At 37.5% G+C, this 144,179-nt stretch overlaps 4 protein-coding genes and 2 long non-coding RNA genes across 16 annotated transcripts; 2 read left to right on the forward strand and 4 right to left on the reverse strand.

The window, feature by feature from the left end:
• Positions 1-1,958: 1,958 nt before the first annotated feature.
• LOC136252352 (TNF receptor-associated factor 4-like) lies at positions 1,959-9,171 on the reverse strand. The gene is made up of 2 exons (XM_066044779.1): positions 9,079-9,171; positions 1,959-3,336 (listed from the first exon to the last, which is right to left on the reverse strand). The coding sequence occupies exon 2, from the start codon at positions 3,323-3,325 to the stop codon at positions 2,039-2,041; it is 1,287 nt and encodes a 428-aa protein (XP_065900851.1). The 5' UTR covers positions 3,326-3,336; positions 9,079-9,171; the 3' UTR covers positions 1,959-2,038.
• Positions 9,172-21,999: 12,828 nt separating this feature from the next.
• Positions 22,000-106,714, forward strand: LOC136253156 (uncharacterized). Its single transcript, XM_066045786.1, has 14 exons — positions 22,000-22,088; positions 28,399-28,465; positions 39,652-39,939; positions 41,730-42,451; positions 50,212-50,316; positions 66,912-67,010; positions 70,839-70,937; positions 75,139-75,237; positions 77,571-77,672; positions 78,283-78,381; positions 96,219-96,317; positions 106,133-106,319; positions 106,377-106,532; positions 106,584-106,714. Exons 2-14 carry the CDS (start codon positions 28,444-28,446, stop codon positions 106,604-106,606), a joined length of 2,100 nt encoding a protein of 699 aa, XP_065901858.1. The 5' UTR covers positions 22,000-22,088; positions 28,399-28,443; the 3' UTR covers positions 106,607-106,714.
• LOC136253093 (uncharacterized) lies at positions 29,984-32,311 on the reverse strand. Its single transcript, XR_010699949.1, has 3 exons — positions 32,229-32,311; positions 30,854-30,925; positions 29,984-30,339 (listed from the first exon to the last, which is right to left on the reverse strand). It is a non-coding gene; the product is annotated as an uncharacterized lncRNA (long non-coding RNA).
• A 10,778-nt stretch (positions 106,715-117,492) lies between the features above and the next one.
• Positions 117,493-130,751, reverse strand: LOC136253103 (TNF receptor-associated factor 4-like). Its single transcript, XM_066045701.1, has 2 exons — positions 130,575-130,751; positions 117,493-119,041 (listed from the first exon to the last, which is right to left on the reverse strand). Exons 1-2 carry the CDS (start codon positions 130,577-130,579, stop codon positions 117,592-117,594), a joined length of 1,455 nt encoding a protein of 484 aa, XP_065901773.1. The 5' UTR covers positions 130,580-130,751; the 3' UTR covers positions 117,493-117,591.
• Positions 130,752-130,897: 146 nt separating this feature from the next.
• LOC136253104 (uncharacterized) lies at positions 130,898-133,166 on the forward strand. Of its 11 annotated transcripts, none has more exons than XM_066045707.1 (9): positions 130,899-131,108; positions 131,234-131,440; positions 131,489-131,583; positions 131,770-131,874; positions 132,130-132,194; positions 132,255-132,283; positions 132,377-132,469; positions 132,890-132,954; positions 133,014-133,166. In XM_066045707.1, exons 4-9 carry the CDS (start codon positions 131,864-131,866, stop codon positions 133,093-133,095), a joined length of 345 nt encoding a protein of 114 aa, XP_065901779.1. In that variant the 5' UTR covers positions 130,899-131,108; positions 131,234-131,440; positions 131,489-131,583; positions 131,770-131,863; the 3' UTR covers positions 133,096-133,166. The 11 variants fall into 11 exon arrangements, 9 of the variants coding, with proteins under 9 accessions (XP_065901780.1, XP_065901779.1, XP_065901783.1 ...); XR_010699957.1 differs by adding an exon at positions 132,334-132,376 and having other exon boundaries at positions 130,902-131,440; positions 131,925-132,194; positions 132,433-132,469; XM_066045705.1 differs by having other exon boundaries at positions 130,902-131,179.
• A 5,285-nt stretch (positions 133,167-138,451) lies between these two features.
• Positions 138,452-139,077, reverse strand: LOC136254414 (uncharacterized). Its single transcript, XR_010700468.1, has 3 exons — positions 139,030-139,077; positions 138,807-138,973; positions 138,452-138,704 (listed from the first exon to the last, which is right to left on the reverse strand). It is a non-coding gene; the product is annotated as an uncharacterized lncRNA (long non-coding RNA).
• Between the last annotated feature and the right edge of the window lie 5,102 nt (positions 139,078-144,179).

Raw genomic sequence — 144,179 nt, forward strand, 5'->3', positions numbered from 1 at the left:
TTTTCCAGATATGGACTGTATTGAAGTTAATGTTGAAGGCGTGACACAATTATTGTCTAACTTGGATGCTCAAAAGGCTGGTGGCCCTGACAATATTCCAACCAGATTTTTGAAAGAATTCTCTTCAGAACTAGCACCTTGTCTTACAATATTTTTCCAAGGATCCTTAGAACAAGGAATTATCCCTGACAATTGGAGGAAAGCTTTTGTGGTACCTGTTTTTAAGAGAGGGGATCGCTGTTTACCAGCAAATTGTGACTGGGCCTGCGAAAACAGGGTATGTGGGCACAAACTACACCCCATCACACTACAGGTCATATCTCAGTACTGGAATAGAATATTTACATTCTGTAATTTGTACCATAAAGGTAATTAAATGCATTACAAGGACTAAAATTTTCATTGCCGTAGCATAATGGTGTTAAACGTTATGAGTCAAGGAAGTTTGAAAAAGTAGGCAAAATCATGTGCCCACATGCCCTGTTTTTGCGGGCCCAGTCACAATTATAGACCAATTTCTCTTACCAGTGTTGTGTGCAAAACCCTAGAACATATAATATCTTCAAATATCTACTCTAATTTAAATAAACACAATGTTCTTGCTGACCAACAACATGGCTTTAGATCCAGAAGATCTTGTGAAACCCAGTTAATTGAAACAATTGATGACTTTGCCACTACTCTCAACCTATCAGGACAAATTGATGCAATTTTCTTAGATATGTCCAAAGCCTTTGATACTGTACCTATAAACAGACTCTGCAGCAAACTTAGTCACTATGGTATTTGTGGAAATGTATTAAAAGCTTTCTGACGGACAGATCCCAACAAGTTGTTGTGAATGGTGAATATAGCCAACTGTGTAAAGTAACTTCAGGAGTGCCACAGGGGTCAGTGTTGAGACCACTCTTGTTTCTATGTTACATTAACGATATTGCACGCAATATTTCATCAAAAATTCGGTTGATACTTTACAGAAGTATTCATTCTGAACAAGATGTGGCAGCCCTTCAGAATTATTTGGATACTTTATCACAATGGGTTGATGTTTGGCAGATGTCATTTAATCCTTCAAAGACTGAATATTTGAGAATTACCAATAAAATTAATTATGTGCAATCATCCTATTACCTATCTAATACCTTAATACCATCAGTGAGTCATACAAAGTATCTGGGTGTCATTATCGACAAAAATCTTAAATGGACACAACATGCTAACATGATCACTGCAAAAGCAAGCTCAGTGAGAAGTCTTTTACAACGGAATCTAGCAAAGTGTCCTGCAACAGTTAAATGCTACTGCTATAATACATTTGTTCGCCCCATTCTAGAATATGCCAGTACAGTGTGGTCCCCATACCATGAACATAACATCTATAAATTAGAAATGGTACAGAGAAGAGCAGCAAGGTTTGTGATGAATAACTATAATAGAACAGCTAGTGTGACAGAAATGTTGAACAGTTTACAATGGCACACATAGGAGAAGCGAAGAAATAATTTGAGAGCCTCACTAATGTATAAAATAATTAATGACATGGTAGATATTAATGTGCAGCAACACCACAACTAGAGGTCACCATCAAAGATTTCTGCAGTTGCCAACAAGGGTAGATGCTTATAAGGACTCCTTCTTTCCTTTTACAATAAAATTATGGAACCAACTAGATGATCATATTATCCAAGCTCCATCTCTTGATTTATTTAATAATTATATAAATTTGTAAATAAGTAGCTAACTACATGTGTACGAATATACTCATGGTTGAGTTTGTACATTAACAAATATATATATACCATATCTCTGTTTGATATGATAAAAAAATATTTTTCATACTGGAAAAGAATCCAGTTAAAGAATCCAGTGAGAACCCTAAGCGGAGTTGAAGTGGCCTAAATACCAACTAACTATTTAATGTTAATGGTGTAAATGCAACATATCAACTTATATATATATAAACTCTTGATAATATCAAAGTTATAAATGTGGACATAAAACTACATGGTATGTTGTAGTTCCAAAAATGTAACTATGTTTACCGTTTGCGAACTTGAAAGAAGATACAATCATCTTTGAGATACTGACATGTGTGAGTGACCATGTGGAGGTCTTCATTAGAAATAAACTTATGATGTCCCCAACCTCTAGGTCTGTCACCATCAATGACTCTGCCAGCAATGTCATCTTTGCACTTGTCATCATAGACCAATGTTACTAAATAATGTTCACAGTCACTGATCTGGTTCAACAGTTTCACTTCAAACTTTCCCCTCAGTGGCCATGTTAGCTCATCATCATATGGACCCTTCATGAGGTACAGGTACATTGACAGATGAGTATCCTTACCATCACCACTTCCAGCAGGAGTAACATACAGGCACATTTTATATCCCTTATCACAAGTTCTGAAAGGGTTACTGTACCATGTAGTCTTGGCTTTCTTTAGATTTATGTATTCTGACATTTTTATTGTCACTGGCATTTGGAGACTATTTGATGTGATCATAAATATCAGCTGAAAACCCCACTGCTTTAAAGTACTGCTGATGACATCATCCATGTCAGAACTGGATATCACAGCCTCTAATTTCGCACATCTGTTTTGCAGATCCTCAAGTTGATTTTTCGTCATTGCTAAATGATCATGTGCTTTTTTGCTGTTGTGGATCACCAGATCCTTACGCATCATCTTCTCCTCACACCCCACATTATGATACTCACACTGGACCATCTCAAGAGGACATTCCTTCCTGTGTGTTTCCATGTCTTCATGAGGGACACTCCCTACCTCACACTTGTTGGGACAGGGTAGGGGAATCTTGGGACACTGTTCCTTATGTTCTCCCTCAATAACCTGATGTTCTCCTGTAATGTGACAGTACTGACAGTCAACCTTACGACATGGACACTCAGTTTCAACATGACTAGTCAGATATTGTCGTTGTAACATCTTCCCACACTCATTGGAACATTTCACATCCTCAAACTGACAACCGTCACTGTTTCCAAGGTGATTGTTGATGTGATTCAGTTCACCCTGCCACTCACAACCTCTCTCCTTGTTAGTACACATCACATGAAGACCCATAATCTCTCTACCACTTAGCTTGTTGGGAAAAATGGCGAACTCTTTATTTCGACAAAGTGGACAATTGGTAGCAACCCTCCTGGCATTATCCAAACAAGACTTACAAAAGTTGTGCCCACAACATCCGCTCAGGTAAGGATCTCGGCAGGGATGGATGCATAACCTACACACAAGCGAATCTAGTGGAACATCGACAAACTTGTTTTCATAACCACCAGGTGTAGCAATTGCCATACTAACTATCACTATAAAAATAATACAACTGTATCAAATGATTGATAAAGACATGATTGTATAACTTATATCAGGGATTTGTACACAATGTGAATTAACATTATAATAGTGTGTCCAATACCATATATGTATAAGTTTCAAAAAAAGAAAATTTCACAGATTTTGTATTTGCTTAGTTGTTTGTAAAAAATTTAACGTTTTTAGTTACAGTGCATACAAAAGCTGAGGAAATAATGTCACGCTCGCAGGGTAAACCACTTATGGGAATAACTTGAAAATTGATCTGTTTACAGATTATAACTAACCTTTTTGTGGTTTAAAAGAAATCGCAGTGACAGCAACTGCTATTAGAGTTACAAGGAAAAACCAGCAATACTATGGTCAATTGCAAAATACTGTACTGAAATAGGTGTCAGCTGGTTAGTATAGCTTCAGGCACAGATGACCACCCATATTTCATTGTTTTTTCCATGATCCCTACTCAAATTAAACGTTCTAATTTTCCCTTACACATTAAAATGGTGTTCAGCTGAGGGGATGAAAACTCACAGTGGGAATAATTTACCAGACTGTTCACAAATCAGATGAGATTTCTTTCAAACTACAAGGAATATTCAAACACCATGCACATCTTCATGTAAGCTAGTGTTGCAGAAACTTGTGTACCAAGCTTTAGACTTACTGGGTTTTCACCTGGATACCAAAGGTTAACCGATTAATACATATGATCATAAAAGATGTAATTTCAGACACCTTCTGTTACCAGATCACACTTACATCTACCAACAGATGCACTCCCCTACATTTTAGGGCTACTCTTCTCCTTTCTAAATATTTTATAGTTCGTTAAAATTTTCAACTGTAAATTACAAATCAAAGAAAACAAGCCGTTACTGTCAGAATTTGTGGCCTACAACATGTTAGCGAAGACAATAATTGTTTTGTGATACACTGCAAAATTATTGTGCATACAGATATGTTTTAAGCCACAAATTCTGATTTTAACAAATTATCTAGTCCCATTATTGCTCCAGTATAACTATATATTTATTTTGATCTGTAATTCACAACTAAAAAGTCAAATAAGTATATCTTTAGATAGTATGTGAGCAGCCATACAATTTGAGAGAGGAAACTGTTATCTGGATACAAGTGTGATATCATACAGTATGGAAGTAACCATACTGTATATTAGAGATCATGGAAATTTGAGTTTTCTGGCCAAAAACATCACCCAAAAATCAGCTTCACAAGACCATCCTGATGACTTGGCAGTATTGGGTAGGTATAACCAAAAGTGCCTTCAGTATGACCCTAAATGTTTCCAATAGATTGCTACAAAAGTTTTGGAAAAAAAAATGATTCAATGGACTTTTCTACTGACTGATTAACTGCCTACCTGATGCCTTCAGACAAGTGTAACCTGATAATGGCTAAGGTTACGGGCTTGATTTTTTCACTGTTTGACATTGCTTTTCAGCCCGGCTGGTGCCTTTTGTCATACCACAGTATGTACAATGCATGCATCATGGACCTAAATTTGGCCTTTTGTGTCCCATTTCTTTTTGCTGACAGCCCAAAGTGTTGATTCGTAGTAGCATGATGGCTTCCCGGCTATGTTTGTAGCAGGAATTGTCCGTATTTTCTGTGGAGATTAGATTGATTGCAGAGGTGCATCTCTTACTGTTCTTTGCTTATAACACTGTATAACCAGGCTGAGCATAGCTGAAAGCAAAGCATACTAGCCGCTTCACTTTTGAGTCAGTAATTTATTTATTTATTATACCAGTTAATGATCAACTCAACAAAGGTACATAATAATCATACAAGATAAACATTGAACAATAGAGTCAAGGGATCTAGTTTAATAGAATCAGCAACAGAAGAGAGATGTTGCTGTTTCAACCAGCAAATATCAGATTTAGCAGATTGTAAATAGAGGAGACAGAAGTGATTAGATTGTTGCTCTATCAGGAGCACTGGGCTGAAGGAATCAGTTAGTCAGCTGGTAGAAAATTTAAATTTTTAAAATCCATAGAAACTTGTTGAAAGGGTTTGAAGGCATTTTTGGGCATGGTTATGCTTAACTTCCAACTTGCTGTTTTGAAGAAAAAACCAGCACTATTTTCAGGTGATAATTTTGGCCAGAAAAAGCAAAAACTCCATGATTCCTTATATACAGTACTACCTTACTGTATGATATGATAATTATATGCAATAGTTATTGATCAAAAGTAATTGTAAATTTGTTGAGAATGTGTCATAGTTAGTGGTATCTAGGGGGAATGTCGGTTAGTTGCTCCATTCATTGGTTGATCCTACCTCACTTTTTCATTGTAAGTCAAACATATTTGCTACTGATATACAGTGCTCCTCCATTACCTGAACTCATTGGGCTCCGGTGATAATTGAAAAGTTTGGGTAATAGAAGCCAATTCATTTATATACACATCCAAATACTTTAATATAACATATACCTTTGTCAAAATCCTCTAATAGAACAGTCATTTCCACAGAAAATTCGGATGATGGCTGGATAATAGGGGACTACTGTATACTAAAATTAAAAAAAATGAAATAGGGACCCAAGTGATAAAAACCAACAAAACAAGAGATTGGTATTACAACATAGCCTGTGGGGAAAATCCCTAAATTGGCATGTCACAACAACTGTTTTTTTCATTGCCAAAGTAGAGATTTTCCTGAAGAGTAAGAAGTGTACCTACATCATAAGGCCATATCTATTTAAAAGTTGTTGATCGGATTTTTCAAAAAAAAACAAAAACCAACATGATAATATACAGCTAGGCTTGGCCACACCAAATAAACTCTCTGTTTCCCATCCTACTAACTTGCGGGTGGGTGGTCCATTTCTATTATTCCATTATGCGATTGACAGCTTTTCAAGCCATTATTACCTAGGCTATAACAAACAGCCTAATAACATTTTTCACCTTGTACCTTCATCTTTTACGTTACAGGAATAAAAAGAATTTGTGACAACTTGATAGCATACTGACAAGTGCGCTGACAATCAATTTTACAAAGTCTGTATAGTATGCAAGAAAACCGGAATTAATGGAAGAATACATAATGTAGAGCTTTTAGAGCTGGGAGTAAGGAGATGTGGCAGTGGATAGGAAACAGAGAATTTATTTGGAGTAGTGGCCTTAGCTTCAGACATGCTTATGATTTCTGGTCAAGACAATATCATGAACCATGATAGTGGGTTCATGATTTTTTTTGCAAAAATCCTAATAGAACGCACACCTAAAAACCACCTTGAAAAGTATCCTTCAACTCAAAACAACCCTTTAGTGGTTCTTTGCAATGAGTATAAGTCCACTAGTAAGTATCAAGTGAAAAGGAAACAGCAAGTGTATTTCATATAACAATAATTATTCTTTCACAGGCATAGCAAAGAATCCTGGGATAAAAAGTAGCAAGACTTGCTGAATGGATCATTGTGTGTGCCCATGACTTATTTTTAATTTTGTTTTTGCATGGAAGCAGTCCAAACTGGGCCATTTCTTCTTGCCAAAATGCCAGTACACACGAAAAGCCATCCATTTAAGATCGCACTCAGAGTTAGGTTTTTGGGTGTGCACTGCCTGTTAATAAAATCTGTCCTTATTAAACTCAGTATAGGCCAGGAAGCTTAATCTGTGCTGAAGACTTTGTTGAAAGGTGGTTTTTTCTCTCCGTGATCATTATACGTGGATGGATTATCTACTCTAACAGAGCAGTCATGTAAATACTCTAATATTCCAGTCAAGTGTATATCTGATAACAACAATCGTTGCACTGAATTTGACGGCTATTAAAGGCAGCACTAGTAATGTAAATTCTAGGAGACTCTGCATTTTGATCAGATTCATGTGTGTACTGAAATGTTGATGGCATTACTATGCAGAATACAAAATTACACTACTTACAACAGTCTTCATTATCAATAAAATAAATCCATAATCCATTACTGGATTAATAAAAGTACATAAATTAGATGAATAAAAAGTTGAAAATTTTAAGAGGGAGAATAGGAATTACTGAAAAAGCCATAGAAGAGATCGCTGAAAAACCATGAAACAAGAAGGGATTGCTGGGATGGTAATGTAAACCATAAATCCCTAATTTGGCTCATTTCAAAATGATGGAGCATGTAACTAAAGATTTTATGACAGAGAGTCAAAATAGGGGTTTGTGGTTTAATTTACCACCCCAGCAATCCCTTTTTGTTTAATGCTTTTTTCAGTGATCTCTATTCTTCCTCTTAAAATTTTCAATTTTTTATTCATCTAGTATTATATTGTTTCAAAAACAGATCAGTAGGTCAGAAAAATATACTGTACTGTCTGTATACATGTCAAATACCTCCTAGATACAAGCCATAGCACTATATGAAACAATAGCTAGTAGCTACATACATACATAGCATGAGCTAGAGATGTTACTGAAGTTTTGGTAGCTATATCATGGAGGGAACAGATTATAAGGAATCTATGCCTATGGATAATGTTATCTTTTGAGATCAAAATTTTACCCACTGACTGTTCTATTAGAGTATCTCGACCATTTTGCAACAATTGCAAATTAATTTCTAGATGTCACAAGATTTTTTCCTTGTACTTTAAAATCTGTGCAAAATTAGGCCGGTTGAGTCCAAGCAACAACTTTAATAGGTATCGCCTAATGAATTTCCCACCCACCCGAATGTGACTGTGGTCAAAATCGATTTCGAAAATTTGTCTTGACCATTGACCTCATTCCATTTATTTTTGCCATATTTTTATGAACTACTACTCATGAAGTTTTGATTGTGCCAGGAAAACAGTTGTCTTTCATGTAAAATCTGAGTAATCTGAGTCCTTGTTCGCTGACCTGTCACTTTGACCAGTCGCAGTACAGTGACCATTGGAGTGACACCCCCTTTTGAAGTTCACTACCGGGAATTTCAGTTCCGTTTGAAAATTGTGTTCTTTGCATGATGACGTAAGCAAGTTTAAAATGGAATTATTTTGTCTACAATTTTTGATGTAAACAACAATTGTACCTTCCATCACAAAGGGGTGCAGGTAGATCTGCGACTGCGGTCAGTCTTGACTGGCCAAAATTTTGCTTTGACCTGTGACTAAGAGCCTTTTTCGATCTTTAACCGGTGACTTAGCGACGATATTTCAGTACTTTTCGATTGTGGGTTGGAAATTTGTACCTTGACCGTTTTTGACTTAGCATGATTTTGGTGGCCTTGGCCTTTGACTTAGATTTTGACTGCGGTCGCAGATCTACCTACAGTGAGTGCCTGTGTGTCACCCCCTTGCATTACTTGGGTCCCTGTTGTAAGTGCTCTAAACGCTCCTGCCCTGTAAATTTTAATCATTTTTGTAGCTAAGTTTGTGTTTTTGTATGTTGTCTACATGTACAGTAGTTAAGTAATTAACTAGTATTATAAGTAATTGGTTTGGGCAGTTGGCACATGTTGCCATCTGACCCTCAACACCACCACAGTTTTCCATTTTTAATTTTGCATCTCGTGTTAAATGCAACAATAATACGCGTGATTACATCATCACGCGAAACGCTTGTTTTCAAACGAAACTGGAATCGTGATTACATGTACAGTAGGTATTTCCCCCATGCGATCTTGACCATTAATGGTCTGACCAGGCGAAGGTACAAGTTAACCATATATAAGCTGCGTTATCCCTGCAGATGACTGTTGAAACCCTGGTGAACACTATATAAGTTAATCTCACCTGTAACAGTCTAGTGGTTTCACACAGTTCGTTAGGACCCGAGGATAGATCAGAAGTAACTTAAAGTGCGGTTGATCACGTGCAGCAGGGTAGATACTGCGCGTTTAATAGAAGCAAGTAAATTATCTTACCAATATCCGTAATCCCCGAGTAATAATTGAGTAGAAATCAACACAGATGACATTCTCTTCCCCTGATTCACACTTGAAGAGGGCACCAACTGAGATTTTTCCACATCCCACCAGAATCAACTCCTACCACGACTCATTTTTCCCTTCAACAATCAACCAATCTTCTAGAATCCCTAATGCATCAAACATTTTAAATCTTTACTATGAAATAGGGGTAAGATTGAAAAGATGTACACCATACTACCAAGAGTTAATAATATGGGATACCTGACTACTATGTAATTTATAACTATAGTGTGGTTAATTTTGAGGTCTTGCACAGTAATAAATCTAATCCAAAACAGCCAAGCTGTAAAAAAAAGAGTGCGGCCCTGAGAAAGGCTATGGTGAAAAAAGATGTGAAATCCAAGGTGGCGGCCAAGAAATGGCTGTGATGGTAGGTTAATGGTAAAAATTTTAATAACGACAATTCAGGTGAATTTTGTGCCAAGACCAAGCGGCACCAAATTCACTGAATTGTTGTTATTAAAATTTTTACCATTAACCTACCATCACAGCCATTTCTTGGCCGCCACCTTGGATTTCACATCTTCTTTCACCATAGCCTTTCTCAGGGCCGCACTCTTTTTTTTACAGCTTGGCTGTTTTGGATTAGATTTCACTTCTTTTTGCATTTGTATACCCCAAAGCCGGCCTATGGCCGGCTTTAGGGCTTTTTAACCTGTCATTTTTTTCTTTACTACAGGAAGAAGAAAAGATGAAGCAGGGTGATTTCTTTGTAGCTGACCTCTCTGCAAGGTGATCCTTCTAGCTGATCCCTCTACCGGATGACTTGTTTGTAGCTGAACTCTCTACAGGGTGATTTGTTTGTAGCTGAACTCTCTACAAGGTAACTTCTTCTAGCTGATCTTTCTACAGGGTGATTTGTTTGTAGCTGAATTCTCTACAGGGCGATTTGTTTGCAGCTAAACTGCTGAACTCTCTACAATGTAACTTCTTCTAGCTAAACTCTCTACGGGTGGCTTGTTTCTAGCTGATCTCTCTACAGGGTGACTTGTTTGTAGCTGAACTCTCTACAACGTGATTTGTTTGTAGCTGAACTCTCTACAAGGTAACTTCTTCTGGCTGATCTTTCTACAGGGTGATTTGTTTGTAGCTGAATTCTCTACAGGGCGATTTGTTTGGAGCTAAACTCTCTACATGGTAGTTTCTTTGTAGCTGAACTCTCTATAATATAACTTCTTCTAGCTGAACTCTCTACAGGATGACTTGTTTCTAGCTGATCTCTCTAAAGGGTGACTTGTTTGTAGCTGAACTCTCTACATGGTAGTTTCTTTGTAGCTGAACTCTCTATAATATAACTTCTTCTAGCTGAACTCTCTACAGGGTGATTTGTTTGTAGCTGAATTCTCTACAGGGCAATTTGTTTGCAGCTGAACTCTCTACATGGTAGTTTCTTTGTAGCCGAACTCTCTACAGTGTAACTTATTCTAGCTGAACTCTCTACGGGTGGCTTGTTTCTAGTTGATCTCTCTACAGGGTGACTTGTTTCTAGCTGAACTCTGTACATGGTGATTTGTTTGTAGCTGAACTCTCTACAAGGTAACTTCTTCTAGCTGATCTTTTTACAGGGTAATTTGTTTGTAGCTGAATTCTCTACAGGGCGATTTGTTTGCAGCTGAACTCTCTACATGGTAGTTTCTTTGTAGCTGAACTCTCTACAATGTAACTTCTTCTAGCTGAACTCTCTACATGGTGACTTGTTTGTAGCTGAACTCTCTACAGGGTGATTTGTTTGTAGCTGAACTCTCTACAAGGTAACTTCTTCTAACTGACCTTTCTACAGGGTGATTTGTTTGTAGCTGAATTCTCTACAGGGCGATTTGTTTGCAGCTGAACTCTCTACATGGTAGCTTCTTTGTAGCTGAACTCTCTACAATGTAACTTCTTCTAGCTGAACTCTCTACAGGGTGGCTTGTTTCTAGCTGATCTCTCTACAGGGTGACTTGTTTGTAGCTGAACTCTCTACAGGGTGATTTGTTTGTAGCTGAACTCTCTACAAGGTAACTTCTTCTAGCTGACCTTTCTACAGGGTAATTTGTTTGTAGCTGAATTCTCTACAGAGCGATTTGTTTGCAGCTGAACTCTCTATATGGTAGTTTCTTTGTAGCTGAACTCTCTACAGGGTGATTTGTTTGTAGCTGAACTCTCTACAAGGTAACGTCTTCTAGCTGATCTTTCTACAGGGTGATTTGTTTGTAGCTGAATTCTCTACAGGGTGATTTATTTGCAGCTGAACTCTCTACATGGTAGTTCTTTGTAGTTGAACTCTCTACAACGTAACTTCTTCTAGCTGAACTCTCTACAGGATGACTTGTTTCTAGCTGATCTCTCTACAGGGTTACTTGTTTGTAGCTGAACTTTCTACAGGGTGATTTTTTTGTAGCTGAATTCTCTGCAGGGCGATTTGTTTGCAGCTGAACTCTCTACATGGTAGTTTCTTTGTAGCTGAACTCTCTACATGGTAGTTTCTTTGTAGCTGAACTCTCTACAATGTAACTTCTTCTAGCTGAACTCTCTACAGGATGACTTGTTTCTAGTTGATCTCTCTATAGGGTGACTTGTTTGTAGTTGAACTCTCTACAGGGTGATTTGTTTGTAGCTGAACTCTCTACAAGGTAACTTCTTCTAGCTGATCTTTCTACAGGGTGATTTGTTTGTAGCTGAATTCTCTACAGGCGATTTGTTTGCAGCTGAACTCTCTACATGGTAGTTTCTTTGTAGCTGAACTCTCTACAATGTAACTTCTTCTAGCTGAACTCTCTACATGGTGACTTGTTTGTAGCTGAACTCTCTACAGGGTGATTTCACTACCAGAGAAGTATGCCATGAAACATCTATGGTTTTTTCATGAAATGTTAAATCTCCCCTATGAAATGTACCATGAAAGTCAATTCATGGTATACAATGGGTTGTTTCATGGGCCATGAAATGCGTTTCCAGATCAGATTATCATGGTACTTTCATGGCGTTGCAGAGATTTCATGGGTGCAGTACCCATGAAATGTTAAAATTCATGGGATAAACCATAGGTATTTTCATGGGTATTTCATGGTTATTTTCATGGCAATTTCATGTACTGTATCAGGTAGTGTTTGTTTGTAGCTGAACTCTCTACAAGGTAACTTCTTCTAGCTGATCTACTTTTCTACAGGGTGATTTGTTTGTAGCTGAATTCTCTACAGGGCGATTTGTTTGCAGCTGAACTCTCTATATGGTAGTTTCTTTGTAGCTGAACTCTCTACAAGGTAACTTCTTCTAGCTGATCTTTCTACAGGGTGATTTGTTTGTAGTTGAATTCTCTACAGGTGATTTGTTTGCAGCTGAACTCTTTTACATGGTGGTTTCTTTGTAGCTGAACTCTCTACAAAGTGACTTCTTCTAGCTGATCTATCTGCAGGATGACTTGTTTCTAACTGAACTCTCTACAGTGTGATCTGTTAATAGCGGAACTTTCTACTGGGTGATTTGTTTGCAGCTAAACTCTTTGCATGATTGTTTCTTTGTAACTGAACTCTCTACAAGGTGACTTCTTCTAGCTGATCTCTCTACAGGATGACTTGTTTCTAACTGAACTCTCTACAGTGTGATCTGTTTATAGCGGAACTTTTTACTGGGTGATTTGTTTGTAGCTAAACTCTTTGCATGATTGTTTCTTTGTAACTGAACTCTCTACAAGGTAACTTCTTCTAGCTGATCTCTCTACAGGGCAATTTGTTTGTAGCTGAATTCTCTACAGGGTGATTTATTTGAGCTGAACTCTCTACATGATGGTTTATTTGTAGCTGAACTCCCTATTAGGTACCTTCTTCTAGCTGATCTGACTACAGGGTGACTTGTTTGTAGCTGAATTCCCTACAGAATAACTTACAATGTAATATAACTGAGTAAATTATAAATGCTGCTGAATGCTTTATTAGGGTGACTGTTCTATTAGAGTATCTCGATCTCGCATTTGCTGCACCTAGTTGCCTTTCGAATCATAACTCAGTGATTTGTAATCCGATTCTTCTGTACTACTGCAAGGACTTTCTATGATGATTATTCCAGCTACATACTGATTTTCAGTTCATTGCTCTAAGCGGTTTGCCTGGTAGATACGAAAACTAATAGTTTTTTATTCATAAAAATCGATCGCGTAATTTTGACACAGGTTGGATTTCGTGTCATATCTCCATGGTCTTTATCCCGATTCCTTTCAAACCACAAAAAGGCACTCCTACGATGGTTGCTCCATCTACATATCAATTTTCAACTGATTCCTCCAAGGCGTTTACCCTGTAGGCGTGACAGACCTTCGACCTTATTTTACGCAAATAATCGATCATAACTCCGTGAATGTTCATCGGATTCCTACCAAAGTTGGTACGGAGATCCGCCTTAATGACCCCTTTAAGTGTGCCAAATTTCAGCCAAATCCGAGCACGCATTCGTGTTTTATGGCGAATTTTTGCGAAGTGTGCGAAATGAAGAAGATGAAGAAGAAGAAGAAAAAAACGAAGAAATTAAAACGAACTTTGTTCGCTCGTATCTCGGAAATGGCTGGAGCGATTTTCTTCACATTTGGTATGTAGACTACCCTAACTGGGCGGCACGTCTCCAGCAATTTTGGTTCCAATCGGATAAGGGATCACAGAGCTACATAGGTGTGAAAATTGCGTTTTCTTTCTTCCTGTTAATATACTCACGGTGTGGCGCGCCGGCTTCTTGGGCCGCACGACACACTATCGTGTGTCTTGATATAGCTATAACAATCACACGACAATATAGCAAACTCAAGGGGGTGGCATTCCAATATACTCTGTACTCTGATCTTTGTACTGGGTCAAAGTAGTCAAACTCAAAAAATAAGCTTTGACCCTTGACTTACGCTAAAACCCGTGCTTGACTCTTGACCAAATTTTTGTAAATTTTCATACAATTACAGTTATGTTCTAATTTTCTACAAGTATCAATTGTGGTATGCAATTTACAAACGAACTTGTCTTTTGACTTACTGCAAATTGCTTGACTTTTGACTTTCATTTTGACTGAGGACAAAGATCAAAGTGCAGAATATATTGGAGTGCCACCCCTTTGTAACTCCACCCCACTTTCCAAAGCTCAAGCTACGATCATATAGCTAGCTAATATAGTCATAGGAAGCACTTCATGGTTGGCTGAAGGAGGCTGCAATGCTATACACCGTGAGCAATTGATAATACAGCATATTTGTGTAGCAATGGCCATGGATTTGCATATGCCAATCTTTAGAAACTTAGACATGTTGCTACGGAAGCCTGCTATACTTTTAAAAGCCTAAAAACTTAGAAGAGCAACTATAAGCAACAAATTTTGATGAAATCGTTCACTATGTGATAAAAGCACCAAATTTTGTTAATTAAGATAGCTATACTAAATCATTTGAGATAATTACGGTATTGGTGCCACGTCAAAGTCATTACCGTAAGGGAACTTTTAAACTGGGTATAATCCTGATCAAGAAACCATACAAGTACATTCAAAATATTTGTTTTTACTACAGCATGAATGTATTTCAAATTTACAGGTGCAATCAGAATATCTTTCAAAATAAACTGTGTTTAAACACTTCATTTCTAATGGAGCCAATATTTCAGTGCAGAAAGTACACAGGCACAATCCAATAGAAATAATACATGGCATATATCTATGGCTATGGCTTCATATATACACTGACCCTCTGTGCTTCTTGCAAGCTAATGGCCTGAATGGAGCAGACAGCTTTTGGGTGTGATCATCTCTTGCAGATGCAAGTTTCAGTATACTTACAATAGAGTATTTCTTCCCTAATATATTTTCTTTTGGTTGTATTTGCCAGCTAGGTGCTTTGAGTATGATATGATTGGTAATTTTAATGGCACTGTATCTAATATGAAATAGTATGAATATTGTACCAAGTTGTATCAAAAAGTGAACGATTTTTTTCGCTTAGCCACTCTGCATTAAATTTTGTATTAAAATCATTTGGACCCACCATTAAAATTTTGTGCTAAATAGCCCTGTTCAATAAGTGTGTTATCTTTGAAGCTGTTAGCTGTATAACCACTTGTATTGGTATTAGCTAGCTAACACTTCATGTTACAGACATCAGTGTGTACTTCAGTGCACTTCTTAATTCAATGTTAATAATTAAGTTATTGCCACTTAGACATGCATGCTGTCAGCTATTACTTGTAGCGCTATGTAAAAGAAGGCACAACTACGTATTATAACACGGTGTAGTTATGTGGAAAATCCTGCCATGCATGTTTGCTCATTACATAGCAGTTTGGAGTTATTGTTTTACTAACTACATTTGTAGACTGCTTATTAGTGACAGTGTTCACTGCTTTTTTTGTCTGGTGGAGGCCTGTAGAAGGGCCCAGTGAGTTATGGGGACAGACAAAAACTCTGCAAAAGTACAGCATTTTTGCCTTGAGAGGTCAATTTTTGACCTGTGGCTAGTGGTTGGACAAGTGAAGTGGTATCATAAGTGCCTTTAAGTGGTTGATATGCAGCAGAATCAACACAGAAAACATTAGCCAACTGTATCAGGTCATCCACCAGTACACTACTGATTATTGTCATGCCAGGTGCTTCATAAGCTATTAGCTATAGAGATCACTGCCCCACCAAAACCCATCCTCAAGTAGTTTGAGTAATGATAGTGTAGCCATCCACTGGTAGTGTTAGTTTGACTTTGCCTGATGTGCAATTAATTTTGGTAAAATCTGGTCAAAAAATTGCTTACACCCATTGCTTTTGGCATAATATATGCATTTGATTGCTATTAGTGAATCACAGCCACTCAAATACCTAAAGCACCATTTCTGCAAACTATAAAATTATTAATGATAATATTTTGGGTTTTCACTCAGTGTATGAAGCTAGCTAGCAAGCTGTAGTTATAGTCAAATGTTTATACAGTCATCAAGAAATCATGAAATTTAATGTGGAAGCAGCATAGTTAATTTGTGCTATACATAGTAGTGTTGAGTTGTGTTTGTCACTTATGATGTGAATGACAGCTATATCACGTTAATTATGCATATTCTATCACATTATATAAAATTCAAGGCATATAATATACAAGAACAACACTGATGTTATCGATGTTTATTAAGGCAAAGCAAAATAGATGCCTTGTTTATGGTAGGATGGGAAAGTGCATCCAGGCAAATCTACCAGCATGCACTTCCCACCCTACCGCATATATATTTCTTGTTGCTGCATGCATGTAGTTGATCATGTGCACACTTGAACTTTTTTGATGTTGAGAAGGACTCACTCCAACCATCATTCACTAGTATTATACTTGCTTAAATAATACGAATGTCTGCTCACATCAAAGGAAGTAAGACTCAAAGTATGTAGCGATAAGCTCATATTATTGTTATGTTTTTCTGAGATGCACAATGGTACTATTATTATGTACTCTTGGTACTATATAAGTATGTTTTCAGGTACAACAAGGAATGTTAAGATGAAAATTACTATTATGTATCCATGGCCCTGTACGTGGTTAGTATAGGTTTCTATGACAATGGATAAACATATAGGTGTTATATTATAGAATATGCCTATTACCATGTCTAAATAGTAGTATTGAAAACTACATGTAGCTAGCTTATAACCATATACCATAATTCAATCAAGTGCATGGACAGGTATATTATACTTTTATGGTTTACAAAAACATTTGCAACATTTTGACCAAACTCTTCATTGGATTTCCATTAAGACATAGCAGAATACTAACATAACAACTTCAAACAGGATGTTTTCTCTAGGGATTAAATACTGTACAGCCTTGGTACAATAAGCAGGTGCAAACTGCCTGCTACAATACTGCCATACTACATGATAAAGGAGCTACAAGTACCTAGTGAGAATGTTAGAGTGCATGGCTGCATGCTTAGCTAACTATACTAACAGTGTGACAACAAGGATGAAACATTTCACATTTATTGCTAACCTGATCAGACCTGATACACAGGTGCTGGTTATTCCAACCAAACTCTTCACTAATCAAATTGAGGGAATCACATATTCCAAAGTGTGCAATGACAGTGTACAGTAAGCCACCAAGTTCAGTGTGACTAAAAGGCCGGTACAAACATTGAGACAAGAACCAGCTACGTACTATCAATATAACTGAGTTTCTTGGGCAATCTTCTATATATCTCAACACAGTGCCCTGTACAACAACCACATGGGTCAAGCACTAAACTTTTGTGCTTCTAAGTACTTTAAGCAAATATTTTGAAGTGCTTTCAAGTATTTGCTGTTTTGAAGCAATTGTGCTTGTGCTAGTACTTAAGCACTTTATGAAAGAAGTGCTTATAAGCACTTAACAAATACTTTTGAAGCACATAAGCTGCCAGCCCTTAATTATTTCAAATTTGTGTTTTGCTTAGCACTTTATATTACAGCTAGCAGACAAATCATGTTTATTTTTGATGGTCTGGCTTCTTGCTTTATACAAGTGGGAATCATTTTACTAAGAACTATTTTCAATCATACTGATGAGAGATAATGGCAGAGAAAATGTCACCCTCTATGATACTAATTATAAATGATACTCCTGATTTTGTGGATGGCTTTTTAAGGCCACATGTAAACACTGCCCCAAGACAACAATTATCTAGAGTTCCATAAATGGAAAAAGGCGTTCAGGCAACCAGCAGAAACAGCAGGCAAGTGACTATATCAAGGAGTTGCAGCATTATGTAGAAAGATCCTGTGGAGAAAGAAAAAAACTTTCCCATTACAATATTGGAGCTTAAATGTGAATATATGTAGCCCAAGTGTTGGTAGGATTCCTGCATTGGCTCCTGTAGAGTGATTTTTTAGTGTCACAGGGAACAAGAGACCTAAACGAAACATTTAACAGATTAATGGCTCCTTGTAACAATGAATACCCAAGACACTAGGCCATTGATGTACATTATTTCCTAATTTCAAGCAATTAAGTAATTATATCATGCTTTATTTTGTACTTGTCTGCTACTTGAGGCACTTGCTTTCTTGAAGCATTTGTACTTGTGCTTAAGCACTTTTGCAAGTGCTTGACTGTCTGTCTGTCTGTAATATTTCTTCGAATCTCTATAATGCAACTGCTATGTAGAATACTCAGATAACAGTATAAACTACTCTAATAAAACAGTCACTCATTTCTTTAACCCATACATTTTAGTGTATAGAAACAATGCACTGCCTTTCTAATTAATACTATAACACATTGATAGCTATGCTGTAGGTGCAATGAAATGTAGCTACGCTGAGTGGCTTGATTAATAAATTACTACTTGACCACGGCTCAAAAGAGTTAACCCATTTTCAAAAGTCCAAGACTACCGATGGATATTCTTCTAGATTTGCCTACTTCAAAGTACAATTACAACATGTACATTTATAATTTTATGACCTTGTAGCTGTATATGATCATGAAGAGACAAAGTGCATCAAAGGAAGCAGAACAAAGATGCTAATAACTGCTATTAAAATTAATTTACAGTTTATTGTTATACTGATAGTATTTCACCACAGATTTCCCTTCCCAAAACATAGCTGTAAAAAGGGCATGTCCAAGAAAGTAAAAGTGTCTGGCAATCAAAAGAGCTGGGGCAGATTTAAGGGAGGAAGGGGTACTTCCAAAAATTTTCAGTGTTGCTCATTGAACATAGCTAGGCAATTCAAACATTGTTGATGTAGCTTTATTAAATCTGTCTTCAACAAACTGCTACTCATATATGCATATCACAAGAGGAACTAGATGGGTTAGAACTGATGCTCTAATAGAACAGTCATATATACTAGATGCTTTGAAGTCTAATTGGCTAGCTAGTAATTTGGCTGTCTTTTTTCTCTACAATGGCCATTGAAAAAAGTGGCCAAATTACTATATAACCAACTAGAGTTCAAGGTAATCCACTAGGAATGCAGCAAGACTGCATAAGTCAATGATAAGGACCAATGTTAATGATCTTTGTAAAATGTTGTTAGTTGTATTGACAATCATTCTTGGACACACCAGATATCAGTTCTTTTAATGTCACTTTTACTTTATTGGACGTGCCCTTTTTACAGCCAGGGGATAATATATCAGCTTATCAATTATCAAGCATGCTCATAATTAGTTGCTTTTACAAAAATTAGCACTGGAATGTGGTGTGTCAATGCATGAGTTTTCATCTCCAGAGAATTTCTATAGTCACATTAACTAAGGTGTGGATAGAGTCAGTAACTCAAGTGTTTCTTTTTTTTTGTTGTTTAAACTGATCAACGGTGTTTTTTATAATTATGCTACTCTTGACTGTTTATTGCTGTATAAGTCTGTGTACACTAGTCACTAGTGTACACATTACTACACAACCACAAAAAAGCTCACAAACTCATATACTAGTAGTTTGCTAGTACAGGTATTTTCCAAATGTGGAAACTCAGTTAGTTATAACTTCTCAACCACAAAACCATACCAATCCTTACAAATGCATTGTAGTTATGAGGTCACTACACAGTTAGGGCTATGGAAAAACATAATTATTATGATCCTCTAAATAACAGCATAAAGTCACTCTTCATAATATTATGGTGTTCATTATATCCATATAATGTTATATTGATCTGCTGTCAAATTTGCATGCCTTTGGTTAAATGTTGCAACGTAGGTGAAAAAATTGATGACAAATGACAATACATTATACTTGATGTTCCAAAATGATGTGTAAGCCCTTATTTACAAAACTAACCAATTGTGACACCACTCTAGGTTGGCTATACTATTGATGATGTGGTGTTTAACCAAGGATATACAACATTCACTGTATGCCCATTGAGATGCTCCTAAAAGTGGATCAGACTTTAAAGACACATCTTTCTAATTATGTTCACTACCCTCTTATAGTCATTCTGATTATGACTATGCAGAATAATGATCTGTAGTTTCTTAGTGTTGAATATTTATTCTGTCATTTTCTTCATGTAAGATATCATCGTGAGTCATTTGGTTCTCAACTTTAACACTATATGATAGTAGCTTGTATAAGTGCCAGTTTCAATTCACCTCTTTTTACTACGTAGGTGTCTTTTTTATTGAACACAACAACGTTGTGTTCAATGAAGCAAATATAAGTTAAAGGGTAGTGAGATTAAACAATTTACATGCATGCACACATGATGTACTCACACAAGCGCACATGCATGTACACACAGAGTCACACACACACACGCACAGCTGGATCTGCACCTGTATTTCATACCATCTTTGTGGATGATTTCTTCCTGCTATATATACATGCTGGAACCAATTAAATTCTGCAATCTACCTTAACTTTGTGACACTAATCTCCTGGAATCATCTACATGTATGATGGCAATTGCAATATAATTATACGATTGCTGTTTCCTGCTGTGCAGTTTGATCTGATGTCACTGCATACTACTGATTTTATTATTCATGCTGTATGCATATACTAAATGGTCACAAATGACTAGACACACAGAGACATTAACAACATACACTTCAGAACAACATTACAGACACAATGCTTAAGTTTAAGTTGAATGTATATAGAGAAAGTTTTGGATCCCAGCTATGTGGCTCTTGGCACTAATCACCCTTCATAATAATTATTCTAACTTCTTACCAGTTTTATCAGGGGTTCTGCAAGGTGGCATCCTAGAACCTTTTTGATACACATTAATGACCTACCTGAGTACATCCTATCCTCTTTACTATTTCTATTTGCCGATGATACCAAATATCTTAAAACAATTACGACTTTTAAGGACAGTATAGAATTGCAAAAAGACTTAAATCTGCTCAACGAATGGAATATAGACACCAATAATATTTATTGTTTAGTCTCTCAAAGACATTGTTTATGAGTTTTAAACCACACCTATCCACATCCTATTCTATAGGATCTAACATCATCTCCAAAGTTTGTACTTACAAAGTTTGTAATCTTAGTATAGCAACAATCAAGAAAAAACTAACTACCTATGGAATCATTTTGAAACTAAATTTGATTCTAATAATGCATGTGCATATTCATTCCCTGTAGCCATTGTAAAAAGTCCCCAAACCACCTAATTTTGAAGTATTGTAGCCCTTGCAACAATAATCACTTTTGTAATTTTTTCCCCTAACTATTATAAATCAGCATAGCTACATAACTATAACTAATCATTTTAGGCCACTGGCACAGGTTACCAGTGGCATATACCTGTAGCCACCAATTCGTTGTAACCACCAATTCGTTGTAACCATGTACAATTGTAATTCTGTATGTTGTAAAGTCAAAAAAAAGAAGAAAAGATGTTAGCTATATTTATTTATTTATTATCAATTTTGTCAAAAGACTGGGTTGTACTAAAGGACCGGCAAGCCTGCAAACGCACTCCACACAAACACATAGCTGCATACAGTAACACAAGACATTATAGAAACAAAGAAACTACTAGGATTACAAAGACGAAACAACAGGATTGTACAAAAACAAAAATGAAGACCTTAATATGAGTAGCTAGCTACATGCACAACCAAAGAAGAAAACGACGGAGGACTGAACGGAATTATAAAGTGACCAGGCACTATCTAGCGAGTTTTTCTTCATCTAGGTCATTGAGGTCATTGTTAAATTCCATTCCATTACAGCATTCACTACATACGTAACTAGCTACCTAGAACTTGGAAAGGAATTTTCTTGATGATCGCGAAAATTATGTCCTTGAAAATTTACCGCTTAGCTACTGTAGTAAACCTCTTTAGTAGATGTCGGAGAAAGTGCGGTGGCTGTGATAGTGTGATTTTCGGTAAGTTGGATTATAACGACATAGCTAGGTAGTTTAGTTGTAAAGTTTCAGTAGCCATGCACTGGATTGTTTTTCTCGTGGCTAACTTGACTGATTGTCGTCGCCGTCAGTGTAGCTATGTCGGCATCTCGCGCTGGGATCGGTGATTATTAAAACGGAGTGTCTATGTCCACCGGTATACTGGTGGATGTAAGAGCCACCTATCAGCTATTGACACCGATGTTGTATGCCCCAAGCATTCGACTTTGGCACGCGTTAGTAGTGCCCCGAGCATTCGACATTAAAGGACGCGTCTAGTAGTTGTCCCGAGCATTCGACTTTAGGGGATGCGAAAAGCAGCGTTAGGGTTAGGGTAGGGTTCAGCTTTGGTTCTTTCTTTAATAATATAGTACACCCTTGTGGTTTGCTACTATAGTTGCATTTATAAAGCCATTAGCTGGCAGCGCCGGTGGCTAAGTGGTAGGCCCCGTGATTCAAGTGTGGAGGGTCTGGGGTCGGGGATCCGCTTTAACCCATTTTTTCAGTACCTTTTTGTCTAAGTTATTTATGTATTTTTGGTTCACCGGTGGCAATAGCAACGGCCTTATTAAAATTACAAGGTTAATAGTTAGTAAAACTAGATAGATTAACAATAAAAAATTACAACTAAAATTGCTCCACACTGTTGATCCCTACTTCCAGGGGTGGAGTAAAAAGAGTTTGATGGAAGAAGTGCTGGGACAAGTTTTTCTTAAATTCAGTAAATCAAAATCAGAATTGTCAATCAGAATCGGAATTGTTACCCCACATTAGTCTCGTGTGGCCAGACTGCTTTTTTCTCTTTGTCATTGGGTAGCTATAGGGGAGAAAAAAGGGTCTGGTCCGGTTGTGAATCCCACACTCGTCTTGACACTACCCGGATAATTTGGTAGTGTTAAACCAAACCACACCCCTTTTTCTCCCTACCCAATGACAAAGAGAAAAAAGCGGTTTGGCCATGCGAGAGCTACCCCACATCATTATGTGCAATAAGTGCCTCTAAAATAATCATCATTTTGAAAGCTAATTATAACTACTTCTAAAGGTGAGGGGTAGCCAACATCTTGGGACTCTCGTAAACTATCTGAGAAATGCAATTAGAAATATTTAGAAATCCCAAATCCAGAACCATGTACAAAATAGGTCATTCTCGTTTCTGTCCGTTCATGAGTTCAATTACGACCGCCACTCTATACAACGATTCAAATCGACAGAGTGAAAAGTACACCTGTGTCTCTTCTGAAGTTCCTCTCCCCTCTTAGCTACTCCCTTAGGTGTTTCCTTCACAAGTATTCAAGGTAAAAACATCACAATAAAAATAAAAATTAGAATTATTTTGCATTGTATTTACAAATATATTTTAATTATAGAAATATTTTTGAAATACTTAATTATCAGGCTCTTGTACACCGTGTTGGTTTTTGTGTGGGCACTGGCTACCCCCGTCCAAAGGCTTTTATATGGCAAGAGTTAACAGTGAAATATTACTGGGTGATATTTACTATGAACTAGGTAGTCCTATGGCTTGATCCTCTTTATGTACTGTCTAAGAAGATGTTAATTTAATGAACGCTCTCGCTATGAAGACCATCTCGATACTTTGTCAGGTCAGTGTAAGCTCAAAGACTCAGTATGCTTAGAAACTCATTGTGGGACTTGGAAAAGACTCTCATCCCCCTCGTTTATTCTGCATGCTTGTGCGTGCTGCCTCTGATACCCTCTCTACTGCAGTGAACTTAAAGTGCTGGCATATTCAATGTGATACCAAGTGTTTAATTTTGTGTGTGTACTCGACCCACCATAGCTCATATCTTAAGTGGCTGTCCTGTTACCTTGTCTGAAAATTGCTTTACATTTCAACATGATCCAGTCTTACATTGTCTGGCTTCAGGAATCTTGAACTTTTGTAGCTCTACTAAATATCATTCACGTCTATGCAGATTTACCATGTATGAGAGCTAGTGAGTCTCCAGTGAGTACTATTCCTTCCTTCTTAATGGTAATGCCTTACCGCCCTGATACTGTTCTCTACAATGAAATGAGTAATTCAGTGACATTGCTTGAACTAACCTGTCCTCTAGATTCCTTCCAGCACCCTGAGTCAGCCAGAGATCAAAAACAGTCTCTAAGGAGGAATATCTTCAGATCTTGTCTGAGTTAGATTGTATAGGGGTCTCTTCTCAGTATGACACTATTGAAGTTAGCTATAATGTTCTGGGCCATTATTTTCCATCTTCATTGAAAACACTGTTTTGTATTGGTAACATCTTCAATCAGTCAGAAATTTCTTGAAAATGCAGCAGGAATTTTTCTATCTTGGCTTCAAGGAAAATATTGTTAGCTAGGGACTGTCCAGAATTGACTCATAACTAAGTAATACTTTATTTTTGTAATTTTCCTTGCCATGCTCACTTTTGGCATTTTTCATATGTGGTCGCGTGAGTACGAGGATGCACCACATTTCATTATGTAATTCATATGTTCATACATCATTAATGGCGGTTTTTTCTCTCTGGGCTAAGGCTGTGATTAACATGTTCCAGATTGGAACCCCCCTTTTTAAAAGTCTGCTGATTCTGAATGATGGGAAATGAAGTTTTTTTTGCTGTAAAAGGGTTGGGTGTCACTCCACTGTATGCTTTTCTTAAATTGTTATTTTAACCGGAAAGAAATATGAGCGGATTAAAGCTGTTCTTCAGCTACACCCTGCACACAACATACATATAAAAAACATACATACAATAATTACTTGTGGTAATTAGTAAAATGTTCTTAAATAACTATTTCAAAAATTAATGTTGTTGTGCCACATAAAGCTGTTGGCAAAGTATTCCACAATGTAGTTCTACGATAGTGTAAGCTATGCCTCCTAATTAGTGTTTATCTGTGGCACAAACAATCAATTAACTTTTCTGCTTGCTTGTCCTGTGACACTGCTGGCATACTCAAACATTATGGCGATACACTGAAGCTGACGAATGCAATTTTATTTGCGTATTATAGTAGTATGAAACCTGCATCGTTCAGTTAGTGAATATCTTGAATCTTGGGCTGATCTAGAGATAAGTAATTACTGCTAATAGCTTACACTGAGGGGTCTGCAACTTCCTAGAAATGTTGCACAGCCTCTTTGAAATATTGTTAAAATCCCAAATCTCATTTTCAAAGCTGAAACCTTTGTGAAAAATTGTAAAATGCCACATTATTTCATGTATACTTCCGTATAAGCAGAATCATGTGTACTATGCCCTGTATCCTTGTGAAGTATCCATAACTCTAATATGGTTTGTTGAGATTTTGAAATGTGTCCTAATTTTGGAAAATCACCCATATGGGTGCATTTGACATCTAAAATATTTAATGATCAAATCACAAACTTTATACAATATAGTGCAAATCTACTTGTTAATGGTTCTAGGCCATTCTCAATACTTTAAATTACAAGAAAATTCTTAAAATATTTTTAAAACTGTGCCCTGCTCTTATTAGTAATTAACATACTAAAATTCTATTTATTTCATGCACATCCATATTGGTGATTTTCCAAAATTCAGTCACAAATGTGAAATCATTATTTCGTGAAAGAATTTCTGTACAGTTCCAGATACTAAACATATCATGATCCAGCTTTTTTGGATAGCTATGGTACTACAATTTATTTTTGCTCTGACATCTTGAAATGTTGCCATGAAGTCTTTGAAATCTTGCCAATATTTAAAGATTTGAAATCTCATGCAGGATTTTATCAAGTTGCGGACCCCTCAGTTTATAACAGAAAATCAATATTACATGAGCATGAGTTAACAAAAATATATTGGAATGTGAAACACAATAATTTAAAATCAAGAGTCAAGACTCATTTTAACCTCTATTGGAACAAAGATCAGTGTACAGGATACATTGGGATGCCAAACATTCCCTTGCCTGCCTCCTGCCCCGACCCCCACCCCTTTTGGAGTTTGCCTGGTACAGTCAAAATTGAGGTAAATCTATCTAGAATGGCAGGAAACTAAAGTGTTGGCTACTTCTACTGTAGATGCTCTTGAAGGTAAGGAATTGGTGTAAAACATGTAAAAATTTGGTATATGTAGCTTCAACCATTGATGAGCTACAACACACTGAATATTTATAAAGCTGGTATTTCTGGATACTTTTAAATAGGAGATAAGACTAGTTTTCCCAGACTGGATCACATATTGGCATGGGGATCTGGGGATCTGGTGACCTGGTGTCAACTGTGGAAGCAGCCCACCCAGCTGTAATATCAATGGGTATTCGATGGGTACCTGGTGTTTACTGAGGAAGTAAATGCCCAACTGTTCTGGTCTCCTTTAGTGGCATTGAAGTAACTGTGGAACTTCAGCATCCGCTTAGGCTCCTAGGCTATGGGTTAACACCTTGAACAGGCTCTGCCTTCTGTGTACACCCTCCAGTGCCTAACTGGTAAAGTATATAATAATAATAATAATAATAATAACAACAATCTGTGGTCTCTTTCCATGAGACCTGGACAGTCCTTCTGTGGGTTACTAACCCTGCCATAGGAGGAATTGCCTGCACAAGGCTCAAGTGCCTGAGTGGTACATAGACACCCCAGTGCTGGTTTGCTGGCAGTGTTGGGAGTAACACATTACTTATGTAACGCGTTAAGTAATATTATTACTTTAGTGGTAAATAAGTAATATAACAAAATATGCTATAAAAACAGGTAATATAACTCAAGTTACTTTACTTACAAATGTAACACATTACCTAAGTAATATAGTTACTGTAACGAGTTTAATATTACATAATATTATTACTACAAGTAACGAAGTTATTAATCTCGTTAGTAATTCACTGAGTAACGCCTAGCCATAATGAAGTAATGAAGCCTACTGAATGAAGCTTATTCACCAGCTTCTTACTTATAACCAAGATTTGCACATTGTCCAGCAATGCAATCATGTTACGTGATAAGGTGGTAGTTTCACATTTGACAGCTTAAGGCTGTGGACAAAAAGTAATATAATATGTAATAATAGTATTACTTTATTTTATGGGTAATATGTAACTGTAACTAAATAGTTCAGTTGCAAGTAATATGTAATATGTAACTAGTTACTTTTAAAGTGTAACTGTCCCAACACTGTTTGCTGGACAGTAATAGCTGCGTTTTGCACAGCTGCCATAGGCTTTGCTTTTTTTGTGTGCATACATGTGATGTGTGTGCATACAAGTATGTGCGTGTGTCAGTCCCCACAACCAATAAGTGATAAAACACATCAATGCTCACTGCACAGCTTAATTCATATACAAATGCTGCCTGCATGTATTTATTACATCTGTGTTTTGGTGTTGGAATTAATTTTACCTATGCTCTATGCTCAGACAAAATCAGACCATAGGCCCCAATACTGAATAGCATTGGAGTTATGCATAGATTTGTGATCTGTTTTGTCCTGTTATAGGGACTTTTTAAATTAGTTGTTTCAATACTGACTAAAGACAAAGTTAGTATAGAAAGTATTGGAACACTATATTTGCTGTACTGGTACCTATAGCTAGTTGCTTTTGTGTTTTTGTCAGTACAAAATCATTGGGAATGTAATATAGTTAGTTCGCACTCACCTAAGCCTCTACCAAGTATAGTAATTTCAAAAAGGTGAACATGTGTTCGTGTAGTTTATTTATTTTATTCATTAAGACTTTACAGCACACAAGTGTTGAAGATCTGTAGGACACCTGGTCCTATAGCCTAGTTAAAGGTGTACGTTTGCAATTGATAAGTTGCAGAAAGAAGAAAAATCCATGACTGGACCTGAGCAGCCTCGATCCTGCAGTCATCCAATTTATGCTTGAATGCTTGCAAGATCCTGCCAGGAAGTCAGGATATTTTCTTTTTAATTTCATGTATTTTGTATCCATAGGAACCCTAGAGAGTGACTTATTATCTCAAAGTACCCCATGTAGAACCAATCATTTAGCTAACTTCTATTATTTGTAATCAGATTATTATATTTGTACTTGGTCCCACAATTCTTTACAGTATTTTATATTTTAGTACAACCCTACATCTTTGGTGTACAGGTGCATATCATTATAGCCTAGCAACTGCTAAGCTGTTTATCACAGCGCTTGATTTGACCACACAAAACTACTTAATAACTAATAGTTTAGAGTAATGGTGATACAATATAGCTGATGGCTGGAAATAGATATAGTGTAATCTTGTATAGTGCAATTATAAGTGCTGTAGCTACATCAACATGTATATAGTATATTGTATATACAATGCTCTGATCCTCTGTAGTAAATGGCAAGAGGTGTGGTGGTAGATATATTATAACCAACTAAGATGGACTCAGAAAAGCCAAAAGGTAATTTTATTGATAGATATGCAATAATGAACTACGTAGCTAAATGTTACCTTCTATATTCAATTTTTATACTTCTCCATGCATGTGCATGTTACTTAATAATTATATGATGTTAGTTACTATGTAACCGCAAGTTAATTATTTAGGCTGATGTAATAACTTGTTGGAATGAGGTGATGCTACATCATCTGATAATGATAAAGTTTTGCAGAGTCTTTGTCAACTTCCTTACAAAGTTTCACTCATAGCCAGCTTATCACTTATTGTATGCTGTTGTGGAGGTAAAACACAAAGAAAAAAGCTTACTGTTTTTCCTTGTATACAGACAGATAAAACATTCAATACGGTAAACAACAAAAGTTTGGCAGAATTAAATTTCAACACATTTGGCAAAAATTAAAGGAAATTTATCAAATATTTTTCACCAATTATGTAGCTATATATCTTATATTGTTCAAAATTGGCTGTTTGGTAAATGTACCAAATTTATCAAGACTCACGGTAGTGAGTCGCGCGGCCAGTAAAGCAGAAACGCACGCCGCAGACAATAAATGATGCGACCACTATGTGAGGATTTTACAAGAACGAACGTTGTCAAATTCGGCCTTCCTGTAATCCACCTGTCACTTACGCTATCCCTCTGAAACTCTGGAGTTGAACTCATCGTGTCACTAGTAACTACCACACAAGCAGTGAAGCAAATCCATGCCGATTGTTTCGTGATCGAGGTTGCCGACATCAAAGGGGAAGTTTCATTTATTTTTATTTTATTTTTATCGCATGCGGTTAGACGCAACCGCAGGTGTATGCCTTGCGTTCCTTTGTGCATTCCGAACATTGATCGCCCTGTTATCGCTTCAGTATTCACTCAATCACCTCAAGATTCACATCATCGATTTCACCATACATGATTTTTTTTTCATTCATTATTAATGAATACGTTTTAACAACACAAAAACAATTGTTCTAATCGGTAAGAATACGGCTCTCCACTAGGCGCAGCTCAGTGGAAACAGTGGGGATGATTACCCTACAGTCGTGATTTCAGCACCAAACAAAGTTTCAGTCGTCCTCAGTCGACCTAGAGGCCAAATACAAATCCCAGATTGTTGTTTTCCGCAATACTCGCTTGGCATGTAGGGCAATGTGTCTTTAAACTGTTCTGAAAGTTTCGTTCAGATTGAAACATTTGTTTTCGAGAATGGCTAGTTTGAAATTAGAATTTAGTCGCCCCCACGTCATTTGCTCTCTAAGAATTTTACTCGGAATTTAAAGAATGACGCAGAGCACAACTGCGGTCACTGGGTATTGATGAACTGGCGCTCTATGTAGTTAATCAGTACATATAGCCACCAAGAAGTGTGCTGCCATAGATTATAGTCCATAGATATAATCTATGGTGCTGCATACCATCCTTCGTTTTGAAATTAGTCGCCCCCACATAATTTGTCCTCTAAGGGCGCGGCTTAAAGAATGACACAAGAGTACAACTGTGGTTACCAGTTGTTGACACAAGCTGTGAGTAATTAGCACATGTAGCTAGCTTTAAAGGAAGTGTGCAAAATCGCCTAATACAATTGTCACCATGCATTATTGCATTTTATAGCACCCCCACACAAAATTACACATGTAATTACAACATACAGAGGAGACACATGAATACCAAACACTTTTCACAACAATAATGTAAGAATTGTACAATAATGACTGTAATATAACTGCTATGCAAATGTTTTCCAGTGGCCCACCATGGTAGCAAGTCTCACATGACGGCATGTATATTCATCCAAACACAATGGGAGTAAGTATGATGACAACAAGTTGGTATGACTCCATTTGTAGAATCCAGATGAGTGGGTGTGGCTCCAGTATGTCTAAACAGTTAACAAACATTCCTGTTATAAATACGTGCTAGAGATGCAATATAATAGTATAGTATTTAAATGCAATAATACATAGTCTCCATTGCATCACTATCAAACGACACTAAGTAGAGGATATTGTTGCATCTCTAGTATGTACACTCTATCAGTACAACCTATCTTAATGGCCACTAGTATAGAAAGACAACCACTCTTGAAAAGCCAATTCCAATTGAGAATTTATACACTTTTACCTGCTGAATGAGTGAAGGTGGCAATAAACAAGTTCCACCGTAATTTATACACGTGATCTGATCCTGTATATTCTGTCAGTGGATGAGATCCACTTGGCCAGGACAAAATGTGACTCAAGTGCCCTGGATGATCCATACTCAACCAACTTATGACCCAGTGGCACAATGGAACTGACTATTTATAGAGAATACAATTATATTTATTTCTAAGATGTGTGGATGTGTGGACACATTACAACACATTACATGTACATACAAGACATGCTACGTACTGTTTTAGCATTTCAAGTCACCACATTATACACGTACCAGTCAACAATGCTTCATAGTGCCCATCAGTAAACCTGAAGAAAAGTTACGAAAAATCAAAATTCACATAAGTGCAATGAAACCTCATTAATATGGCAGGCTGTGGGACCAAAAAAATTGGCCTGAATAACAAGGTGGCCTTATTAATGAGGTCATGAGTAATGCTTAGCTATATTTGGGACCTACTAGAGGTGGCCAATATAATGAAGTGGTCTTATTAAAGAGGTGGCCACTAAGTGAGGTTTCACTGTACATATAGTTCACAATATTGTGAACAATATTAATGGTTAACAATATACACTGAAACCTGCAGGTCACTTCTTGAGGAAGATTGCTCTCTACACAAAATGACACATTCAGAGATTGTATTTAGATGGATGATACAGTAACGCATTGTGACTTCAATACTCGTGATGTGTCACTGCTAGGCAGCAACCATATACACGGCACTGCCACATCGCACTTGCTCGCACACACAATTTTGCTAAAGATTTTACAAATTGATAATTAAGGGGTGTGGCAACTAGCTGTTTCGCTCGCAAGACTGTGTGGCAGCTGTTTCCCTTCTGTACAAGTGGCCACCAAGACAGGTCCACTGTGGATGAAAGCCAGGCATTAGATATTTGGTATTTCATGTGTTGAAGACATTCCAGGGCTTCTGGTAGTCTCAAATCTCACCACAGTTTAACTCAGGCAGTGTTGTGGTCACCACTAAACTACTGGAATGCTGTGTTATGTTCATCTTATGCTTGGCTACTATATTGTAGAACTGAAATGGATACTCTGAAAAATATATCCTATGGATAATGACTTCATCACTTTCTTCATCAGGAGCTTATAAGGACCAATAGTGAAACTTTTTACACTTGGGGCTGACAGTCAACTGCCTATGTCTGAAGCAGTGCTTTTGGTGCTCTAACAGATTAGCTGCCCCCTTGCTGCCAGCACTCACTGTCTCATATGCTGTCATACACTAAATCCATCTCTATAGCCAGTTAGAACAGCATGCTTCTTACCTTTTTTAAGGCCGCATAATGCAGCCACCTCTTTAAAAAGCAAGGTTAGAAAATTTTGTCCCTACGGCCTGAATAATGACCAGTTTTCACTGTACTATTAGTGATTAGTGATCATGGGGGATTATTTATTAAGATACTAAGATATATAAACGCTACAACCTCTAAATATAGCAGTAAATTTTTTACCCTGGTCCAATGTCTCGTAATAATCGTGACTTCGTGAGAGACTCTACTGTGACAAATACATGTTTATCATGATATGTGCTAATCGCCTTTTTGCAATTAAGTTTTACAACACAAATACATGTATAGTTAAACTCACCAATTGCAACTAAATCCCTTCAACACGAAAAGACAAGTAATGAGACGACCTTGGAGACAACAGCCACACAAGCCTATTCTGGTGCGTTTATTTACTAGTAATATAAATTTTAAAGGCGTTTATTTACAACCGGACATAATTACGTGCCCCTCTATTGTCTCTGTACATACTTGCCTTTTCTTTACTATTCTCATTTCATTTCACAAGATGGCAGGGGCGTAGCTTCTTCACTTGAATTAATCAATGCTTGAAGTAGATCGAGTAGATCGAGATACTCTAATAGAACAGTCACATTTCTACAAGTGCCATATTTTTATATTGTAAAGTCTGTAAGTAGCTAGTAATTTAAACTATACAATCCGATGCTAAGCAGAAGTTGTAACTATGCTAAATATTGATTGCTGTGTTACAGCTGTTTTGTGACTGCTCTAATAGAGTATCTTGATCGTTTCAATACAGTACAAGATGAAAGGCAAAGTGTTGTTAAGGGTTTACTAGTTAAAATGGGTGTTAGTTGACTGCAGTTACATGCCACTAACAGGGCCGTCCAGAGAAATTAGAGGGCCCAGGAAAAAGAGTTAAAGAGGGCCCCAGGGGCAAGGAAGGGTCTAGATCCTGACGGCTCTATTAGAGTATATCGATCTTTCTTTAAACAGGTATTCAAGTGGCCCCTTTCGGGCTGTGGTAGGGGGCAAAATACCCCAATGTGGGCGGCCCTGGCCACTAAAATTACAGTTATATCTTAATATTCTGTCACTGTAATCTGGGGTTTCTGTCAAAACCATGGAAACTCACCTACTGTTATCAACAGTGCATTGCTTTTTCTAACAAAAAGTATTGAAATCCCATCCAAAAACAGCTTATAGCTGTAAAAAATGTGCACGTCCAAGTAAAGCAGAGTTAACTGCGACAAAAAGTAATGATATCATAATGCGGCCATGTGCGAGGTGTGCAAGTTGTAAAATTAATATTAGCTAATCAGATAATACAATGTTATTGTTAAAGTGTTAATGAGAACTATGTGATGCTGCTAGTTTTTAAGTGTGTGAGCATCTTCATAAATGCCACATAAATTTAATTCTCAATAAAGCAATGTGTATAGATTCTCTGATAGTAATAAATAGTTTGAGTTTGGTCGCCTTTCCTGTACATGTATACAGCAATGCTACGAACAAAGTAAAGGTGGCCAAACTCAAACTATATATTACTATCAGAGAATCTATACCACATTGCTTTATTGAGAATTAAATTTATGTGGCATTTATGAAGATGCTCACACACTTAAAAACTAGCAGCATCACATAGTTCTCATTAACACTTTAACAATAACATTGTATTATCTGATCAGCTAATATTAATTTTACAACTTGCATACCTCGCACATGGCCGCATTATGATATCATTACTTTTTGTCGCAGTTAACTCTGCTTTACTTGGACGCACACTTTTTTTACAGCTATAAGCTGTTTTTGGATGGGTACAGTATACAACACTGTATCTGTAGTTCAATGCGTTTGTTTTTAAAATATTTTGTAAGCATGTCAGGTTTTCTTACTGGATTGAAATGTTTAAATTCACACATCTCAAAATCTATTGATGTGTGTATACATGTGCATCAATGGTTTTCTCTAATTAGGTCAAAATATAGGTGCATAATTATGTGACCGGGCATATGAACATAGGACATGTGGACACAAACTACACCCTGTAACATAACAGGTTATATTGTGATACTGGAATAGAATATCTTCATTCTGTAACTTGTATTTAAAAGTCAACGAAATGTTTAATAGGTGTTGAAAATTGTTTGGCTATAGCCCAATGACATTTAAAGTTGTGATTCATTAAATTTTTAAAATTTAGGCAAATTTTATGTATCCACATGCCCTGTTTTCACAGGCCCAAATCTTGATCATATTGTAAACTTGCTATACCTTGATACATGCATGAGTAATCAGTTGGTTTATCATACAGTATGGTAGTGGTGAATAGTAGGAATCCTCCTCAATATAAAATGTGTCCACAACAAACGCTGTCTCTAATACACATCATAGAAATACATTACATAGCAAAATGCACCCCTGTGGAAGAACATTAGTGTATCCAATGCCACATCTATTGTTAAATGCTCACAGAAGCACCAATATAATTACAAGGAAAATATCACAATCCCAATTTTCGGTCTGTCTACCTGCCTGATCACCGTCAAAAGGCTGGATGCTAAAATACACATCATACAACCATCATTTTACATGCCAAACTTCAGTGCTGGCCACTGTAAAGTTATAATTATACAACCAAGTACTAAAGATAATACGAAATGCGGTTAAAATTAAATCATAAATAATGAATAAATAAATAATAAATAATGTTTGAGAAAACTACAAGGCCTAAAGCTTTGCACTCACCAGGAATAGAATCCATGTTGTATGAAGAGACAGTCGTATAATGGGCGGGTGTTTTCATGAAGGTGATAGAAACGTACGATGATTCTATTTAACGCCAATCAAAACAGTTAGCACGTGATTCCCAGCAGGCGGATTCTAGCTACAACCAAATCATCCTGTAGAGAGATCAGCTAGACAAAGTAACCCTGTAGAGAGTTCAGCTACAAAGAAATAATACTGTAGAGAGTTCAGCTACAAACAAGCAACCTAATAGAGAGATCAGCTAGAAACAAGTCACCCTGTAGAGAGATTTCAGCTAGGAACAAATCACCACTCTGTAGAGAGATCAGCTAGAAACAAATCATGCAGTAGAGAGGTCAGCTACAAACAATTCCAAATTATCCTATAAAGAGTTCAGCTACAACCAAGTCATCCTGTAGAGAGTTCAACTACACCCAAATTATCCTGTAGAGAGATCAGCTAGACAAATTAACCCTGTAGAGAGTTCAGCTACAAAGAAGTAGAAAGTTCAGCTATAAACAAATCACCCTGTTGAGAGATCAGCAACAACCAAATCATCCTGTAGAGAGATCAGCTAGACAAATTAACCCTGTAGAGAGTTCAGCTACAAAGAAATAACACTGTAGAGTTCAGCTATAAACAAATCACCCTGTTGAAAGATCAGCTACAAACAAATTACCCAGTAGAGGGTTCAGTTACAACCAAATCACCCTGTAGAGAGTTCAGCTACAGCCAAATTATCCTGTAGAGAGCAGCTAGACAAATTAACTCTGTAGAGAGTTCAGCTACAACGAAACAACACTGTAGAGAGTTCAGCTACAAACAAGCTACTTTATAGAGAAATCAACTAGAAACAAGTCACCCTGTAAAGAGATCTCATCTAGCAACAAGATTCAATGTTTCCAGACCACTTTACGATCATATATATAACAATATTGTGAATCTTTCCAATGTACTATATCTTCCTCATTTATTTGAGCAGATGCAGTGGAAAATGACAGAAACACTGTAATTACTTAAGTGTATTCCATCATGTATCCCAAGCTGACTTTTTCCCCTTGTAGCAAATGTTGACATTGTTGTATCACACCCAGTATAAGCATAAAACAGGTAAAGCTTGAGACTTTCTTGGACTAATAGATTTAACTATCTCATGAACAGCTATGTATCTATTTTTTCCCATAATCCAAATGCTATCCACATGCAAGTTCCTTCATATATAATTTACAGTAGTTGCTGCTGCTGCTGCTGCTGCTGATAATACAACTACATCAGTATCAACTGAATGTATTAAAATTCTTTGAAGTCTTTCTTGACTGCATCTGCTATATATGTAGCATCATCCTTGTATCTGCTTCTTAATTGTCACAAGGAGCTAGATGATTGGTGTCTTGTGGGGGGATGCAGACAACCTCTGAACCAGTCATAGTAATTGTCTGTTTTATAGTTACCAAGCAACCAATATGTTTTACAAGGAAAGTGAACAACTTGGTCTTGTTTGCATCATCACGCAAGAACTCCTTCCAGTGGATATTATGGATGGAGAAGCAGTACCTGTTATTTGCAAGACTGAAATGATATAAGGAAGGAACAGTACCAAGCTTTTGTAATGTCCAGGGGTGTAGCCAGGATTCTGTGGAATGGGTTTTGGATTTGAAGTGCATGGAATGTCTTTGGGGGAAGGCCTGGGTGTTTCTCCTGAACCACATTTGAACAAAAATGATACATGCACAAAATGTGCCCTTGGACAGTAACATTAAAAGGTGCTGTTTGTGCATCTAACTACACTGCTGTTTATGTAGCTTATGGAAACTATAAACCTATTGTAATGCTAACTAACCTTCACTTTTAGACAACATGCTTACAGCCAACTTCAACTTCTTAGCACACAGGAGCCCTTGAGTCCACATATGATTCCCTTAGTTAGCAGTACTTTCTTCTGAGTATACATTATTTTCTGTTGGTCTCCCTGTTGATGGTCAGTAACTTCAGTAGTGAATATATAATCTATGCAATCCATCACGTGATGTAAATCTTGATTCGTCAATTAATGCTATATCGATGTAACCCTCAAAAGTAATACGGAGCCACCCCAGTGTGCAAGCAGCTACCAGAGAACTCCAGGACTGTAAGATTTGGTGTGAGATTTTTAATGACATTAAAATGGATTTATGACTGGTAGAAAATGTCTTAATTGTTTTAATATGATGGGTGCTACATGGTATTTGGATGATCGGTCATACAGATTACTAAAAACTTGTCCATAAATTTAGAACTCAATAAGATACGGACTTGATTAAACTGTTAAAGTACTCCTTATGATATGCCCTTTGATTTAAATTTGCTACCAGTCATAAACCCATTTTAATGTCATTGAAAATATCATACTAAACCTTACAGCCCTGGAGTTCTCCAGTAGCTGCCTGCATACTGGGGTGGCTCTGTACTACTTTTGAGGGTCACATTGATATTGCATTAATGCTGAATCATTGATAAATCAAGATTTACATCACGTGATGGATTGCATGCATTATGCATGGTGGAAATGGTGAAGTACTGTTGGTTCAGTCATAGATTATATATTCCCTACTGAAGTTACTGACCATCAACAGGGGGACCTACAGAAAATTAATAATGTATACTCAGTAATTAATATCACAATTGTTGCAATTCGTAATTGTGATATTAATTAATATTTATGTTAATTAATTTTCATAGGTCACAAGAGCTACCATCCACCAACTTTCATGCTTGTACATAAAAATTCACTAGAGCAGCATAGTGTAAAAAAAGTGGCCATTTTGTGCACTTTGTGATACAATTATGAAACTTTCCACACAAATTGTATTCCTAATGACAATTATGTGATTTGACTTTTGGTGACCTTTACAGCCATTTTTGCATTGAAATTCATCACTTCTGCCTTTATCGCCTTGAGGAATTCTTTTACACTGCTAAAACATGCACAGGAAAAAATACAATTGCTTTTAATATGCACTACCCTATCACAGGTGAAACACATACTGTATAGTCATCCTTTATTGCTATACATTTGTGCACTGTGTACATATGTAGTGAAGTTGCAAACACATATGTGCTATTGGAACAAATGTGTTGAAATATCATTTCCATCATTATTATGTTATCATGATGTGTTAGAGTCACAAATTTAACCTATTATCCATATTTCTGCAAGCACATAAGTTGCAAATTTGACCTACTGTAATTTACACATGTGCGAAATATTTCATTGGGTATGCAAATCCTAGTTTTTTGCAGTGATGGTTTCACATTAAAGGTGTTGATCTAAGAAACAACGGCTTGACTTTTGCTTGAAGTGAGTAGCTTATTGCACTCCAAAGCTATGATCATTATTGTTAGTCACAATGTTCTTTAAATTAATCTGCCTTTGGGCTTGGGGTGTAAAGTACTAATGGGCAAGAATTTTCATGGCTATAAGTCAAATGATCATAACTTTGGAATGAAATGACCAATTAGCTTCAAATCAAAACCAAGTTGTTGTTTTTTCAGCAAAACCTTTGATTGGAACAATGTTTTAACCATGTAAAATAATGCCTCAGGGAGATAACACAAAAATGTTGAATTTTAATGCAAAAATGGCTGTAAAGGTCACCAAAGGTAAAATCTGCAATGGCACTATATCAAAAAATAAATATAAGAAGTCCAGTATCACGAAGTACACTATATATATATATATTTTTGCACTATACTACTCTACTATAACCACAATAGATAATCTAACTAACTTTGTCCTAACTGCTTACACACAAGCAGTTGGCCTGAGTGTACATACATTTTATTCCTCCCTTGGAAGCTTGGGAAACTACAGGCATGCTCCGCAAGTGTACAGTATTTACAGTATATGAATTTCAATTGTGGATAACGTACAGTATATAAGAACAATGACAAGGAATTGCTGAGGCTGAATGTAAGTGTATCTACACAAGCATGTGGAAAGTTTCAATTGTTGGTACATGCGCACAGAAAGGCGATGTGAGCTCATAATGATGTTTTCATTGTGCTAAAGTACTTACTTACTTTAATAGCCGTGAATAAACTAAAGTAGTGGATATACATGTTTAAAATGCCAATGGCCAAATCCATTAAGCACCATGCTCAATGGTATAATATGTGACCTTGTGCTGGGTGTTTATTATCAATCAAAATAGCAATAAAAACTAACCTGTTACCTTCTTCATTTAATAAAATAACAAACGACCTTTTTTTCCAAGTCCACAGGTTATTTCTGGCTCACCTTAAACTTCCACAATTGATCTTGTGAAGTGTCACTGTAGTAAAGCAGAGGAGATGACAAACTTTCATCAAAAAATCTGATAATTTCTGAGAATGCCTGAAATGCATTAACAAGACATGAAATGAAGGTGGTATGTCAAAAATATACCCCCTCGTCTATAGGAGGGCTGTATTTTTGATATATTACCTTTCTGTTTCTTGTTTATGCATTCCTGAGCACTAATTGCAGTGCTATATGACATTTTGTATCTTCTCTTCCCTTTGAAGTGAGTTGTAAAAGTGGTATATTGTTATGGGTGATGTTAAGATAGGATGCTTTATTTATGCCAATTCTAGTGAAATTTAATATACAGTATATACATCTTGAAAACTATATAAATAGCATGCATGTGCACAAAGCATAAACATTATGGGAGTAGCAAGGTAAACAACTTTGTAAGAATAAAATGAGAATATTAGGAGAAATATATTTGGGAAATGCTCAAGGAATAATTAATTGGTAAGTTTTTGAGCAGCATAATAAGCCTGGTACATGTGTGTAACTTGGTATTGATTGATTATAAATGAACACTGGTGATTTTTTTGTGACAGAACTGTATGTACAAGTGTGTAGCATAAAGAAGTATTAATTATCAGATTCTACTACAGTATCTACTATTTGCAGTATATGCGTACTGATTTTGTGTAACATATTGCTTCTACTAATACAAGGCTGTGTACGTTGTTGATGTCATTTGCAGATCATGATAAACTTACTTTAAAGCAGTTGAACAAAGATATAGCCCGTGAACCTGGAGTAGCTACCAAATGGTATAAACTTGGAGTGGAGTTACTAGATAGTAACACTACCGAATTGGATGTGATAGAGACCAATCATCATAGCGATGATAAACGGTGTAGTGGAATGTTAAAGAAATGGCTTGAGATGAAACCTGATGCCAGTTGGAGTCAGTTAGTTACAGCATTGAATAATATTGGATTGCACACTGCAGCAGATAATGTTCGCCGTAGAAAAATGTCTACAGAAGGTTGGTGCTTTTTTTGAAACATTACTGAGCAGACTTAGTGCTATTATATTGCTTGTTTATAACTCCACGTTTTTATATATATAGGCCAAAAGGGATGATTTTATGCTTTTCTTTATCATGTAAATTCTTTAGCAAGTTCCCATGTCTACACCCCACTACATAATATGTATGGAGAATTTTGTACTTGTCCTTCCCACCTTGTTGAGATTTTCTTTGTTCTTACTACCATTGAGGTCAATTATGATAGTTTTTGCTCTTAAATACCTGTACATTAGAGACTGCCCAATTTAACTACATCAGAGACTAGTCACACCCTTTAAAGTTACACAACAAAACTTACTTATAAGAAATAGGCTATCATGAATGTTGTAAATAGCTTCCACTCATAGTATTAATTGAGTCTTAATTGTAGGTTTAAAACTTTTGTTTACATGGTTTTATGGATGGATGCTTACATTTCATTTTTCCAATCCAATTTCAGGCTACACTCAACATAGCAGTTGGCTGTGGGGAGGTTGCGGGAAGACGCTTGATTTATGGCAAGTCAGAACTACAGTGAAATCTCATTAATATGACTACCTATGGGGCCAAAAAATCAGCCTCTATAATGAAAGGGTGGCTTATTAAGGAGGCTATGGAGTACATTTTAGCTGTGTTTAGGTTGTACTAAAGGTGGCCATTATAATAATGTTGTCTTGTTAGAGAGGTACTGTATATATAGTAACAATCTTAAAGGCTTGGGCTTTCCTACCCCAAAAACCAGCCTCATGAAAACTTGGCTATACTGATTTAAAACCAGATGTGCCTTCCCCAAATACTTCCAACAAGTACAAAATACTGTCTGACTCACTAACTAACTGATACCTGTATGTTCAACGCTACGAACTTTTTTGTTGTTTAATGTTGCTTTAGCCAAGACATGGCTTTTCTTCAACTGCAGCAACTACAATGCATGCATACCTTTATCCTCCTTTGAGTTCCATTTCTTTCTCCACTACCTTGACTTGCAGGTAGCATGGTATGGCTTCTACTGTATCATAAGAATCGCTCATAATTTGCACAGTGGATGGATTGATTGCAACAGCACTTGTCGTACTGTTCTTAATTAAAATGCTACATTCTTATATAATGGGAATAACATAATTGAAAATGAAGTGAAATGATCACTTTGCTTTTCAACAATTGATAGACATAGCATGCATTCAGTCACGCAGTGAACTTTATAATGTGTCTGGCACTGTTCTTTGTTGCTGTATGCACTGGCTCACCAGTAATAAATTATTAAAAGTAAATGAACAAGCAAAAATATAGAAATGAAAAGCAAAGAAACAAGGGAGATTATTCTACACCTGTAGCTATACTAGTGGAATGGCTATACTATTGACAGGCTGTGTAATATTATGACTGAAGTGGGAAGTTTCAGTGTGCAATAATAAAGATGCAGGATAGATGACCTCTCAGCATATGATGTTTCATATACTGAATTTTATGTATTCTATCATTCCTATATTATAATACTTAGTTAGTTGCAAAATTTATTTTTTCTTGTATAAATGTGACCGAGTGGCAAATCTGTGAAAGTACTAGTAGGACACGTGGCACATAAAATATGCTTCATTTTCTAAATGTTTATTGCTCATAACATTACATTATGGTTGTACAAATTTTAGAACTTATTAAACATTTGATTGGCTTTGTAATACAAGTTACAGAATGCAAATATTTGCCCTGTTCCCAGCAAACTACTGTGTATACAAGTGTAGTGTATTTGTTTTATTTATTGACTGTAGCAGATACTGAAGACATATTTAAAACATATCCTAATATGTTTTGCACTGCTGAGCAAGCTAGTGCAGAATTTGCAATTCTTCTTCACCAAATTTTGAAAGAACTAAAGAAAAATGAAGGTGATAACTTGGAATTGTTGAAAATTATGTCATCAACCCTAACTGTAAAAGACAAGTCTGGTGTTAGGATTTTTAGTGATAGTGAACTTGAAGGAATACAGGCTTGTGAAAATATTAACACTCTTCTAACACTTAAACTACGTCACTGCTACAGATGGGATGACCACTCCATATTGACTGTACTTATGTCATCATTAAATGCAGAAAAGTGCACAGAATTACTAGAAAGTTTTCAGGAAAAAATAAGTATTAAAATTAAACTAAAAGAGATATATGAACATTGTTTGAAAGAAATTAGTCAATTCCCAGAAGGTTATCACAAAATGGTTGCAATTGTAGACAAGAAGATATTCTCATCCATCACAAAGGAGGAGTATGATGAGTTGAAACAGTTTATTTCACAACATTGTGGAGTAGAGCCTTATGTGATGTCTCCATTTTCTAAAGCATCTCCATTCTCCTCTGTGGTATTTGAATGGTTTATTCCTGTAATTACAATTTCATACATGATAAAAACAGCCAGGAGTAATGTCTGTGAATTCACTAAAAAGATATTGGTATATTTAAAAATATCATCGACAGTGATATTTGACCACAGAAACAACGTAAGTACAGGCACTGTAGTGGTACAATACGGTGTGTTTAGAGTGGACTATTCCATGTGTTGTAATTTTACCAATCAAAAATTTTTGTAGTACGAATAAAATATAATCATTTTTCCAACCCCCCACAACCACCATTATGTCAGTATCTTCACTACTCAGCTGCTGCCATCTGCTACACAACCTCCCTTCTTTTCTGTCTTATAAATGCAAGTCTATCACTAGCTGATTCAGAAGTGTTTGCCTGTTGAGCATATGATACCTTTCTGTCTATACGAAGGTAGATTTTTGGTAATCTAGGGTTTGTAGGGATTGGCCTGCTTCACGTCCTCCAACTCTAGCTTGCTTTAACCCAACAAGTACTAACCTTCATTCAACTAAGTGTGTTTGATACTTGGTTTGGTGTAAATAGTTTGCAGTCAGTGGGGATTATAATGGTCTTCCATTGGACATTTACTGGCCAATTACAATAGCTGGAAGACTGCTTGATTGTTTACTAAACTAGCCACAAATTGCCGACCACTTTCTGATAAATATCAATATACCATAATATAACAGTCAGATGTTCTAATACAACAGTTAAAGTACAGTGCACCTAAAAATAAGCCAAGTCAGAAGGGAAATCAATCTTTTGCCTTTAGTTGAAATGTCTTGTGTATGTTACCAATACATGTGCATTCACCCAAAGTGTCTTCATTAGTGTTTATAAATGCCCTACAGTATAGTATGGTCACAATATTTACAGTATAATATAGTCACAACATTTATGCTGTATAGTATGATCACAAAATTTTACTTAAGATTGATGTAGTATTGCTGCTACTGAAGATGCTACTGTCTTCATTTGCTTTATCACAGACTTACATACCAGTCTTCTTTTTTAGCTTTATTCTCTCTTCCTTTTTCTTTCTCTTCTATATTATAGCTTTCCAATTCTTTTGTTTTCTTCCTTTTTATTTCCTTTCATTCTCTTTCTCTCTTTTCTTTTCAATCAAAGCTGGTAGTGATTTGGCACTTGTATGTTCCTTTGCTGTTGAATTGCTTTTGCTTTTTGCAATTGATGGCTCCCTGAAAATTCTTTAAATTTAGAAATCAACTCTCATGTCTGTATAGACCTTTTGACACACACATCCTGAGTTGATTCATTTCCTGGTGGTGCAACTTTGTTTGTTGTACTATCACTTTTGTTGGTTGCCTTCACTAAGTCTATAACAAAGCAACCAAGTTGCATAAACAGTGTGCAACCTTCAAAAATACAAGATGAAAATGTAAAATTAAACCAAGAAATTGCTGAAATAATGTTGATGCCAATCATATTTTGATGATGAGCGTGATAATCAAACAATAATTGGCATTAACATCATTACAGCCACTTCTTGGTCACCACCTTTACTTTCAAAACTTTTTCAACCCTGGCTTTTTTGAGGGCAGTGCACTTTTTTATGGCTAGGCTGTTTTGGTATAAATATCACTTCTTTTCTTATTACAAACCCCATGGCTGGTTTTGGGACTTTCTTTTCGTACGTATGTTTTTTTTCTTTACTACAACAATGAGGAAGAGTTACGAACCATATTTATAGTCTATATGTATGTTTAAATTCAAGTAAATTATTAAAGTATCGAGATCAGAAATGAACATTCTAATGTAATTTATTGCACTAAAGTGTGACTTGCTAAGTAGCTGGCTGAATGTTCCATTCAGTGACTTGTTACTGAGCTCTAAACAGGGGACGCATAATTTAGCTGGACTCATTATAGAGAGACTTACAGTGTACATGTACTGTAGCTGAGCTCTCTACATAGTGATTTGTACCAAAAGTGCATTCTGTACAGGGTAACTGAGGCCTCTACAAGGTCATTTGTAATGTAGCTGAGTTCTTTACAGGGTGAGTTGTAATGTAGCTGAGTTCTTTATAGGGTGAGTTGTAATGTAGCTGAATTCTGTACAGTCTGACTTGTTATGTAGCTGAACTCTCTACAGGGTGACTTGTAACGAAGCTGAATTCTTTTCAGGGTGACTTGTTTGTAGCTCAACTCTCTAGAGGGTGATTTGTTGTAGCTGAACCTGACACTGGGTGACTTATTGGTGGTTGTATATAATCTCTCTACAGTAATACTTTTTTTTGTAGTTGAACTGACTAAAGGGTGACTTTTTGTAGCTAAAACCTGAAATACCAGCTTTTACGAAGTTGGTCCCCCCACCATTGTAGGATGTTCATTGTAGTATTCCATTGCTAGATCCACCATGAAACTGGAGGCATGATTGTTATCTTCACAGAAATATCAATTTTAGTATCGCACAAGATGCCAAGTTAATTTTTTAATTTTGTGCCCCAAACAAAGGACTGGATAAAACTTGCTATTTAGTTAGATCTTATCTAGAGTTATTGTAGTTAAAAAGGACGCACAGTAATAAGCAGACGATTCACTGTGTTTCCAGCACAGGATTGCTCTCTTGTGAAAATCTGGAAACAAAACACAATTTTATACATTCAAGCTGCCAATACAGGAAACGCCAACTCTTCCACATAGTGATGTGATGGTGTTGGATATGATCTATGCTGTTAGTCTGGAAAGGATCTGAAATTTCTCACCATCTTGGTGAAGAGCGTCAAAATTTTCATGCAGTGCCAAAGTCCAGGAGATTTTCTCAACAGTGAAAGTACTTCTTACCACACTGGTTACCTAATTTTGTTTAGAATGATGATAAATGAAGGTCTAAAATGTTAGCAGTCGGTATTTTCTGTGATTTGTAATATACCAGCAGCTCACCAGGAGTTCCAACTACTGTGGCTTGAATTGAAAATGAAAGATTTGGTGCTTTTTTCAGTTAGTTTTTTGAATATTTGCAGCATGATGATGTTGTAGGGTGATTTAGTAAAAATTTGAAGTTGCTGTGGAGCATGAGAGGTGAAGTCAAATTTAGATTTTTTGTTGTCTCCTGTAGTGCAGAGCTTATAACAACATGTGGAAGCTGTGGATGAAATAAAATTGACAACCACATCCAGGGACATCTTTTGCGCCATAGTTTTGACTGTTGTGGCTGCAGAAGCATTGTAAATCATGATACGTGACTGGATTTGCGAAAAGGGGTCTTCCACACACATCCAACTCTATGAATTCAGACGACAATAACTAAGTACTTAAGTAATGCATTAATGTGAAAATTTCTTTATCTATTAAGCCATGTTAGTGCTCACTACTGACAAAATTTCAAGTCAATAATATTTTCCAATCTGTAGTTATGAGTCGTCAAAGTTGGTAAATTGGATGTGTGTGGAAGACCCCTTTTCCCAAATCCGGTCACATACAATTCCTTAACACTGCAGAAATTTTGGACAGACTGTGAGAAGTTTGAGACTAACAGGATAGACAGACTATGCATCCAACTCTATCGAAATACTATTAGGAAGAGGCGGTTTCTCTTGCCCTGTGTGATAGAGCAATTTAAATTAAGGATCACATGTGACTGAATTTTGGAAAATCACCCATATGTGCATGTGGGAAATAATTAGAATTTTCATATTTAGTGGGTTACTAATGAGAACAGGGCACAGTTTTTAAAAATATTTCAAGAATTTTTTTTGCAGAAAGCAACCCTGTGCCAGGTATCCATCAAATCATTTATTTATTACTTTTTTTAACCTGTTACGTACATATAATAACTTTGGATATGTAGCAAATTTCATCTGGTCCTTTGTGTGGAGCATAAAATTTTCTAAGGTAAATTTGCATCTCATGGGATACTGAAAGTAATATTTTTGTGAAGAAAACAATCATGCCTCCAGTTTCATGGTGGATCTAGCAAAGGGATACTACAATGAACATTTCACATTCGTTGGGGGATCGATTTGTAAAAGTTATATTTCAGATTGTGGACCCATATGCATGAATTATAGTTAGTATGCGTTCATCTGAGCCCACACCAAAAACAGCAATATCAAAGGGGTGGATGTGTGTTCTTTCCCAATGGTTTTGTGCTGGAACAACCGTGTTTTTATGTTGTAAACATGTTTGTGCACCTGAATTGTCCATACTAAATATTGTATGTGGAATATTTTTAAAGTCACTTGTTTTCTCACTCACTTGTTCTTGCCTGTATGAAAGAGCTTTTCTGGAAAAAAAAAACAGTTCTGGTGTTTGAAGGCTTCACAGTGCTACTAAATGTTTGGACAGCTGGCCCAACAAGAAATGAGGGCTTGGGTGAATGAGAACAGACTATATCAAATGTCAATCAAAATCAGCTAGATTTTAGTGGTCTGCTTTTGCTGGCTGCATTTCCCAAGCACAGTGGCAATCCATACAAACGGTCTGGGGCCTTAATCGAGCTCTGGTCAGCCTGAGTGGAAATGTAGCTGTTGGCTACTTGTACGGTATTGGCTTAAAACATGTGAAAATTTGGTACATGTAGCTTCATTACTTCAAACATTGGTGAGCTACAACATATTGATTACTATAAAACTGGCATTTTTTGATACTTTTTAAACAGGTGATGAGATTGGTTTTCCCATGACTAGGTCAACATTTATTACTCTTTGTGACATGTATTTTTTGATATAATGCCATTGCAGATTTGACCTTTGGTTAGCTTTATAGCCAATTTTGTGCGAAACTTTATTATTTGTATCTTTATCTCCCTGAGACATTAATTAACTTGTTAAAACATGGTACCAAAGTAAAGGTCTTGTTGAACAAAAAAAACTTGTTCACACACCAAGGGCAGGTAAACACAAAGAATTTGCAGCTGCATGCTAACAAAACTGGTCATAACTTCAAAATAATGGAATTACTTAATGAAAACCAAGTTTCTTCATTCAGCAAGACCTTTACTTTGGTACCATGTATATATGCATTAACAAGTTAATTAATGCCTCAGGGAGTTATCATAAAGACAGAAATGAGCCATAAAGGCCACCAGTGGTCAAATATGCAATGGCACTATATCAAAACAAATACATGTCATGTGGAATACTATGTGGGAAATTTCATGATTTATGAATAGTGCACAATTTGGCTAATTTTGGGGGCTATGCTGCTATACTAATAATGGTACTTGGCTGTGTTGATTGGATCTGAGCTTTGTTGAACAACATAATTATATGTATTAGAAGACTAAGACTTGATTACAGCTTTACTAGGATTGTCAGTCTGTAATCATGGCAAACTCAGTGCTTTGTTAGAGGGCCAAATAAGGTAACAAGTAGAGGGTTGAATGCTGTACATGTGTAGTATAGGGTGGTAGACAAAACAGGACAATTTCAATTCAGCTGCTACTGTTATAGCTACAAGATTTTAATGGGAAGAATGGCCATCCGAAAGTAAAATCACTTGCTGCAAAGGTGAAATATTTTTGATAAAGAGCATTACAGGTGTATTAACCACTGCACAAAATTATGACTCATGATCTGTCCATTGTTGTGGTAACATTCCATATGTATATTATACCAGGTACTTCTCCTCTGGTCCATTCATGATTTAGATACTCTCCTTTGAAGATAACCATTGGTGGAAACATGGTACTGATAGCATTGGTACATGATATAACAATGATCTGTATTCAATTTCCTAAGGAAGGCCCATATTCTTGATTCCTTTTGGAGCCACATGTTTGACTTGTTTATGGTTAAGTCGCATAACGGTCCCATTCATAAATGATATATGTGACCCAGTATGAGAAAACTGGTCTTATCGCCCATGTCAACAGATTCGATTTTTCACCCAGGACACAAAGCTACATGAATAAACTATCTAATTCCACAGTCAAAATCAGCTAGACTTGAGTGGTCTGGTTTTGCTGGCTGCTTTTCCCAAGTCCAGTGGTGATCCGTACTTGTGGTGTGGGGCGTTAATGGAGCTCTGGTCAGCCTGGGAATGACTGTGTGTGGCTGTATAGCTCTGTGGCATTGAATAAGTACTTCTGCTGTAACTTTCCTTTCATTTTAGCCAATTTTGAGACCTCAATGGTCCAAAACTTGGCCTAATCCATCCCTACGCCTTCCTTTTCAATTTTTGAACACCATCTTGCCTGCCTTCCAGGCCCCCATCTCCCACCTATATTGCAGCTTGCCTGATACAGTCAACCTCGATTTAAAAACTATCTAAATTGGCGGGAAACTTAGTTGTTGGCTACTTGCACAGTGGATGCTGTGGAAGGTAAGGAATTGGTGTAAAACGTATGGAAATTTGGTACACATAGCTTCAACCATTGGCGAGCTACAACACACTAAATACTTAAAACCGGCGTTTCTCGATACTTTTAAATAGGCGATAAGCCCAGTTTTTCCAGACTGGGTCATATATTACAAAAAAAGTTGGGAATGTCCATGAAACTGCCATCTTCAACAAAGTTACTGAACTAGGGATAACTGGTTTGCTGAAGTAGATACAATATGGAAGGGGATCTGATAATTGCAAACATTAGTGTAGATATCCTTTTGTCTGAACCCATCCCTCCCTCATTGAATTTCAGACCCTATTTGCCTCTTTTAAGTCTTTTTTTCTCTGTCAGCCTCTTCACAGTTTTATAATTCTCTTTCAGTCTTGCAAACCTTCACCAAAACATCTGCCAATTCATTTTCTTTCTTGGGTGTCAAGTAACTTTGAGGTTCTGATTTTGCTCCATGCTTTATTCTGCCCAAAATCCTATTCTTCAGTGTGCATGTGGTTGGAGGAACATTATAATATTCTGCAACTCCATAAAGTTTGAAATTATTATCTCTACTTCCTTAACTATGTCTCTGGGTTATCCAATAACTTGAGACACTTTACCCCATCATTGGGTTTACTTATTGCTAATTGTCTATTCCTTCTTTCCAGCATCAGTACACTACTACACTTTCATTTAGGCATATTGTGAAGCTCTTGTACCTATACATAGCTGCACTAGTAGCTTGGTTTTCTGTAGTATAGAGCACTTATTTGGACACTGGTTGATCAATAATAGCTACAAGCTACTGGTCATTAATAGATAGTGGTTGATAATCAGTGAAACAGCTTAAGAGATATGAAAATGACTGTTCTTTTAGAGTGGTTGGCTGCTCTATCAGAGTATCTTGATCTTTTGTTACCAACTTTAACAAATTTATAAAAGTGAACTGTATCACCTACAGTGTGTAGTGAATGCAAACCCTTACATTAGTTGAATTTTGTACTTAATATGTTTCCATCTTGTTACCTTTCTGTTAAAAGCATGAATTGCATATTAAGGTTTTACATAGGTGCTTACAGCAGTACAGTAAAATTGTTTGCAGTACAATATTACATGCAATCAGTAATACCTATTTTGCAAATCCAGTATATAGCCCTTATAATTTTAATCCAGAATTAATGTCCACTGTTTGCAGCTATGTAGTACTAAAACTAATTATTAAAGTATGTTCACACATCATAAAGAAATGTACTTTTTCTCAATACTTCTGTGCATTAATAATTGTTGATTGTGGTAGCAGATAATCATGTAGCATCAAAAATCAACTTTCCACAAGAATACGGCCATTAAATAAAATGGAACAAACTAAACGATTAAAATTACAGTACATCAGGTCAGGTGATAATCTCCCTTGTTTCAACAATCTTTATTGTATGATTCACTCTAGGGTATAAATCTCTTACAATACTTTCCTACAATAGGTCTTTGGTAACATTTCAAATGGATTTTCACTCTGCTACTACTGTATTATGCTTTCAATAATGTTTACACAGTGAATTGATAATTGCTTACTTGATCTTCTGATATTTGCTATGTTATGATATTATTATTACAGAGGTCAGAATGTTATCAACTACTAATGGCAGCTTCAGAAAATGATGTTATTACTGTGGAGAGATTTATAACTACCAGATACATTGATGTTAACACTACTGATAAGGTTAGTAGTACATTATATGGTGTGTGACTGATAGTGTGGTCCAGTAGTATTGAGGGTTGTACACATGTAATGAATGTGTTTACCAGTATGAAGTGATGGAGCAATGACATGCTTTGTTTTGGCAGTGATACACATTTTAATGAGTTTGGGGAATATACATGTATTTACAATTGCATGTAGTGAGACAAATTGCAATGTTGACTTTAATGTACATATACATCAATAAGGGTGCAAAGTCTAAAACTATCCAATCAAGGATAACAATACATATCAAAATGCAGTCACTCATAAAATCACACTGCAAACACATGGATGGGAAGTGAGAGTCATGTATACATACATGTACCTCCCACTTACACTAAGGTATGGGTAATAATATTTACAATAATATTGCGTGTGTAAGAAAGTTCAGTTCAAGTGTTTCCGATGATTCCGTAGTAGCCTGGAGGTCTAACAGTTCATCCACTTCTAGTTACTGTATGGTGGGGTTTAGCTGAATTTCCAGGATCTTGAGCCAGCCCATTATTCTGAGTATCTTGAGCCAGCCGGCTAATTGTTTTGAGTTGTCCCATTTTCAACTGAGTTCTCATGATGTGTGAGGTGAACAACTTCCATAAGAGACCAAGGGACTGACCTGTCAACATCACCAATCAAGATTGGCCTCACTCTGTTCACATGTACTTGTTTGACCCATTGTTAGTTCTAGTGTGACAGGTCCAGTGATGCCAATCGCTTCCCATGGGCCAGTCCAGCAGAGACCAGTTTCCCTCTATTTGGATATCTTTTGCCCCACAACAACCTTCACTTAATTAGTCCTGTCCAGGGTATTTCTTCTTTTGTGCCTCAGCAGATTCAGTCATGTCTGTTTTCACCATCTTTCACATCTCCACAGGTTTTCAAACCCACAGCCGGCCACACCTCTCATTGAATTCTGGCCATGGACAACCAGCTGAAGGAAGCTCCAACTCAACAGTGTTAGTAACTTAAGGCCAGCTGTGGGCGTGCACCTGGTTTACTGAAGTTGTTTTTGTAAAAGTGTGTGTGTGTACCTATCTACCTATCTATGTTTGTCCATACGCAGCCACGTGAGCAAAATCATTCAATGGTAAAAGTAGCTTTTACGTAAGAAATAAAAGGAAAATGAAGGCTGCACTAAACTTCTGCACAGGCAAACTTTGCTCTGAGGAGGTTTCTTTTCAGTGGTCTGAAATATGGGTGTGGCAACTCCTCAGACTTTGTGAATTACCTTCCCTTCAGGTTTTACAGGCATTTAACAATTGAAAAACACCAGTGCTAGCCTTGTAGACTACCAGGAATAGCTTATCCGCCTTATCCCCCTATCCCCCTAAATTAATGAAGAACAGATCTGAGGCTTTGTCAAGTGAATTTGTGGGAAGAACTCAAACTATGAAGCCGTTTAGAAGATACTTCTGTGCGTAATATGTTGTTTAAAGCAGTTTGTTTAACAAGCGCTTCCTTAGCAGTACATAGCAATGTAATTGAAGAATTACAAAAATTTCATAAATTATGAAATCTGAGAATCACAATAAATTAATTATGCATTATTACACAACCAAAAACCTATTGGTTAATTCCAGATGAGTTAGCTAGCTGCATGGCACCTGGTTTTAGAAGAAGCACAACATCAGCTTGTTGTTGAAGTTGCTAACTGTAATCACCTGGGTCTGGGAATGTTGATTCAGAAGTTGTGGGTGAGGGTAACTGAAGCAGGGAAGGGTTTCATCCAAACATCACTTCACGTGACATTCTTGTTGTTGAGTGCTGTGAGGTTTAATATGCAAAATGTTTTATTTATTTATTTATTCGTGTATTTATTTATTTATCTATTTGTAAGACACCTGGTCCTACAACCTGTTTAAAGTTGTTACATAAAGTGTGTTTGAAAAGGTGGAGAAAGGAGAAAAAGTCCATGACTGGACCTAGGCAGCCTCGAACCTGCAGCCATCTGATTAACGCTTGAATTGCAGGTGATCTTCCCAGTTTGATGTTCTTTCCATTATAGTTCTAAGTAGGGATTAATTCATTCTCAACTAGTCCTTCTCCATTTGGGGTAGTTTAGAGTTGTTTAACCTGGACAGGATGTGACTTACAAAATTTCTCCTCTAGTCTGAGTGAAGCCTTTGAGGAGGTCTGACCATGATGAATATTTGATCTTGAAGTGCTCTTACCATGGTAGGTGCTTTCTGATCAGGAAGTGGAAAGGGCTACTTGGAGAAATAGTCTTGTAAAACAAGCAGGTAACTGTTGCCTTTGCTTGACATGGGGACTTTGAGGACGTCCACTGCTATCAATTCCTGTGAATCAGATCTGCTTGTGATTATTGGTTGTTGAGGAGCCAGTGGTCTTGTTGGAGCCTCTATTATCTGCCATGTTACACAGCAGGTGTGACAGTGCCTTAATTTCTGGCCAGGATTTTATCAGTTCCTTGGTGACCAGAGGCATCATGAGCCATGCGGAGGAACTTCTTGTGGAGTGAAACAGGGACTACAATAAGCAGTAGTTAAAGGGTGTTTTACCTTGCAGTAAAGGACCGAGTGGTGAACCACAAGTTGATGCCACAACTCAAGGTGGCGATGAAAGGGAAACCATCTCCAGTGGCCAGTGTTCTGTGGTTTTGGCCTCAAAATTTTGGTTGGTCTTACTTTACTGAACTTGTAAGGGATGTTTCAATAGTGCATCTGCATGTGAGAGAGGTCAAAGGCACATAATTCTAGTGAGTATCATTCTAGATGCTAAGAGTGTAGTTTGCTTGCCTTTGTGGACTCCAGCCATTCAAGGGGTTTGCAGTTTCCAGCAAGAATGTGCTCCAATAAGGTAGTGCCATAATTTGTGAACTGTCCAAAGTATGGCCAGGCACAGTTGTGGAATAGTTCCCTTTGGCTCTGTTCATAATGCGGCTGGCATATTTAACAACGGTACCTTGTTTGGTAGACAGGACTGCTCCAAGGCTAACATCTGAATCATCAATATGGCTAGTACAAACTGGTAATTCTTTTTTGGATAGTCCAATAATGGTGGGACCAGCAAGAACTGTTTCAAAACTATAAATATAAAGGCAGTCTGATACTTAAATCCCCAGTGTGGACTTACTTTTCAGGGCAGTCAGTGGGCAAGCAACACCAGCAAATTGGGGTATGATTCTCCTGAAGAAATACACTAGGCCAAAGAAGGATCTCACATCCTTGCTGTAGGAAGGTGTTTGGCCAATCTTGGTCTTCTCTGGGTAACATCTGCTGAGGAATCCAAAGTCCAGATACCCTTGGCTTTAGTGTTACCACAAAACACCATTATTATCATTTAAAAAAAATTATTTAGGCTTTACACCACAAGTGCTGAAGATCTGTAGGACACCTGGTCCTACAGCCTGTTTAAAGTTGTTACATAAATATGTTTGAAAAAGTGTATTATTATTATCTAGGACCAGGTCACATATAACCAAGTACATATATACACTAACACATCAACCCCCTGGTGAGGCCACTAGGTGGTGAAGGCATGATCAAAATTATTATGACCCCAAATCAACTCAATATGTCACAATAGTGACAGATATAATGCAATTGTGGCATTGTAACTAGAGGCCATCAGTAGCTAAGTGCCAGTACATCATTGGTGTGGCAATGGTACAGTGATGTGTACACAGTATATATGCATACAAAACATACAGGAGAGAACTATACATTGTTGGAGTATTGTATGCAGTAATACATTATTGGCAACATCACCGAAGATGAAAATTATTCAGCTACGCATGTAGCCAATATACAGCACTGTATCAAAATCAACTAGAGGTCACTGGTAGCTAAATACAGTTCATCAGTGGTATGGCAATAGCACAGTAATGTACATATGCCTACACAACTTGTAGGAGATGCACAATACTGTAGTAGTTAATAAGAGTATGCAAGTCAGGTGAACCAGATATTACAGTCAAGCCAGCCAGAGCTTAGTAGGTCAGGTAAAGGCAAAAAGTAAACAAGAAAACATTAAAACATACCACGCTCTTTATGTACAAACAGACAGCCAAGCCAACCAGAGCCTAGCAAGCCAGAAAAAATATAAAGTACAAGTAAACAATACCAGCAAACATATGTACCACTATTAATTCTGTTCTTGTGCAGCTGGTATGTTGAACTTCCTTCATAATGGTGTCCACATAGCTGCCTTAATTATCCACTGGCACCCGCCTTAATTATCTACTGGCACCCACCTTAATTATCCACTGGCACCCACCTTAATTATCCACTGGCACCCACCTTAATTATCTACTGGCACCCACCTTAATTATCCACTGGCAGCAACTTGAGACTTAGTGTGCCAGCTGGCAACACTTTCAAACACAAATGAACAGTAGTTCACTCGTCTGCCTGGTTGATTAGTAACAGGCGTCATGTGATAACTGTTTTGATCAGCATTAAATAGAATTGCCATATATACCATTTTTATCACCTCCACAAAAATACCCACCCATTATACAATTGGCTCTTCATACGACATGGATTCTATTCCCAGTGAGTGCGAAGCCTTAGGCCTTGTAGTTTTCTCAAGCATTGTTTTTTATTTATGATGTAATTTTAACCACGTTTCTTATTATCTTTAGTACTTGGTTGTATAATTAAAATTCACCGAGATATATACGGGTTGGGGGTGAATTTAATGATATACATATGCTCCTGAGTTTAGAAATCTGGTGCAAACAATTAGAACTGCATCAAATGGCAGAGACGATACTTAGTAACTCTGATATGAACCATTATGATGTGTATGTATGTCTGTGACATCCACAGTTTATATAGGGGAAACAGATTATTTGTGACCGGGCTTGTGAAAAAAGGCATGTGGGCATTTGAAATTTACCAACTTTTCCCAAACTGACCTGAAACCTGGGTCATGGGGGAAGATTAATAGCATAAAGTGAACAAATTTTTCAGAAGTGCTTGCTTGCTATAGCTATATGGCATGGGTAAGTGTGTGTTCTAAACCTATATTATCATGTCTGTCCAACTGATGAAAGTGAAAGGAATTAAGAGTTGTGTTAGAAGTATGATATCTAGTGTTCTAGGGTGTAACTTTTCTGATCATGAAGTTCATGCAGGGGTGTATCCAGGAGTTTACAAAGGTGGTTTCCAGATTTGGTTGTACTTATAGTGCTGAGGTCTGAGAGTGCAGCCCAAGCTGGCTGCTGCTGACAGATTTTGAACATTAAATGCATTAAAAAATCTTTACGAGTTTATTATGTTGAACTATTTTCATACATACATGCTTTTTTCCTATATGGCTGGTCAGACATTGTAGTGATCCAATCTATTGAAAATTTGAAATGAAAATTTCAAGATTTGGCTGCTATAATACACTTTAAATTTCAAGTTAAGTTATTCATATTATTCCTCAATGCCAATTTAAATTATATATTGCATCATTAATGTTCTATTAGAGTGATTTTCATTGCACTATTAGAATACATTTGATTACTCAATTAGAGTATCTTGATCTTTAATAGGTTTTTAAAAGTATAGCTACCCTTGTTATCCCAGAGAAATGAAGGTAATTTCCTATTACACTGTAGCTATACTTCCCTGCTTTGTTCCCTGTACATTTGTGTTGCCAAATTATGATACATATTATACAACTTGAGTCTGAATAGAGATCTTCATGTTAATTCCAAGTGATAGGCTTTAATGGGTTTGACATCATATGCATTGCCATAGCAAGAGACTCGTATGTGCAGTAATGTGCATAATATACAAGCTGCATATTAATGGGCCTGAAGCCAAAACTGTCACCTCTAACAATCCATATTATAACTCCTTACACCACAGTCTGACTTTCACCAGACAAATTGCCTGACTTCAATCAAAATATTACAGGAACCAACACGAATCATTATAAGTGGCAGTCCTTGAGCCTATAGACACTTTACAACCATAATCACATTGTGCATAAATAGGTTAATCAGTTTCAGGGAGGAATAATAAAATGGTCCCAGGCTGAAATACAGAAGTTGGATGTTGCCACCAGAAAGTTGCTTACTATGCATGGTGGATTTTGTATAAACAGTGATGTTGATCAAGACTCACGGTAGTGAGGTGCGCAGCCAAGAAACTACAAAGCGCACGCCCAATTAAAAGACGCGTGGCCACTACTGTGAGTTATTTACGTGTAGGGACAGTTTCGCAATATTAGCCCTGAATTATGCAACATTTCTCAATAGGTTTGTATTGCATTACGTAATAAATTTTTTTTTTGGTATAGTAGTAGTAGCAGTTTTCTTGCGACCGGTATTAAACACGTATTTAGACATATTTCACTTTATTTCTCAACCTTGTGTTACACCTAGTGTCATCTTATACCAGTCAACTTACCCATGTTTGTACAGTCCATCTAGCACTGACATTATCTAATCCTGGTTTTTTCATATGCGTATTTTCTTCGATCAAACCTCTAATCCCTACAATAACTTTTAAAGACACGATGTGGACACAAGCCCTAATGTCTGATAAACAAGTTGTAAAAGCGTGTAGAACCATAAGTTCCCTAGGGAAGGTGTTTTAAGCAGAAATCTTTTAAACTCCATTTAGTGCCACGCCTCATGCGTGCGTTGATGATTGGCAGATGTCTTATAAACAAGTGTGAAAGTGTCAAGAACATAGTGTCACTAGAGAAGGTGTTCCAAGCATAATTCTTGTTGCCACACCACACATGGTGTATTGTGTGTTCTGGTGGTGCTCAAACCATAGCATTACCCACCCTAACAGCAAGTAGTCACTCCCATTGTGGCTTTTGTCATGCATGTCATTTAATTAATGCACATGTTACATAACAAAATATATCACATTAATTGTTTGTGACATTAACAATAAAATTCTGACAATAAAATGGGAACTGTCTAAGCCGGTCACCTTCGGGCCAATATTTCGTGGCCTTAAATAGGCAGGTGGCTGCTTTAGACAGGTAAATTAGTGTATAAACTTCTCACTAGGGGAATTTAAAGCTGGCCTTTTTAAAGAGGTGGCCTTTCTATACAGGTGGCCACTAAGACAGGTTCCACTGTAGTTAGTCCCATCACAACTGTATGCCTCATCCTGGAAATTCAGAAGATTGTAGTCAACTGAGATATAATGCCAAGATCTTATCAGGCCTCATCGTCCACGTACACTTGACAATTGAGAACTAAAGAACACACATAACATTATATAATTCCTCTGTCTATATAAACTTACTCCCCCAAACCTTGATCTTTACGTATGTACCACTGCTAGTGAGAGAACCGCATGCTATGACCAAGTACCCTGTACCTGTAAAATTGACAGGGCATTAAATACAATCTAGCTAAAAATCTGTCACTTTTTACGCAAATGACAGATTTGGGGATCTGAAAATTCATCACACCCTTGAGGTAATACAAAAATTTCTTAGTATACGTACAGACTGACCTGAAGATCCACAATGTCTTTGATTTTACTACAGTTCACGCACACTTGGTGTACAGTCCACGTACACTTGACAATTGAGAACTAAAGAACACACATAACATTATAAAATTCCTTTGTCTACTTACCCCCGAACCGTGATCTTAGTTGCCAAGTTTAGAGCAGCTCTAGCCAAGTTATGTATGTACCACTGCTAGTAAGAGAACCACATGCTATGACCAAGAACCCTGTACCTGTAAAATCGACAGGCAGGCATTAAATACAATACAGCTAAAAATTTGTCACTTTTTACGTAAATGACAGATTTGGGGAACTGAAAATTCATCACATCTTGAGGTAATACATTTGAGGATTCACAAGTTGGCCCAGCAGTGACCTTACTACACAGTGTCCTGATTAGACAGGCTTCACTGTACATAAAGACCAGTATGCAATGTGAAAAGGTATTTTTTGTACAAGCATCATGTAGATTACCTTACTTCTTCCACCTAGTTCCAGGACTTCTAAATTGGCACTACAGTGACAATACTAAAAGCTGTTTGGTCTGTAGGAGTACACCTTGTTGACAATCCATCCATGAGATATAATTTCAAGCGGGAAAATATTGGTACTTGCTGCTACTCATGATCAACTTGGTACCATCACAGAAGTTTTCAGCTTGGTCTTGGTGAACTTGCACTAGTCAATGCAGACGTCTGACAGTCTAAAAACCAATCGCATACATGCGGTTAATCAGTGTGAATAGATGTGGCACTTTGTACACTAGCCTCATTTTTTTCACTCCTTCTTTCATTACTGAACCTCCACTCCTCGTTTTGTTACTGAACCTCCACTCCTCTTTTCGTTACTGAACCTCCACGAAGAGCTGAGTACATCAGTATTCTCGCCAGCGACTCTTTAATATCCACTCAACGTTCTTCTTCAAGCGGTGTAGACTCTATGTATCTTAGTTTCAAATCAGTTAAGTACGGTTCGCCGCTCCATTGAAATTCAGTTACAATATAACAAATATTTAGCAGCATTCAGTCCTCTCAAGACATGGACTGCCATCAATAATTAATGTAAACCGCATATCATGTGTATTCACTTGAGATGTTACAGGGACTTTCCAAGAGATTTCCCCTACATAGGCCACGTGATCATTGTCAGGAACTTGTTCTTGGTTATGGCTCTACAATGCGGTACTCGTACTTTTATGTGTTTTAGTGTTTAATAATATTATACTTCTCTCTCAAGACATGGACTGCCATCAATAATAATATAAATCGTGTATCAAGTGTCATTCACTTTTCACTTGAAGTGTTACTGTGCAGGGTCTTTCCAAGGGATATCCCCTAAATAGGTCACATGATAATTGTCAGTCAAGTGAAACTTATTTAATTCCATTAATGCACCATGGAGCTTGTGTTGTGGCTTTCATTAATTCAGTGATCATTATGCACATACCATGGTGCAACAAAGTTTGTAACAAATTGCTGGAATGTGGTTCGTTGTTTGCTGGTATGAGCTTGTGTTGTGGCTTTCAACTTTTGTAATAGATTGCTTGAATGTATGTGGTTCGTGGTTGCCAATGATTGTGTATATGAGTTGGGGTTGTTCCACACAGCTTGCACAATATTCAGATGTCTGCATGACGACACAAGGTTAAGTGAGACCTATAAAGGAACAAGCAGGCACTGAACTTAACCTTAAATTAAACACACATACAACTAACCTGGAACATCAGTTGCAACACCAAAGACACTTGCTTGGATATCCTCATAGCTTAACTATGGAGTGACATGTGTAATTAACCGGCACTAAACAGTATCTACAACACAATTTTCTTTTCTGCAAGAACTTTTTAGCACCAAGTAAAGGCACTACCATCTCTCCTACAAGAGCATTTCACAAGAGATGTACACAATTTTCTTTTCTGCAAGAACTTTTTAGTACCAAGTAAAGGAACTACCATCTCTCCTACAAGAGCATTTCACAAGGGAAGCTAGGTCGGCACAGTGGAGCACTTTGTGCCTAGCCCCACGACTTCTCAATGATCTATGATTGAGTCTATAATAAAGCCAGTGGGGGACCACTTATCGCAGAGGGGGACCAACTGTGGCGGCGTAAGTTGTCTGGGGGGGGGGGGGGGGGGGGGACAAGTTGCAGTGCTGCAAGTAGTCCAGGGGGACCAAGTATGGTTGCTGCAACTGGTCTGGGGGGACCGATTTTGGGGGAACCGGTTGTAGCATGACAGTACAACCAATATGTGTTGTATGTTTGTGAACATGTGTGTATAGTGTTTGCACATTTTGTGTGCGTCTTGTGCTTGTATACGATGTAAGTGTGTGTTTGTATGTAGTGAAATAAAAATAATAGTATGATGTTTGTGATCTCTTTCATAACCCTTAGCAAAGCATCTAGCTCTATGAGTGGCAAACAAGTTGATAGGTCATCCTCAGGGCACTATGGCAGTGGTCATAGCAGGTTTTATTCATTGACAAGTACAGAATGATTGATATACTCCAATAGAACCGTCAAGCAATAAATACTCTAATAAAACAGTCAGGCAATAAAATACTCTAATAGAACAGTCATTGAACAATATAGCTGAATATTTACATCTCTGTCTGAAAACACTCCCAGATCCCAGATGCAATCTCATAGTTGCTATTTCAAGATGGTGGCATTCCCCAAGGTCACCTAGAAAAGCATACTTTGCAAATAAGTGCTTTACACAGCTTGAACTTTGGGTCTGTATATTATATAATTGACAAAAATTAGTGATATCCCCCCCAAAAAACACCTTTACTGTAAAAAACAATCTTGTCAATCTTTACAATCTTGTCATGAACACCAAACAGGCAGTAGACCTGTTTGGTGTTCATGACAAGATTGTAAAGTTTTTGGAAGCTGCAATGTGCCACTGCATAGACTACTGTTTTGACAGCAAATGGAGTGTCCTTAGGTAAAATAAGTGTCAAATGTGGAATATTTCAGGGAGATAGTCTTTTGCCTTTGTTGTTCATTATGACCCTGGCACCGTTATCATTTATCCTTGATAAGACCTCTAAGGGTTACCATCTTTCCAACTCATCCACAGTTGTTAACCATCTGGTCTACATGGATGACATAAAACTGTACAGTCATTCACAACAAGAGATTGAGCCATTAATTCACACTGTCAACATATTTTTCGATGACATATGCATGTCAATTGGTGCTGCTAAGTGTAATATTGTGGCTGTATCTAAGGGACATCTTGTGGAGTCAGATAGTGTTGTTCTTTCATCTGGTGATGTGATCCAATCTTTATCCCCTACAAGTTTTTACAAGTATTTGGGTGTCCTCGAGTCAGATTCTTTCAAGCAGTAGCAAATGAAAAACATCTTAACAAAAGAATATAAGCGACGTGTACGAAAGTTTCTTCATTCAAAACTGTATAGAAAGCATTTAATTTCTGCAATAAATAGTTGTGCCATCTCATTGTTGCGTTATTCTGGAGGAATAATTAATTGGTCCCAAGTCGAGTTGCATAAGTTGGATATTGATACAAGAAAATTGATGACTATGCATGGTGGTTTTTCAATGAATAGTGATGTGGACCGTCTTTATGTCTCAAGGTAGAATGGAGGTAGGGGCCTGATCTCAGCAATTGAGCATGAGAAGAGAAACTTATCATTTTACATACACCACTCTGATGATCCTTACATTAAATTGATTGCAACAGATTATCAGATGTTTGAGGGCATGGCAAGGAATACAAGGAATTATCCAACTTGGAAATCTACATACTTGGGAGAGCAAGTCTCTCCATGGGCAATTCATAAGGGAAATTTCTGATCAGATTTGTGTTAAATCACAGTAGTTATGGCTACGCTTTAGTAACCTTACTAAAGAAATGGAAGGACTTGTATTTGTGGCCCAAGAGCAGGCCTTATCCACAAATGCTGTTAAAGCTCATATCTACAAAACCCCATGCTCAGCTAGATGCCGGCTTTGTGGTTCTTTTGATGAGACCATTGACCACCTTGTAAGTTGTTGTTCCTTTTTAGAACCAAAAAGGATATAAGAACCAGCATGATCGTGTTGCTTCTCATGGTCACAGGATGATAGCAAAGCAAGCTGGATTCCCTGTGCAAGATCTTTGGTGGAAACATTGTCCTCCACGAGTTTGTGAAAACAATGTCTGTAAACTGTTGTGGGATTTTTCCATTGTAACTGACACCTCATTGCAGCACAACCATCCTGATATTACTATGGTATTGAAGCAAACAAATGAAGTCTACCTAATTGATATTCCTGGGGATTCCAGACTTTCTCAAAAGGTTATTGATAAGCTAACAAAATATGTGGATTTAAAAATTAAAGTTGTTAGAGTGCGGAAATGTAGAAAAGTATCCATCATTCCTATAATTGTTGGGGCGTTAGGATCCATACTAAAGGATTTATTATTTTATTTAGACAAGGTCAACTTGCCAACATCTTTAATTTGGACATTTCAAAAGACTGTGTTATATTCTACCACATCACTGTTACAGCGTTATTTGACAATTTAACTGATGCTTTGTTTATTGTACTTTGTGTGTCTCATGGCTAGCTGGCAACTTTTTACATTAATCTACACTCTTGGTTAGAGTCAGGTTCTTTTGTATTCCAGCAATGTATTTGCACGTATATTTTGCTGTGATAAAATAATAATAATAATAATAATCCATAACACCTGCAGCTCAATTGCAATTTTCTCCTTATGCTTATCAATCATATGGCAATCCATCACACAAGCAATATCAAGTGGAACTCCAATGTTGAGGTAGTACCATCAGTTTGTGGTGCTCTGGGTGCTCTACATGAAAAGACAGTCAAAAATTTTGAACTGCTCCAGTTAACAGAAGTTAGTGTTCACCAATTACAGAAGAGAGTGCTGCTTAAGACTGATACAATGCTGAGGAAACATCTTTCAATCTAAAGTTCGAGTTGAGCTCAAGTGACATTGATTTGAATCTCCTGTATGTATGCTTTAAAGTATATATGTGACCAGATATTACAAAACTGATCCAAATCGCACATCAGGCAAAATCAAACTAACACCACCAGTGGATAGCTACACTATCGTACTACTAGTTTTGACACTCAGTACCACTCAAACTACTCGAGGCTGGTTTCAACAGACGTCTTTTCTGGGGGGTGTGTAGAGCTTGAATGGCGGTTTTAGGCCTTTTGAAGGACCTGGCTTGGCAAGAATCAGTGGTTTACTGGTGGACAGCCTGACAATGTTGGCCAGACTTTTTTTTCTGTGATTTTGCTACATATCAGCCACTAAGGAGCCAGCACAGCCCTGTTATCTCATCTCTGGACTCAATCTTATTTGGCGGGAAACTCTACAAGCAGCTACAAGTACTGGAAGTGGTCTGAAAGGTAACAGATTGATGCATCTGTAGTGTAAATTTCCTATGCATGCTTGCTATCCTTGGAGAGTTATGCTGGTTTGAATTCTTTAAAACCGTGTATCTCGAAACTTCTAAATAATAGTTAGACATCAAGAACCAAGGTTCTACGGGATTTAGAAAACCCTCAGGCCCTTAGTAGCGCCCTCGCTGCGCTTGGGTGCTACTAAGGGCCTGAGGGTTTTCTAAATCCCGTAGAACCCAGTGGTTCTTGACGTCTAACTTATTTAGACTACAACTCGTTATTGTACCTTGAGTTGACAGCTGCTTGTAAATGGGAAATGTATGGCTAATTACTAGAAACAAGCCCTCTACACTTCCCTACATGGCGGGACCTCAGCGTGGCTGTTGCTACCCGTTTAAACGCCCATGCGTTGCCAATGTTACAGGCGCGTGCTATGTATCGGAGTACTGGACTCAGCGACTGGACTACAACTCATTGTTGCTGTTGTTGTGCCCCGACAGCTGCTTGTAAGCAAGTAATGTAGTGTTGATTAGTACAAACAAGCCCATTACACCTCCCTCTAATTCAGTACGGCTGTTACTAGCCATTTAAACGCCCATGCGTTGTCAATGTTACAGGCGCGTAATTATCGTGTTTCGTATTGCCTCAGAGCGTGGTCTCTATTGGACATGAGCGTGGCTCTACGAGATTTAGAGACCACGTTTTCAGCCAATCAAATTTCAGTATCAAACTTGTTGTAGTCTAATGTGTGATTTGGATCGATGTTCCAAAATCCAGTCACATATATTGTAAAAAAAAAAAACAAACATTACATTTATCATGAAGGATCAGAAGGAAGTATTTCTAATTGATGTGGCCATTTCAAGTGATTCAAGAATTTCACACAAGTTTGGTGAAAACAAAGCAAGTATGTTGACCTGAAAATTGAACTCGGCCAGCTGTGGCATTCCAGAATCCACATTGTACCAATTAATTATTGTCGGTGCATTAGGGTCTATCCCTACAAACTTGTCCAGCATATTAGAGAAGCTAAGCATTCCATCATCATTCATTTCCACCTTCCAAAGGTCTGTTTTGTACAGCTCTGCAGCCATTCTTAGAAAGCTCATAAACATTTGACTGTTACGTTTTTGTACGTAGCAATCTAAGCTCATGGTTTGAGTAAGGTTTTGTTTTTCCCGGTAGTTATGCTGTGTATATTGTGTGTATAAATTTAATAATTATACAACCAAGTAGTAAGAATAATACGAAATGCGGTAAAATTACGTCATTAATAAATAATGAATGAATAAATAATAATTAATAAATAATAAATAATGTTTGAGAAAACTACGAGGCCTAGAGACATGAACTAAGCGGGGATAGATTCGCCTGTGAATGAAGGCACAACCATATAATAAGTACGCCTGTTCGTGCTGATGACTTTACCGTACGTGTAATTCTATATGACGCCCGGCACCACGCCCTTGTTTAATTACAGATTGCTCGAACGAGAAGATTAGTAAATGTCCGCAGAGAGGCCAGGCCCACTTTACTAGTAAGCAACAACATTACAAGTATGTTTAAATATTTGTAACTGTGTATTTTGTGTGCAGGATATGCGCTCCAGGCGTCATGCAGTGAACGACCAACTGATGACCAGTTGGGATACCAGCTGATGCGCTTATAAACAACCAGCTGGAACAGCAAGGTAATGAGTAATGTAATACTTGTACAGGTAGTTGTATTATAGGTCTACATCTTCATTCTTCATCTGGCTTGCTAGCAGCTGGAATTATTTTCATTATACCGGCACCTTCATCTGGCTTGCTGGCGGTTGGAAATATTTTCCACTCGGCTTAACTACTAGTCTACTGTGAGTCTGTAATAGCTAAACAAGAAGCCGATGCAGTGCTGCATATACAACAATGTGTAACTATCTCCTGTATGTTGTGCATGGCTGTATGCATAATATTATAGACTGTGATCACTGTGCCAATGCCACACCGCTGATATACAGGTACATCACCAGTGGCCTCTAGTTACAACAGAGTCTGTTGTGCCATATTGACTTGATTGGGATAAATTGCTAATTGTGCCTTCACCATATCCCTTATTCTGCATAGCCTCACTTCACTGCTGAGTCATCTTCAGACACGTCACACCTACAATATATAGTTTTACTTTCAATATAGCTAACTTAACTTGGTTTTTTGTGTAGGTTGTGTTTTAGTATTGTGGTTTTCTGATGCCAGTTAAACTCCCTTGCCTGTGTACGTATGCATATGTATCATTTCCACAGGTACACGCACACTGCTCTGAGTGTTTCCTATGGCACTGTTTATACTTGCCCAATGGGTAGGTTGCAACGTTGGTGTATGTACTTGGTTGTATGTGACGCGGTCCTAGTAATAATAATAATAATAATAATAATAATAATAAATAGTATAATAGTACTGTTTAATAGGGTTTCCTCCTGAAATGATAGGTGCTGTCCAAAATGTTGCCTTTAAAAACCATCATAGAAATATCATACACAATGAAAAATCACTTTTGCAGAATAGCCTTAGTGCATATTACTTCAAACTCAATGTTAAAAACAACAAAATACTCATAGATATCTGGAATTGAATTTTTTTTAAACTGTCAAAACATGATAATTATTTGGTCTGCCTACCTGCTTGACCGCAGTCACAAGGGAAAGGTCAAATGAAGCAGCACATGGCCACCATTTCATGCCACAATAACAAACTCTCCTGTGACATGTTCTTTCCCTGGTTCTGACAAACGTCTACCTTTCCTTTCATTTTACTGTATCTTCAATTGCATGGTGATCTGCTTAATGTAAGGAAGCCATACTAAAAGCAGTAATTTTCCACATTGATACTTTTCGTAGAGGAGCATATTTATACACCACAAAACTATTTGAAGCACTTAAGTTATGAGTAGATATGTGTAGCTGCACTGATGAAGTGATTTCATGGTCTGAAGTGATCAGAATACACTGTCACGGCCTTAACGATCAGAGCACATCATGACCACATCCCTTAATGATCTAGCAGTGATTTTGCTGTAGAAAGTTAGACATGATAAACCACACTCCTTAATTAATTTTGTTATGTAGCTCAGTTGAAACAAGCAGGGAGATTGAGATGCTCCAATAAAGCAGTCACAGCCACACATGTTTTTTATTTATTAAGATTTTACAGCACAAGTGCTGAAGGTCTGTAGGGCACCTGGTCCTACAGCCTGTTTAAAGTTGTTACGTAAGTGTGTTTGAAAAGGTGGACAAAGTAGAATAAATCCATGATTGGATCTGGGCAGCCTCGAACCTACCTGCATGTACAGCATAGCTATGCTATAGCAAAAAAGTTAACAAACTAGTACAATTAAAAGTTATTAATGTATTAATGAAAATTAATAGTGTAATAATGAAATAGGGTTTCAGCAAAAAAATGTAGTGAAACAAGATAATAATGATAATAGCTATTTTAGCTATGTAGGGAACTCCCTACTTTGTAACTGAACAGATTGTGCACGGTAATATGCCAATATAGGAATTTCCCCACAGAACTATGTTGAGCTACCATCATTATCTTGTTTCACTACTTTATTATCGTTGGAACCCCATTTGATTTTTAAATTAATAATATATTGTTTAATTTACTGGGTTTATGGTTACTATACAAGGTGATGGTTTTACTCTTATTTCTGCTTATCGCTACAGATTTGTTGTTATTGATGAAATATCATGTGAGTTGTATATTACTACAGGATAGAATGACTGCTTTACATCATGCTGCTATGAGGGGACAAGTTCAAGTAGTAGAAACACTGATCAGATTAGGAGCTGATGTGAATGCATTTGATAAAGTTAGTTATAGTATGTGTGTGATTATATGAGAGTCAAACTGTTATTGTTACAAAGTTGGCCTGAATGCTAGATGGAGTAGGTAACCTGCCTAGTAGGGATCTGCTGATTATGCTAACATAATTATGAGCATAATAGGTGCCTGAAAGCATTGAGAATAATGCTAGTACAATAGCTATAATAGGCAGAATACTTGTGTAATACTATAACTTCTTGCATCTTACAATACATATCACAGAAAAGGATTGATATGCTCTAATAGAACAGTCAGTAACTCTAATAGAACAATCAGGTAGCTGACTGTTCTATTAGAGTATGTCAATCTTTTCTGTGACATGCAATTTGACAAGCAAGGATTTTTAGTCTGTGTTTCAGCCACATATTATTTACCAATAAAGTGAAAATTTATGAAAGAACTGAGGCATAAATATTGAGTACAATTTGAGCATAATAGGTACAACACTGTAAACATTTTGAGCAGTGCAGCATAACATATAGGTAAAATAAAAAGCATAATCACTGGATCCCTACTGCCTAGGGAAACAGACCTGAGAGAGCCCAGAGCTTCAAAAACAGGGGCCCCAGTCTTCAGATTGCGTACATAAATATATTATACTGACTATAAAATTATTTGTAATGATATTTTTGTACAGCCACTTTTATTCATGCTTCCTTCTATGCAGTGATAGTATGTGACTAGATTGGCATTGCTAGGTTTTCTCAGACTGCAGTTATGCATGAATAGTTTTCTATCCATGTCACTTACAACAGACACTTACATCATCACAGTAGCAAAGCATGTAGGAATTCATTGAACCTTGTACTCCATTTTTCTATTCATACATAATGGAGGCTGGCACTGTGGTGATCAGTTTGGGGTTCAGAAGAGATGTCAAGATTTCCTATAGTATCTATTTGTATTGCAACCAATGCATGTGAGTTATACATTGTTTATCAAATGATGAACACCAAAATTAGTCATGATTTGTTATAGTTTAAGTTTTACTCTTTTGTTGCTTCTTTGGCTAGGACCTGCCTTTGGTGCATCCTTCCCTTCATTTAGTACAACTGTTCCTGTTGGAAATTGGCACTAAGATGCATGATAAATATCGATTATGGTATAGACAATCAAGCATCTGAGATTCAGGGTACTGAGTTGACTCACAGCACGGTTTTGATTACAGACCCCACCCACGTTACAGATAACACAAACATAACCATACCACAAGAAAGCTTACCCATTTAGATCTTTAATAGAAGACAAAACAGACATAAAATGCTTACTAAAACACATGCACTTTAATTAGGATTTTCCATAATATCTCGGGATTTGTCCTGTTCATCATAACAAATGTAGCTGCAACATTAGATTCTATATCCCATAATCTAATTCTTTTAGGCATGCTTATAAAATCAATCCAGTGGTTCACCTTGTATTGGCTTTGGTGACTGGCCATCCACTGCAGGCTGTTAGCTTGAATACGCTTGGAGGAGTAGCAAATCAATTATCGAATGTGAGATTTGCAATGCTTGAGGTCTTCTTACTGGCAGGTTTCTAACAACGTTAGTTAGAAACCTGCTAGTTTCTAACCACTTTAAGAACCTACTACCAGGTCTCTTAGTGGTTTGTAAAGACCTCATTATCTTTCAAAGATCAAAGCATATTATGCATACCATTTTCTAAGGCTGGTTCTGTAGTGTTACTTGTAAGAACATATGTTCAAATGTAGTAACACAAAACCATCCTTCTAGTGTGTTAGTGTGTGCTGTAGTAGAGGTATAGTGTGGTATGAAGGATGATGTGATCCATATACAATACTATTCTATAGTCAGTCCATGTTCACTTAGCTCCTTGTTTTCCCTATGGGCTAGCTTTCAAACCATTTTAAAAATGCTGTAAAACTATATGCTAGAAATTTTTGTCAATGAAGTGCTTTGATATGAGTTAGAACAAGGAGGGTGATGAGGTTTTTAAAGTACTCCATACATTTAGTAGGATATGTTACTGGTTTATGAACAGTTTTGTCTGAAAGGTCATCGGCTGGGAAGACTATTGATTGCAAGCCAATGAATTTTCAAACATAATTTAGCATTAAAATAATTCGTAAAAAGCTTGCAATTGACAGAATAGGTTCACGGTTGATGTTGTGGTCACAGAAAAGAGTATAACAGTTAAAATAACAAACCAATGTAGTACCATAGATATATAGACTAGCATACCCAGGATTGTAATCATGTGGTTTTTTTTTGTGTCAGATTATTGTTACCAGAAGTAACAAGATCTTCAAATATATCACACACAAAATTTTCAAGCAAAAGACTAGCTCTACTATTGTTACTACTTTGAACACATTAACATAATTGTGCTATTGTGCAATATGTAATAGTTGTATCATGTACCCGAGTGATTTGTCTGATATGTACACTAAAGCTCGAGGGCCGTCAGTCCCAAGAACGTGGGTGTACATATCAGGCACATCATGAGGGCATGTGATACAACTGATATGTACCATTCCAATGCAGACTAAGAGCCTGCGGGCGATTAATCACCCAGACCGACCACTGAATTCATTATATGTGACCGAATTTTGGAAAATCACACCCTGAAATAATGAGAATTTTCATGTTTGGTGGGTTATTATTAACAGCAAAACACTGTTTTAAAAATATTTCAACAATTTTCTGGTAATTCAAGGTATTGATAATGGCTTACAATCATTGAAAAGTAGATTTGCACTATAAAGCTTGTTATTTGAACATTAAATATTTTAGGTGTCAAATGCACCCATATGGTTGATTTTCCAAAATACGGTCACATATAAACTAACTTGTGAAATTCGATTATGGGACAGCAACAACTAACATTTTGCAATTGACTACGTTTGTTAACATAAATGGGCAAATCCTACGGATATCATGGAAACAATCAATTTAGCGATTTTACAAGTGTTTCAAAGTTTCTGCATCACTTAAACACTGTTTACACAGCTTTCTAAACATCCAGAGGGGTAAGCTTTGCTGTAGAGTGGTTACCTCACGACATACGAAAGTGGGCATGATACATAATCGAGCGCGCAGACAAGCGCTTGTAAATTACCCATTACACTAGCTCTCACCTTGAACTTTTGTTTGTCAACTCATAGGGTGGTAAGGGAGTTGAACTGCCTTCATCTGAGTACTGTAGGATGGAAAATCGGCTTCATGGTTTTCATCACGTGAGCAATAACAAACTCCCACAATCGAATGCTGCCAGGATTCTTATAAAAACAAACCAACATTACCTCACCAAATATCAAGGCCATGGTTTAACTTAAATAAACCATGGCCAGCCATGGTTTAACTTAAATGTACCATGGAAAGCCAGGGTTTATGAGATGTGTACCCTGAAATTTGCCTTTGAAGTTAGGTGGCTTCATAGTACATAATATTATAAAGTCAAATGTGCTTGAAATGTTGCCCAAAATACACTTTTATAAGGAAGGTTTATTAACAACTAAAACAAAAACTATGACACAATGAAATTCTACAGAAATACATTGTGAATGATGTATTTTATTATCCTACCTTTTTTGAGGGGGTAAGGATTTTAAACCTGATGATTGGTTTAAATCTACCAGTAACGTATGTAATAAAAAGTTTTATCAGGAGAAAATCTAATGTTCGAATAGTGAAAAGAATTGACTAAACTTTAAAAATATTCAAACTAATTGTCTCTGCACTAATTAAGAGACTTTGCTATGTGTTTAATATTGAAGCTGTTTTATTGTTCACACATAACATAATATACTTGGTTATTTGGTGTCATTGATTAGTGCAACTTTATAATACAGGGTAGAAGGACAGTTCTACACTCAGTTGCTAGTAGAAGGTATGTTCAAGTAATAGAAATACTGATCAGATCAGGGGCAGATGTGAATTCACTTGATGAGGTTAGCCAATTTGTGTGTGTGTGTGTGTGTGCATCATGCATGTGTGTGTGTGTGTGTGTGTGTGTGTGTGTGTGTGTGTGTGTGTGTGTGTGTGTGTGTGTGTGTGTGTGTGTGTCTGTGTGTGTGTGTCTGTGTGTGTCTGTGTGTCTGTGTGTGTCTGTGTGTCTGCGTGTGTCTGTGTGTGTATCTGTGTGTGTGTCTGTGTGTGATGAAATGAGTTGAAGCGTTAGTGCTATATGCTATGTACTACTGTACATACGTATGAACAGGTAGCAGAAATGGGAGTAAGGCATTACAAATGTAATGCTTTACATAAAGTAATGCATAAGTGACATAACACATTACATGGAACTGAGAGTAATGAACAACAGATATTACCTCTGGAAATTTTAATTTAATGTATATTGTATCCGGTACATGATTGGTAGTATTTTATGTCTAGAAAACACTGGAGACAGTGTTTTAGGTATAACAAAAAAATAGTATATGGGGAGTACCCTTGACACCAAGCTTTACAACAAAGTATGTTTTTATGACTGACCTACATGCTTGTGTCACTTTTAGGCTGAGGGCTTGTATTTAGCCTACTGTTAAGCTTGTAATGAACAAAAATGATATAACTACATGTAGCTACTGCCTTTAATGTATGTATGTATGTATGTATGTATGTATGTATGTATGTATGTATGTATGTATGTATGTATGTATGTATGTATGTATGTATGTATGTATGTATGTATGTATGTATGTATGTATGTATGTATGTATGTATGTATGTATGTATGTATGTATGTATGTATGTATGTATGTATGTATGTATGTATGTATGTATGTATGTATGTATGTATGTATGTATGTATGTATGTATGTATGTATGTATGTATGTATGTATGTATGTATGTATGTATGTATGTATGTATGTATGTATGTATGTATGTATGTATGTATGTATGTATGTATGTATGTATGTATGTATGTGCCAGTAAAAACCATTGAGTGTGAACACCGGTTGTACACTTTCACACTTCAGATCAAAAGAATTCAGTAGATACAACTACCATGTGCACCTCTTTACAGGGAAGCAACTAAATGTGTACTACACATTGTGAAGTAGTTGCACCTCAAAAAACATGCCACTTTCATCAAAGAAAACTGCCTTGATGTACCGCCAACAGTGGTACTGCCAATTTGTTTTTATAAAATTGATGTTCAGGCTAAAATTGGGATAAAATGCTTAGAAAATGTATGAGTGATTTTTGTCACAAATAGCACTCAGGATGGAATGTTTTGTTATCCTTGCAATCATGCATCTTTTTTACATAATTAAATCAGCAGTGCATCAAAAGGGAATTTAAAGGATTGCAAAAATGTAAGTACAAACCCATAAAAATTATTTATGTGTAAAATATTATTTAGTCATAAACTTGTGCCCTGTAAGGTGCCCATCAAATCTTTGGACAAGGGAGCATGTAATTTTGTTAACAGCAAAATTCAAAAATGGCTGTCATGTACTATAAGAAGTAACTATTAAAATTCCTTATTAGGACATTACACAGAGCTCTTGAGTATGTCATGTTACTGGCATGTCAAAGCAGGACCGGTGGAAGCTCTTAGTAGCTGGTCAGGCAACAAGCCAGGTTTTGATTAAGGGATTGTGATGAGTGTGCGAAGCACGATGAGTGACTGTGCCGTGAAGCACTCTGGCATGCAAAGCATGCCCCTCTAGGGAGGTCTGGGGGCATGCCCCTAGGAAAATTTCGTGTTTGTAAACCACGTTCTGAAGTAATTTTAGCACTTTACAAGAGTTGATTTTAAAGATATTGCTTCATACATACACTGACTTTTGTAACTTCCCTAGCTGTCACACTACCTTTCTATATGTTGTAAAGTCTAATTTCGTTTATAAAATTGATCAGGTTTTTACTAGGCTTAAGTCTATTATGCTCCAAAATCTTCCTATTATTCTTTCTGGCACTTCTTTTTTATTCACCTATTATGCTCAAATTTATTCCTGAGTCTACCTATTATTCTCAAATTATTCCCAAATATGTGTGCCAAATTAGTATTTTTGTTAGGGTTTTTAAACAAGTGACTACTCTATTAGAATTATGGACTCGAAGTTGACTGCTCTATTAGAGTAAGTGACTGCTCTATTAGAGTATCTCGATCGTTTTCACCGTTTTTATGCTTGCACTGTTTTGGTAGTAAATCTAAAAGATTTTTACACTGCACCACAACAAAAACTAATAATTTTGTACCAATTATTCTTAGAATTCATCCGATTATTCCGGAATATTCCCCAATGCTTTTCAGTACCTATTATTGCCGAAGTTATGCCGGCATAATAGACGCATGCCTAGTTTTTACAGGCTTTGCCTTCTTACCTGTACCCCCAATAATAATAATAACCTACCTTTCAGCAGAGCTGGAATAGGAGCTTCGGCGCTTATAAGCTCCCGGCTGGAAGAATGTCCACCACACTGGTCATCACGTGCTTCTATCATTAGATGCACGAATATAATAGAGGATTAGCAAGTGGTAACGTGAAGTCGGTTGCACATACTTTACTGCATTAAAGGTTAGAATGGTTGGTGTCTGCCTAGAAACATATAAATTAGTGTATGTCATGACGACGTAACTACTATACGGAACTACCTTATTAGTGTGTAGCTATATTAGCTTAGCTAGGCATGCGCTCACATGACTGGCTTGGGCTGTGAAAATCTGCTACGGCAGTGGTCGTAGTGGCCGTAGTGCTTACACCGGCCCTGCAAGGTGAAGCTATGGAAACTAAGTTGAATGGAATGATGGAAGATTGGTAGCTCAGGCATTATAGGAGAGCATTTTTACATTTGCTAGTGATACGAAATTGTATACTCCAGTGGACTGTTCCTTTGACTTGACAGCCTTCCCATTGAAGCAATATTTATACAAAATGATGGAGCAGCGGTCCATTCTGTGAATGATGTAACTAATGATATACATCCCTGGCACAAGACATAATTTTTGAATTTTGACTGTAATGTTGGTAGTATACGGAATTACATGCTCCCTTGCCAATAACTGAAAATGTATTCAAGAGACTTCGCTATAGTTATACATATTAATATGTGTATAGATTAATGTTGATAAGGTTGTTTTGCTGGGCACACATAACATATACTTGGTAATAAAATAGATCCAAAGATGTTGGGCTGTTATTGATGAAACTACCGTATTAGTATAGTAGCACAACCAAAAAATTGTGCACTTTTTCATAAAGCCATGAAACTTTCCACATAAATAGTAGTCTTCAATACATGTATTTTCAGATATAGTGCCATTGCTGGTTTGACATTTGGTGACCTTTACTGCCATATTTGTACAGAAAATTGATCATTTTTGTCTTTAATACCCTGAGGCAGTAATTAACTTGTTAACACAAGGCACCAAACAAAAGATCTTGCTGATAGAAACAACATGGTTTTTATTTGAAGTCAATAGGTGATTTCATTCTTAAGTTATGAGTGTTTTTATTAGCTGCAAAATTTGATAAATTTATGCATAATTATCTGCCCACAAGTAATTCACACCTCGAGGGCAGGTAAATTTATCAAATTTTGCAACTAGTAAAAATGATCATAACTTTGTAATGAAATCACCTATTGACTTCAAATAAAAACCAGGTTGTTTCTATCAACACGATCGCGTGTTTGGTACCATGTTTTAACTAGTTAACTACTGTCTCAGGGAGTTAAAGACAACAATGTGACTGAATTTTGGAAAATCACCCATATGGGCGTGCGTGAAATAATTAGAATTTTCATGTTTAGTGGGTTGCTAATAAGAGCAGGACACAGTTTTAAAAATATTTCAATAATTTTCTTGTAATTTAAGGTATTGAGAATGGCTTGCAACCATTAACTAGTAGATTAGCACTATAACGTTTGTTGTTTTGATCATTAAATATTTTAGGTGTCAAATGCGCCCATATGGGTGATTTTCCAAAATTCGGTCACAAATGATCAATTTTCTGTACAAAAATGGTCGTAAAGGTCACCAAACATCAACTCAGCGATGGCACTATATCTAATATTACATGTCATGAGGAGTACTATTTATGTGGAAAGTTTCGTGGTTTTATGAAAAAGCTCACAATATTGCCAATTTTGGGAGCTACGCCACTATATTATATACTGATGTGACTTGTATATTTTTACAGGATAGATGGACTGCTTTACATTGGGCTGCTAGTAGGGGACATGTTCAAGTAGTAGAAACACTGATCAGATTAGGAGCAGATGTGAATGCACTGGATAAGGTTAGTTAGTATGTGTGCGTGTCGAAGCATTAGTGTTACTAGCAGAGTTGGGGGTAAAGTATTACAAAATTAACGTAATACTTTATACAACAATATTACTTTTGTAGTAATGAGTAATAATTATAATGCAATATATATATATTATATATGACAGAGTAACAAGTTATATGTAACGAATATTGCATCCAAAAAATTTGAAATGTTAAGTCTTTTTTACTGCAAATTGTATGCAGCCTTTCATTAATGATATTTTGGTTCCAACAGCATTACAGACAGTATTTTAAGTACAACAAAGTGTGATAGTGCTCTTGAAACCAGACTCAACAATTTTGTGGCTGATCTACATGTTCAGGTCACTGTAGTTGTCAACTGGGAGCTTTTTAGGCCTGCATCAAATATACCAGCATAATAGAAAGCATGATAGGCTAGAGTGCTGTGGATATTTTAAACTATGGAGCTTAATTCCTTGAAAATAGATCATTACGTATATGTTAAAGCATAGCCGCGAGTGCTATATGAAAAATAAAGTACGAGGCGTGCGGCCGAGTACTTTATTCTTCATATAGCACGAGCAAGGCTATGCTTAAATGATTTATGGAACTTTCTACTCGTGTAGCTTCACCATACACTAGAACTCATAATTAACATGCATTGCACGAACTATAAGCACCCTGAACACACACAAACCAGTTTAACAAAGTAACTCACGCGTAGTTCACCATAGTTTGGCATGGTAGACGTTCATCACATCTTTTGGCAGGTTTTGCTCGCAACCCACAATCGACTCTATTGTGAGTCACATGGTGAAGTATTTCTGTGATATCTCCAGGACTTGTCCGTTTATATTAACAAACGTAACAGCAACGTTACCCTCTCCCACCCTTCATCGAAGCATTTAGGTATGTCTATAAAAGTAATCCGGTGGTAGAACTCGTGTTGGCTGGGATGATTGATCACTCAGCGTGGCGAGGCTATCAGCCTTCACTGAATAAAGCACTCTTTGCGGTGCAATAAAGCACTCTTTGTGGTCGATGAAGCAGTTGGCCGGCTGAGAGTGTACTTTATGAAATTTAAAGTACACTTCTTCCTTTGATCTTGCCCACGTAAAGTTCTATAATCCCTAATAAAGTAGCCAGTGGAAAATACTAACTACAACAGAGCACTCAAATTCATTGTACGTAGCTCCTTAGATTGATACTCTCTAAATAGAACAGTTACTTTGTAGTGAAATACTCTAATAGACCATTCACTGTTTATAAAATATTCCCAGATTATTGTATATAAGCATTATTGCTAACCTAGAGTATAACGCAAGCATAATGGGAATTATAATGCAAGCATAATGAGAGAATAATAGGTAAAAAATTTGGGAGATTCCTGAAAGCATTTTTGGCAAATTTTGAGCATATTTGACTCAGGCCTAGAGCTTGCACTGTATAACCTTATAACAAATGAAAACAATGTAACTTGTTACCCTCAGACATGCATGCAATATTGTGAAAAGGTACCTTTTCATACACAAAATTTGGCCCATTTTTTGATCTTTGAAGCTACATAACTTTTAGTTATTGCATAAAATTGCTGAAATTTTCCATGAGTGCAGCTAATGTTCTGGCTACATTTTGAAACTAAGCGCACGTTGATCAGTATTATGAAGTCAAAAGTTACATTGTTTTGTTTGCTTGCCTGTAAAAAGATACCTTTTCGCAAATCCGGTCAGCGGCAGTCGCATATGATTGTCTGTATCACATTTTGACTACCTTAGGGTATACTCCTAGACCTCTGGGCAAGACAATGCTACATAGTATAAAACATGTGCATTGTGCTAATGAGTAGTTTATCATACAGCTCCGTACTGCTAGGATCTTCATACCTATGATTGCCAGTTCCATGTCTGATTTTTGTATTCATATATATGTAGCTCTTTATTCTTACAGTAGGACATATGCCTAATGTAAAATTGTCATTTTATTAGCTACTCTATGTTAAATGATTCATTTTAATTTGCCAATAATATAGGTGACCCGGTCTGCAAAAAGGGGTCTTATAGCCTTTCCAAATTGTCAAGTTTGTCTAATCATAACTCTTCATGTTTTCAACCTATCACCTTCATAATTATACCAAACCATAGTGCTACGTTTGAGGTATGGGGGAACTGAATTGCAGGGTGATACTACATCCCCAAGTCAAGTTACAAGTTGCCAAGTACATGCAGGCTATATAAGACTCCTTTTCGCAGACCGGGTCACATATTGTTCTTGTAGCTCTATGACTTGGGTCACTACTGCAACATGGTGGTGTAGTACAAGTTGTTATATTATTTATTACAACAGTTCAACAATACACCACTGCGATTAGCACTACTACATAGTCACAGTGATGTTGCACAGTTTATGGCGAAGGAAGCCAAATTGGATATTGCACAGTTGGATTTGGTAATTACATAATATTATAATCTTATAATTACTGTTGGGTCATTCCATGTCAAATCAACAAGGAATTTAGGGTCACCTCTCAGATTTTAGTGAAACTTGGTGTGCTTTTAGTACCTGTGGTGCTTATCACTCATGCACATTTTTAGCTCCATACATCCCACAGTTTCTGATTTATGACCACAAATATTTTGAATATTTCATGAAAAACTGGTCCTTCTGTAGTTACAAAATTGACTGGAACTTTTCCCTGTGTAAATATTTTTAAACACAATTTTTCACTGATGGAAGTTGGTTGACTTTTTCAGTGATCCCTAAATTATGGTACATCTTCTTAATTATGGTTCAAAAGTACTTTATTGAAATATCCTAAATGAATGTTCACCACATTAGATACTCTAATAAATAGGGTAGTCAAGATGCAAATTTCTAAGAGCACATAAAATTATGGGGAATAATGTGGCACAACTGGGAGGGGGGGAGAAATTGGAGTATTGCTCAAAAGTGTAGTAGGCAATGTGAAACATATAATATGCTGAGGTCTTGAATAGTTAAATAAGTAATATTGTCATTGATAAAATCACATTATGTGAGTTGTATATTATTGCTGCAGTTAAAAAGGACTGCTTTACATGTGGCTGCTATTAGAGGAGATGTTCAAGTGGTAGAAACACTGATTAGATCAGGAGCAGATGTGAATGCACTTGATATGGTTAGTTAGTATGTTTGTGATGAAATGAATTGAAGTGTTAAATATCAGTCTGAAACAAGTTAGAAACAAGTCATCCTGTAAAGAGATCAGATAGAATGAAGTCACCGTGTAGTACTACCAGAGAACAGTGCCATCAAACACCTATGGATTATCCATGAATAGTAAAATATCCCCATAAAGTGCAATGAAAGTCATTTCATTGATATTTCATGGTAATATCTATCTAATCAAAAACAGCCAAGCTGTAAAAAAAGGTGCGGCCCCCATAAAGGCCATGGTGAAAAAAGATGTGAAATCCAAGGTGGCGGCCAAGAAATGGCTGTGATGGTAGGTTAATGGTTACATTTTAATAACAGCAATTCAGGTGAATTTGGTGCCAAGACCAAGCGGCACAAAATTCACCTGAATTGCCGTTATTAAAATGTAACCATTAATCTACCATCACAGCCATTTCTTGGCCGCCACCTTGGATTTCACATCTTTTTTCACCATGGCCTTTATGGGGGCCGCACCTTTTTTTACAGCTTGGCTGTTTTTGATTAGATATCACTTCTTTTGTATTTGTATACTGCAAAGCCGGCCTATGGCTGGCTTTGGGGCTTTTTTAACCCATGTGTTTTTTTCTTTACCACAGGAAGAAGAAAAGAACTTAAAGAAGAATTTTAGTACTTCAATTATTTTTGATTTTATTAGTAATTATACAAATTATATACATATATTTATTACATACTCATTATTTCCCACAGGATTTTTTTTGCAGCTGATCTCTCTACTGGGTGACTTGAAATGTAGCTGAACTATATACAGGATGGTTTCTTTGTAGCTGAACTCTCTGTAACAGGTGATTTGTTTGCAGCTAAACTCTCTACATGGTGGTGTCTTTATAGCCGAACTCTCTACATGATGGTTTCTTTGTAGCTGAACTCTCTATAAGGTGACTTCGTCTAGCTGAACTCTCTACAGGGTGATTTTTTTGTAGCTGAACTCTCTGCAGGGTGATTTGTTTGCAGCTGAACTCTCTACATGATGGTTTCTTTGTAGCTGAACTCTCTACAAGGTGACTTCGTCCAGTTGATCTCTCTACAGGGTGATTTGTTTCTAGCTGAACTCTCTACAGGTGAATTGTTTGCAGCTAAACTCTCTACATGGTGGTTTCTTTGTAGCTGAACTCTCTACAAGGTAACTTCTTCTCTACAGGGTGATTTGTTGTAGTTGAATTCTCTACAAGGTGGTTTGTATGAGGCTGAACTCTCTACATGGCGGTTTCTTTGTAGCTGAACTCTCTACAGAGTGATTTGTTTGCAGCTGAACTCTCTACATGATGGTTTCTTTGTAACTGAACACTCTACAAGGTGACTTCTTCTAGCTGATCTTTCTACAGCGTGAATTGTTGTAGCTGAACTATCTACAAGGTAACTTCTTCTAGCTGATCTCTATACAGGGTGATTTGTTTGTAGTTGAATTCTGTACAGGTGGTTTCTTTGTAGCTGAACTCTGTACATGATGGTTTCTTTGTAGCTAAACTCTTTACAAGGTGACTTCTTCTAGCTGAACTCTCTACGGGGTAATTTCTTTGTAGCTGAACTCTCTATATGATGGTTTCTTTGTAAATGAACTCTCTACAAGGTGAATTCTTCTACCTGATCTCTCTACAGGGTGATTTGTTTGTAACTGAACTCTGTACAAGTGCGTTTTTGTGGGTGATCTCACTGCAGGTTGATTTGTTTGTAGCTGAACTCACGAAAGGGTGATTTTGCTTGTAGCTGAACTCCTTGCATTGTATCTAGTTTCTAGCTGATCTCTCTACAGGGTGATTTGTTTGTAGCTGATCTCTCTACAAGTTGATTTGTGTGTAGCTGATCTCTCTGCAGGTTGATTAATTTGCAGCCGATCTCTCTACAAGGTAATTTGTTTGTAGCTGAACTGTCTATAAAGTGATTTATTTGTAGCTGATCTCTCTGCAGGTTGATTTGTTTTAGCTGAACTCTCTACAGGGTGATTTACTTGTAGCTGAACTCCTTACATTGTGACTAGTTTCTAGCTGATCTCTCTACAGGGTGATTTGTTTGTAGCTGATCTCTCTACAAGTTGATTTGTGTGTAGCTAATCTTTCTACTGGTTGATTTGTTTGTAGCCGATCTCTCTACAGGGTAATTTGTTTGTAGCTGAACTCTGTACAAGGTGCTTTTTTGTAGGTGATTTCACTGCAGGTTGATTTGTTTGTAGCTGAACTCACTAAAGGGTGATTTGCTTGTAGCTGAACTCCTTACATTGTGTCCAGTTTCTAGCTGATCTCTCTACAGAGTGATTTGTTTGTAGCTGAACTCTCTATAAGGTGATTTATTTGTAGCTGAACTCCTTACATTGTGTGTAGTTTCTAGCTGATCTCTCTACAGGGTGATTTGTTTGTAATTGATCTCTCTACAAGTTGATTTGTGTGTAGCTGATCTCTCTGCAGGTTGATTTGTTTGTAGCCGATCTCTCTATAGGGTAATTTTTAGCTGAACTCTCTATAAGGTGATTTGTTTGTAGTTGATCTCTCTGCAGGTTGATTTGTTTTAGCTGAACTCTCTACAGGCTGATTTGTTTGTAGCCGATCTCTCTACAGGGTAATTTGTTTGTAGCTGAACTCTCTACAAGTTGATTTGTGTGTAGCTGATCTCTCTGCAGGTTGATTTGTTTGTAGCCGATCTCTCTACAGGGCAATTTGTTTGTAGCTGATCTCTCTACAGGGTGATTTTTTTGTAGCTGACCTCTCTTCAGGGTGATTTGTTTCTAGCTGATCTCTCTATAGGGTGATTTGTTTCTAGCTGATTGCTCTACAGGTTGATTTGTTTGTAGATGAACTCTCTACAGGGTAATTTGCTTGTAGCTGAACTCCTTACTTTGTGTCTAGTTTGTAGCTGATCTCTCTACAGGGTGATTTGTTTGTAGCTGAACTCCTTACATTGTGTGTAGTTTCTAGCTGATCTCTCTACAGGGTGATTTGTTTGTAGCTGATCTCTCTACAAGTTGGTTTGTGTGTATATAGCTGATCTCTCTGCAGGTTGATTTGTTTGTAGCCAATCTCTCTACAGGTAATCTGTTTGTAGCTGAACTCTCTATAAGGTGATTTGTTTGTAGCTGATCTCTCTGCAGGTTGATTTGTTTTAGCTGAACTCTCTACAGGGTGATTGCTTGTAGCTGAACTCCTTACATTGTGTCTAGTTTCTAGCTGATGTCTCTACAGGGTGATTTTTTGTAGCTGAACTCTCTTCAGGGCGATTTGTTTCTAGCTGATCTCTCTACAGGTAGATTTGTGTTGATTTGTTCATTGCTGATCGCTCTAAAGGTAATTGATTTGTTGCAGTTGAACACCCTGCAAAGTGTTTTGTTTGTAGCTGATCACTCTAAAGGGTAATTTGTTTGTAGCTGAACTCTCTCCACAGTGACTTGTGTGTAGCTGAATTCTGTGTAACTGAATTCTCTAGAGAGTGACTTAATTGTAGCTGAATTTTCTACACAGTGCATGACTTGTTTATAGCTGAACTTTCTTCAGTGTGACTTGTAATTTTCTGAATTTCTATAGTGGTATATTTGCTTAACTCTCCACATGGTGACTGTCTTCTTGCTGAACTGTCTATAAGATTAACTGTTTGCAGCTGAACTCCCTACAGAATAACTTGTGATGTAATAAAATTCTATAATGGAGTAAATAAATTAGGCGAATGCTCTATTAGGGTGACTGTTCTATTAGAGTATCTCGATCTCGCATTTGCTACACGGAGTTGGCTTTCGAATCATAACTCAGTGGTTTGTAATCCAATTCTTCTGTACTACTGCAAGGACTTTCTATGAAGATTATTCCAGCTATACACCGATTTTCAGCTTATTGCTCTAAGCGGTTTGCCTAGTAGTAGCGATTCCGGAATTCCGTAAATTTTGCATAAAATTTTCTCCGTGAATCTTCCATTGGAGAGTTGGCACAATCATTTTGCTGCCATACGAGCGATTGATCAAACAATTGGATCGCTTCTAGGGTTTCTGGGGGCAAGGAATACGATGGTGCAGTTAGTTTCCTGCTACAAATATGTTTGTGTGGAGTTTTATGCCAATTATAAGATTATTGTGCAATATAGCCACCACAATGTTATGTTCTTTTTGCAAGAAACGACCCAGCACATGTTAGTTACACCAAGGTGAGCATTTTTGTTCATGTAGTTTTCAATATTACTATGCTAAAAGTCAGCAAATTTGTATCACAAATGGCTCATCTCTTTGATGCACCATTTTGGTAGCTGTCAAGGAGCCGTACATTAAGAGACAAAACAATCATATAAACAGCTATAAATCAACAGTACAGCTCCTTGCTTTGCATGCACATTGTATTTTTGAGTGGAAATGACTGGAACAGAGTGGTTGCACTTCACCATGTGTATGTTGTTTTGCCATCCGCAAGATGCTAAATGTATGCAACTATTTAGTGGATTTCTATGGAGGTGACCTTAATTCAGAGGGTCTTACAAGTAAGGTTACACTGTGGTCTATGTATTAAGGTATTTATAACAGAAAAAAGAATTTCAAAATGTTATTGCAAAGCTCAGTTATAAGCATTTGTTCAATTGTGCCATTTTTGGGACTTTTTTCAATGGAAAGATACGGAGAAAATTTTGCCTATTTTAAAGGACAAAATTGCTTATAACTCCACCATCCTATAATGGATTTTTAAAATCTAAGTGTTTATGAGATCCTCAGGGAGTATTACACAAGGCTATGCTAAATAAAAAGTATTTCCATTAATTTTAAAATTCTTCCGGAATCGCTACTAGTAGGCGTGAAAACTAATACTTTTTTGTTCATAAAAATTGATCGCGTAATTGTGACACAGGTTGGGTTTTGTGTCATATCTCCGTGGTCTTTATCTCGATTCCTTTCAAACCACCAAAAGGCACTCCTACGATGGTTACTCCTTCTACATAGCAATTTTCAACTCATTCCATGAAGCGGTTTACCCTGTAGGCGTGACAACAAATCGATCTTGTTTTACGCGAATAATCGGTCATAACTCCTGAACCATTCATCGGATTTGTACCAAATTTGATGCTAGGATTCGCCTTTGGACTCCCTTTCTGTGTGCCAAATTTCAAGGCGATCGGAGTACGCATTTGCTTGTTATAGCAATTTTTGCAAGTGTGCGAAAAGACGAAGAAGAAGAAGAAAAAAAAAAAAACGAAGAAAAAAAAACGAAACTTTGGCAGCTCGTATCTCGGAAATGGCTGGAGCGATCTCCTTCAAATTTGGAATGTAGACTCCCTTGGCTGGCGGGCAACTGTGTAGCAAATTTGGTTCCAATCAGATACGTGATCACCGAGATACAAAGGTGTGAAAATGACGTTTTCGTTCTTCCTGTCAATATACTCACGGTGTGGCGCGCCGGCTTCTTGGGCCGCACGACACACTACCGTGTGTCTTGATGCCATGAAATATTCATAAAAAGTAGAGATTTCAAGGTAATTTCATATTACCGACAAATTATTTCATGGCACAAGAAAATTTCATGGTTGCAGTGGCCATGAATTGTCAAATTTTCATAGGCGGTGTCCATGAATTGTCAAATATTTATAGGCAGTGTCCATGAAAATTACATGGAATTTCATGGTTTACTATCGCATTTTCATAGGCTCTTCCCTGTGAGTTCAGCTAGAAATAAGTCAGATCTGCTATAAACAAATCACGCTATAGAGAGATCAGCTAGAAAATCACTCTACAAAGAGATCAGCTGGAAACAAGGCACCCTGTAGAGAGATCAGTATGATCAAGTCACCCTGTAAAAGCCCAACTACTTCTCCAGTCACCCCATAGAGAGCCCAGCTATGAACAAATCACTCAGTAGAAAGCACAGCTAGAAATAAATAATCCTGTACAGTACTCAGTTAGAAACAAATATTCCTGTAGAGAGATCAGTTTGGCAAGTTACCCTGTTACTTGCAAGAGTTCAAGTATTTTTTCAAGTCACCCAGTAGAGAGCTCAGTAGAAACAAGCAGCCCTGTAGAGAGATCAGCTAGAACGAAATCATCCTGTAGAGAGATCAGCCAGAAACAAATCATCCTGTAGAGAGATCAGCTTGATCAATTCACCCGGTAGGGAGTTCAACTACATTTCAAGTCTCCCTGTAGAGAGTCTAGCTAGAAACAAGTCACCCTGTAGAGAGATCAGCTAGAAACACGTCACCCTGTAGAGAGTTCAATTAGAAACAGGGGCGTAGGGTGGGGGGGTTCCATACCCCCCTCTAAAATTTAAACTTCTGAATTTACAGCATGCAGGACCCTAACATACCATTTAGTGTGGCAGGACAAAATGAGTGAGTAATATAATGTATGGCACAGCACAACATTTGATAAAGCTTGCATTTATCGAAGGATTTACAGAGGTAACAAGGCATGAGCCCTCTTCAAAACATCGATATACTCTAATAGAGCAGTCAGGTATATACTCTAATAGAGCAGTCAGGTATATACTCTAATAGAGCAGTCATGTATACTCTAATAAAATATGCATGTGAATATCCATATCCATATGTTAAGGAATTAGTGAATCTTATCAGACCTAACATTAAATGCAAAACTGAGCATGACCTTATACAGTGTATAAAGATATAGAACTCCAATAATTTGTTATGCTAAATGAATCTATGCTATGCATATTTTGTAGTTAATTATGTTTTGATTGTAAGTCATTCTATTTGTATCAGTGGATTCATGGTTCCTATACCAGTGAGATAACTATCACTTACAGATTACTATAATGTATCGCTTTGTGTTATGCTGTTTGTTTCCACTAGATAGCTTATCTAGCATCCCAAAGGCACTTATATGCTTTATAATTATTGAACTTTTTTGCATGAAATATAGCAATTTGCTGAGTTTTGATTCATTAAAATATTGAAAGTCTCTCAGCGGCTGGGGGCTGCACCCTGCTTCTGATAACTCTATACTACTCTTGGAACCCCCTTTCAAAAAATCCTGGTTACGCCCCTAGGAAACAAGTCACCCTGTAGAAAGATCAGCTAAAAACAATTTATCCTGTAGAGATCGGCTAGAAACAAATCACCCTGTAGAGAGATCATTTATAGAAACAAGTAACCCTGTAGAGAGATCAGCTGGAAACAAGAGAGAATTCAGCTACATTTCGTAGAGTGTTTCAGTTAGAAATAAGTCATCATGTGGTGAGTTCAACTACAAATCATTCACCATGTAGTCAAAGAGTACAGCTGCATTGAGAGGTTCCCTGTAGAACTACATACACATTTCCCTGTAGAGTGTTCAGCTGCGAACAATTCAACCTGTGTGACTTATTTTTATGATCAATCAACACAATAATGTTTGTAAATTATTGCCTAAATGTACATGTAGCTAAACAAATCATCAAAATCTTCTTCTCATACATAATTTTCTCTCTGTGGTAAATACCTAAAGTTGGCCATAGGCTGGCTTTAGGCATGAAATTACAAAAAGAAGTGATATCTAATCAAAAACAGCCAAGCTGTAAAAAAGGGTGTGGCCTCCAAAAAAGCCAGGGTGAAAAAAGATGTGAAATCAAGGGTGGCGGCCAAGACATGGCTGTGATGGTAGGTTATGGCAAAAATTTTAATAATGACAATTCAGGAAAATTCAGTGTCAAATCCTAGTGAAACTTGGAAGAGGCAACACAAATTCATCTGAATTGTCATTATTAAATTTTTTTGCCATTAACCTACCATCACAGCCATTTCTTGGCCGCCACTCTTGATTTCACATCTTTTTTCACCCTGGCTTTTTTGGAGGCCGCACCCTTTTTTACAGCTTGGCTGATTTTAATTAGATTTGATATAATCTAATAAAGCAGTCAGGAAATGTATTAACTACTCTAATAAAACAGTCATTTAGCTGCAGTGGAAGCCCCTTTTCAAAATTGTTGCATACATTCCTGTTGCTAGTAACTAGGGCTGAAACAAATACTAACACTCGGAGAGTACTCATTAAGGATTTGGTAATCGGATAGTAAATTGGTACTCGAGTACTCGTTAAGATCACGTGACCCAGCTCACATGATGTATTCGTCATCACGGAGTGACAAAATGAAGGCTGTAGAGTTTTGATTAGCATGTTTTTTGTCAGGGACACTAATATCAGTACTTTAAAACAGTGTGTGTATCATTGTTGCTACTTGAAAAGCTGTAAAATGTTTAAAGTTGGTACAAAACATGTCAAATGGGTATGACTAAAAATAGCTAGTATTCATGAGTACTTGATCGTTAACTCTAGAGAGCACTCGAATACTAAAAAACCATGATCGTTTCAGCACAGGGTGACTTCTTCTACCAGATCTCTCTACAGGGTGATTTGTTTCAAGCTGATCTTTCTACAGGGTGATTTGAAATGTAGTTTATCTCTTTACAAGGTTAATTATTTCTAGCTGTTCTCTCTACAGAGTGACTTCTTAATGTAGTTGAACCCTTCGCAGGATAATTTTCTTCTAGCTGATCTCTCTACTGACAGAGTTTGTAGCTGAACTCTCTGCAGGGTTGCTTATTTCTAGCTGAATCACTCTACGAAATGTAGCTGAATTCTCTCTAGGTGGTTTGTTTCTAGCTGATCTCTCTACAGGTGACTTGTTTCTGTCTACAGGGTGACTTATTTCTAGCTGATATCTCTACAGGATGATTTGTTTCTAGCTGATCTCTACAGGATGAATTGTTTCCAGCTGATTTCTCTACAGGGTGACTTGAGTCTACCTGATTACTCTATAGGGTGATATGTATCTAGCTGATCTCTACAGGGTGAATTGTTTCTAGCTGATCTCTACTGAGCTCTTTACAGGATGACTTGAAACATAGCTGAACTCTCTACAGAGGGATTTGTTTGCTGATGAATTGTCTTCGGGGTGTAGTTGAACTCTCTACAGGGTGACGTGTTTGTAACTCTACAGAGTTATTTGTTTTGATACTAGTTGAAGGGTGACTTGATTGTAGTTGAGCTGCTGTGTGGGTGACTGGTTGTTAGCTGAACTTTCTAAAAAAGTTTTGCCATTAACCTACCATCACAGCCATTTCTTGGCCACCACCTTACATCTTTTTTCACCCTGGCTTTTTTGGAGGCCTCACCCTTTTTTTACAGCTAGGCTGTTTTTGATTAGATTACTTTTCATTAAAAAAACTCGATCTTGCACATTTTACATATAGTTGGCATTTTTGTTATAGCTCCATGACTGTTAGTGCAGTTTCGTTCAAACCACAAAAGATTTGCACTACGAAGGTTATACTCCATGTATAGACTGATTTTCAAGCCATTCCTTCAAACGGTTTACCCTGTGGCTATGACAAAAAATCGCTATCGAATTGTTAAAAATCACAAATGACTCCCTCATTCTATATCCGATGTGTACAAAAATTGGATTGTAAATGTGCTTTATGGTTAATTTCCAGTCAGGCACTATCGAGTTACAGATGTGTGAAAATGGCACTTTCCCGGTTCCTGTAAAGTACATACTTGTCTGTCGCATGCCCGTAGTCTACTTGGCCTCACGACACACTATTGTGTGTCTTGATTTTCACTAAACTTGTTGTTAAAATACTACTACTAAAATAATTTGAGACACCATTGCTTTACTAAAATAAACGATTTGTAAAGTGTCCTGTTTCATAATGAATTTAAAATTTTGAAAACCTAAGTACCACTTTCTCCATGTTCCAAGTAGTTTGTAAAATCAATGGGTTTCCTGAAACTCCTGTAAACCCCTGGGTATGCCTAAGAATCACAATCCAATGTATAGTAAAGTTCAATTATGTATATATCTAATCAAAACAGCCAAGCTGTAAAAAATGGTGCGGCCCCTAAAATGGCCATGGTGAAAAAAGAAGTGAAATCCAAGGTGGCAGCCAAGAAATGGCTGTGATAGTAGGTTAACCCATTACGGTCACTGCCGCCATATGGCGGCATGGCATCATAACTCACTCATAGAATAAACTTTAGCCTCACTATAACTTAGTAAAATATATTTCATAGCAAGATACACTAGTACTGAAATGGACACGCCTATAGAGGTCCCATTTCTGGGATGACCGGATCCTTCCTGGACTAGTGTGCATTTGTTATATAATAGCGTAAAGTATAACCTGCTATAATAGGCCAATTAAATTTATTTTCGACTTAAAACCTAGTAGCTGATAACAAAGAAAGTGTTATACATCGATGGAGACAGGTAAAGTCGACAGTCGGCTGCTTTATCCCAGATGTGGCATGGTGGACACGAGTGCAGATACACATGTGCAACAGCAGAAATGGGACAAATCATGAAGAAACCAGCTGTGGAATGGATTGCACTGTAAAGTAAACTGTATAGAATAGTTCTTTGGAGTGTAATACACCTTAGTAAATAGCTAGTTGGGATTCCGTTATCTGTTTGGGCTGGTTTTTACCTAAAAATTTAGACTTTTTTGTTCGATAAATTTGTTGTGGTTATTGTTATGTAACCAAAAACAGTACAGTCAACCTCCTTAGTTTATAGTGAATATTTAGATATATCGTTACTAAGTATTTCTGTGTACTGGACGGTTGGTTACTATGATGCCATTCGGCAATATAGCCAGGGGTCCTGGAGAATTTGGCCATCGATGGGTTAATGGTAAAAATTTTAATAACAACAATTCAGGTGAATTTGTGTAGCCTCCTCCAAGTGAAATTTGGATTTCACATATTTTCAACATGGCCATTTTAGGGGCTGCACCTTTTATGCAGCTTGGCTGTTTTTAATTAGATATTACTTCTTTTTGTATTTGTATACCCCAAAGCCGGCCATAGGCTGGCTTTTGGCCTTTTTAACCCTTTTTTTTTTTTACCACAGGAAGAAGAAAAAGACTTAAAGCAGATTTTTAATACACCTGTACTTCAACTATTGTTGGTTTTATCAGTAATTATACAATTATATACATATATTTATTTCATGTCTATTATTCCCTACTGGATAACTTGTTCACAGCTGATCTCTCTACTAAGGGACTTGAAATGTAGCTGAACTCTCTACAGGGTGATCTGCTTGTAGCTGAATTCTATGTAGGATTTCTCTAGATGGTGAATTGTTTCTAGCTGATCTCTATATAGGTACAAGCGATTCTAAGGGAGGGCCAGGGGGAGCCATGCTCCTGCTGAAAAATAACTTTTTAAACATCTTGGGGAAAAGTTGCAGTATAGATTGACATTGTTATTTTTAACATTTTTCATGTTTTTAGCATAAATTTTAGGCTGTTTTCAATCCTTTAAATTGTAAAAATCCTGCAGCTTCTGGGGGTTGCACCCCTCTGAAATTCTGCTTTATACTACAGACAAACAGCAATAGTTCTGCTGTTCCCTACTTGGCCCTCCCTATAGGTCAGGTCTAGAATCACCACTGTATATAGGGGAACCTCATTGTAACTGAACTCTCTACAGAGTGGGTTCTTTGAAGCTGAAATCTCTACAAGGTAACTTCTTCTAGCTAATCTCTCTATAGGGTGATCTGCAGGGTGACTTTTATCTAGCTGAACTCTCTACAGGATGATTTTTTGTAGCAAAACTATCTACAGGGTGATTTGTTTGTAGCTGAACTCTCTACAGGGTGATTTGCTTGTAGCTGCACTCTCTGCAGGGTGATTTTCTTGTAGCTGAACTTTCCACAGGATGGTTTCTTTGTAGCTGAACTCTCTATAAGGTGACTTGCTTCTAGCTGATCTCTCTACAAGGTGACTTCTTCTAGCTGATCTCTCTACATGTGTTCTGTTTGTAGTTGAACTCTCTACAGGGGGATTTGTTTGTAGCTGAAATCTCTTGTTTCAAGCTGATCTCTCTGTATGGTAACTTGTTTGTAGCTGAACTCCCTACACAGTGATTTGTTTGTAGCTTAACTCTCTGCAGGGTCATTTGTTTGTAACTGACTCTCTACAGGATGGTTTCTTTGTAGCTGAACTCTCTACAAGGTGACTAGCTGATCTCTCTACAAGGTGACTTCTTTTAGCTGATCTCTCTACAGGGTGACTTGTACAGTATCTAGCTGAACTATCTACAGGATCATCTGTTTGTAGCTAAAATCTCTACCGGGTGACTTGTTTCTAGGTGACCTTTCTATAAGGTAACTTGTTTGTAGCTGAACTCTCTACAGAGTGGATTCTTTGTAGCTGAATTCTCTACAAGGTGACTTCTTCTAGCTGATCTCTCTATAGGGTGACCTGATCTCTCTGTAGGGTGGCTTTTATCTAGCTGAACTCTCTACAGGGTGATTTGTTTGTAGCTGAACTCTCTACAGGGTGATTAGTTTGCAGCTAAACTCTCTGCAGGATGATTTGTTTGTAGCTGAACTCTCTACAGGATGGTTTCTTTGTAGCTGGACTCTCTACAATGTGACATGTTTGTAGCTGAACTCTCTAAAGGATAGTTTCTTTGTAGCTGAACTCTCTACTGGGTGATGTTTTTTGTAACTCAACTCTCTACAGGATGATTTGCTTGTAGCTAAACTTTCTACAGGGTGATTTGTTTGTAGCTGAATGCTCTGCAGGGTGATTTATTTGTAGTTGATCTCTCTACAGGATTTCTTTGCAGCTGAATCTCTACAGGGTGACTTATCTCTCTTGTTTCTAGCTGATCTCTCTACAGAGTAACTTGTTTGTATTGCTGAACTCTTTACAAGGTGGTTTTTTGGTTGCTGAACTCTCTACATGGTGATTTGTATGTAGCAGAATTCTCTACAGAGTGACTTGTTTGTAACTGAACTCTCTACAGAGTGACTTATTTGTAGTTGAACATTATATAAAGTGACTTGTCTGTAGCTGAACTCTCCACAGGGTTACTTGTTTGCAGCTGATCTCTATAGAGTAGCTTGTTTGTGTAGATGAGCTCTCTACAGGGTAGTTTCTTTGTAGCTGAACTCTCTCCATAGTGACTTGTTTGTAGCTGAACTCTGCAGTGTGTATGACTTGTTTATAGCTGAACTCTGCAGTGTGTATGACTTGTTTATAGCTGAACTCTCTCCTATCAGTGTGACTTGTACTGTTCTGGATCTCTGCTGCGATATATTTGTAGCTGAACTCTCTACAGGGTGACTTGCTTCTAGCTGAACTGTCTATAAGATTAACTGTTTGCAGCTGAACTTCCTACAGAATAGCTGAACTTCCTACAGAATAACTTGCAGTGTAATAGAATTATATAATGGAGTAAATCTTAAACAAGCTGAATCCTCTATTAGGGTGACTGTTCTATTAGAGTATCTTGATGTTGCGTTTGCTACTCGGAGTTGGCTTTCGAATCATAACTCAGTGGTTTGTAATCCGATTCTTCTGTTCTACTGCAAGGACTTTCTAGGATGAGTATTCCATACCAATTTTTAGCTCACTGCAGCACGATCTGTGAACCTTTTTGGTGACAAACAAAATGTTTCTTTCTCTGGAGCACAGGACAAGCAGAGCAGCAACTGTGCCATGGGTCAGCAACAACTAGTACTAGGTAAAGTACCTGCATGTGGAATGTGATTAGAATTGAAGCTTGTTAGCTGCCATCTGGCTGAGCCATCTATATGCTGAATTTCGGCCAAAACGATACAATTTTTGCAAACAAATACTGCAATGGTTGATAAATCAGTGGAACAGTCTCCAACAAAAAAGATACAAAGCTTATAAACATCTAACAATGCAGCAATCTCGCCCAATAAATGCACAGAGCAATTAGTGCTGTTCCAGTTCTCAGTACTGGAACTAAAACAATTCCAGTTCCAGTCCTTTTTCCAGTTCCAGTTCTAGAACTGGAACTGGAACAATAATTTTACTTTCCTTAGGACTGGAACTGGAACTAGAACTGTAATTTTATTTTCCTCAAATTTGGAACTAGAAATATAAAGAAAGTTTATCAAGTAACTGGAACTAATACTGGAACTGGAATTGGTCATAGCCATACAGTATTTGCCCATGAGAGTTTATGCTCTTTACAAGACCAGAACTTTATATTATCTGCTGACAAAAACACACAGTGTAGTACATAACTTCATAAAAGCTGTATGTATTACAACCATGTATGCATGTGCTAAAACACTGCTTGAAACGACTGATTAGCTGTAATATTAGAAGAGAATGCCAAATGCAATGCTAGCTTAGTATATGTTCAGTTCAATGCTTGATAATTAGCTACAGGTCTTTTAGTACCACCCTATAGTGTTAGTGTTATAGTTGTTTGTGTAATAATGCTGATGACTACAATATTAGCTACATACACGAAACAATTAAACCTGATAAGACTAGCATAATAGTGAGTGTCCATAATTCACTGTGGGCTTTTGGTAATACTTAAGTTAAATAAGTGTTGTTCTAGAAAATTGAACAATATGTCATGCATGGTTCCTGAACTGGAACTGGAACTGTAATTCTAAAGGTTATGGCTCCTGAACTGGAGTAATTCTAAAGGTTATGGTTCCAGAACTGGAATCAGAACTGTAATTCTAAAGGTCATGGTTCCAGAACTGGAACTAAAACTGTAATTCTAAAGGTTATGGTTCCAGAATTAGAACTGTAATTTTAATGATTATGGTTCCAAAACTGGAACTAGAACTGTAATAACTAGCTGATACTGGAACAACACTAAGAGCAATCCAATGCATGAAATGCACACTCATGTGATCAAAATTCAAATGGGAACAAATACCCATGAAATCGCTTTCATTTCTGTAAAGAAATCTTGTAGTAAGTCCCTTTTGTAAATATTTGTGTAAATTGTTTACTCAGGCATGGTCTGGGCAAACACAGGTGTGTCTTATACTGTAGACTCTGGTTATTAGGTGCATGTGCTTATAATTTTTGGAGGAATTATTTATGAAATTTACTATGCTTGTTAAGTGCATGAGCTTATAAGTTACGGTAAGGAATTTCTGCTAGGAGGGAATTAGTTGTACCCACTACAGTTTTCAAATGATTTGAACACTAGTTAATAGTTTGCTTCAGTCGTGGAAACGGAAATCCTTAGAAGCCAGGTAGCAGCTACAGCTATCGTTATTACAGACGGCAGTGTCTGCAAGACATGGGCCTGGCAAGGCATCGAGTGTGCTGTGACATGTCTGATTCATTCTGACAATAATTCTACGTAGCACAAGGTGGCAGAGGCAATTTCAACCACATGCGCTTAACAAACAGGTGTCTAGCACAAGTCTACCCATATGCGCTTAACAGGCAATATGTGCTTAATAACCATATGTGCCTAATAACTGGAGTCTACGGTACTGTGATGGCATCATAGGGAGAGTCTTAGACTGCTGGGCTAATCGAGATACGAAACCTAATGCATACAAACTTGTTGCCATTTGATTTCAAGTGATTTTAAGGTTTTGGGAATAGATTATGGTTGCATTTTCCTTGATTTGGAATTTTGATCACGTGAGTGCATATTTCATGCATTGGATTGCTCTGTGCATTTATGGACGAGATTGCCACAATGTTAGATGTTTATATAAACTTTGTATCCTTTCTGTTGGAGACTGTTTCACTGATTTATCAATCAATGTGGCATTTGTTTGCAAAAATTGTGTCACTTTGGCCAAATTTCAGCATATAGATGGCTCAGCCAGATGGCTAACAAGCTTCAATTTTAATCATACTCTGCATGCAGGTACTTTACCCAGTGCTGGTCATTGCTGGCCCACAGTGCAGTTGCTGCTCTGCTTTTCTTGTGTTCCAGAGGAAAAAACATTTTTGGTGCACAGATCGTGCTGCCACCAGAAACTGACCAACACTATCAAACCACCGATACTTTGAGTTGATGATAGACTACCTGAACAATGTTGAGAGTGAATATCATGGCATACGAAGAATCCTACGAACCACTGCAATGAAAAATCACGTGATATTAAGACATTCATATCATTTTCTACCAGAAGAAAGTGATAAACTTGGCTGCCACGCTGGTGTTATTCAAGTTACACTTAGCCTAACACATGACAATAGTTAGGTAGTTGATTGGAGGATATCGATTTTTCACATTGCAGACCCTACCAACAGGCACTCCTACAATGGTTGATCTATCCACAAACAAATTTTCAACTCATTCCATGAAGTGGTTTACCCTGTAGGCATGACAACAAATCAATTTTGTTTTATGTGAATAATCGGTCATAAATCCTGAACCATTCATCAGATTTATACCACATGTAATACTACGATTCATCTTTGGACTCCCTTTATGTGTGCCAAATTTCAAGGCGATCAGCTTATGCGTTTGTGTTTTATAGCAATTTTTGCAAAGTGTGTGAAAAGACGAAAAAAAAATGAAGAAAAAAGTTGAAACTTTGGCAGCTTGTATCTTGGAAATAGCTGGAGCGATTTCCTTCAGATTTGTAATGAGGGCCCCACTAGCTGGTGGGCAACTCTGCAGCAAATTTGGTTCCATTCAGATAAAGGATCACCGAGATGCAAAGGTGTGAAAATGATGTTTTATTTTTCCTTTCAATATACATACCCATGGTGAGGCGTGCCGGCTTCTTGGGCTGCATGACACACTATGGTGTGCCTTGATATGTATATATATATGTGTATATATATATATGTATTAAGTGCTATCTCGCTAGGGACCTGTGAGAAGGCTAGGCCTGTAAATACAGGGAGTCAGAAACATCCTAGGCTACCAGTGTGTTAGTGTTGTAGAGGTGGTGTCTGTACTGATAATGTACTGTACCTTATCACATTTGGATGATTTTGGGGGTATACTACTAGACTTCTTGTATATTTCAAGTGTATATGCATTGTAGTAATGAGAAGTTTATTGTGTTGTTAGGTTTTGAAGAGTCTTGAAGTACCAAAGGTTATTAGTTCCTTGTCTGATTAATACTTTGATACTAGCTCTTTATCCTTATAGGACATATGCATACTGTGATATTATCATGTATTACACATCAAAAAAAAAGTCATGGTAACCATATATTATTAATAATTATATTCTCTACCATAATGCATGTGTTAACCATACATTAATTTTATGGCATTTTATAGCATCATGTATTGAATATGTCAGCAAAATTGTACTTTTCCAATAGCACTAAGCAAATTAGACCTTTGTACAGTTAGTGTAATACTCTGCATGTCATCATTAATGATTAGTTACATATTGTCGCCATGGCTGTGCTATCAGAATAATCTGGGTGGCATTAGAAGAGCTTGTTTTATAGAATAGGTTGTTATAGAGATCTTGAAAATTAATACAGACAAGTGACATACCTGTAGAGATATAAAGTGTAGGAAATGTGTTAATCATTTCTCCTTTTGGCTTTTGAACTAGTGAAGAAGTACAATGAGTGGAAATTAGGTTCTATCTTGTTTATGCTTTCTTGTTGAGGGTTATGCACATGTTGTACACAGCAATTTAAAGTTTCACTTTGATTAGCTGGTGTTTTGTTTTTGCTTGACAGCTATCAATTACACTTTTTGATATAGCTACTCTTATGTTAAATGATATTAATATATTTATTTGTTTGTTTGTTTGTTTGTTTGTTTGTTTATTTATTTATTTATTAAGGCAGCACAAGTGCTGAAGGTCTGTAGGACACCTTTGGTTTTTCCATTTATATTAAGTATGTTTGAAAAGTAGTAGAAAAAAAAATTCTGTGTCTTGGCAACCTTAATCCTACAGCCACTCAAGAAGTTTGCCAGGAAATCAGGATGTTTTCTCTTTGCAAATCATGCATTTGTATCCATTTGTTTTATGATTACCATTACAACAATACAGTGTTCTTTAATTAGTTTATGTGTATACCTCATTACTGCAACATAATGGTGTGTTTGTTGTATATAGTATAATTGTCATCTTTTATATCACAACAGTACAACAATACACCACTACAATTAGCACTACAAGAAGGTCAAAGGAATGTTGTACAGTTTATGCTGAAGAAAGCAGTGGATATTACACAGTTGGATCAAGTAATTATGTTGTGAATACCTTAATCTTGTTACTACTAGACATAATTTTCTATGTGTAGCCTGCATGAATCATGTGGAAATTATTTAGCTAATATAAATAAATATGTAATTCAATTCTTATTGCTACCACTAACAGTAGTAGTGAGGTACTTAAGTTATTGTCCATTATTCTTATCAATTACAGCAGTAATCATGGCCTGAAATACAATTATTTTAATATCTGTTTATATCCTTTTCAAAACCTCAGCTTGATTGAACAGGCTAATCATTATGATGTGTCCACAATTAAGCTGTGAATGTGTGCATGGTTTCCTGAAGTTATTTTGCAAAAGCAGGGCTGTAACTAGAAGGTTCAGTAAAATCATTCTCTGGTTTTGTCAACTTGGGTGGAGCTGAAAAGCCACTTAAATATTGATATACTCTAATAGTACAGTCAAACAAATACTCTAATGGAGCAATCAAACATATTATGCCACATGGCCTATAAAACCACTTACTATAATTATTAGCTGTCTTTCAAGGTTTTAACTGTACATGTATCTTGTTTACAGAGACTCCTTTCACTTCCATGAACAAAATAGTATATTTCCGTTTGCTAAAAACTTTCATTAGGCCACTCCAAGTCATACCTTAGTTACTGGTCACTCTCTAGCAAATAAAAGGATGCGGGCGGGCAGATGATTGGGCTATAGAGTCTTCAGTAATATATAATTGTGATGACACACTGTATAGTACTATTATTAGTATTTGCTCAATATATCCAATTCACGTTGATTTTAGTGTATTAACCAAGCTTAACTAATATTCTATAGCATAAGTAATTATGCTCCTACAAAAATGCACTAGGAAAATTGTTACTAGTTACAAGGCTTCAAAACAACTTGAGCACAACAAAGGTCTGCTCATGAAACTATATTTTGCTTTCCTAGTAAAATGTCTCATTGTCTACATCAGGAAAGTATTATTCATTAGCTAAGTTGTACAAATGATCCAACATGCAGGAAATTAAATTATTTACTCATCAGAAACTCTTCATTCAAACGTGACATCTTAGCCCACTAGCTATGTGTTTCCAGCTTTTTATTCAGTAAGCCTTAATTTAGAAAAGTAACTGTCAAAGTTTTTGAGCCATTCAGTGCTTTAGGCTAGTGCTAGCGTTTTCAGAAAAAGTTGATGTTTTAACTAAGGGTTGTCACTGGTTAATTTAAGACAATACAGTCATTTTAGTCATGGAAAAGTTGTAGTTTGACCTCACAGAATTTTACCGGCTTTCCAGTCAGTGTACCAGTGTTCAGTGATAAGGAAGTTGAACTTTAGATCCACTAGAAGACTAAGAAGAGTTATTAGACTAATTAGTCATTAGAGGATCGCATTTGACTAATTAGTCATTAGAGGATCGCATTTGAATCATTAGGAAAGTTAAAAGTGGTTAATAATACATACTGAAGTTTCTTTGGTTACTGGTAACAGAAGCATTAAATAGCTATATAACATCAAGGAAAAGACTAGTCAGAAACATTTTAGTGTATACTAATACCTGACTGTTCTAATTAGAGTTAAGAGGAGTGTGACTGCTCTATTAGGGTATCTCGATCTTTTGCAGTGTCTAAAAAAATCTGTGTCCTTGGTTTTTACTGGATCACATGCACTTAAGCACCTTTAATATCAATCTAATCAAAAACAGCCAAGCTGTAAAAAAAGGTGCGGCCCCCCAAAAGGCCATGGTGGAAAAAGATGTGAAATCCAAGGTGGCGGCCAAGAAATGGCTGTGATGGTAGGTTAATGGTAAAAATTTTAATAACGACAATTCAGGTGAATTTGGTGCCAAGACCAAGCGGCACAAAATTCACCTGAATTGTCGTTATTAAAATTTTTTACCATTAACCTACCATCACAGCCATTTCTTGGCCGCCACCTTGGATTTCACATCTTTTTTCACCATGGCCTTTTTGGGGGCCGCACCTTTTTTTACAGCTTGGCTGTTTTTGATTAGATATCACTTCTTTTTGTATTTGTATACTGCAAAGCCAGCCAATGGCTGGCTTTGGGGGTTTTTAACCCATGTGTTTTTTTCTTTACCACAGGAAGGAGAAAAGAACTTAAAGAAGATTTTTAATACTTCAATTATTTTTGATTTTATTAGTAATTATACAAATTATATACATATATTTTTTACATGCCCATTATTCCCCACAGGATATTATTTTGCAGCTGATCTCTCTACTGGGTGACTTGAAATGTAGCTGAACTATCTATAAGGTGACCTCTTCTAGCTGATCTCTCTACAGTGTTTCTAGATGAACTCTCTACAGGTGATTTGTTTGCAGCTAAACTCTCTACATGGTGGTTTCTTTGTAGCTGAACTCTCTACATGATGGTTTCTTTGCAGGGGCGTAGCTAGCCAGAAGGTGATGGAGGGGCAGGCATGCCCTCACGAAACACTCAAAATAATTCATGATTGCAAAAAGGGCTAATGACCCAATGGTGGGTAGCCAACATACGGTGTTGTATTATTACAGCTCACACAACTAGCTACGTAACTACTTCAGTATTGATTGCTTATCTTTTATCAATGATTCATTCGTCAAGCATCATCACACGTGCCACAACCGTACTCCAACAAATTCATCCACAGTCCGGTAGAGCTATATTGTTAATATTTTAGTGCTAATACAAGTTACTTTACGTTAGCCACAGCTTGTGTTGCAGTCCTAGCACACTGCTGAAAGAATGACATGTTCACTCACTTCACTCGGCGAAATTCAAATGCCAAGTATTGCATGAAATCCCACCGGTCTTTCTTGCTAGCAGAACTTGTAAGCTTGAGACTGATCCAGGCCCGTAGCCAGGGGGTTCTGAAGAACCGCCCTCTTGGAATAGGCCGACTACACTGGCAGCACTGCCGTACAAAGATCTAGTGTGATCGACTCGAGAAAATAAACTTGGTAGACTACATTTAACACTTTATGACCTCATAGGCAGTAGATTCTTAGCATTATCTGGTCTCCTTTATCACTTGTGAGTTGTGACTCCTACCACGGCAAGGTCCTTTGAGCGGGTCACTCTTTAGATTCGAAATGCTCTTTCACGTGAGTAATCTAGGCTAAATATAGAAGTGTGTCTCTAATATTTTCGTTCGGTGGATTCACGAGCGAGTTGAATGTTGTGTGTGCGCGTTCACTAGCAACCCCAGGTGGTACCGCGTAGTAGCGCACATAATTTATAGTCATTTGCGCGTCAGTTTAATATTAGTAAGCTTGTGATGGAAATTAAAAAAAAAATCCACTACGGTGATGGGGGGGCAAATTCCCCCCTTGCCCCCCCTGGCTACGCCTCTGTTTCTTTGTAGCTGAACTCTCTACAAGGTGACTTCTTCTAGCTGATCTCTCTACAGGGTGATTTGTTTCTAGCTGAACTCTCCACAGGTGATTTGTTTGCAGCTAAACTCTCTACATGGTGGTTTCTTTGTAGCTGATCTCTCTACAGGGTGATTTGTCTGTATAGATGAACTATCTACAAGGTAACTTCTTCTAGCTGATCTCTCTACAGGGTGATTTGTTTGCAGCTGGACTCTTTACATGATGGTTTCTTTGTAGCTGAACTCTCTACAAGGTGACTTCTTCTAGCTGATCCCTCTGCAGGGGGATTTGTTTGTAGCTGAACTCTCAACAAGTGATTTATTTGCAGCTGACCTCTTTATGTGGTGGTTTCTTTGTAGCTGAACTCACTACAAGATGACCTCTTCTAGCTGATCTCTCTCCAGGGTGATGTGTTTCTAGCTGAACTCTCTACTGGTGATTTGTTGCAGTTAAACTCTCTACATAGTGGTTTCTTTGTAGCTGAACTCTTTACAAGGTGACTTGTTCTAGCTGAACTCTCTACAAGGTGATTTCTTTGTAGCTGAACTCTCTACATGATGTTTTCTTTGTAGCTGAACTCTCTACAAGGTGACCTCTTCTAGCTGATTCTTCTACAGGGCGATTTGTTAGTAGTTGAATTCTCTACACGGTAATTTTTTTGAGGCTGAACTCTCTACATGGTGGTTTCTTTGTAGCTGAACTCTCTACAAGGTAGCTGATCCCTCTACAGGGCAATTTGTTTGTAGTTGAATTCTCTACACGGTGATTTGTTTGGGGCTGAACTCTCTACATGGTGGTTTCTTTGTAGCTAAACTCTCTACAAGGTGACCTCTTCTAGCTGATCTCTCTACAGGGTGATTTGTTTCTAGCTGAACTCTCTACAGGTTATTTGTTTGCAGCTAAACTCTCTACATGGTGGTTTCGTTGTAGCTGAACTCTCTACACGATGGTTACTTTGTAGCTGAACTCTCTACAATGTGACTTCTTTAGCTGAACTCTCTACAGAGTGATTTGTTTGCAGCTTAACTCTCAGAGTCTACATGATGGTTTCTTTGTAGCTGAACTCCCTACAAGGTGACTTCTTCTAGCTGAACTCTCTACAGAGTGATTTGTTTGCAGCTTAACTCTCAGAGTCTACATGATGGTTTCTTTGTAGCTGAACTCTCTACAAGGTGACTTCTTCTAGCTGAACTCTCTACAGGGTGATCTTTTTGTAGCTGAACTCTCTACAGGATGATTTGTTTGCAGCTGAACTCTCTACATGATGGGTTTTTTTGTAGCTGAACTCTCTACAAGGTGACCTCTTCTAGCTGATCTCTCTACAGGGTGATTTGTTTCTAGCTGAACTCTCTACAGGTTATTTGTTTGCAGCTAAACTCTCTACATGGTGGTTTCGTTGTAGCTGAACTCTCTACACGATGGTTACTTTGTAGCTGAACTCTCTACAATGTGACTTCTTTAGCTGAACTCTCTACAGAGTGATTTGTTTGCAGCTTAACTCTCAGAGTCTACATGATGGTTTCTTTGTAGCTGAACTCCCTACAAGGTGACTTCTTCTAGCTGAACTCTCTACAGAGTGATTTGTTTGCAGCTTAACTCTCAGAGTCTACATGATGGTTTCTTTGTAGCTGAACTCTCTACAAGGTGACTTCTTCTAGCTGAACTCTCTACAGGGTGATCTTTTTGTAGCTGAACTCTCTACAGGATGATTTGTTTGCAGCTGAACTCTCTACATGATGGGTTTTTTTGTAGCTGAACTCTCTACAAGGTGACCTCTTCTAGCTGATCTCTCTACAGGGTGATTTGTTTCTAGCTGAACTCTCTACAGGTTATTTGTTTGCAGCTAAACTCTCTACATGGTGGTTTCGTTGTAGCTGAACTCTCTACACGATGGTTTCTTTGTAGCTGAACTCTCTACAAGGTGACTTCTTCTAGCTGATCTCTCTACAGGGTGATTTGTTTCTAGCTGAACTCTCTACAGGTGATTTGTTTGCAGCTAATCTCTCTACATGGTGGTTTCTTTGTAGCTGGACTCTCTACAAGGTAACCTCTTCTAGCTGATCTCTCTACAGGGTGATCTTTTTGTAGCTGAACGCTCTACAGGGTGATTTGTTTGCAGCTGAACTCTCTACATGATGGTTTCTTTGTAGCTGAACTCTCTACAAGGTGACCTCTTCTAGCTGATCTCTCTACAGGGTGATTTGTTTCTAGCTGTGTGAACTCTACAGGCGATATGTTTGCAGCTGAACTGTCTACATGGTGGTTTCTTTGTACCTGAACTCTCTACAAGGTGACTTGTTTCTAGCTGATCCCTCTACAAGGTGACTTCCTCGAGCTGATCTTTCTACAAGTTGATTTGTTTGTAGCTGAACTCTCTACAGGGTGATTTGTTTGCAGCTGAACTCTCTACAGGGTGATTTGTTTGTAGCTGAACTCTCTACAGGATGGTTTCTTTGTTACTGAACTTTCTACAAGGCAACTTTTTTCTAGCTGATCTCTCTACAAGGTGACTTCCTCTAGCTGATCTCTCTATAGGGTGACTTGTATCTAGCTGAACTATCTACAGGATGATCTGTTCATAGTTGAACTCTCTACAGGTTAATTTGTTTATAGCTGAAATCTCTTGTTTCAAACTGATCTCACTGTAGCATAACTTCTTTATAGCTGAACTCTCTACAGAGTGATTTTTTTTGTAGCTGAACTGTATATAGGGTGATTTGTTTGTACCTGAACTTTCTACAGGGTGATTTGTTTATAGCTGAATGCTCTGCAGGGTGATTTGTTTGTAGTTGGTCTCTCTACACGGTTTCTTTGCAGCTGAGTTCTCTACAGGGTGACTTCATCTAGCTGAACTCTCTCTTGTTTCTAGCTGATCTATCTACAGAGTAACTTGTTTGTATAGCTGAACTTTTTATAGAGTAGTATTTTGGTTGCTGAACTCTCTACACGGTGACTTGTTTGTAGCAAAATTCTTTACAGAGTGACTTGGTGCAGCTGAATTCTCTATAGAGTAACTTACTTGTAGCTGAACACTGTATAAACCATAAAGTGACTTGTCTGTAGCTGAACTCTCTTCAGGGTTACTTGTTTGCAGGTGATCTCTATAGGGTAACTTGTTTGTATAGATGAACTCTTTACAGGGTAGTTTCTTTGTAGCTGAACTCTCTCCACAGTGACTTGTTTGTAGCTGAATTCTCTAGAGAGTGTAGCCGAACCCTCTACAGGGTGCATGACTTGTTTATAGCTGAACTCTCTTCAGTGTGACTTGTAATGTTCTGAATCACTACAGCGATATATTTGTAGCTGAACTCTCTATAGGGTGACTTGCTTCTTGCTGAACTGTCTATAAGATTAACTGTTTGCAGCTGAACTGCCTACAGAATAACCTGTAATGTAATAGAATTCTATAATGGAGTAAATAAATTAGCTGAATGCTCTATTAGGGTGACTGTTCTATTAGAGTATCTCGATCTCGCATTTGCTACACGGAGTTGGCTTTCGAATCATAACTCAGTGGTTTGTAATCCAATTCTTCTATACTACTGCAAGGACTTTCAATGAAGATTATTCCAGCTATACATCGATTTTCAGCTCATTGCTCTAAGCGGTTTGCCTAGTAGGCGTAAAAACTAATACTTTTTTGTATTCATAAAATTTGATCGCGTAATTGTGACACAGGTTGGGTTTTGTGTCATATCTCCGTGGTCTTAATCTCGATTCCTTTCAAACCACCAAAAGGCACTCCTACGATGGTTACTCCATCTGCATAGCAATTTTCAACTCATTCCATGAAGCGGTTTACCCTGTAGGCATGACAACAAATCGATCTTGTTTTACGCGAATAATCGGTCATACCTCCTGAATCATTCATCGGATTTGCACCAAATTTGATGCTAGGATTTGCCTTTGGACTCCCCTTCTGTGTGCCAAATTTCAAGGCGATCGGAGTACGCGTTTGCGTTTTATAGCAATTTTTGCAAGTGTGCGAAAAGACAAAGAAGAAGAATAAGAAGAAAAAAAAACGAAGAAAAAAAAAACAAACTTTGGCCACTAGTATCTCGGAAAGGGCTTGAGTGATTTCCTTCAAATTTGGAATGTAGACTCCCCTAGCTGGCGGGCAACTCTGCAGCAAATTTGGTTCCAATCGGATGAGGTATCAACGAGATACAAATGTGTGAAAATGACATTTTCTTTCTTCCTGTCAATATACTCACGGTGTGGCGTGCCGGCTTCTTGGGCCGCACGACACACTATCGTGTGTCTTGATACTAGTCATCATAAACTGGGGTTCCAGGTTTTCTATAGTGCAACCGGGCATAAACCTCCAAACTTACTTCCTCGCCCACGCATTTATTTCTATATGCCACTAGATACATTCTATAATGTTTTTATCCTTTCATGTGTTGCTTTGCTCATTAGTATTTCATAATTTTTGGTTTTTTTGTGGTTATACATATTTGCAGTGTCTCAGAGCGTACTTTTATAAATTGTGGTTTTCAGCAAATTTCACAGAAAAATCCATAATCTAACTTTACGATGTCATAAAACAAAAACTAAAAAGAAATTTACAAAACCCCAGCTACAAATTTTAGGCATGTCTATCTCCTTTCAGAAAATAATGAGTATATGTAAAAATTTTGAAGTATGTGAAACTAGATACATTTTTTCGAAACCCTATGAAAATCACAAAAATCACCATAACTTACTTTTAAAACATTTTTTTACAAATCTGGTACTATGAATTGTCAGGCTTGATGAGACCTTTCATTTACTAGAAAATTATTGAAAAACTCAAAAGTATATAAAACTAGATACAAAAAACCCAAAACCATAAATATACCATTTTTGAGATAATTGTGGTTGTTTCCATGGTAACCTGTGTACAGATATGTACAGATACATGAGTATAACCATGTGCAAAAAACAGAATTAAGATGTGTGGTGTATGTCTCAAGTTATAACCAGAAACATGAAATTTAACTTTTTGGAAGTACATGCCTGGTTGCACTATATGTGGGCGGGTGACAGAAACTAAAGGTTTGACTTGGTGTGGCTTTAGTTCCTGTTGATTCCATATTAATTAGTAAAGCTATACTCCTTCCAAATTAACCCCTAAGGAATTTTTTTGTGGAAGGGGATCTTTCTAAGGTGGTATTTAGGATAGGAGTTTGGCAAAACATAAGCAATCTCTCTATTATATACCACTACTTTTGCTTCATTTCAAATATACGTGATCTCTATTATGTGTCACTACCATGCATATAAGGATAACAGTACTATTTCAGTTCTTTTAGAAGTACCTTTTTGAATTCATATTTATTAGTAGGGCACAGCTAGGGCACTGTATATGCTGCTGGAGGCAGGAGCATTCCCCCAGAAAAAAAAAAGAATTTCAACAGCTGCAAAATGGCATCTGAGGTCATTTCAGCTACAAAAACATGCTTTTAGATTTTTCATGAAGTAGCTAGTTTATAACTATATTTAACCTGCTCAGATTGTACAGCACTAAAAACATTAGAACAAGTCAACACTACACCTATACCTGATGAAATCTACAAGGATCTATAGATATGAACTACAAGAACACTAGAAAGACATGTCCTTATCAATATCACCAACAAATGATTTTATCACATGCTCAATTGATGAGTGCTAATTAGAATCATTGTAATTATTGGCTTCGTGACAGCTCAATACTAATAGTTTGGTGAGTAATTTAGTATAGAATAGCTAGTTTCACTTGTTAGATAATGCAATGACCCATGAAAAGTTGGTGATTGTGGGTTTAGTAATCTTCAGTTTGGTAGGGTACTAGCCAAATTTGGCAGGGCCTAGGCCCTACAAAGCCCTGCTGTAGATATACCACTGATATTTAGTAGTGGACCTATACACCTTCATATTAACTTCCAAGGTTTCTTTTGTGGTTGGGGGCTTATAATTACTAAGGTGGAATTTAAGTCAGTGCTCTACTAGGGGTTTGGTAAAACAAATAGGCGATATCTATTATGAACTGCTAACCACTGTTCATGATTTGTACAGTAATTCCTATCTAACTTGCTATACTTGATACTGCATGTGTGTCTTCAAAACTTTTTTCATTGTGGCCATACTGTAGTTGGGTAATAACGTACAATATTTATGCATATGTAACTGTAGTAAATATTGACAAAATTTGAACCTCACTGGTACATTCTTGTCAATGTACAAGTAGTCACCTCTATAACCTGTATTATTCAAACCACAGATTACTGAGATATGGGTCGATTGCTAAACAGCGTACTGAATAAGAATATAAGTAGTGTGAAATCATGAAAGTCTCTTTCAGACATCACACACTTTTGTGTAAAGGTTTTAATTTAATGTTTGATTACTACAAGGATAAGCCCATAAATATGTAGTCTAGAAACTATGTATTGTTTGCTGTATTGACTTATCTACAGTTAACTGTTATTACAGCTCACACAGTTAAGGATTGAGGAGATGATAGAACACAAACCACTACCTCTGCCATCACACCTAGGAGGTGAAAATTTCTCTTCTTCCTTACCACCAAAAAGGAGTTATGCCAGTAGCAAAAAGTTATCAGGTTATAGAAGTGATAGTGGCTGGTCATCAATTCATGGCATAGATCTATCAATCTGGGGTGAGAGTTTAGTGCTGTGTTAGTATGATATACATAACACACTGGTTAATCTCCTAGAGGAGCAAAAGAAATACAGTAAATGGCTTCAAACACAGAGCCATACTAGTAGGGAGAAGTCACCCATTCTATTTTCCTCCACTGCCAAACAGAGTAGCACCATCAGTGGCCACACAAGTACTACTGGAGAGAGTGGAGAATTATCTCATGGACTAGGTGAGGGTAATGAAATCATGTGATGTGATCCATTGTATGGTTTTCCATTAGAGATGAAACAGAAGGAAAATTGAAGCAGATGGAACAGGAACATTTTATCAAGTAACGGTTTTTACTTATACATATCACATTGTAATGTTATCTGTTGACTTACAAGAGTAGTGATGATGATGTTGAATAAATGTGGTCACATCTTGCATGAGGAATTGACTGGCACATAAACATAAGGGATGCATTAGTATGCAATTACAATCAGTGATTATCTGACCATGGAGATGTGAGAATGCAAGATTGCACTTTAAATTGTGAGAATCATGGTATTGAATCTGACGCCTACAAGCAGTAAAGCTTAAACATCCAACAAATACTTATTACTTAATTTTATGCAATCGTACACAATTTGTGTTACATGATATGTTTAAATGAGGATGGATTAGAGTGCTGGATTAAGACATGGCTGGAGTTGCCAAGAGCAGACCACGGTAAGATTGGGATAAAGGCAGAGTATTTCAACTGTATGTCACCTACAACTGATATCTGAGTTATGTATATATTTAACATGAGCTGGGTCATTTGTACTAAAATGATCACATGATGCGATGAATATCCTGCAAGACCAAAAAAAAAAAAGTTGGGGAACAAATGTGTTGAAATGCAATATCAAAATTTCATGGATATGTCAGTGTGCACAAGCATGTGGAGCATTGCTGATGGCGGCTGACTTAGCTACATCTAATAATAGCAGTTACAACCATGCACATTATCAGCCTAAGGGCACATTTTGTGTATGTTGTGTTTGTTCTCTCCATCAGCATTCAGTACGTGGGATGCAAATTGGCAGTGAATATTTATGTAGTTTTCTCATGGCCCATATCAGTGATCAGTCTGGGCACTCCTGGCACCAAAAGGCTTCAGGTGGAGAGCTATGTATCATCACACAAACTTACCAGCTGGAAACTGCACTTTCTTCGCACAATGGCCTGCCAGGTGAGGCTTTCTCCAATCCCATACACAAGTGAAGCTAGCCTAGTAACGAGAGACTAAAGAAATAAGACTATCAAAGTGTTTTAACCAGCACAAACTAACCTCCAGCGATTAGTAGCAACTTCCAATCATGATGTTTATTATGTTTTGTATCCCAATCGCTGTCGCCTACTTTCAGACACAAAATGAACACCAGTTCGCTTCAGTCCCGAGTTCGCTTGTCTAGTGAGCGTCACGTGCTAACTGTTTTGATCGGCGTTAAATAAAATCGTCGCACGCTTCTATCACCTCCATGTAAACACCTAGTCTGGTGCGGCCGCCCCTTCGCATAAAGAGGAAGGGTCTGGTCACTCTAGCATACAAAATTTGTAGCCTGTTACCGAAAACAGGTAGCTAACACCAATCAGATCGCGTTGTTGGTAATTACTGAATTTGTGACGTTTGTTTAGAAGTTACCATAGATACTATGAAATTACGTAATGAGTGAAAGAGATTAAGAATATTTATGGCGAAGAGCTGCCAAGAATGGTGTGTGGACTTTTGAGCATTATGTTGGCAAGACATTTTTCATTATTAATTGTGTGTGTGTTTTGTTTTTTTGTTAATTGTACTCCTTGCCATGCCCACCTGTGGGGCTTTTCATGTCCTATTTTTGTGGTAGCATGTGTCCGAGGACATTTGATTGTAATTGTTTGTGTCATCAATAATACTGATGGTTCTCTCTCACGAAGTTTCATGAAGATGAGATAATGATTGAGCGAGTGATTGAGACTGCTGGTAGTCGTCTATACGGTGTAACTGAGATCTGCTTACTTTGTATGGTCGTCAGACATGTTATTCTTGTTGCCATTGTTGTGATGTCATTGTTTAATTACATTCTACTGCTACAAATTTGTAATGCTTCTCATCTTCTATACCAGGACTTTCATGATCTAGTGTTTAATGAAGAACATGCTGTTACTACCTTTGAAAGGTTTACATCTGATATCTTTATTCCCTCTGCTACCCAGCAGGACTTACAAGCTCTGTTAGATCAAAATCAGTATGACCTACTATTTGCTTCTTCCAACATCCAAAACCGTGCTCGACTTACTGCTCTCTCTCACTCATCTGGTACTAGCAGTGGATGGCTCAAAGCTATTCCTCAAGTCTCCCTTGCTCTGGCTATTCCTGGTCCTGAGTTTGTTGTTGGCATTCATTTGTGGCTCGGAATTCCACTATTTCCACTTTCCCCATTATGTGTGTGTCTTGCTTCCATTGACCAATTTGGTGACCATCTTCTGGAATGTTCCCATGGTCCTATGAGAATTCGTCGCCATGATGCTCTAGTTGACATTGTTTGTCATGCTTTGTCCCAGAGTCACTCAGGAGTTTTGAAGGAACAACGTGTTTCTTATGAAGATAATTCTCACCCAGGAGATGTGTACCACCCTGATTTTCAGCATGGTCGTCCAGCTTATTTTGATGTGTCTGTTCGTAGCACTACCCAGCCTTCTCACATTTCTTTTTCTGCTTCTTGTGCTGGGGTAGCTGCTGCAGCTGGTGAGTTAGCCAAGGACCAGAGACACCAAAATGCTGTAGAGGAGGTGGGGTGTGACTTTGTCCCACTTGTTGTAGAAACTTTTGGTGTTTGGTCACCATTTGCGCTTCAAACCCTTCGTACCATCGCTGAACACACCACAGCCAGAAGTGGTGCGTCAACCAAACAGACTTGTAAACATTTGTTACAACAACTTTCAGTTTCTTTATGGATGAACAATGCCCGTATGATTTTATGGTACTGGGCTTTGCAGTGTGAGGACTCTGATTTTCCTTTCCCCAAACTGCTGTTGTAATTAATTGTGTTTGTAGTTTAGTTGTAGAGTAGTTTGTATTGTAGCTGTATTTTGTGTTTTTCCCCTTTATATAACACCAGTCACTTAAAAAAATTGTATGCTAGAGTAACCAGACCCTTAGTCTCGCGTGGCCAGACCGCTTTTTCTCAGCACGGCGCTTATCGATTAAAATTATAAGCGCCTGCTCGAAACCTTTTTTAAGTAACTGGTGTTATATAAAGGGGAAAAGCACAAAATACAGCTACAATACAAACTAGGTTTCGAGCAGGCGCTTATAATTTTAATCGATAAGCGCCGTGCTGAGAAAAAGCGGTTTGGCCACACGAGACTAACCAGACCCTTCCTCTTTATGCGAAGGGGCGGCCGCGCCAGACTAGTAAACACCTGCCAATAAAGGCATTATACGATTGTCTCTTCAAGGGGGTGTCACTCAGGCTCGTGCTGTAGGTAGATCTGCGACCGCGGTCAAACTCTAAGTCAACGGTAAAAGCCACTAAATAGCTCTTACAGTGGGTCAAGGGTCAAGACGACACGAAAGGTTCGAAACACACAATCGAAAACTATACGTAGCTATTATCAACTTTACGGGATTATACGTAACTCACAAGAAAGTAAGGATCTCTAAGATGTTTTAAAGCTCCAACAGGCATTTCGCCGTAATTATAATGATTTTTCTCTCCCAGCTGCTGGTAGCACGCACTAAGAAAATATTATACTAGGTTACAAGCGCAGGTGCGTATAGGAAAATAGAGAAATAAGTGTAGGTCAAAAGTTCGACAAGAAACGCTCAAGTCACAGGTCAAAGACGATAAACGCTGCAAGTCAAGGGTCAAGGTGAAATTTACCCCGGTCAAGACCAACGTTGAAACCGGGTCACTACTGCTGACCCGGATGACCCGGATTTGACCCGGATTAATTAAAGCCGAGACGCGTTTCGGCTAGTCTCGAGCGAGCGAACGAGTCTACATTTTGAGCGTTCGATTCGTGTAGAGTAAATATTGTAACTTCAGCCTAGCTGTAGGTTGAAGACCAAAAAAAAAAAAAAAAAAGGGTCTTCACCTACTGACAATAGCTACCCCTCACCATAGATACCCTCAATTTCGTGCTACATACTACACTTACTAACAAATGAGCGTGGCTGAGCGTATGTTGGTAATGCGATAAGTGGGCGTGGCTCACGAAAGCGCTACGCGATAGCATTTATAAGTTTCCACGTCGTCAAACGAACAATTTCGTTTCTCACGTGATCCAAATCCGGGTCAGACCCGGATGAATTGTAAACCGGGTCAGACCCAGATGACCCGGAGAATATGTGACCCGGATGACCCGACCCGGTTGACCCGACCCGGTTTCAATGCTGGTCAAGACTTTGACCACGGTCGCAGATCTACCTACAGCGTGAGCCGACGTGACACCCCCTTGCTCTTAATGCAACATGAATTCTATTCCCGGTAAGTGCGAAGCCTTAGGTCTTTTAGTTATTATTTATTTGGTGGCAAGGGGTGCTGGTTACCCCGGGAAAAAAAAATATATATATATATTAAAAAAAAACAAAAAAAAAAACTTATTTGGCTGTTGATATTTAGCCGGTCATTGCAATTAAAAAATAACTTAGAAAAAATCGTGACACAAAAAGGTTTAAGAAATGAAGATAAAAGTGTGACTCAAACCCACACATCCAGGTTTAGAGTACCAACGCTGTACCACCGGTGCTTGCTGACCAGGGGCGGATCCAGGACCTGGCAAGGGGAGGGGCACAAACAGGCCAAGTTGTAGGTGGTTAGGGGGAGAGTCAGATTCTGTTGTTAGTTGCTGCATTTTTGTGCAGCAAATAATACACCTCTTAGTAGTATCTCACTGTTGATTTTAACCATTTTGGCCTTTGTGAAGTCTTAAAAACCGTTTAAATAGCTCTGAATGTCTTAAACAACAGCAACACGATAAATATTTTTAGAGGCGCTTAGTACGCACGAAGGTGCAGGGTGACAATTTCAGTTAGTTTGAGTTTGGTTCACTTTGTTTTCAGGTGAAGTTGTAATAAATGTGCATATTTTCATGAGTTATATACTGAGCTGATCTTGGCCTGACAAAGTTGTAATAGTATGAGAAGTAGCTATATGGCTCCTCCACAAGGTCACTGGGGAAGGGGGGGGGGGGGGGGGGGGGGCATTTGCCCCAAATGCCCCATCCTGGATCCGCCATTGCTGACTACTCTTGTTTTTGTACTATTTAAATGTTACAAATATAAAATACTATATAGCGCTAGCTATATAGCTAGTCTAACTATACCAGTGAAAAAGAAACCAAAGCTAAAGCTGAACCTAACCCTAACGCTAACCTGACGTTTGCCTGTTAAACGTAATGATGGCTTTCACTGTCTGTATGAAGGTAAGTTTTTGGGTGAGTTCGAGGTGAGCTAGGGTTGGCCCGGCTTCGCCGGGACGCTCGCTTCGCTTGCTCCAACCCTAGCTCGCCTCGAACTCACCCAAAAACTTACCTTCATACAATTAGTGTGTTTGATACTAGAGTTATAGGTGACACTTCCCAACAAACGACCGGCTAAATTCATATTGTATCCCGATATGCGACGGGAAGCAGGCGCTTATAACCATAGCAACAGTGTGTTTAAGCGCTTCTTTAATTCACCCATCCTGCCCATGGATAATAAACGTTCTCTTGGCGTCTTCCTTGCTACTCCAGCTGGTTGTCTTACAACTATCATATGTGAGTTCTAATTATATGTTGCATTGCTCTGGGAACCATAGATAATAGGGGTCCTTTATCTAGTATGCAGTCATCAATGTCATGGCCCCACCCCAGGATCATATCATTTAATATGGGACAACACTGGCTAGTGTCAAACTCCCCAGTACTTGGGCAAAGAATGTTGCCAAACCCCTTCCTCCTAAGAAGTGTTTATTTGTTCTACAAATTGATGACCTTATAAAATCACTTTGAGCTGTCATTGTCCCAGGGGGTGTAATCTCTCTCACCCTAGACCACAAGGGTTTGGTGACACGCAATGCAAAATCTTGGTAGACACATACAACCGAGGAATTCATTGGTTGCCAATCAGATTCTAGAAAGCCTCTTGTGTCAGTTATTTTGGTATGACTAGAATTCACTTTGTTCTTATTGTTGTCTCCTGTACTGGTCACAGTCTTCCTACCCTTTTTTCAGTGTACTGGTCATAATCTTAAGCTTCCAACACTTTTATCATACTCTATGCAAAGCACCATCATCAATTTACGCCACACAAATTTGCAATGTGTAGCTGATGTTATATACTGTAATTACAGCCAAGTATTTCTATTGCATGGTACCAGACCCTTATTGTCAGGACCAATTTTGACCCTTATTGTCAAAATTTAAGATTTAAGGGGGGAGAGGGTACTTCCGAAATTTTTCAGTGTTGCTCATTGAACATAGCTAGGCACCTTAGACTTAATTCAAACATTTTAGCCGTAGCTTATGACTGTGTATAATAATAATATAAATCTGTCTTTAGCAAACTGCTACCCATACTATGCATCTCACAAGAGGAATTAGATGGGTTAGAGCCGATGCTCTAATAGAACTGTCATATACTAGATTGCTTTGAAGTCTAATTGGCTAGCTAGTAATTTGGCCGCCTTTTTTTCTCTACAATGGCTATTGAAAAAGGTGGCCAAATTACTATATGACCAACTAGAGTTCAAAGCAATCCACTAGGAATGCGGCAGCAAGACTGCATAAGTCAGTGATAAGGACCAATGTTAATGATCTTTGTAAAATGTTGTTAGTTGTATTGACATTCATTCTTGGCCACACCAGATATCAGTTCTTTTAATGTCACTTTTACTTTATTGGATGTGCCCTATTTTACAGCCGGGGGATAATATATCAGCTTATCAATTATCAAGCATGCCCATAATTTGTTGTTTTTACAAAAAATAGTGTTGGCATGTGGTGTGCCAATGCATGAGTTTTCATCTCCAGAGAATTTCTATAGTCACATTAACTAGGGTGTGGATACAGTCAGTAACTCATTAGAACAAGTGTTTTTTGTTGTTTAAACTGATCAATGGTGTTTTATAATTATGCTACTCTTGACTGTGGTTTACGTATTACAGTGTTATAAGTCTGTGTACACATTACTACACAACCACAAAAAAACCTAACTAACTAGTAGTTTCCAAATGAGCAGTTGACATGCTTCATACCACAAATACTTTGCTAGTACAGATATTTTCCAAATGTGGAAACTCAGTCAACTTTTCAACCACAAAACTATACCAGCCCTTACAAATGCATTGTAGTTATGAGATCACTACATGGTTAGGGCTATGGAAAAATTATTATGATCTTCTAAATAACAGTATAAAGTCACTCTTTATGGTGTTCATAATATCCATGTAATGTTTATTGATTCTGCTGTCAAATTTACATGCATTTGATTAAATGCTGCAGTATAGGTGAAAAAAACTGATGACCATATATATATTATACTTGATGTTCCAAAATGATGTTTAAGCCCTTATTTTCAAAACCAATTGTGACACCACTCTAGTTTGGCTATACTACTGATGATATGGTGTTTAACCAAAGATATACAACATTCATTGCATGCCCATTGAGATGCTCCTAAAAGTGGATCAGATTTTAAAGACACATCTTTCTAATTATGTGCGCTACTCTCTTATAGTCATTCTAATTAAGACTTTGCAGAACAATGCTTTTGTGTGATCTGTAGACAGTGTTGAATATTTATTCTGTAATTTTCTTCATGTGAGATATCATCATGAGTCATTTGGTCCTCAACTTTAACACTGTAATGATAGTAGCTTGTATAAGTGCTAGGATTACATCACCTGTTTTTACTATGTATTTGTTATCACCATAATATTGTTTAATCTCACTACCCTTTTAACTTGTATTTGCTTCGTTTCTGGTGTCTGGCTGGGTCAAAGGGTCACAAACCTCACTGGCTGTCTTGTTCATCTTCGGTCAGAGATATGGTACATTACATGGTTTGTATACACTATACAGCTGAAAATTGAGCCACACATTATGCAATGTTTAAAGGGCACGTTTGCAGCTGGAATGCTCAACCCATTTACATGCACACACACACAACATACTCACACAAGCACGCATGAATGTACACACAGAGTCACACACACATGCACAGCTGGATCTGGACCTGTATTTCATACCATCTTTGTAGATGATTTCTTCCTGCTATATATACATGCTGGAATCAATTAAATTCTGCAATCTACCTTAACTTTGTGACACTAATCTCCTGGAATCATCTACATGTACGATGGCAATTGCAATATAATTATATGATTGCTGTTTCCTGCTGTGTTACTGTGTAGTTTGATCCGATGTCACTGCATACTACTAGGTATATTGCTCATGCTGTATACATACTAAATGGTCACATATGACTAGATACACAGAGACATTAACAACAGTGCACTAACATACACTTCAGAACAACATTACAGACACAATGCTTAAGTTTAGGTTGAAAGTAGAGAAAGCTTTGGATCCCAGCTATGTGGCTCTCATTTAACGCTTGCCTAGACTGCTTGAAATTGTACACATAAATTTTCATGTGTAACATATTTCTGTATCAGACAGCACTCTAGAAATTATAATGCAAATATCTAATGTAGAAGCTAATTATTTAATGTTGATAAGATAGCTAAGGCTATTATATGACCAGTAGGCCGCAAACACTTTTATAAACTGAGTTTCAGCTAATATATATATATATATACCATAAACAGATTTTCTCTGTTCTTGTCTGAAAGCTGTGACCATTCATATTAATTTTGATTGCTCTATCAGAGTATTTGAGTGACTGTGTTCTATTAGATCTTTAAAGCAGCTATGAGGCCCACCAGATCTTACATGTGTGTAGGTAGGCTTAGCTCCTAATTAGCCACCTAAGAGTGACCTTCAGTACCCTATATAGCCTCCTTTACTGCCAACAAGCATGCTATAATAAACAGTATAATGAAATTATTATAGCTAAATTATAGCAAGACATACTAGCACATTCTTCAGTTAATACATAAATACAAGCCATACTGAGACATACTGTAAGGTGAGACACAGCTGTTTCTTGACTGAAATGGAGATTAGACATGACCTTAAGTATAAGCTAGGTGACTTTTAAAAAGCACTGTTTCAAATAAAGCATGGTGTCTTTAATTTCATTCCTGAATCTTGAAATTTTTCTATTATGCTGAGACTTTCACTCATTGGTAACATTAAATACTGACTATACCATTCTTAGCTATAGGTCTACATGAGCAAGGTGTATAACCTACAAAAGATATAACCGGTATAGGACTGCAACAATTTTGCTTGTTACTGATACTTCAAGCAAGTATGCCAAAGTGGGAATTCGAAGTATCTACAAGTATACAAGTACTAATCCTCAGTAGCTATAGCTACTTCATAGCTATGTATGTACTGTACATTGTACCTGAAGAAAAAATAGTTAACAGAGAACTAAGTCATAAACAACAGAAATCTTATCACCTAAGAATCTTCTAGATTTATGTCATTTGGTAGGTCAACAAGTGCAATAAAAGGACCTTCTTTAAACTGGCGAAATTCTTTGTAAATCAAAAATCTTTCAGAACATGCAGTGTCATATTATTGATCGTAGTTCACAATTTTTAGTGGTTTAATTTAAAACAGTTATTTAAATATTTTAAATTCTTGCATGTCAGCAAAGTACAGTGTAGTGTCTAAAAGAGCACGTGACAATCAGTCTATAGCAAAAAAAAGTAGAGCTGTTGATGCAGTTTCAATATATGTTGCATCACTGGTATAGCCACACCAAGGAGACACAGTTCATGATTGGTTTTTGATGAAACTTTACATGAATCATGCAATATAAGGCCACATAAACTTAATATAGTTTCTCATCCTCTTGAACTCAAAATAGGAGTGCGGGAGAGCAGAATTTTTTTACTAACTAGATGGCTAGTTAAAATGACTCATAATGCAGTGTTCTTAGACTATATACCAACTTTGGATGGCTGCACTAAACCACCAGTGGTACAAAAAATCCTTAATGAGGGAGGAAAAACAGCGATGTGGGTGGGGATGAAAAACTAATAATTAAGCTTATGTGGCCTAATAGGGAAAACATTGTACCATACTGGATTAGCAGCTCTCACATCAGCAACATCAGAGATTTAGGAAGTGGTCTATATCACGCATATGAAGTGTGGGAGAAATTTGACAAGATAAAAGTGTTCAGGTGAGTGAGTGAACAAATTTCAGAGGTGGTTTTATCATTCCGTAATACACAATAAATAAATAATATTGTTTGCTATCCCTCTGGATCAAGTGTGACAATCATTTGCAATTGGTGGTATCCATGCATGCACATAGGACAAGTGTTACTTTTCTTTAGCACAATCGGAATACCATAACAAGGCTGGAACAAGTAAGGCACCTGATATACATTCTCCAAAAATAGTTTAGTGATTTAACAGTGCAAAATGTGTGTACACCAATTGTATTTTTAAGGGTGCTCTGTACAGTTCATGTACGGCTCTCATGAAATTACCATAACTCACAAATGGTTTGGGCAAATATACTGTACTTTCTTACTGGATATAAGCTAACACTAGAACACACTTTAATCCATACCCAACTGCTAATTTGCTGTAGAATACGAGTTATAATTTTCCCCCTTTAAACTAGAACTAGTCTTACAGTTTACACACTAGAGCCTTGATACTTTCATGATACACTATACAAAACACTACAAACTATTGTGTGTCTTTATTTTTGTGGTTTAGCTTCTCAATCATCAGATACTCAACTTCTGGTTTGACACTGCCACCAATCTTTCTTTTCACTTCCATGCTATTTATCACCTGAAGTTAAATTGCTATCAAAATACCGCAAACGCTCTTTTTTTAGCAAAATTATTACAGTAACTCATCCAAAATTTTCATGCCTTTTGGGTGAAAAATGACAGACTAGTTCTATTTTAAATATAAGGGCATGGAATAGCAAGGGGCGTGCCTGTTTCCTAATGCACAGGTGCTAAAAATTCAGTAATAAGCCACAGACTAAATAACAACCATAATAATTATTTCCATCAACATAAAAGATAACCTGTTTCACCATGTGACTTGGGAAGCCTTATGCAAACTGTACAGAGCACCTTTAAGAATCAAAAACATTATGATACTATAGCAGTTCCAAAGTATTACCTATGTCTACAGTTTGCTAACTAGCAGGAAGATACAATCATATTTCAGATACCGACGTGAGTAAGTGTCGACCTTGAGATATTCATTGGAAATAAATCGCTTATGTCCCAAACCATAAGCTTCATCACCACTAACGACTCTGCCAGAACTCAGCTCTGAGACATTATCATGGCTATAGTCCACAATGGAATTGTGGTGGTCATAGTCACTGATCTGGTTCAACAGTTTCACTTCAAACTTTTCCTTCAGTGGCCATGTTAGCTCATCATCATGTGGACCCTTCATGAGGTACAGGAACACTGACAGGTGAGTACCTTTACCTTTACCATTACCATTACCAGCAGGGTAAACATGTAGACACATCTTATATCCTTTATCATGAGAGTAGAAAGAGTCACTGGTCCATCGTATGTCATTATCTTTCTTTTCACTATATCCAGGTATTTTCATGACTACTGGACATGATTGTCTACCTGATTTCAGCAACATAGATAACATAGTTAACTGAGAGCATCGTTTAGCTGAACGATCGAGTGATGAAGGATCTAATGCTGTACCTTTGGAGTAGCTGATGTGTCCAAGTGCCTGATGTAACAGTGACTTTAATGTGTTGATCTCCTCTACAGCACTAGCAAGTTGTGATTTGGTATCAGCCAGCTCAGCTTTAGTTAAACAAACTTCTTCAAGACTATTAGTTAGCCTATGCTTTAACAACAACAGGTGCTCTTCCATCTTCTCCTCTTCATGTTCCCTCTTTCTCTTACGCATCATCCTCTTCTCACACCCCACATTGTGATACTCACACTGGACCATCTCAAGAGGACACTTATTCCTGTGTGTTTCCATGTCTTCACGATGGACACTCTCTACCTCACACTTGTTAGGACAGGGTAGGGGAAATTTGGAACACCGTTCCCTGTGCTCTCCCTCTATAAACTGATGTTCTCCTGTAATGTGGCAGTACTGACAGTCAACCTTATAACATGGACACTCAGTCTCAACATGACTGGTTAGATATTGTCGTTGTAACATCTTCCCACACTCATTGGAACACTTTACATTCTCAAACTGACAGCCATCACTGTTTCCAAGGTGATTGTTGATGTCATTCAGTTCACCCTGCCACTCACAACCACTCTCCTTGTTAGGACACATCACATAAAGACTCCTAATCTCTCGATCAGCTTGTTTGTTGATATATGTTACAAACTCTTTCACACGGCAAACTGGACAAATGTTACTTGCAGCAGCAATTTTCTTAGAATCATCCAGACAAGACTTGCAGAAAACATGTCCACAACACGTAGTGAGGTAAGGATCTCGACTGGGAAGGCGACAAATATTACAGACAAGACGATCTGGTGGAGAATCAACAAATTTGTAGTCATATCCTCCGGGTTTACTTGACGTGGCTATAGCCATAGGCGCAGTGAACTTTGTAGCTGACTGGTTAGACCTAGAGTGATACCAGTACAATGTATAATAATAATAGACAGTATAATGGAGAGGGACAAGAGGGCAATCATTGTAACTAAGGACCATTAAACAGCAATCAAACCAGTGGCGGATCTAGAGGGGTTTCTGGGGTTTTGACAGAAACCCCCTATTAAATTTAGCTCAGTGGCACATAAACATTGTTGCACTGACAATTTGTCATAGCAAACAACTATATACCACTGTATTTCAGTAGCATGCATGCAGTTGCACTTAACTGACACCATTTATAGGTATTAAACCCCCAGCAACACTTCACTTTTCATCTCTCGCTGCATTAAAAACGATCGAGATACTCTAATAGAGCAGTCATGTAACTACTCTAATAGAGCAATCAAAGCTACAGATTGCAGTCACCATCTTCGCCCTATATTTAGCAATAGTGTTTGTTTAAAGCATTGGATTTATTGCAATTAGTAACTAAAAATAGCCTAAGATCCGATCTCAGAACTTCTAAAGTCTCAACATTTTCCGGAGAAATGTCATCAGATGCCTTATTCAGCTATACCAACTTTCAGAAACCCCCTTTTAAAAATCCTAGATCCGCCACTGCAAACCCTCTACTTCTAAATATTGCTATCCATTTCATAATGTTTGTAAGGGCAACACAAAAGTCTAAAGTATCATCTCAAAGCCTGCCTCTAATTCATTGATACCTTCATTGACAATGAGACAAATTGATGGTGCAGCACTACTTTGGTGATCAGTTAATACTATCTCCTGCTAAATAGGAAAAATCAATAGTTCATAATGTAGGAGTGTTTCAGTAAAACTGCTGAGTCAAGCAATATCTCTTGTTTGTTCACTAAATAAAAGCTTGACCTTATCAACACAAATTGACACTTAACATCAGTTCTCCACATAAGGTATTAATTTAATCAAAGGTTAACTTTGACTGAGTAATATTTTAAACTGGTACAAACCACTCCTGGTTACTGATCAAAACCATGCTTCTGTTTGTCTGTTTACACATCTACATGAGCAAGTCTCAATCCTATCTACATGAGCAAGTCTCAATCCTACAAGAAGACTCCATTAAGTCACTGCATGGTCAAACATGACTTTCCAGAGGAGGGCTTACTTGTTCTAAGCACTACTAACATGCATTATATAAATATTTATAATCCCACAATGATGTAACACACTAAGTATGTAGCATTAGATAGTATAACACGTTTCCCCAAGGTGATACACATTAGAGCTGTGAAACTAGACAGAATATCATAACTAGTTACTGAGCAGATCATAACTGTTGGTTATCCAATTAACTGACATATTTTCTGCAATTTTTACACTCAACATGTAAGCTATGCATACCCTTAAAATTTGTAGTACAGTTTGTCAGATCGTCCTTATAGTGGTCAAAGCAATAGGCAGCAAGTGTTTATACCTATATCAGAATCCTACTACAAGTATATGATATCAATGTTGTAGCACAAGAAAAGTACCCAAAACATAGCTACATTTTTGAGTGAATATCTTAGAGATCGGTTATTTAGTTATGCAAAAATAGCTGAAAGCTGGAGGGTTATTCGGTTTACCCAGTCAGGTTTCACAGCACATCAAAGTAAATGCACAACTATACAATGCCAAATGGTCAACCCCAGCCCATAGTGCTGGGTAGTCACGTTTAGATGGAAAAGCAGGGTCTGGCATAAGGCTCAGACTTTCACCAGTTTTCAAGGAGTGCTGATTGGCAAAACTACATGAGACTACCCCAGCCCGTTATTTGCTAGCTTTCCTGAGGCTTACATCAAGACTCCTGTGAAAAAGTTATGCATTCATCAGCAATAATTTTAAGTAATGCATAAAAGCATGTTGGTCCTCCTCTGCATGGGTAACCCTCATGGGAAGGAGGGTTAATACACAATATGTGTGCACATTTACAGATGCCATGATGTTACTCTTTGAGATATGTATAAATTCTGTACCGAGTATAATTATGCTGATATGTGCTTGCCGTGTGGTGCACGTGCCGCCCTCCCACCCATAATACGAACTAACCTTCACACTGAATATTTTGGCTTTGTTTCTCTTTGCAGTCGCCGAGTTGACGGCCGTATTTTCTGAGAACACGTCTCGTAGGAAGCGAAGTCAATCACGGACGGTTTTTCTTCTCAGTTCAGTGTCCGCACCTACTGGTACTTCCCGCTAAGCTCGCGTGAGAATCCTGCCGTACCTGTTTTACATGGTTGGTACTGAGGATTTCTAAATCTTTGCAACACCTAAGCGCAACGCGTTCACGTGCATGCCTACCCCTTAATTTTCACTACTATACTGGTGGAATGGGTGATGCTGGTACTCAGTTTTATAAGAGATTGGCCAACCTTTTGAGTGTTAAGCACAGTCAGTCTTTCTTATGGAATAGTGATGGGATGGCTGAGATGTAAATTAAGCTTCTCTTTGTTGAGATCTGCGCATTCGCAGTGCCAGGTCCAGTTTGCGCTGTTCCGCTGCTGAGGAACCGATTGCTGTGTAGGTCGCTGAGGCCCATATTTAAGATCACTTGTATTTGTTTATTATGTACTGCTTTATCTTGTGTCATTAATTGGATCACATGAATTTAAAATTCCTATAAACACTGGATGTCATGAGACAAGTGAAACTACTGACACACGAATTTAAAATCTATCAACAAGCGACTTGGTTGAACCAAAACCGTTGGTTCGATCATAGATAGTATATACTATCTATGGTTCGATCATAGATAGTAGCTATATGTACTATCTATGGTTCGATCTAGCTACACTGTCGCATGAGTAGAAGGCAGGAAGTGACGTACTGAATCACGTTTCCGCTTTGCGCTTCAGACGAGTTGGAAAGATTTGGAAATCCTCGGTACAGTAAATTGCAAGACAGTTTCGCTGGTGATAGCTATCACGTGCCAATCAGATACTTCGTAAGAATTTAAAAAGTCTGGCCGCCTATCATTGGTTAGCCTCGGCCCATACCCCACCCACTGCGTTGAGTACTCAACGCAGTGGGTGGGGTCTGGGCACGAGACTAATCATTGGTTGGTTTTCACGTGAGTCGCATTCAGAATTTTTGTACGACTGACAACCGACATGCAAATCACTGCAGGGGCGGTTTTAGGGGGGTTTCTGCTCTGAACTAGCGCGCGCCCCTACGATTCTTCTGGGAGACAAAAATTGCAAAGAGTTATACATTTTATGGCTCTTTCTATTGGCAAAATTTCATAATTTTACCTTTGAAATCACGTTCACAGCGTTGAAAAGCACGTAGTGACCTTTTTTTTTTTTTTGGTCTTCAACTTGCAGCTAGGCTTAAGTTGCAATTCCACAGAACCAGAAACCCTCTCTGAAAAATTCTAGATCCGCCCCTGCACTGTATAGCAGTCTGGCGCCCGCCTTGTTCGCAAAAATAAGAATAGTCGGGGGGCACCAGATTACTGGTTGTAATAACCGGAACCAGAAGAATGGAACAGAACGGAACGGAATGACCAAATTGTTGTGCTTCCAGTGTAACGCCGAAAATGGTCAGGCCGGACTGCTACAAATGGTCCCACCCACTGCGTGTGCCATGCCCATGCATCAAAACATAGCTAGCTAACGTGGAGTATTTTGGCATGAAGTGACACACAGTGTCGGTGGTACCGAAATGTTTAACAAACTTGATTTTAAGACTTTAACAGAGAGAAGAAATGAATCAAAATTGATATTTTTGTGAGTAATAGTTAGTATAAATCAACACAGATGACATTCTTTTCTCCCGACTACCCTATTCATAATACAAGAGGGCACCAACTGAGATTTTTACCACCTTGTTGTTGTTATTAGAGCTTTACAGTGACCAGCACCTCCCACCAGAATCAACTCCTACCACTACTTTTTCCCTTCAACATTCAACGATGGAACCATCTTCCAGAATCTGTATTCAAGTGTTAAGTCTTTACTACGTAACTTATAACAATGTTTTCTTCTTCAACAGCAACACGGGAGTGGTAACTAAGCTCTTAGTGACTGCAGAACTGATTATGCTGTAAGCATCTTACCATCATGCCACCAGCCTAGCTACAGTGCTATATCTTATAATATAATGTATAGCTAACTCAAAACTCAAATTGATTTAACAGTGTAATATTTTTGCACCCAAAATGAAAAGCCTAATATGATTCAGTGAGAGCTTTTTGTGTGAGTTCATGGTCAATGAGATATTTTTCATGATTGACTTTTTATTTATACATTATATTACTGTGCAAGACCTCAAAATTGAGTATAAAAAGCACACTATAGCTAGCTAGTTCTAGAACTAGCTAGCTATAGTGTGCTTTTTATACTCAATTTTGAGGTCTTGCACAGTAATATAATGTATAAATAAAAAGTCAATCATGAAAAATATCTCATTGACCATGAACTCACACAAAAAGCTCTCACTGAATCATATTAGGCTTTTCATTTTGGGTGCAAAAATATTACACTGTTAAATCAATTTGAGTTTTGAGTTAGCTATACATTATATTATAAGATATAGCACTGTAGCTAGGCTGGTGGCATGATGGTAAGATGCTTACAGCATAATCAGTCCTGCAGTCACTAAGAGCCTAGTTACCACTCCTGTGTTGCTGTTGAAGAAGAAAACATTGTTATTATACTGCAATGTAGTGACAGTCAAAAGATGGTGCTGGCTTTGATATTCACATGCTGGTGGGCAAAGGACTGGTACTCTAAACGTTTAAAATTTCCCTGAGCAAAGTAATTAAAGTGGCAAACTGTTGCTACAGTATCAAAATTTACCCTTTTGATTTTATGGTGTCTGTGCACACCATGCAGTTAGGGGGTATCTATGCCAATGTAAGCTAACAGTAGGGCAATTTGTTTTAGTTTTTGGCTTTGCTGATTATCATGGGCTAGACTATGCTGCAAATCTTTATTTTACATTGTTGTGTTTGTGAAATTTTAAAATTAATTATCTGCCTTACCCATACTGGCTTCCCTGTGAGTTGATATGGCTATTAGGCCCCTATTTGGTGATTATTAGTTTCTCATCCACCGCCCGCATCCTTCTTAAGCTACCGCATGGTAAACCAATATTTACTCTGGGCATGCTCAGAAGAACACGTGATACCAAACTGTTATAATTTTTGTTGATGAACGCTACAATGCACTATATATCACCAGGAGAACTGTTGTTTTCCTTAGCAAATTGCTGCAGTGCCAGTTGCAATCGTGCTCTATCGACTTCATCAAAGCAGGCTTTCAGTTGACTGTCGAAAAACAGTTGGCGATCACGAAAAGTAGAATCAGCTGGTGAAGGAAATGTTTGTAGTAAGAAAGAAAGACAATTTGGACAAGGTCTGTACATCAGTGTGTTAATATTATAAAATAATGGCATAATGGTAATACCCTCCCGCCCGCATCATAATAATTAGAAAGGCTGGATGCCGAGAAACTAATAATCACCGAATAGGGGACTTATGTACTGAGAAGTGGTGGTTTCTCTAGTTCTGCCATGTCATGAATGGTCCCACTATTAATTGTAGCATCTCTTCCACTTCTATGCTACCGTTTCTTTCTAGTCTCTAAAAGTTTGTTTGAAAAGCTTTAAATATACAAGCAAGTTTTTGGAAAGCCTTTGGAATTGGCATACTACTTAAAGCCCAAATCAAAGATCTGCCATGAAATTAGAATACAATTTAAACTCAAGACATTAAATCTCACTATCACAGCTACATCGATACACTGTTGGCTCTGCAAAAAAAGGGATCTTATAGCCTTTCCAAATTTCAAACATAGCATGTACAAGTTGAGTTGAATCCTGAGAAACAGATAAAAAGGAAAAGTGTCCAAAACATTTCAGCCAACCAGAAGAAGCCATGTCATGTCTACACGGTAAACAGTGTAACAGCCTATTCTGGCTTTGACCATATGGCACTTCTGTCCTTTCCAGATATTGTCTAGCTGTTTCTGGTGTATACATATTAGCACCACATATGCATATATTGCTGAGAACTGTTTATCCTATACCCTGTTTCTTTGGACTTAATTGCATGTGTGTAACTCTCCCTTGTTACAGTTTTTCTGGAATTTACCATAATTGTTATGTTGACTAATATTAATTTTGCAGCTTATAATTGCTCCTGGGAACATGAATGTTGTAAGTTATATAATATACATCTATGAACGTATGTATGCAGGGGGGTGGATACTGGGGGGGATCAAGGGAGGCTCTTGACCCCCTCCAAAAAATTTTAGTATACTAAGATCGAGATACTCTAATAGAGCAGTCACTCTAATAAAGCAATCACAGTATTAGGGCAGTGTGAAGTGAGCTATTTAAGGATTTTTATGTACTTTATCAGTGATAAATGTGTAGTTGGTGAGGTTGGCAGCTATTGTCAGCTGGCTGTGACCTTTTTTTTTGGTCTCACCTTACCAAACCAGAGACAATGTAGTACCTCAGTTCATTTTGACCCCCCCCCCCCCCTTTCCATAAGTCTGGATCCGCCCCTGGTATGCATGTATATATAACTAAGTATGTGCATGTGTGATACATCTCCTTGTGCAGAAAATGTCCATGCAGCAGAAACGTCCTTTCATTTTTGCACTATATATAGGTGATAGGATGCCAGCACTGGCAGCACGGTCAATGGGAACAAATTCTTCACATCCTTTTTGGGTCCCTAAATAGCGTAGACCTTGTCAGTTCATTCTAAACATAACATATCAACAGAAAATTAAGGGAGTCCAGATATATAGAGGCTTACTTGATTATGAAGTGATAAGGAACAGTTTTTCATAACACCACATCCTTCACCTCAAAATTGGGGTTTAATTAAACAAGCTGTGTTTGGCTGAACTCACTATAGGGTTGTTTGCAGCAATTCAAACCAACATGCAGACAAAGAGTTATGGATCACTTAAGGTAGAGTAATTCACTAATTTCACTGATGTATTTTCAGATTATCTGCAAACAGGGTGTGATTTCCTTTATACTACAAGAGCATCCTGCACATCTTCTTATGCACCAATGTTGCAGAAACTTGTTAAAGTCTCAGACTTACCAGATTCTTTGTCTGGACATGGCAGCCTTTCAAAAATTGGTCTGATTAATATGTATAATCGGAAGAATTTATTTATTTGTTTACACATCACACTTGTATCCACTTAACTGTTATATCTCACAAATTGTGCAGCTATTCAAGTACCATATAAAAATCTACAGTTATTTAATTTTTTGCAATAGTGAATTACAGGCTGCTACTGTAGCAATAGATGATTTATTAAAATCAGGCCTTAAAACACATTGATAAGGATGATAATTTGGTATAAAAGTAGCAATTGAACAAGGGACACCTCTGTACCTGTGACAATACTTGGAAATCATATATTTCCTACCTCAGTCATGGCTATACCATTTTACAGGCTGTACTTGACTGAAAGTTAATTAATGTACACTGGTATAGTCACAGGTGTACACGACCTCCCTTGTTTGATTACCTTAGTTATCATACTCAAAATGTAAAACTTTAATTTTTCCTTACACTTATATCATCAGTCAGGAAATTATTGTATGAGATAAATTAGTCCAACAATAGATTGATGTGTATTATCATTATTTTGGTGGACAGCTTAACCCACAGAAATATTACAAGCAAATTTTTCATTAAACAAGTAGCTATTTACCTTGATACTGTATCTGCGGTCAGCACACAATGATATGTGTTATTGTATAGTTGATGGGAGGTATGGTTTCAATATTCTGTATACACTTAAACAACTCCACCTGTTCATATATGTTGCTATAACATTAATTGTCACTTAAAGTTTGTTTCTATTGAAAGTGAAATGTACAGTAACAATACTCATAGCATATACTGTAACAGGAACTGAAACCTTCTGAATTGTTGAAATAAACTCTACAAACAAGTTTACAAATTTGGGTAATAGCTATTATAGTTTATAATATTTTTATTGAAGTTAGAGGTGTTATAGCCCAAAGTACTTAACTAATAAGTGCGAGGATTGATCATGTTGGCCCATAAACTGTATGGATTCAAATGCACATAAACCAAATACTCCATGTCCTTATGCTATTGTTATTATTATTATTACTGAGCAGACCTCTGTAAAGACTATGTTGCACAGATTACAACAAACAAATTACAATTAGCTATATATACTTAATTAATAATTGTTGATGGACCAGCTAATATTTGCATAAATTGTCCAATGTCCTTATGGAGTCAATCATGTGCTGGGGTGGAGAATTACAGAGTTTGATATTGGAGGGAAAGAAGGAATATAAATGGAGATAATTATTGTCATTGGATGTATAAACCTCTTGCTATGGTCTCTTGTATCATGTAATATGGGTACTGGTGTTAGACTTGAGGCAGTGCAAGGATGCCAGTTTTAATACTGTTACATTTTTGCTTGGTTGTGTGGCTATTAAATATGTATGTAGCAGCCATTAAATATAATAAATATAAAATTCTAATAATTGACACGAAAGCCATACCACTTTATGCAATTATTTCACTAGTACTGATTTTCACAGGGTAGCTTGAAACTTGATCAAGAATAATGTTCTATATAGGGATTTAAATACTATAATAGCCTTGGTAGTTCAATAAGCAGGTGGCTGAACTGCAAACTGTCTGCTATAATACTACACGATAAAAAGAGCTACAAATTAATGTACCTAGTGAGAATGTAACAGTAGGGTGCATGTTTAGCTAACTATAGACTAAGCAAAAAGACTAAACGAAGCGCCAGACTAATCGCCATAGTGATTCCCTCGAGCGAAAAAAAGTAGCTAAATAGACGTTTTAAGTAAACAAAACCCAACAACTAAACGATACTAGTCTAATTCTTACCATTCACACTGGCTAAACACAAATCTGGTGGCATGACAAAACTGGTTACCACAATCGAACGTAAAGGTTAGAATATATTTGTTTTATTGAGTCATTGTCGAAGTGGACTACAGTTTAATCTGGGCTAAGATGGCACCAGACTAGTAAGGTGTATAAGTACGTTTATATATATGTAGACTAGAGTTGTGGCCACCCGTGTTGGCTTTTTCGATCGCCATTGGCTGCTTGTAAACATTATACGTATTGGTGACGTTATGGCCCACAATCAACCTTTACATGTCAGGCTATAAAAGAATTCGAGTGATCTGTGAAGTGTCTTTCCACCTATCAGGTGAGGTGTCGTAGTGGTCTTCGCCACCGGCACTTGTGCTATGCTGCACAAAACCGCAGCCAGTGCAATATCTGTATATTGCACTGCGGTCGGTGCATTATAACTTATAATGCACTCGTTGTGGTCTACAAAACCGCAACCAGTGCGTTATAAGTTATAATGCACTCGCTGCGGTCTGCAGTAGTGCAATATACAAATTATGGCACTGGCAGTGCCTTTGAACTGCCCACGCAGAGTGGTACATAACAGTTATACAACGTGCACTCGTGCTCTGCCTGTATAAACGCACTTGCCTTCGGGCCAAACGGCCCTCAGGCTCGTGCGTTTATATCAGGCAGAGCACTCGTGGCCGTTGTATAACTATACCACCCCAAAAACACCTTCGCTGTAAAAAAGGCGCGCCAAAGAAACTACAAGTGCCTGGAACCCAATGTAAAAAAACAAAAAGAATAAACAGCTCAACTAAAGTGAAAAGTAACTGGTAACTTAAAGAGCTGATATCTGAAACGGCCAAGAATACAATTACTAAAGTTTAATCCATGCAAGAACACCTTGGCTATAATACAGGTGTGTACATGAAAGCAACTGGCAACTGAAATGGCTGATATCTGAAGCGGCCAAGAATGAATGGTCATATACAACTAATCCAAAAGTTTAACACTGAACCTTTATAATTCAGCAGTGTTCTATATTCACTCTTGCTGCATCGTAAAGTAATTTCTTTTAACTCTAATTGGCTGGTAATTTGGCCGCCTTTTTTAATAGTCAGTATAATAGAGCAAAAAAAGGCGGCCAAATTACCAGCCAATTAGAGTTAAAAGAAATTACTTTACGATGCAGCAAGAGTGAATATAGAACACAGCTGAATTATAAAGGTTCAGTGTTAAACTTTTGGATTAGTTGTATATGACCATTCATTCTTGGCCGCTTCAGATATCAGCCATTTCAGTTGCCAGTTGCTTTCATGTACACACCTGTATTATAGCCAAGGTGTTCTTGCATGGATTAAACTTTAGTAATTGTATTCTTGGCCACTTCAGATATCAGCTCTTTAAGTTACCAATTACTTTTCACTTTAGATGAGCTGTTTTTTCTTTTTGTTTTTTTACATTGGGTTCCAAGTACTTGTAGTTTCTTGGGCGCGCCTTTTTTACAGCGAAGGTGTTTTTGGGGTGGATATCACTCATTTTTGTCAGTGATAGACTCTACATTTGGTTTAAAAGGTAATTTTTTTGGAAATGAGCAATTAACATTGCAGAATATTGTCTTGGAGAATCAGTAAAATCCAAACATAATAATGATTGTTTCATAACACCGTAAATTCGGAAGTATGAATTTACAGTGTAGTATGACTGTTCTATTAGAGTAAATCTATCTTTACTGCCTGCATGTGACGAATATATCTCATATCTGTGCATGTTAAATGCTTCAGACACCTAATTAAACTTGCAAGTGCCTAACTAGTTCACAGTTGCTACACAGCTATAAATACATTTGTAATTGTTATCATCATAATAATTTATCATGTTATAACCATTTTTTAATATTTTGGTCACAACTTCAGGATTAGAGCAGCAGAGAAAGGAATAGAGGACTCAACCATCAAGACTTGTATATGGGAGATGGAACAGTATTGCGATAGACAATGCCAGTACTAACCCCTCAAGGGTGTTGCAGTACAGTATAGATGCAAGACCAGAGCCTCGATCGTCACCTTTTGACTGTGGTCACAACTTCAGGATTGGAGCAGCAGAGAAAGGAATGGAGGACTCAATCATCAAGACTTGGGGAGATGGAATAGTATTGCCATGGACAATGCCAGCACTAACCCCTCAAGGATGTCACAGTGCAGTATCGATACAACCACTCCAACCAGTGCATAAGACCAGAGCCTTGATCATCACCTTTTGACTGAAATTTTTATACTTGAAGCAATTAAAACAAAAAAGTTGTAGTACTTATACTTTCCTGAGGGAGCATGTCCCCAGAGTCCCAGACTCCCTTGCCTGTTCAGCAGAATAATAGGATTGAGCATTACTACCACTTCCACCTTTATTCTTGGCCCAGATGTACATATCGGCAACATAATACAGTAGTTGTAGATAATGGTAGTTAATGCCCCTAGCTATAGGGGTGGAATTTTTCCCTATATCACACTATCACAGTAGTTCTTCTCGCAGTTCTTTGCCTGGCCATCATCAACTGCTGTAAAAACATTAGTCTCGTCCCCCAGACCCTTCCTCAAGCATGCTTATCACACAAAAATGACTTAGTTTAGCAGTGCACAAACAATTATTGACAGCTTATACTATATTAAAGTACACTTACCGCATTGTTGAACCATGTATACCACTAGAATCCACCGGATTGACAACTAACACTAGTCTGGCGCCGCCCGCTCCTTCGCATAAAGTAAGGGTCTGGTGAAATACAGATACTAAATCATTTCTAGCGCCCAGATTCGGCGCTAGCCAATTAGTGCATGCCAATGACGTTCACACGGAAATCGCCTTGGCAACACAATGCTTTTGTTCGAATTGAAGTGCAATCATCTGACGTAACAAGCATTACGTGCACTGTCTAATTGAATTCCTTTTGAAACGATTAGGTATTTGTATTTCACCAGACCCTTACTTTTGCGAAGGGGCGGGCGGCGCCAGACTAAACTAACACGTGATCTATTTAGGGGAAATCTCGTGGAAAGTCCCTAATTACCTTAAGCGGACACTCGTGATACGTGGTTTTAAATTGAATGGTTTAAGAATGTAACTGGATGGTGAGGCGTACTTTAATCGGCTCGACTTTAATGAGAAACTCGAGCCCCTCGTGAGAAACTACATCGCTTGAGCAACGCTTGAAGAAGTAAGAGTCTAGAATACTGAGGTACTCTATGACATATGCCGGTCTTGAATGCTAACGAAACGAGGAGTGAAGTTTGTGCAACGTGTCATATCGCCACACACTGATTCACCGTGTTTGTGCGATAGGGTTTTTGACCTGTCCACCAGATGTTGAAAGGAAATTCATTCCACCACATGTTGAAAGGAAATTCATTCCAACTTGTGAAGTTATTGATATACTCATTGTTGGGGTCCACGGGGACATCGATGATCATTTACCAGTCAGCTGTAAGTAATGTCACAACAGAAGGAAAGGAACCATTTCCATACCCCTATGGCATACTGATTTTCTAGGTCAGTTTATGTACACTCAACCACAGAAATGTAGAACTTTGGTTGCAGGTGGAAAATAAACACCTTTTTATTCAGTTACAAGAGATTCACCAGCTGGGATAAAATGTTGAAGTGAATGTCATTAGTACCAACTTGTTCATCAGGTATTGGACAATTCCAAGTGTCCAGATTATGCAGTTGTCCTCATGTTCAAGTTTACACGTTTAGGCAAATTCCACAACATCCTATAATCTATTACTATATCAGTGTGGAATAATGCTTATATGATATTTTTGATATTCCAGGCTTTAGGTGTATTGTATTTAACACCTGCTTGTTGGTTTTTGCAGGCCATCTGGTCATACTGGTTTATCCACTAGCAGTTGAATGTGATCATGGTACATATGTAAGTTGAGACCACGCAAGAACAAAGATACAGGTGTCATGAATTTCAGGTCAGTTACCGTTCACAGGAATTGTATTATTACAATTGTTCTTTTTGTAGCTATCAATTATCAGTGACCAGTTTGTGATAGCGTACTTTTGTTTGACTAATGACCTAATGTTCTGGTTTACATGCTTACCCAACAGTTATGTTACTCACTTAACCTGCATATGGGATATATATATTTTTAGTTCATTTTGATTATCCATCCTTTATTGGTACAGCCTGGCATATTGATTTTTTGTACATTCTCTTTTTAATTCAGTGCCTGCTGGATTGTTTTGTCAGATATCAAAACAGGTGTCTTTGGTGTTTTGACCGATGTTCCAGGTCAGTTTGCATGTGTGTTTAATTTAAGGTTGACTTCAGTGCCTGCTTATTCTTTTACAGGTCTCGGTATCGAGTGTCATGAATTTCAGGTCAGTTGACGTACAGAAGAATTGTATTATTACAATTGTTGTTTTTGTAGTTATCAATTATCACTGCCGTATACTAGTGATGTGAATTTGCAGGTCAGTCTACTCAGATGTATCGGGCATAGTGTTGATGGGTTCATACAAATTTCCAGTGTAGACTGTAGTGGCATCAAGGGTGTTAATTTCCAGGTCAGCTTACATGTTGTGATGTTAGTGATTTTTTCCTAGTACCTAGATGTTAAGTGTATTGTATGTAATGCCCACCTGTTATGTTTTTAAATTATGGTATATCAGTGTAGACAGTGCAACAGTAAGCCTTCTGTGTTGTAGTAACTATTTGTTTCATAATTATGCTTTTGTCCCGGAATGGCACAATTTTTTTGGGCAATCAGTGTGAAGTCCAGTGTTACAAACATTGTATTATGACCAAGTTGTGATAGCGTACTTTTGTTTGACTAATGTCCTAATGTTCAGGTTTGACATGCTTACCCAACAGTTATGTTATTCATTCACTTAGCCTGGGATATAATTTTTGTTCATTTTGATTATCCATGCTATTATTGATACAGCCCGGCATATTGATTTTTTGTACATTCTCTTTTAATTCAGTGCCTGCTGGATTGTGTCATCAGATATCGAAACAAGTGTTTTTGGTGTTGCGACCGATGTTCCAGGTCAGTTGCATGAGTGTTTAATTTAAGGTTAACTTCAGTACCTGCTTATTCTTTTACAGGTTTCAGTATCGTCATGCTGACATACAAGAAATCATCACTATTGTTGGAACTATTTTTAGTCAAGTCTTGATGCGATTTTGATTAACGTTGTTACACATTGTTGTATGTTTACCATATGGCAAGAAATTTTCATGGCCATCATGAAATTTGAATATTGTGTAAGTTGTGTGGAACAACCCCAACTCATACATGGTCACTGGAAAACCACGAACCACATTCGAGTCACAACACCACGAACCATGCACATCCGAGCAATCCATTACAAAATTTTGTTGCACCATTTGTGTGTGCATAATACTTAATGAAAGCCACAACACAAGCTACATGGTACACACTACATAGAGGTGGTAACCCCTAAAGCCTTGTATTCACCTTACCAGCCTTTGTGGTTAATCTATTAAAAATTACAAGTAAATAGAGAATTGAAGAGTATGCTTAAAGCACCTTCGCTAGTGATTTTGTTCTTCACACCATAAGACAACTGGCGATTTATAAACGCTCGCATGGGGTGTGGCACTAAATCGAATTTAAAAGATTTTTGCTTAAAACGCCATCCCTAGGGAACTTACGGTTCAGCACGCTATCACAACTTGTTTATCAGGCATTAGAGTTTGTGTCTACGTCGTGTCTTTAAAAGTTATTGTAGGGAATAGAGGTTTGATTGAAGAAAATACGCGTATAGGCAAACCAAGATTGGATAATGTCAGTGCTAGATGGACTATATAAACACGGCTATGTTGACTGGTATAACGTGACAGTAGTTGTAACATAAGGTAGAGAAATAAAGTGAAATACGCATATTTTTTATTTTGCGATGGTTACTTTTTTATTTTAGCGAGGTCGCAAGAAAACTATGATGATGACGACTCCTAAAGATTTTTTTTATCACGTAACGCAATACAAATCTATTGAGAGATGTTGCGTAATCTAGGGCTAATATAGCGAAACCGGCCCTACACGTAAATAACTCACAGTAGTAGCCGCGCGTCTTTTAATTGGGCGTGCGCTTTGTAGTTTTTTGGCCGCGCGACTCACTACTGTGAGTCTTGATATAATAGCACTGCTCAGGAATGCAGTAACGAGAATAGGAGGTAGTATATACAAGTTATATCCTTCCTAGGAGTGATATAACTTGTATATACTACCTCCTATTCTCATTAATGCATTCCAAGCATTCTCAGAAATCATTTGATTTCTTTGATGAAATTGTGTGATCTCTCCTTTAATATAGCGACTCTTCACAGGATCGATAGTGGGTTTTAGTTTTTGTAAAGTGAGCCAAGGCATAGATCATGGACTTGGGGAAGAAGATAGTTCATTGTTTACTGAATGAAGAAGGTCACAGGTTAGTTTATATTAAACATGTTACATTCAATAGTCACGTGGGGATGTCCCACAGACACTGGGCGTAGCGCTTAATTGATTTGGCCATTAGTGTTAATAGTATTCACTACTTTAGTTTATTCATGGCTAGTAAAGTAAGTACTTTAGTGTAGTTGAATCGTCTTTACGTCACACACGCGTAGTGACTGGGCGTGGCGCTTAATTGGCTAGGCCATTATAGCGCTGTAAACATATTCACTGCTTTAGTTTATTCATGGCTAGTATAGTAAGTACTTTATAGTGCACTTAAGCTTCATTATGAGCTGTTCAGCTCGTATTTGGGCTTCCTGTGTTTAATTGCGTACCCACAATCGAAGCGATCTGCATACTCGTGACGATACACTTACGTTCGGCCTCTCAGCAGTGCCTTGTCGTTGCTCTTACGACGTTACCCACAATCGAAAGTCACATGGTCCCATATAAATACACTCGCAAAGCATTCCTGCAGTTTCCATGTACACTTGCAGGTGATTCACCCAAGTGAAATATATTAGTTGTAACATGGGCACTTGTGATTTGCCTGAAATATACACTCTCGCACTCGGGCTGCGCCCTCGTGCTCGTGTGTATGTTTCAGGCAACTAATCACTCGTGCCCATGTTACAACTACTACTTATGATACCAATTTAATACTGATCATCATGATGTTCTCTATCACCAGGATTATATACCGCCGGTTTTCAAGGAACATTCCACGTTTGTACTTGTTAACACTTTTTCGTTGTAGTCTACCACACAAGTAGTGTACTAGGCTACACAGTAGTGGAGCTCTGCAGCATCATATCTGCTACCCTCGTAACAGTTCCAATAGCTAGAGGACAGGTCCTGATCAGCTGCTGCCATATTTCATTGCATAACATTTCAGAAAACCAGGCTGTCTAAGACTGTCCATCTGTATCCATCAAACAAATGATTATAGTGATATCAGCATTTAACAGGAGCTCAGAACCCAAAATGCTTTCTAAGCAACACAAACCGGATACCATTGTTGTACCACTCAAATTTTATTGATCTATTGGCTTTGAAATTTGACATATCACTTACTTATAAAATCACTTTCACAAACCCACATGCAGAATAATGCTGCATTTCCAGCATTTTTTCTGGTAATTTAGCCTATTGAGAGGTATTTTAGTGTATCCTTTTAAATGTTGAAGAGGTCAAAACCTTTGTATTACTAATTAAAAGCACCAGGAGGTGGCCAGTTTCACAGGAAACATTTGCGATAACCAATGGAACACCGTATATTGAAGTACAACACCGTATATTGAAGTACAACAATGCGGAGTATATGTGTTGATAAGTGTCAACAAACTCAGTATGCAATCCTGGGTATGTAGCATATAATATCTATGATTTACTCAAAGGTTAGTGATTTTTAAACCAGGTGTACATGCTCCCACATCCTGGCTGTGACTGTATTGACATCAAAATCAATGTATCTGTCAATACACCCACATGAGCAAGTCTCAATCCTATAAGAAGACACCAGTTTTCCTTATCACTAGCCACACATGACTATCCAGATATGACTATCCATGAATGTCAGTACTTGCCTGGCATATGATCTCAGTATGTTTGCAAACAGATTCTGAACATATCAGATTATTACCAACAAAGCAGGTGGATGGATCTACATCATCAGCACCAGCATAAAATACAGAGCCCAGGACAAACAGTTGCCATGGTACAGTGAATAGATGAAACATGCACCATGCCTTAACATAAGTTGAAAGCATATCTGCTTTTACTGATTGTAAACATCCCCAGTATTTGCATCTCTATAGCCACAAATCTAGATGCTTATCATCTATATATTCTTCAAAAAGAAGCAATACATTGGCGATTGAATCTGCCTGTTGCCAGCATGCCCGGCGTCTTGAAGTAGCACTCCAAGATTGTGTGGGCACCCTATCCTTATGACTTACTGTTGAGATTATCTACTCTACATATAGCTCAAAGGATTCTGTTGCAACTAATATGGATAGCTCACCCTATCAGCTGTCTGTCAAGTGTGCTGCACATTTCTAACCATGTGAAGACTACTAACCATTGTTAATTACTATTTGTACATAAAATGCACTGATGAGTGTAAGTTAGCTGCCTTGGTCACTTATAGACAACTATACATATAGTAATTATAAAATGTTTAGAAGCAGTTAGTTGGGTAGTCTCAACCTCCACTATATATACTACAGCTCCAATCATCCTGTAATAAAGAAATCCATTTCTACATACTGTATCCAGCCATATCATTTAAGTGTTACTGAATGCCTATGAAGTGTAACTAAACACCTCAAAGGTAGCTCTATAAAAATGGCAGCTATAGGGCACCAATAAAAGTGCAATGTTATTTTTACCACTACTATAGTGTCTGGTATGTATTCATTTGTAATAAAGCTGTTTGTTATTGCAAATAAACTTTGATACTTTAGGGTGAATCCGATTTTACCTTAAAAATTTTCATCCTGCTTGAAGAGCAGTTTGTACTGTAGTTATGTATGACAGTTAAACATACAGTAACCCTCAAAACAATTTCAAATCATCATCCCAAAATCCAGTAATAGCAGCAATGTTATTATTAACATGAGCAAGACAATGCAGAATTCTCTCAGTTTTGGCTACAGTTTTAAATACAATTTTCCAACAGATGCATGCAAAATATTATACTGTTGGGCTGAAGTTGCTATTATATGTCATACAGTATGGTATATGTAATCCAGATTCTGTTGCTTCAAGATACAACTATGCCAAATAACCAACTGGTAAAGATCTCACAACTATAATAATGCACATGCATGCACCAGAAACATTTAAAGAGATGATATAATACAGCTTTTGCTCCTGTTACAGTATGATATATGTTTGTTTTATTTGAGTATACTTGTGGCTGAAATATTCATCACAATCAGCAGGCATTTTAAGCTAATAAATCTTCCTCCCAAAGTTTGTGAGCCTCATGATGGAGCAAGGTAAAAGCAAATGAAAAGTAGCTAAAGGGGGACAACTTGGGCAATGAAAGTTAGCAGACCCTCTCTGATGGTGATTCTGTTGAATGACATATTATAGAGTATATTGATCTGTTGTAGGCGTAGCATATAGCATGATTACCAGACCACCACCTTTGCTCTAAAAACTTACATATAATATTATAATATATAATTAATAGTACTATATTAATAATACTGTTACAGACAGTAACTAAAACAAGCCACCTCTTGACAAGATCCCGATACTCTAATAAACTCATGCACATATGGATTAAGAAAAATTATTACCTTTTCAATTATTATATAATTTTTTTGAATTTTTGAAGTGTATTCATATCATCATGATGCCAATTGTGTTTAGGTAGCTAGTCCAAATTATTAATTTTGTGGTATGATTTGAAATTGCTAGGATGCCTGATACTACTTATTATAAAACAATGATCATAGTAATAAGTTGATAGTAACAGTAGGAGGCAAATATAAAGGGCATAATCATATGGCTTTACGATCCAAATTATCCAAATTCAGGAGATGGCTAACCGGCTGGGCATGCGTAACTGAAAAGAATCCCGCTATCAATAAATTATTTTTCAGCAACTGATTTGCTTCATATTATAGGTCAGTGACTTACAGTAGCATTGATACATGGTTTGTGTCTAATGGTAGTGCGTCCATGAGTTGAGGTGTTAAAGTGGTGAATATCACATGAATTGTGATGATTATGAGGATTACAAAATATTGCAAGAGAGGTACAGAGTGGATTTTATATGCAGTACATCCCATATACAGATGATTATGATGGCGATTCTGGGTGATATAGTCCATTTTAAAATGTTTCTTAGCATCAATTAAAGTCATTAGAATTTTATAGCTTTTGGGGCTGCACTCCCAAATCTGACTGATATTAATAAGCCATGGCCATTCAATGGCACCAATCTCCCACTCGTAAGGTCGGAAGAAAGCTGCCACAGAAACCAGACTTGCCAGTCCTGAAGGAAGTACAGTATTAGGCCAGCAATCCATTTCTGGTAAAAACGTAAGTTTGATTTTGTGTGTGTGCAGGGGCGTAGCTAGCCAGAAGGTGATGGAGGGGCAGGCATGCCCCCACGAAACGCTCAAAATAATTCATGATTGCAAAAAGGGCTAATGACCCAATGGTGGGCTAGCCAACATACGGTGTTGTATTATTACAGCTCACACAACTAGCTACGTAACTACTTCAGTATTGATTGCTTATCTTTTATCAATGATTCATTCGTCGAGCATCATCGCACGTGCCACAACTGTACTCCAACAAATTCATCCAGTCCGGTAGAGCTATATTGTTAATATTTTAGTGCTAATACAAGTTACTTTACGTTTGCCACAGCTTGTGTTGCAGTCCTAGCACACTGCTGAAAGGTTGACATGTTCACTCACTTCACTCGGCGAAATTCAAATGCCACGTATTGCATGAAATCCCACCAGTCTTTCTTGCTAGCAGAACTTGTAAGCTTGTGACTGATCCAGGCCCGTAGCCAGGGGGTTCTGAAGAACTGCCCTCTTGGAATAGGCCAACTACACTGGCAGCACTGCCGTACAAAGATCTAGTGTGCCGGATCGACTCGAGAAAATAAACTTGGTACATTTAGCACTTTGTGACCTCATAGGCAGTAGGTTCTTAGCGTCATCTGGTTTCCTTTGTCACTTGTGACTCCTGCTGCGGCAAGGTCCTTTAAGCGGGTCACTCTTTAGATTCGAAATGCTCTATCACGTGAGTAATCTAGGCTAAATATAGAAGTGTGTTCTCTAATATTTTCGTTCGGTGGATTCACGAGCGAGTTGATGTTGTGTGTGCGCGTTCACTAGCAACCCCTGGTGGTACCGCGTAGTAGCGCACATAATTTATAGTAATTTGCGTGTCAGTTTAATGTTGGTAAGCTTGTGACGGAGGTTTAAAAAAAAACCACTACGGTGATGGGGGGGGCAAATGCCCCCCCTTGCCCCCCCCCCTTGGCTACGCCTCTGTGTGTGTGGAAGCCTTGTTATGTGAAATCCGGTCACAATTGAATATTAAGAGAAGCATCACGTGAGATCACGTGATCTAACAATAATACAGATTGCTTGTTTGGCTGCCTCTTGCTATTCCTTGTGTTCCATGGGTTGGTAATAAAGTGTGGGCCTGTTTTCAAGCGTCAATTGGTAAGTTACACTTTATATGGGCTATAATGTATTCATATTGAATATTAAGAGAGGCATCACGTGAGATCACCTGATCTAACAATAATACAGATTGCTTGTTTGGCTGCCTCTTGCTATTCCTTGTGTTCCATGGGTTGGTAATAAAGTGTGGGCCTGTTTTCAAGCGTCAATTGGTAAGTTACACTTTATATGGGCTATAATGTATTCATGTGTGACTGAATTTGACAAAACCCGGCTTCGACGCACAAAGCTTCGTTAGGAGATATGGCGATTTTAAGTAATCATTGTGTAATAACTTCCCAGTGCCTACAGCTGTGCAAACACAATTTGCACCAAGTATGCATCTATTTACTAGCTATCACTGAGTGGGTGCATACATTTCTGATACCCAAAATTAGCCCTGTAATATAGGGGTATAAAATGAAGCAAGAAGACGATTGGTACCCAGAGGCCAAGTTTGGGCTCTCCATGGCCCTCCATGGCCCTCAAATCACTCCAAAGTGACTGAGAACACTATTGGCGAGCTCTCTGTGAAGTCCCAGCTCACTACACACCATTATCACAAAGCCATGGCCATTCAATGGCACCAATCTCCGAGGGGTCACCAACTGCTTCGAAATCTCGTACACCTTCAGTGAAATCCTGCCTGAAATACGAACTCTTATGCTGTTATAGTGATTCTGATTCTATACTCGTTCTGGTACCGTAGCTTACATTCAACTGCTCCTGCACAAAAGTAAGAATGAAATCCGATGTTTCGCTCCGCTTCGGATTTGTATAATCAAGTTGTGGAAGCCTCACAAAACCAGGAGCTGTGGGAAAGAAGCTGCACAAAACCAGGAGAGAATCCGCACAAAACCAGGAGAGAATCAAATTAAGAATGAAATCCGATGTTCCGCTCTGTTTCGGATTTGTATTAAGCGAGTTGTGGAAGCCAAACAAAACCAGGAGTTGTGGGAAAGAAGCCACACAAAACCAGGAGAATCCATGCAAACTGCTCCTACACAAACCTAAGAATGAAATCCGATGTTCCACTCCGCTTCGGATTTGTATTAAGCGAGTTGTGGAAGCCAAACAAAACCAGGAGCTGTGGGAAAGAAGCTACACAAACCAGGAGAGAATCCATGCAAACCGTTCAAAAGTAAGAATAAAATTCGATGTTCTGCTCCGTTTCGGATTTGTATTAAGCGAGTTGTGGAAGCCAAACAAAACCAGGAGTTGTGGGAAAGAAGCTACACAAAACCAGGAGAATCCATGTAAACCGCACCCACTCAGTGATAGCTAGTAAATAGATGCATACTTGGTGCAAATTGTGTTTGCACAGCTGTAGGCACTGGGAAGTTATTACACAATGATTACTTAAAATCGCCATATCTCCTAACGAAGCTTTGTGCGTCGAAGCCGAGTTTTGTCAAATTCAGTCACATATTGTAAATTATGGTACAAAAAAGTTATGGAAAATCAAAGTGTGAAAAAGTAGGCAAATTTTATGTTCCCACATGCCCTATTTTTGCAGGCCCAATCACGAATAGCCCCTAGTGTATGCAGTACTTGATCACAATGTGATTAGACTAGTTAACCTATTGACCAAGGAACTCATTTCTCTTTATGAAGATCTGAAGCCCTTCTTTCAGACCGAGACACAAACTGATTGAGTCACTCGATGTGTGCAAGGCTGTGAATTATGAAGTTAAACACAACTGCATACCACCTTGAATGTGATGACCTGGTTAAGTGGTTCAACAGAACCCTCAAAGCAATGCTAATGCAAGCACGTCAGCAAATGTGGTACACAGTGGGATAATTATTACAACCAACAATGCCAAAAGTGAAAAGCCCTCATATTTGCTCTCTTGGTATAGATTTCCGGTACCCAACTGAAGCTGAACTCATATATACCTCCTACTGAATGGAGTGCTATGGTAGCACCTCTAGATGCTATTTTTTGACTGAAGGGGGCAGTCAAAATTTAGCACTTTTAGGTGCCATAGCATTTTAGGTGCTACCATAGCACATCGGTTTTACCAGTGTGTACCTCCTACTGAACGGAGTCCTATCTCAGAGACAGATTACAAAGAAGAGTTATTTTTATCGCTGTCTTCAGCAAGATAAACTGCAGTAGAAACTATTCAAGAGGCTCAGAGAAAATACAAGGCTTGTCATGTTTGCAATGCATAAAAATGTAATCATTCATATCATAAGAGCTGCATGTGTTGTGTAGACAAACAAACGTATGGCAATAGATACTAAATATTTTGGGAATTTCTAATACAATGTAAGACAATAATTTATATCATTAGTCAGTGCCTTGAATTGCAACAAATTTGATTAAATAATCCAATAGGTGCGTAACTGTCTTAATGGGAGCACAATTTATTGTATAAATCTAAAACTGATTCTGGTCACAGATATTTGTTGCATTTCACAGAGTGAAAATGTGGTCACATTGGAAGGTTGGCTATGATCGATACATCATTCTAATACTGGTACTGATATTAATACTGGTATTGATACCGGCACTAACACTACAAGTGGCATCAATCAATCTATATTCATTTATCATGTATTATGCTTAGTACACATGCAAACATACACATACCAGTGCTATATACAAAGACATAATTATACAGTGAAGACATGTTTTAGCTACGTATGTACAGTTCCTACAGTTGCTGCCTGGTTTATATAAAGTCATCACTAGTAAGCCCTTCACGATACTCATTGTAATTAAAGGTACATTCAGGAATGTCAAACAACAGTGTTTTCATGGAATGTTGTAAGTGCAGAATTTGTTCATCACTTTGCCTTTGACCATTTGGAAAATGTCAATAATATTCCAGTGAAGGGTGAATGTGATAAAGTGATATAACACAATTACACTAAACTGAAGAAGTGCACAGCCAATCATGACATTTACAGTGATAATGACTGAAGTGTTATATAAGGCTGCAGCTGTGGTGTACAATATGGTAAGGTTTACTAACAAAATCAATTCTTGTATGTTTATTGATTTGTTCTTATTAGGGTGGATGTATCCATGAAATACAGTAAGTATTAAAAGACCAAATGTGGTGATAATGATTGTGATTTGTTGAGATAGTGCAGTTACAGCAAATAGCACATTTCGTGCAATGATGTATATGGCACTCCAGTAATGGTGTTTGATTTTGTATGATCCTTGAAAGGTATCCAAAAAGGGAACAAATCGATAAACAGTCTTAAATCTCAACAGATATCTTGTAAACAGCAAGATGATGTTGAAAGGAATTAGTACTAAGAATAACAATAAACATGTGATGAACAATATGGTAAACTTTACACCAAACAATGGAACACTGGCATCAACAGACCATGCTACCTCTTGATGACCACTTGGTAGTTCAGTTATGGTAGAATAAGAGAACAACACTGTTGATACAGCTCTGAGGATACCTGTGTAGGATAGTAGGAACAATGTAGCTAGTACAGGAAGAGATCTAGTATATGTCCATCGTAGTATTCTAGAGGAGTAACGACTTGCTATGATAATGAAAGTAGCTATCAATATCAAATAAAATGGAAAAAATAACTGTAGCCACACCTTAACATAACTGTCCATCCCATTGTAGTAACATGTTTCAATACCCAAATCTAAGTTAGTAAAAGAGATAAACACTTTAAGAGGCATAAACACAGTATCATTTACCAGGAAGACAGAGTCATTGATACTAATAATGTTAGCATAAAATATTATTCCATTGATAGTTCCATTAGTAACTGTGAGGTTGAGGAGGTACAGTAACACTACCAAAACAATTCCCACCACTATTACTATGAGAGTGATAAGAATATGTACATTAGTACACTTCATACACCTTGATGATCCAAATACCATACTAAGTCCATGTTGACATTGTGAACATAATATACCACTTCTATTAAACTGACACTGTAAGTCGGGAGTAGCCAGATTCAAATGTGATGAGTGTGGTAAACAATAATCCATTGGGCAAGTAGATATGAAATATGTTATCATAATATTATTTGATATTGTATCACTCTTTATCCAACTGTTAGCAGGACGTTGGATAGTAGATTCATCAATATTGCACATTTTTATAGACAAATGATTGTCATTAAGAATGGGGTCACATTCACATATTCCATTGATTAAAACAAATCCAACTGGACATGGTAAAAGGTTTATGTGGAAGACATCATAGCGCTTGTTTAAATCTGGTTGGGCTGTTAGGAACAATTCACATTCTTCATTAATAGTTGAAACAATGGTAAAGTTTACCACTTTACATTGTTTTGTTAAAGTGTTCACTAGTTCAGATTGATGAGCAATCTTACAAGCTGAGTTTGGTAAAGAAGCTGAATGTGTTTCTACATATACAATGGAAGTTTCATTATTGTATGGCACAGACAAGCTTACTTGTAACCTCTGCCCAGGATGTACAGGACCCAGTATATCATGAGTACAGTTGTGCTCACTAAACTGAGAACAATAGCATATTGTTGTGTGAGAGTGCAACTTTAATCCTTGGTCATAAATTTTGATTATCTGTTGATTTATTTCCTTAGGATGGTACATATGGAATGCTGCAGAAGGTAACCACCTACAGTGAG

This window comes from Dysidea avara, chromosome 4, assembly GCF_963678975.1.
Source record: "Dysidea avara chromosome 4, odDysAvar1.4, whole genome shotgun sequence".
Classification (NCBI taxonomy): Eukaryota; Metazoa; Porifera; class Demospongiae; order Dictyoceratida; family Dysideidae; genus Dysidea; species Dysidea avara.

Coding starts and splice junctions, on each gene's coding strand:
- LOC136253156 (XM_066045786.1), top strand. CDS start 28,444: ATGGACTCAGAAAAGCCAAAAG. Junction 70,938..75,138: donor ATGTGAATTCACTTGATGAG/GTTAGCCAATTT, acceptor ATATTTTTACAG/GATAGATGGACTGCTTTACA. Junction 77,673..78,282: donor ATATTGCACAGTTGGATTTG/GTAATTACATAA, acceptor TTATTGCTGCAG/TTAAAAAGGACTGCTTTACA.
- LOC136252352 (XM_066044779.1), bottom strand. CDS start 3,325: ATGGCAATTGCTACACCTGGTGGTTATGAAAACAAGTTTGTCGATGTT.
- LOC136253104 (XM_066045708.1), top strand. Junction 132,195..132,254: donor TGTTTTGACCGATGTTCCAG/GTCAGTTTGCAT, acceptor ATTCTTTTACAG/GTCTCGGTATCGAGTGTCAT. Junction 132,284..132,376: donor TCGAGTGTCATGAATTTCAG/GTCAGTTGACGT, acceptor GTGAATTTGCAG/GTCAGTCTACTCAGATGTAT.